This window comes from Ruditapes philippinarum, unplaced genomic scaffold (assembly GCF_026571515.1).
Source record: "Ruditapes philippinarum isolate M1 unplaced genomic scaffold, ASM2657151v2 ctg2412_1_1_1_1, whole genome shotgun sequence".
In the NCBI taxonomy this organism is placed as follows: domain Eukaryota; kingdom Metazoa; phylum Mollusca; class Bivalvia; order Venerida; family Veneridae; genus Ruditapes; species Ruditapes philippinarum.
In genome coordinates, this window is record NW_026854051.1 from 103727 (window position 1) to 247905 (window position 144179).

Sequence of the window (144179 nt, forward strand, 5' to 3'; positions counted from 1 at the left end):
CGTTCGCTCTGATTAAATTTACCTAGCCGGAGGCTGAACGATTACCTCATCAAGCTAACATTGATTGCAAAAGGTGAATTGTGAAATAAGATATATCTGCCACATCCGTCGTGTTTCTCCTTAGCCCATAATGTGTTATTTATTTTACATTATTCGATCTAACATACTATTAAACTTGTCGAGATAAATTCTTATATCTCTAATTTTGTCATGTAATAAGTCCTGACATTTCAATGAAAATATTACAACTCACACACCGACTAGTCCCTATTGTTTATTTCCAACCAATGCCATTTTTATAAACTAAAAAAATATTTCATGTCCACGAACAGGCTCAATGATACCGAGTCTTCAACATTTTCAAGTTTGTCGTTTTGGGCGTTCTTTAGGGATTTCGTTTTCTTTATTTAGGGATTTCGTTTTGAATTCCCTATTTTAACATTGGTTCAGATTTTATTGAAATATATCAATAAAACAAAATTTGTTTACTTGATTTTCTATTAAATCAATATAACATAAAACAATTTTGTTTATATCTTCATTGTCGATATTTTTTTCTATTTTTTTAGGACGAGGTAGTGGGTTGGGGGAGAGGGGGCGATTGAATATTGCGCAACTTCTTTCATGAAATTACATGAAAATGTCATATTTAATGTTGGCTCCAGCTAAACACAGTTTTAAACAAATCGCAGTTTAATAGATCCGTTCGTTGACCATTTTTGTTAAAATGGAAGGGATATTGAAGAAATTAGACCTTATATAAAAGATCGCATAGCTCGGTCAGATTTTTCCTAAATTGAGGAAAGTACAGGGGTCTAAAACGGTACCTAATGAGACAGTTGGTAGGTAGGGAAAAGAGAAACCTGTGACTGGCACAGAATCGGCCAAAATGCAGGAAATTCTGGCCGACCTGTGACTGTAATAGACTAGAGAAATGGTGTATTACAGAGAATCTGTTTTAAAGTTTAGAACTAAAGTTTCAAAGTTTTATTCAAGATAAATCCGAGTTTGAATAGCATTAGATATATGTATATAACGATGTGGTTCTCATTGACAAACACTTATATTCCATGTTTTATATAAAACGTTGGTAGGTAGTGGGAGGAGAAACAAACAATATTTTGTTTTTATTTTGCCTTCTTGCAGACTTGCTACAATACATATCGTGTCGATGTTTTATTTTAAATAACCTAAATGTGAATGTTATATTTTAAGTAACCTAATATGAGTTAGTTTACATTTTACTGGACTTCTCTTGGAATTTTAGAAAATTAAATTTAATTTAGTTTCCTGTAATTTCATTTTAGAAATGGCTTTGTTTTATGTAAACAAAGTTTCAAATGTTGATATTTGTGAATATACTTTAAAAAATATGAATTGAGTTGAGCTAAATATGTGCTACGTTTGTTTGCAAAAAGAACAAAAATATCAAAATAAAAAGTTGGGATGAATACAAGCATTTATTTATTAATAATATCAATTGACATAGACACTCTGTTTCAGTACACAAAAACGAACTGTCAAGAATACTGTCCATTGTGACAATCTCTAAGCACGTAAATTAAGATAAAAAAAACATAATCAATATCAAGGAAACCATTTTCTATCAATTACAAACGATAGATAACGCGTTAACATACAATGACATTCTTCCGCTCGATTCATTCTTTCAAAAAATTAACAAACTACTTCTAACTTATAACTTTGGAACGTTATTGTGCACATTCATTTGCAATGAATTGTTCAAATGTTGACAATTTCAAAATTTGACTTTTCAAAGTTTGACTATATTTTATAATTGAGGCCTTGTATAACGAATTCCCTTTGGCTTGGTTATGTTTTTTCAAGAAAATACTGATTATTATACTGATTAAGCATTTCATTAAGTTTCTTATAGATTTTTTTATCAATTAAGGACAGGAAGCCTCATCCGTTGCTTCCATTCAAATCGTAGGACGAAGGAAGGTCAAAAATGATAAAGATACGTTCTAATTAGGCACAATTAGAGAGTTTCGTTTCATCGTCAATATTTTCTCCATCTTCTTCCAGTTTTACAAAATAATTGGTAGGTACTTTTAAAGCAAACTAGTTGGACTGTAAATCTCGTTCATAACAGTATATAAGTAACACTGGTATATGATAAATATTTCATTAAGATTGTTGGTTTTGGTCCTTACAGACCGAAGTCAACTGTCATTAGCTATAGGTGTTCAAAGACATTTACATTTTTGATGAAAGGAATTAAACGTTAAGGTAGGTTTATATTGCAAGTAGTTTTGGTATTATAGTTCAATCTGTTTGACAGGTGTGATTTTACATATTTACGGTAGGATTCCGCATGTTAAAAATTAACATTTAAAAGCGTTTCGTGATAAGGTAAGTATTGCCAGTACAAAATTATAACCAGTCTGTATACGCTTGAAAGTATTTACGAGAAATATGCCGTCACGTCAATCAAACATTTTAGATCTCAGTTTGAGCTTAGAAAATTGCGAACTTTAGGCCCAGTTATTGACGATAATAAATTAAAAAATAAATAGATGATTTTATTCATGCACTTGACGCTTACAGTGTATTAAAATACTTAATCAAGACCCATGCTAAATTTCATGTGACCTTTTTCATAATTCCTCTTTCTATCTAATTTCTTATATTCTTTTTTTTTTGTCCATTTATCAAATTCAATTTTGTTTATTTTCCAGTTTTACATATTTTTTTTCAATTCAATTGTATTTACAATAACACTCAGTTTGTATAATTTACCAAAAAAAAAACATTCTTAAACTAGTACGGTTTGTATTGCTTGAAAAGTTAATATGAATACTAATCATCATCAAACTCTCCGGACTCACTTAAGTCACTTCAATTTTGGATTTTGTGAATATGATAACATTTTATATCTAAAAATATTTATAAAAACAAATGAAACCTAGATACTGTCTATATTTATTTACAGTAAATTAATTAAGATGTCAACAACAGAGAAAGTTAAAGTCACATTTTACATAGGCATCACTTACCAAATGCAATTTTATCATCGCAATATTCAGTGGAAAGCAAATTATTTCTCCGTAACAGTTGATCTCGGACATTCAGTCTTACTTGTCATTTGTCTTGCAACATATATTCAGAAATCATGTGATCAGGCAATTAACTCGATTAATGAAAGGATGTGAATTACATCTCTTGCAGTAATGTTTCTCAAAAAGTTTCTTCTGATTTTGGCGTATTTATCAAGAAGCTCTATTTGTGAAGATAAAGCAATAATGTCACTTCTACCACGTGCCCTACAAGAGTATTGTCCTGGTGCGAACGTGTGTGCCGAGAAACAGCTGACACCGGAAGAAAATGTACGGAATGATTCTCAGATAGTATCCTGTTGCACCGGTAAGAATGAAATAATGTTCTAGAATATAAAAAAAAATCTGCAGGTACTAAGGATATTTTTCGTTTGAGTTAAATATGGAATATATTTTTACGAAACATGATAAAATTCCATAAATTTTCACAAGCCGGAACGGCGATTGATATATATAACGAAAAAAATAAAAAGATAATCGTTTTACTTAATTTTACCTTCAAGAAAAAAGGTGTTTACAAAATACACCCATTTGCTACGCAGTTGCAATTGGACAGCGCGCAGTAATACATTGATTATTTATACGTGCATGACGCAGTTCGTTTTAAATACACACTTTATCACAAACATAACTGTATTGAAAAATTATAAGCAGATAACTTCCTATGATGAATGCTAATGTAAAAGAGAAATATCTGAGAAAGTAAATATTAGTTTGGCTTTGCCCACTTTCATATTTATTTTTTCATATTTTTTTTCACAATATAATATATATTTGGTTGATATTTCACCATATTTCATGGCTAAAATTAATTAGATAAATCAAAATACATGCAGATTTCTTTTATATTTTAGAACATTATGTATCTGCTTATATATTTTCGTTTTTTTTGTATATATCAATCGCCGTTCCGGCTTGTGAAAATATATGGAATTTTATCATGTTTCGTTAAAATATATTCCATATTTCATTCAAACGAAAAAAATATCCTCTAAATATATGCAAATGTATTTGCTTTCGGGCGAAATTTCCAAATGTTTTCAATTCAATGTTTCTATGACTCTCGAAAATAAATATATTTGAAGCATGTGCTATTTTACAGAATGTTCATGTGGACAAAATTGCTCCGACAGTGGTAACTGCTGTTTTCAAAACAATGGCCCGCAAAAGGTCGGTGATGACAGGTTTCAGAAGGTGAGATCGTGTCTTTATCCAACAACGAAACCTCCACATGACAACAGCGAATACCGACTTATCTCTCAGTCTTACTATATGGTGTCATCATTAAGCAACAGTGAATTAATGACAAATGATTCTTGTGGGGATGAACAAGTTGCACCTTGGGGTAGCTTGTATCCTGTTTACTCGGCTAAAAACAATCAAATATATAAGAATATAAAATGTGCAACCAATGCCGGGGTAACCGATGGCAAAGTTTTTGAAGCCATAATGTCATGCAAGCCTTTGAGATCAGGATCAGATGTTGCTAACTTCGTGCAGCATTTGGACTCAATTGAATTTCATAAAAAGTGTGCTATAGACTTCATAGTACCTGAAATTGAGGATATACAAATGTTTAGATGTTTTGAACCTCTTATAAAATCATGTCCAAAGCCAATTAAATTTGAGATACCGGAGGCCGTTAATCTCTCAAAAGAGAACATTGTCTCGTTCTGCGAAAGTGGACTAGTATCGCCCTTTCGTGTAAAGAAAATGTATGCTAACGTATTTTGTCATATTTGCAATGGTGAAGACTTTACAAAGAACGATGTATGCCACGAACAAATAGAATTGAACAATAGATATAACACCGTTGATAAGTATGGTAGGCTTGCTTTTGTTGGACTAATTGACCCCAAGTTCTTAGAGAATAGAAAAACAACGATCAAACAGACAAAGTCACAAGCCTGCGATACGGTAATCATAACTTTATCTTTTTAACAGATTATAAACCGTCATTTACATATATAACAGTGGTAATAACATGTCATTAGAAAATAGAAAATTATGAAACTATCGATGAAAATACATGTAAGTTTATACATTATATAATATAAATATGAACTATTTATCTATATCAACTTTGAATTATATCATGATAATCAATGATTGGGTAATTGCTGTTGCCATTTTGCATATTCAACAAGTCATGACATATGAGCCGCGTCACGACAAAAACAACATAATGGGTTTGCGACCAGCATGGATCCAGACCAGTCTGCGCATCCGCGCAGTCTGATCAGGAGCCATGCTGTTCGCTTACAAACCCTATAACAAGTAGAGTAACTGATAGCGAACAGTATGGATCCTGATCAGACTGCGCGGATGCGCAGGCTGGTCTGGATTCATGCTGGTTGCCAACCCATTATGTTGGTTTTGTCGTGACGCGGCTCATTTTCATTTTTCAGACAAGCACGTGTAGACCATTGTTGTGTGCCTCAGGTAAACTGCGTGATCAAGCCGGAAGTTGCATGTATCTAAACAAGATATGGTTCGATAACACGTTCGGGATCTGCATCAATCTTACTTTGAATACAAGCATACATGTTGCAGACGTGTTAAAAGTAGGTGCCAGAGATGTAAATTCCATGTTATCGAGAATAAAGTCACCATGGCCAGATCACTGGAAAGTACATGCGATATTTTATGAAGTAGATGATGATAACAATAATACAACATCAAGTTTACTTGTTCTAATACATACAACACAAAGCAAGGTACAGCCGAAGCGTTTCATTCAAAACATAGAAAAGACAATAACTCAAGACTGGGTGTTGGAACATGATAATAACATTGTTGTTATGAAAGCTGCTTTTGCGTCTTTGTCATTATTAAATGTCTTACGGATAAAAAAGATTTCAAATGTGGTTTTCGGAAACGAATCAAGGAAAATCTTCAACAAAGAGTACAGACCAGTATATAGAAATTTAATGCATCCAAATATCAATGTTCATATAACTAAACTTTATCTATGTGAACAAGTTGAGCTTTCTAAGTCTGAATTCATCTTAAGTAAAGACCAATCAGTTCTCTTCAATTTGCGAACGAACAGATACATGTTATATCTGCAGTTCTTACTTACAGCAGAAGCCCCTGAAGAAGGATATGGAGCCAGAATTTGCGTTGAAGACTCTGGGATGGTTGCTACATTTTCAAATACAAGTTCTTTGCAAGATTACTATGACATGCGTTTAATCATTGCAGTTGTGATCATTCTTGAACGCTACTTTATCTAGGACACCAACCTGTGTAATCCTCCCTATCCAGCCATATAAAACAATATTCTACGTTTCACCTTTTTAGCTGTTTAAATCGGTTTTGTTTCTTATTAACGACTATTATATGAAACGTTTTGTGAAAATTGCTTTTAGTTTAGCTAAATATATTGAAACCAGATCGGTTCATTTAGTTCCCGATTTCTTGAGTTTAAAGGATTTCTTCCCTTTAAACATTGCATTTTATTTACTTGTTTAGGAAAACAACATGTTGGTGAAAATTAATCGGTACAATAGCGTTTCAAAGTTAAATGTTATTAGTTATTTGTTAATTTTGTGAAAGAATGCCTTTTTACCCAACGGAATGAACTTTTAATTTAATAGGTCTTATTCATCTTTTCACACCCATTTATGTATGATAATGAATGAGAAATGTAAAAATCGGCTATTTTGTGATCATGATTTCTGCAACCGTTTAGAGGTACTGCTCCAATCCTGTATTGAGTTAAATCCATATGTTTAGAGATGGCCACACTGGACAATATTCTTGTCAATTTTTTGTGTGTGTGTTTTGAAACAGTGCCTATGTGAATTGTAATCATTAATACAATATGTGTGATAACTCGAAGAATCAGAAAGAACTAAAACTATTTTTATGAAACTTGAAATATGAACAGATGACAGTATAGAGATTATGCACGTCATTAATTTTTTTGCTCGACTATAGGGATTATACTGACAGTTGTCCTACTCAACCAGCGTCGGCGACCGCCTCTGTATTTATGAAAAATGTTTGAAAGCAGTGTCATAACTTCTTTATTTTTAAGGTATTGACTTCAAACGCCAAATATATGTCTTTAACTATCCACCACATTATATGTGAAAGGGATCACAACTCTTGCAACAAAATTACTAGAATTACCCCCTTAAACTTAAAATTCTTATGACAGAATGTTTGTTTTCTTTCGTAAGGTATCTACCTAAAATTTCAAGTTAAGTTATTTATTAGCACTCAACTAATGTGTGAGAAGATTCAATACTCCAGTTGACTATTTGACTTAGAATCATATCTCCTTGAACTTGATCATTTTGGATTTACTTCAAACTTCAAACTCTATAATATGTGTCATGGAATGCAAAAATGGGGTTTCTTGACCAATTTTTCGATTTTCACTTTTTTAAATTTTCTGAATCTATGAAATATCAGAAGTAATTCCTGAAAATTTGAAGGTCGTGTTTTTCTTATTTACAAAGATAAACATAATTTTGTGTGTATAGTGTCCAGTAAGTAATTAAAAATACACATAAAAAATCTTTGATATTTGTGATGTTTAAAGGTGTATGAGGAAAACAACTTTTTAAGCTAAAATGAACCTTGTAAAAAAATGTTTTATGTTATTAAAGATAATAAATGTTGTAGAATATTTTATGAATACAGCCACCATAATTAAAGCATCATTTACATTATGTTGCCTAGCAAATGACCTATTCCTGGGTTCTTCCTGACCTTTTGCGTGTAAAAAGGTTATGTGCTATGTTTATTTTATAACACTTATAACTATCAATACAAAATATATTCTTCTTTCACATTAACAAATGGTTCTATTGCATTTCTACAGTATTAACAGGACATATTACTGTTGAGAAATATCATAATACAACTTCAAAAGAACTAAACACAGTGTCCATTTATAATTCATTTATTACCTTTATTCAGATATTTACTCTGACAGCATGCAACAGTTTAATACAACTGTAAATGAAAGATGACTCAAGTATAACATCATCAAAGGTAGTAACACTAAATAAAGGGCATCATTACACAAATACAACATGAAGGAAGCTATACTCTGTTACCTAGCAACCATGGAATATTCTAATTTTTTTGTAATTTATTTTGTAAGTATACAAATTTCCTGATAAAATACAACTAACAAAGCCGCAGATATAAATTAACTTTCAATAAAATTGTAAAACAATGCCTATTTATTACTTTTCATTAATTTTCCATTGAAGATATTACATACAATCCATGTTCTGTACACTTGACTAGTGATAGTAAGCCATGTAAATTTTAGCAGAACTCAGTATTTTTGCCATGTATATTGCTCTGTATTTTTTTATATAAAGCCAATAAGCATTTGATCAAATCACTGCTACTTTCCATATTACATAAACATATCTATCCGCTGTATTAATGATATACATAATACCTAAGCAATTACTAAAAATTAATTAGTGTTGCCAAGCAACCACAATATATTCCATAATTTTTTTTTTAATTTTACAAATTTTAAGTATGATTAAAATAGATCTCAAAATACCATGAACAAAGCAGCATGATTACGAAAAAACAAACAAATTACAACTATAAAACTGCAAATACAATTTTTAATTTCTTAATAATAGTTCTTGGATCAGAGTATCCTTAAACTCACTTTACTATAGGTTTTGAATTTATATAGATAATATACATAATTTCATAAAAGTATTTTCAGGAACATCTGGTGTTAACTACACTGTTTTACAACAAAGTAAGGACTTAGAATCGACTAGCATAATTAAAATGACATAAAGATAATTCCTACATGAAAAACTTACTTACTTAAAACTGTCTCTGTATATAATTAGGTTGCTTAGCAACCTATACATAATTATTATTTTTTTATAAATTTCTAAATTTCCAACTTTTTACAGGCATACAGGAGATTTTTTACAGCCATTTTTGCTATAATAAAAAAAATGAAAACAATATCACAAATAATGTGTAACTGAACTTCCTAAGGTATTCAGAGAACAGTCTGCCTCATCATTCCTTAATAATATAATTTGAAAAATAATACTTCTAATATATGTTCACTATATTTTTTTTTCAGGTACAATTTAAGGTTCTATAATTTTGATTTTTTTTAAACTTAGGTGGATGATTATTTTTTCAATTATAGAGGGTTACAAGAGATCAAAGCAATATAAGTATTTTTATAATGAGATGCCAGCCTCTTAAAAAACCTTCCCAAACTGAAGGGAATTTTGGTTGCCTAGCTACCATGGAATATTCCCTTTGATTTTGCTGTTTTCTTTTTTAACAATTTTAGGGTTTTGTGATAATTTACAATCAAAAATAATGATTCACACTAATTTTGAGTATCGTTTATATCCATAATTACCCTTAATATGTAGAGGAAACATAACATTACTATGGCACAGCTTAAAGTCCATTTATGTCTTTCACAATGTCATAATTGCATAAAACCATGACTTTCAGAATGTTGCTGACATACTTTTTGTCGGGTTTAACCGGTAAAGGGCTTTGGGATTGCTTGAAAAAACTTTTTATAAGTGGTTTTTTTTTTTGATGCACCCTGGGGTAAAACTATTTAGGGGGTCAGAAAATAGTTTTGAAACAGAAAAAAACAGTATGTAGTCTTTATTTTGGAAAACGTTAAGTAAGTTTTGAGTTAAAAAGAGGGTTTCGGTATGGGTCAAATGTTATTTTGCCTCAAAATTTGGGTTTTGGGGTTTTTGTGGTCAAGGGCGTTCGTGCCGGAAATTTTTTTTTGGGCGTAACCCCGCAATGGGCAATTGTATGTTTTAAGATTGTTGGGTGGTAGGGCTGGCCTAGGGCCCGGTTTGGGATGTTTTGGATTAGTTTAAATTTTACTGACCTTCCTTTTTGGAAATTTTAAAAAAAATTAAAAATCTACTTTTTGTTTCTGTATTTCCCCAAATTTTAAAGGTTGTTTTTGTAAAAAAAATTCCAAATTTTTAAAATTTGTTTAAAAAGTTAAAAAAATGGGCTTTAAAAAAATATGGTTTGGGTTTAGTTTAAAAAATTTTTAATTGGTTTTTGGAAAAAAAAAAATATCAAAAATTAAAAAAGGTGGGATGAAAAAAAGTTTTTAAAATTAAAAATAACTTTCACTAGAAACCCCGTTTAGTAAAAAAAGTCAATTTTCAAAAATATTGTCCCTTGTTTACAAACTTAAGGCAATAAAATTAAAATTTAAAAAAAATTAAACAAAATCAAGAAAAACCCTTTTCTATTGCGATAGTAAAGCGGGTTTAAAAAAAAGATGACAATTAAATTGCGTCGATTATTTTTTCAAAAAAAAATTAAAAACTATAAATAAAATATAACTTTTGGCGCCCATTGTGCACATTAATTAGCAAAGAATTGGGTTAAAAAGGGTTTCCCCTTTCAAAATTTGACTTTTTTTAAAAATTGATATTTTTAAAAATTTTGGGAAACCCCTTTTCCTTTTATAAAAGGGGTTCCCCATGGCTTTTATTTGTTTTTTTAAAAAAATGTGATTAAAATTCTAAATTTGGCCCTTTTAAAATTTAAATTTCTTATAGATTTTTTCAAATTAAAAAAGGAAACCTCTCGTTGTTTTCCCTTCAAAAGGTGGGGCGAGGGAAAACAAAAAGTAAAAATTGTTCTTAAAATTTGGCACAATTTGGGGTTTTCGTTTTTATCGTCAATTTTCCGCTTTAAAAAAAATTTAAATTTGGGAGGTTTCTTTTAAAAAAAATGTTGGGTGGTTTAACTGTAAATTTTTCTTATAACAGTTTTTAAGAACATGGTATATGTAAAAATTTATTAAAAATTTTTTGGTTTTGGTCCTTTATAGAGAAATCAATGTCATCACTATGTGTTTAAAGGGAAATTTTTATTTTATAAAAGGGAAATTTAAGTTAAAGGGGGGTTTTTATTGAAATTTTTTTTGGTATTTTGTTAAAATGTTTGACCCGTTTTTTTTACATTGTTACGGGTTAAAAAAACATTCATTGTCTTTTTGTGTTTTAAGGTAAAAATTTACGAAGTTTTTTGCTTACAAAAAAATTTACCCGTCTGTTAAATTTGTTTGAAAAGGTTTTTTTTTTTTTGGAAAAAATTAGTGTTAACCCATGTACACATTTTGAAACGCTTAAAAAAATTTTTCGTCACTCGGGTTACAAAACCTTTTTTCTGTCAAACTGATCTCTAAAGACTTTCATTGGAAAGTTAACATTCTAAGCTAGTTTTTTACCAATCAAATACTGTTTGAGTTTGAGCTTAGAAAATTGCTTTATAACCTTAGGCCAAGTTAATGACGATAATGAATTAAAAATAAAAATGTTATTTTCTTCATGTAATTTAAGCTAACAGTGTTTTAAAATGCGTATATGAAGAACCGTACTATATTTTATGCGACCTTTTTTATAATTCCTCTTTCTATCTAATTTCTTATGTTCTTTGGTGTTTTTGTGCATTTTTCAAATTTCATTTTGTTTATTTTCTAATTTTTACATTTTTTTTTCAATTCAATTTTATTTAACAATAAACATTCATTTGGTACAAATTTACAAAATCATTTCTTAAAATAGTAGGGGGGTTTTTGTGCTTGGAAAATTAAAAATTTAAAATGATTTCATCAAAACCTGGATGCTGAAGTCCTTCAAAAATTTGGGGTTTTGTGAAATTAAAATTTTTATCTAAAAAAATTTTTTTTAAAAAAATGGGAAACCCAGGGATATCTTTATTTATTTTCAGTAAATTTTTAAAGGGGTACAGGGAAAAAGAGAAAGTTTTAAAATCACATTTTACTAGGCACCCCTTTTCCAAAAGCAAATTTTTCATGCAATATTCAGTGGAAAGCAAAATTTTTTCCGTGACGTTTATTAGAAAAGGGGTGTTGGTCTTACTTGTCATTTGCCTTTTAAAATTATTCCCCCTCATGTGGGGTTTTCTTTAGCCCTTGCAAAGGCAAACGTTACCCTTTTTCCAAAATCGTCGGGAGATTGAAAAAAAGGGTTAAAAAACAAAAAGAGAAAAAAAAAACAAACAAAAACAAATGGCCAAGAAAAAAGCAAACAAATTAAATAAAGTTATCAATCATTACAAAATAATTCATATAGGAAACCAGAATTATAATGTGGAAGATATTGTACATGTATCACTATTTGATATATGAAAACATATGTCGGGTTTTCCAATGTCAAAATAATAATTAAAAAAAAATATTGTATCAATATTTAAATAGCTTAACATTTCAGCGTCATTCTACATATTCGAAAATAATTCTTAATTCTTTACTTATAGCTTATTATAAAGGCATCGGTTTACCTATCTAGAAATATTTTGTTTCATATAACTTAACATTTAGGCTATGCCAGAGGGTAGGCGTTTACAATTGATAACTATATATGAAAATAATATGGTGATCGAAAATTAACTCAATTAATGAAAGGGTGTGAAATACATCTTTTGCAGTAATGTTTCTCAAAAGGTTTCTTCTGATTTTGGCGTATTTATCAAGAAGCTCTATTTGTGAGGATACAGCATCAATGCCACTACTACCACGTGCCCTTCAAGAGTATTGTGCTGGTGCGAACGTGTGTGTCGAGAAACAGCTGACACCGGAAGAAAATGTACGGAATGATTCTCAGATAGTATCATGTTGCACCGGTAAGAATGAAATAATGTTCTAGAATATAAAAGAAATATGCAGGTACAAAGAGGATATTTTTTGTTTGAGTGAAATATGGAATATATTTTAACGAAACATGATAAACTTCCATATATATTCACAAGCCGGAAAGGCGATTGATATATATAACGAAAAAATAAAAAATAATCGTTTTACTTAATTTTACCCTCAAGAAAAAAGGTGTTTACAAAATACACCTATTTGCTACGCAGTTGCAATTGTACAGCGCGCAGTAATATACGTGCGTGACGCAGTGCAATTAAATACACACTTTATCACAAACATAACTGTATTGAAAAAATATAAGCAGATAATTTCCGATGATAAATGCTAATGTAGAAGAGGTTGCAAAAGAGAAATATCTGAGAAAGTAGACCCAAAAATAAATATGAGTTTTGCTCCGCCCACTTTAAATTCATATTTATATTTTCATATTTTTTTCTCAATATAATATATATTTGGTTGATATTGCACCATATTTCATGGCTAAAATTAATTAAGTAAATCAAAATACGTTCAGATTTCTTTTATATTCTAGAACATTATTTATCTGCTTATATATTTTCGTTTTTCGTTGTATATATCAATCGCCGTTCCAAAATATATGGAGTTGTATCATGTTCCGTAAAAATCTATAACATATTCCATATTTCACTCAAACGAAAAAGTATCCTCTAATTATACACAAATGTATTTGCTTTCGGACGCAATTAACGAATATATTCAATTCAATAATTCTATGACTCTCAAACACAAATATATTTGAAGCATGTGCTATTTTACAGAATGTTCATGTGGACAAAAATTGCTCCGACAGTGGTAACTGCTGTTTTCAAAACAATGGGCCCGCAAAAGGTTACAGATGACAGGTTTTCAGAAGGTGAGATTATGTCTTTATCCAACAACGAAACCTCCACATGACAATAGCCAATACCGACTTATCTTTCAGTCTTACTATATGGTGTCATCATTAAGGCAACAGTGAATTAATAACAAATGATTCTTGTGGGGATGAAAAAGTTGCACCTTGGGGTAGCTTGTATCCTGTTTACTCGGCTCAAAACAATCAAATATATAAGAACATAAAAATGTGCAACCAAATGCCGGGGTAACCCGATGGCAAAAGTTTTTGAAGCCATAATGTCATGCAAGCCTTTGAGATCTGGATCAGATGTTGCTAACTTCGTGCAGCATTTGGACTCAATTGAATTTCATAAAAAGTGTGCTATAGACTTCATAGTACCTGAAATTGAGGATATACAAATGTTTAGATGTTTTGAAAACCTCTTATAAAATCATGTCCAAAGCCAATTAAATTTGAGATACCGGAGGCCGTTATAATCTCTCAAAAGAGAAACATTGTCACGTTCTGCGAAAGTGGACTAGTATCGCCCTTTCGTGTAAAGAAAATGTATATATGCTAACGTATTTTGTCATATTTGCAATGGTGAAGACTTTACAAAGAACGATGTATGCCACGAACAAATAGAATTGAACAATAGATATAACACCGTTGATAAGTATGGTAGGCTTGCTTTTGTTGGACTAATTGACCCCAAGTTCTTAGAGAATAGAAAAACAACGACCAATAGACAAAGTCCAAAGCCTGCGATGGCGGTAAATGCAAACTTTATCTTTTTAACAGATTATAAACCGTCATTAACATATATAACAGTGGTAAATAACATGTCATTAGAAAATAGCAAATTATGAAACTATCGATGACAATACATGGAAAATGTATACATTAATAATAATATAAATATGAAAACTATTTTATCTATTATCAACTTTGAAATTTATATCATGATAATCATGATTGGTAATTGTTTGTTTGCATTTTGCAATTTCAGCAAGTCATGATATTTTTCATTTTTCAGACAAGCACGTGTAGACCCATTGTTGTGTGGCCTCAGGTAAACCCTGCGTGCATCAAGCCGGAAGTTTGCATGTATCTAAAACAAGATATGGTTCGATAACCCACGTACGGGATCTGCATAAGTCCTTACTTTGAATACAAGCATACATGTTGCAGACGTGTTTAAAAGTTAGGTGCCAGAAGGTGTAAATTCCATGTTATCGAGAATACAGTCCCATGGCCAGGATCAAACTGGAAAGTACATTGCGATAATTTTATGAAGTAGATTGATGATAAAACAATAATACAACATCACAAGTTTACTTTGTTCTAATACATACAAACACAAAAGCAAGGTCAGGGGCCGAAGCGTTTCATTTAAAAACAATAGAAAAGACAATAACTAAGACCTGGGTGTTGGAACATGAATTATTAAACATTGTTGTTATGAAAAAGCTGCTTTTGCCCGTCTGTGTCATTAATTTAAATGTCTTACGGATAAAAAAAGATTTCAAATGTGGGTTTTCGGAAACGAATCAAGGAAAATCGTCAAACAAAGAGTACAGACCAGTAATATAGAAATTTAATGCATCCCAAATATCAAATGTTCATCATAACTAAACTTTATCTTTGTGAACAAGTTGAGCTTTCTAAGTCTGAATTCATCTTAAGTAAAGACCAATCAGTTCTCTTCAATTTGCGAACACAAAGATACATGTTATATCTGCAGTTTTCACTTATATGGGGAGCCCCTGAAGAAGGATGTCGAGCCAGAATTTGCGTTGAAGACTCTGATCTGATTGTTACATTTTCAAATACAAGTTATTTGTAAGATTACTATGATATGCGCTTAATCATTGCAGTTGTGATCATTCTTGAACGCTGCTTTAACTAGGACACCAATCCCTATTCAGCCATACAAAAACAAAATTCTACGTTCTACCCTTATGTTAAAATCGGTTTTGTTTCTTATTAACGTCTATTACATGAACCGCTTTGTGAAAGTGACTTTTAGTTAAGCTAAATATATTGAAACCAAATCGGTTCATTTAGTTCCCGATTTCCTGAGTTTTAAGGATTTTTTTCCTTCAAGCATGGTATTTTATTTACTTATTTAGGAAAACAACATGTTGGTGAAAATTAATGGGCACAAAAGCGTTTCAAAGCTGTACGTAAGTAGTAATTTATTAATTTTGTAAAAGAATGAAATGAGCAACAGAATGTCATTTTTATGTTAACGCATTATCTATCATATGTTATTGATAGAAAATTGTTTCTTTGATATTAAGTTTTTTATCCTTACTTATAATGTTTAGAGATGGCCACACTGGACAATATTCTTGTCAGTTTTTTTGTGTGTGTTCTGAAACAGTACCTATGTGAATTGTAATCATTAATAAATAATTACTTGTATTCATCCCACCTTAATGTTTTGATATTTTTTGTTATTTTTTTTTCAAAGCAACAACAATAAACATTTTCTATTGCAATTTGACTTCGCATTGCATTATTATTTACATGCGTGTTGAACTTTAACAAACATGAACATGAGTTTCTTATATCGAAATATTATTTGCTTAAATTGTGAGTATTCACTGAAAAGTGAATAATTTCTAACATTTTTCAAAGACTTGCCCATCTGAAAGGTATTATGCCATAAAGATTTTTTGTTACAAACATCAACATCATCTGTATCTGCATTTGTTGAAGAAATGGGTACAACTGAAAAATGTGCATGCACATTTCGATTATAGATGTTACTGACAACAAGAGGGCCATGATGGCCCTGAAGTCGCTCACCTGTATATAGGCCCCTGGAGCGGGGCCAGTTTAAACCCCAGGGCTTTTATTTGAACAAACTTGGTAGACACCCATTAGAAGATGTTTCATGCTAAGCATCTAAGGTCTAGCTCGTTGGGTTTTTTAAAAGAAGATTTTCAAGTTTTTTCTTTTACACATATAGATTAAAACAATGACACACCTAGGGCAGGGCCAGTTTTGACTCCAGGGCTTTTATTTGAACAATCTTTGTAGACACTTACTAGAAAATGTTTCATGCTTAATATCTAAACTCTAGCTATTCGGGTTTTTTCAAAGAAGATTTTTAAGTTTTTGCTATTCACATATAAGGAAAAATTAATGTCCCCGGGACGGGGCCAATTTTGACCTCAGGGCTTTTATTTGAACAAACTTGGTTGACATTCACTAGAAGATGCCTTCGTGCTTTAATATCTAAACCCTAGCTATTTGAGTTTTTTCAAAGAAGATTTTTTAAGTTTTTGTTATAACACATATAAGGAAAATGAATGACCCCCGGGGCGGGGCCAATTTTGACCCCAGGGCTTTTATTTGAAAACTTGGTAGACACTCACTAGAAGATGTTGTTTTCATGCTTAGTATCTAAACTCTAGCTATTTGGGTTTTTTTTTTTTTCAAAAAGTTTTTTTAAGTTTTTGCTATACACATATAAGAAAATCATTGACCCCCGGGGCGGGGCCAATTTTGACCCCAGGGCTCATATTTGAACAAACTTGGTAGACATTCATTAGAACATGTTTTCATGCTAAATTCTTAGCTTTTTTAAATTAGCTCTTTCGGTTCTTTAAAAGAAGATTTTTTAAGTTTTTACAATATGCATATAGGGAAAAACAATGACCCCTGGGGGGGGGGCCAATTTTGACCCCAGGGCTTTTATTTGAACAAACTTGGTAGATACCCATTAGAAGATGTTTCATGCTAAATATTTAAGCTCTAGCTCTTTGGGTTCTGTAAAAGAGGATTTTTTAAGTTTTTACTATATGCATATAGGGAAAATTAATGACCCCCTGGGGCTGGGCCAATTTTGACCCCAGGGCTTTTCTTTGAACAAACTTGGTAGACACTTACTAGAAGATGTTTCATGCCAAATATCTTAGCTCTAGCTCTTTCAGTTCTTTAAAAGAAGATTTTTTAAAAAATTCTGAAAGTAACAAAATTCAAACAATATTAGATAAGAATCACGAGAACACATTGGTATATGTTTTTTCTACCAAACCTTGTTTAACATCTTTGGCTTGTTTGTGTTACTCGCACACTATATACTTGATTACGGTAATAGCTAAGTTTCAAGATCTCCTCCTTTGTTTCATATATGATATTGCTGTAATCAGCATTTATCAATAGATACTGAAGTCAGTGCCGATAAAATCCTTTTACATTAAGGAATCCAAGTCGATTATGTACATGAAACAATACAATAAACATTCTCTCCTTAGCGAATTCCTGGTCATTCTTTTACTTCATGTGTTTGAAAACTAATTTGACGCTTGTACATGTATACGTTTTAATCAAAATGTTCCGTGTTTTTCTTCTTATGCTCAATTATAATGCGTTAACTATTCTAATATTTTTATAATTTATGTCATAGCTTGCATGCCTTTGAACAAAATCAGTGTTAAATGTTTGAAGGCAGACAGACTGAGATTTTGAAGAAGCACTGTGTGTCCAATTGTTAAAATCTCTTTTTTTCCACTTCCATACATTCAAATAGATTTTAATTATCTGTTTTCCAACACAGAGGTTTATTCTGTAAAAGACTATATATTAGGAGAAATAATAAATTCTTATTCTGTCTTTGAAATTTATTTAAGAATCACAGTGCAAGATAAACAAATCAAAACATTGAAAAAATTACAAAAAATATATCACCTTTTTTATTAATAAACAGTAAACATGTATGATTGATGTTGTCATAGTATACTAATACAATACTTGAAACGAGGCAATATTTTGCATCCAATATGTTTACTAAATAAAAGAGAAATAAAACACATATTGTACTGGGATGTAATAAGTTAATGAAATCTATAAAAGCCAGCAGTTATTTTTAGAGTTAAGATTTTTGTAACCTGCTTTTGTTACACTTAAAATAAACCAACTGAAACATGTGACATCTAAACCAAAAAGAAATAAAAAAGTACTTTGTCACGAATTTAAGAAAATTATTTTTACATAATGGTAAAAAAAGAATTACCAGTACGTATTGTCATATATCTAAATAATCTTTTAACATATCAAGTTTGAGTCTATTTTTTACAAATCTGAAAATCAAAGCAGTGAAATGATAATGCTTTTCATGAAATAAAATAAACAATTTACAAAAAAGGATACTATTTTTATACAAATGTGGAGAATCTAAAAACAATGATGTTTGTTTGACTTGTTGTGAGGTAACTATTTACCTAATTCTATTTAATTTATGAAATGAACGGTACAAATATATCATTTGGACCTATATAATAAGCATTTTATTAAATGAAAATCAAATATTTATATATCAGTATTCGTAATGTTTATGAAGAGTTTAACATAGAATAATCAAAACACACACAAGAAAATCAAATATTACATAGAGATAATACAATTATAAAAACTCCCTGCAGAGGTTAATTCCCATTACCAGTCCAGAAACCATCAACACCACGTGTAAAGATTTGGCCAGAGACACGGAAATACATCATGTTTTAACATTCCTTATGGAGCTTATTCACTTTTTTTATCAAATTTTTTAACGTTTTTTTACATTTTAAGTTTCTTTCATTTATTTACTGTGTACAAAAAAGTAAAAAATAAATGTATTATTAAGACAATTGTATTAATAACGGAAGTATTTAAATGGCCACCATTTTCGATCACATGACATACCAATTAACACGTGTGTTACAGTGATGGCAAGTGGGTTATCGAAGCAAAGTGTGATGAAACCCTTGTCAGGAGTTTGAAAAATGCGTATCATACACACAATTATATTACAAATGGTGGATATTAGAGACTCCCAACTTTGATTTTTTAATTTGGTTATAAGTTCTGCACTATTAATTTTAACATTTAGGTAATCTGACATAAGTTCACATATCTTCTCATGTTTACAAGTTAAACGCACCTATTAACCACCTGATCTTGAAACAGGATTTCAAAGTCCATTGACATATTACAATTTGAATAATCTATTGCACACATATTGTGGTATTTCGACCATCTCATGCTAAAAAACATTTAACACATAGGAGAAATTAAATTAATTTTGCTAGTAAAGCCAAGACTTTTTCTCAATAAACAAGCCACATTATTTTGTTTTGCAAGGTAAAAAAGAATAAAAAAATAATACAAACTTCCATGCAGATATTAAATCATCTTAATCAAAAGAATATTTATCAAAAGTAAATTTTAATTACAATGATTTAAATTTTAAATAAATTTAGTCAGCTAAAAAAGTTATTATATATAAATTTACAATATTATTTAGAACATATAACACAAAGAAATCAATACTTAATTTAAACCTAATACCATCCAAACATATGACAATGTGATGGGTGAATAAAGTCAATACATGTATTGGCAATACTTTTTAATACTGTCCTTCTTGAACTTTTTTTCAGTCCTGAATCATTTCATTCAAACTATTAAAATAAGATTTCACAGTAAATATTACAATAATGTTACACTCAAGAGAACAAACAAATTATTTCAGACTTATACGTAATACATTGTCATGCAAATTTTAATAAATATACAAAACAATTTTTTCATAAAATATTACATCACATGGCCATGATTACACAAAATATACAAAACAAAGAAGACAATAAATGGGAATCAGACAAGAGAATATCCTTGTAAAGGTGTATTCAAATAGGATAATCAAATGAAAATAAATTAACAGTTATAAAAGTATTTCTTTGTCATAATTTTTATATATACATGTACATAAGACATTAATTAGTGCTTCGATTTTTTTTGAGCAGACATATGTCCTAAAATAGTCAATTTCAAGGGAAAAAGATATATCTGAAATTGTTATTTTTGTATGCACACTACTTCAGAAACTTGTTGAGTATGTTATCAATGAACCATTGCTCTGTGAACTGCAGATGGTCCGAGTCGGAGCTCAGGAAGTGAAGCCTTCCCGTGGCATTGAGCGTCTTCAAACCAAGCTTGTCCTGAAATTATATAAATGTATAAATGAAGAACCAATATGGAAAACAAACAAACATCACTGATATGTTAATTTCAGTATTTTGTTTTCTAAATTTACATTTGCAACCAACTTTTGAAGACTCTTCTTTACACATCCTTTTCAATGGCAACAAAATAGCAACCGAAGGCCCCAAAATGCAAGGTACGGCTCACTAATCCTTTTTCTACTGCATTTGTGTGATGCAATTATGACTATACTACAGAGTTAGATTTTAATAACAGGAGATACTAAATGTCATTTATGAAAATGACAATATAAAGTACATTATCATACAATATTTAATGTTTCATATGTAGCATAAACAATTAAGCATACCTCAGTGTAGAGAGGGCTTTCAAACATTGTATACAGGTCTTTGTCCTGTCCTGGTTTATAATACCCAAACCACTGAAATAAAAAAAACAATAGCCTTAAAATAACAAACTATCCTTTCATATATCCATTATTATTAACATAAACACAATAAATGATACTACTTTTCGTTTATTAAAAAAAATAATTGGTGGTAGTCATGAATGAAATATGATAATTTTCATACCAAAAAATGAAAATAACTCTTGAAAAATCTTGAATTTTCTATTTATTATATACATTTTTCTATTTTTGACCTTTCAAATTGGAAAACTTCCCCTTACATTGTGTGTATTGGCTGAATTTAGGAGAAAGTAGTCTGGTGAGACACATACCAGTGAAAATATGTTTCACTGCAGTGAAAAATAAATTTTTACAGTGAAAATACAGAAAATGAAATACACATTTAATTTCATCAATATTTCATTCATTTATAAGTATATTATAAATATCACTTTATTGATGATAATGATAAAAGATTTTATTAAAGTGAAGTATATTACATCTATACATACTTCACTCTCCCTGGGCTCTACCATGGTGTCTTGAAGAAACTTCACAAGTACAAGATTCTTCAACTTTTGTAGGTTAGTCTTGTAGGTCTGGTTCACAGTCTAAATGAGAACATAATTTTTCTTAAAGAACAATGTAAACATGCTATGCCTCATAAATTTTGGTTCAATTAAAATCTTGCCTCTTCACTTATCATACAATTGTATGTAACATTAATTTATAAATTTCTTGTATTTTTTTGGCCAATTCTTTTATTTACCAATCAAAACATTTATAAAGACAGTATATTTTAACTTAATATATAATAATAATAATACAATGTAAAGTAATTATACGTAGAAAATAAAACTTGGCCCCATTCTCCACTTCCTTTAACAAACATTTGTGTAGGAAATATACAATTTGGCAATGTTCATCATTTACTGTATGAATTATTTTATGCTTATTTAACCTTTAAACGATGCTAGATGTGCTAAAATATGCTGAATTTTCACCTGCTTGTGATAATGTATTACCCATTGTTCATTTGATAGAAAAAATCAAACCTTTGCTCTTGCTAGAAATGAACGCGACTGTCCTTTGTCATCAGTATAGAGGTAGGCCTGTCAGCCTATCTTTGCAATTTGAGCCGGCTCAATACTTGGGCTTACTGTGAATTTTCATACTGATCACCCCACAACTGAAAATGGACAGTTCCAAAAAAGGGAAACTGGGCAAGTCCATTTTAGAACTTCAGCAGGTTAAGTTAAACAAACTTACTGTTTCTTGGTTGATGTCAGCCAGGAACACACTCTTTGCTTTGTACTCATTCTCATTGAGGGGATCATGCCAGTATTCTGCCTGAACTAGTCTGTAAGAAAATATAATAAATGAAACGTGCCATGACAAAACCAACATAATGGGTTGGCGACCAGCATGGCTCCAGACCAGCCTGCGTATCTGCGCAGTCTGTTCAGGATCCATGCTGTTCGCTATCAGTTTTTCTACTTGTAAAGAGTTGGTAAGAGAACAGCATGGATCCTGATCACACTGCGCAGATGCACAGGCTGGTCTGGATCCATGCTGGTCGCAAACCCATTATGTTGGTTTTGTCATGATGCAGCTCAAGTAATCTTATCATGATTTTTTTCAGTATCCTGCCTGTTGTAGCAGAGTAATGGAGTAATATCATTAAAATCATATCCTAACTTTGAAGTTAAGAACAATGGAGCCAACACAATGATCTGGTTTTAATGAAATTGGTAATAAAAATAGCAAGTAAACAGCTTTGATTGCATTGAAATTGATGATGGCTTTTGATAAATGGTATGATTTTAAGATTATTATGGTTACCATAACAATATAATTATTTATTAATCTTCCCCTGAATAGAATATAATAAATGTAATACACTTTTTAACTAAAGTAATCAAACATAAACTGTGTCATACCTGCTCTGGATTTCACTGGAAAAAAACAACAACATATAATAAATTAAAGTGATGTTTTTTTTTAAATTTCTTTTTAAACGTTTAGTACGATAAAACATGTATCCTAAAATAATATTCTTCTAATCATGATATTGCAACAATAACAACAAGCTTCGAGTGTTAGAATAGAAATAATTTTAATTTTCTTAAAAAAGAAATATTCATTATTGCTTTTCATCCCAACTTCACATATTTTATTTCAGTTATACATAGAGACTAGCTTACACTAAATAAATGTAACACATTGTTATTAAATTTTATGCGGTTCTACATTAGAACTACAAATTTCTGCAGTTAATCATTTATTGATTTATGCATTCAAGTGCTATGACCTGATTTGGAATTAACTTTTTTTGGAAATCTAATTGAATCTTAATCAAATGCAAGTTAGCCAAACCATAATTTTGAAAAGTGTACAAATATTGACAACACTTTATTTTAATATATTAGGATAATGGTGGGAAAAAATAGTAAAGGCATAAAGTGAAAGCTTGAGCCCACTAACTTAATAGAATTTTTAACAATTTTTAGCCTATAAACAGCCTAAACTTTTCAATACATGTACATAATAATTATGTCCAAAAGTTTACAAACAAATACATTTATGCTATAAGAACTTATGTACCAGCTTTACTTTCTTTTGTATCAAAAATCAATATTTAAAAACATAATGATCAAAGTATGAAATCAATTCATAAATTTTTCCAAATGTCTACAACACAGAAATATCATCATTGCTGTCTTAAAACCATCGAGTTATGAAGTAACAACTTAAAACCATCGAGTTATGACGTAACAACCTTCTCTAGAAGGCTTACCTTGCAAGCTTTCAAAAAATAACTTACGATATGTAGGCTCCTTTGTCAAGCAGTTTTCTTACATACTCGCATATTGTTGCACTTGCAGGGCAGTGTGGGAGACCAAATACACCTGGGGAAGTAATGTGCAAGTATGGATAAAATAAATATACATGGGTAAGATAGGTATAGGAATTAGGATTGCACATATTCTTGCAAGGTATCTCTCAATATCTCTACAAATATCTTGGAAAACATTGAGAAAAAAAAGAACAGTAAGAATGGCATTTTTGAGATTTTATCATTTATCTTTGGTGGGGGTAAGTGCATGTGCAGTTTGATGGCGAGGAACAGTGAGGAGCTTTCAAAAAAGTACTATCACTACATAAATACTATAGTTCGGCACTGAGCTAAATTGGCATTAAACATAAGCTATTTATCAATGCACTGAAGATGAAACCCAAAAGCTTTGTCTTGTTAATTGGTAAGGAATTAAAGACAGAGTTGTATGTTAAGCATACACCATGTTTAAGCCTTCTTTTTTCTCCTTTTAAATAATTTTCATTTTTATCCCATTTCTTGTTTATTTATACCCCTGAAGACCTTTGAATGAAACCTAGGCAAATTTTGTATTTGACTAGGAAATGCCATACTATTCATTATCAAATGTATACAATACCATTCAAAAATTCAAAAAAAATTAAGCTGATGTGAAAATGTGTTACTCTAACTTAAACCAAATAGCTTAACAATGTATTGACCATTTCTCAACATGTACTTCTTATGTACCATAAATGTTCTATAACTCTTATGCATATTTTTACCAAAGGGAGGGAAATCTGTAAGATTTAAAGTCAGTATAAATAGTATTTATCTCCCATGATATACAGAAATAGTGCTGGAAGGCTGGATAATTATATGATTAGGATTGGTGCTGTTTCTTTGGGAAATAACTCACTCATTGTAAGCTCCAAAGTTAAGCAGCTTCCTGACATATTCACACAAGGTCTCATTATCTCCAGGACAATGAGGGAAGCCAAATACACCTACATAGCAATTCATTATACAGACAAAATTTTAACACAGATTGAAACAGCTGATGCACTAGTAGATATGCTTATAAATATTTAAAGCCTATGGATATTGCTGTAAATCAAAACACAGTGATGGTAACCCTTACCATGGAGGGTTTTTTAAAAAAGCTTCCTTCTCCATACATAAAATTTACAAAATTTATTTTTATGTATTTTATTTTGTAAATGAGAAGAGTATATATAAAATATAGTTTAGACTAACCCTTACCATACCTACCATCATTTGATCTTGCCAAAACCATTGATCATTTTTCAAAATATGTACTGACTGAATGGCCAACAGTGCAGACCAAGATATAGGGGATATTTGTTTAGTACAGTGTAAGATGGGACAATATTTCACCAAGTGAGCACCAAAAGGTGTATTTCACGAGTGAACTTTTGGTGTTCATGAGGTGAAATATATTTCAATCTTTCACTAAATTAAACAAATTTTCTTTTTATTATAATTATGCAAAGAAACGTTTAAAAAGATATTTAAACAGCGAAGCGTTCCAAATAATAATACAATGTGACGTCATTAAACAACCTCTAATCATTATTTTGGTTTCCAGTACTGTGCTCCTTGGTATTTCACTGGAACAACAAAACAGGCTTAAATACAAAACAGTGAAAATATCAATTTGGCCATTATTTCACTGATATATTTCACTGATATATTTCACTGATATATTTCTATAAACCATTGAAAAGCATGTAATAAATTGGTATATTCAGTTGCCACCAGCAGGCTATGAGTCATTCAATCATCACACTATCTTTAATCTTCAATATTTGAGGTTCAAAGAATTTGAAAATTACCTTGATGTTGTCCACCGACTGAGATCAGGTTCAGCATTGGAGGGCTTGGACATCTTTGAGCAATAGCTCTCCTGAAATTGTTTAAATCAAATAGGTTATGCGTGTATAAAAGTAGGTTTAAGTGTTTTTAATTTAAAAAGGTAACAAAAAATTTATTTGAATACTAGAAATAAGTCTGAGAAGGCATTCTGAGTTGAACAATTAATGTTCCAAAAGCTAGACTGATAGCTTCTTTAGATGAAAAAACTTAAAGTCCCAGGAAGGATTTAAACATTATAGTGGTGAGAGGTAGGTGGTTTAAAGTCAGCTACACTAACATCTTACCCAAAGAGGCCCTTAACCTTCAAAATTATAAGTATGAAACTATAGATAATAATGGCAAGCAAAAAAAAATGTATTGAGACTGTATTAAGGCATTGTCCAAATTGTTACTTATAATGTAGCTTATATATTTACATTGATAGAGTTCTAGAAATAAAAAATAGCTGTCTTTAAAGACAGGGTGCTCGACCATTCTCAGTGCTTGACAATAAATAAGGGTTGTTACTCTGCAAAAAGATAGCTCAAAATTATGGGACTTGAGCCCACTATGTTACATGTTCAATAAGAAAAAGTGTGAATTTTTAGCCAATTTCCTTCCGTAATTTTGGAGATACCAACTTACACCCAAAAAATATAACCAAAGTGTGATAGTGATGCAGATGCCATCACTGACATCTGCCAGGGTGAGTACAATAGCTCTGCATATTCTTCCAGAATAAAGTCAAAACATACAAGAATTGTCCTCCTTGAGAAAATCCTATTGCATTGTATCCTGATTGAAGTTTCTTATCAGTAGCAAGTTTCTGGCACACCATGTTGATCTGATCATTGACATTCATGAAGAATCCATTCAATGTATCCTGTATTTACATAGATATATAGTAAATTATAATATTGGTATATCTGATAACTAGAATTTCAAAATTCAAGACAATATGATTGTGGTTTTCATTTGTCTAATATACAATATATGAAAAAACAAACATTTTTTCTACAAGGTCATAATCTTTTAATGAATTATAAAAATAAATCTTTGCTGAATACTTAAGTACTGTAGATTTTTCTCAAGTTTAAAAATATTCTAACCACTTTAGGAAATAACACTTAAAACCTCATGTATAACTAACAAATCTTAAAAAGTTATATTTTAGTAAATTAAAATCTTAAAGCAGCACGCCTCCAGATTCATGTTAAATTTCATGAAAATTTTGATAATGTATTTGACAGTAAAATATTGTGAGGTGAACAAATAAAGTTATTTACATATTGCAATTGGCACTTACAATCCATGCAAATAACCAAAAAGAGGTCAAAATGTGCAAAAAAGCCCTTACTGTGTTAGTAATGCAGTAAAAATATGGTGATAAAATACTGCAAAATCAGTCTTAAATCGCAAATAATATGTAAACTTTATCATTGATCTTGATTTTACCTTTCTTGAAATATTAGTACATTTTTCTCAATTTTCATTTTCTTGAAATATTTTGGCTCATCTGGAGGCGTGCAGCTTCAAAATTAATATTGGTTTATTTCAACATCATTCTAAATACAAGTACTGAATTTGGTGACAAAAACCAACAAAATACATGTAAAACATTATAAGAATATTTCTACTTTACTGCTGATATAATTGATAAACATAAATATGTCTATTATTTACACAACCATACCTCTTCAATACTGGACCCAATCTCTAATGATCTCACATAAACATCGTGGATATTTTTCTCTATCAGTTTTTTAATGGAGCCCATACTAAGAGGGTTACAGCAACTATCTCCTGTAATACCAGAACATTTAAAGGTTTTTAAAATTCATGACAAAATAACCTGTTGTTTGGTCTGAATTAATGCAATGTACATGTAGTAAGATTCCCAAAAGTATTTATCATTAAAGGCCCATTATGCCTCAGAAATGCTGTTATTTCACAAAAGCTTTTTATTTCTGTCCTGTCCTGTCCTAGTTTTCCAAAAGCTTCTAATTGGCCAATAACTCATTTGCCTCCATTGCTTTTTAGGAATTTATAGTATATAAATATAAATTCTGTATGTTGTATAGAAGTCAAAACACTACTCTGATTACATTTTGTTACTACATGTATTATGATGAATAGTTTTATATCAGCAGTTCTTACTTTAGGTTATTTGCATATATATAACATGCTCAAAAACCATTATGAAACTCATGTCTGCCTCTAGAAAACAAAGAAAACTTGTTTCTGAAGCATAATGTGTCTTTAACATGCAATAGGTAGAACCTTTAATCTTCTTTATGCAAAAGGAATAATTGTTTAGTTGTAAGAATATTATTTGATGGAGCTCTAATGAAAACCTTACATAGACAATCTGTAGCACTTCAAAGGGGAAAATTTGAAAAAGAAAGGGAATAAGAAATGACGAATGACACATTATATAATGCCCCCCTTTCTAGCCCTTGACTCACATTATTTGTTATTTTGTTATAGAAACTTGCCATAAATGGGTACATGGAAGTGTTCAGTTATAGAAAAAAGAAAAATAATGAAGACTTTGTGATAGTTATAAAGATAATGAGGGGAAACCATTCTGAAATTTAAAGCCCCTGTGACCTTGATCTTTGAACTAGTGACCAACTAGAAATGTTTCCATAGGACACAGGTGTCCCAACACTCCACCGATTTGTCAATCTTGTGTCTCTAGGTCAATTTTCTTTTTTGGCTACAATTGTGCCCTAGTTGAAAACTAAAAATCTTTTATTAAGTAAGGGCAAATACAACAAATACTGAATAAATCCACAAGAAAACCCCAAGGTGCATAAGTACACATGCTGACCAACATTCTTGTAAACTTTCAGTCCTACAGGTCAAGTACTTTTTGAGTTATGTGCAACACAAGTCGAATATAGTAAATTTTTACTAAGTCAAGGGCAATAACTCTAAAATACTAAAAATATCCGCACGAAAATACCCAGGTGCACAACAACACAATCATGCTGAGCAACATTCCTGTAAGGTTTCATGACTCTAGGTCAAAATTAATACTTTTTTAGTTACGTGCGACACAAGTTGAAAATTGGAAATTTTTACTAATTCAAGGGCAATAACTCTAAAAATACTAAATATATCCACACAAAAACACCCAGGTGCACAACTACACAAGCTAATCAACATTTCTGTAAGGTTTCATGACTCAAGGTCAAATATTTTTTGAGTTATGTGCGACACAAGTTGAAAATTGCAACTTTTTTAGTTACGTGCGACACAAGTTGAAAATTGGAAATTTTTACTAATTCAAGGGCAATAACTCTAAAAATACTAAATATATCCACACAAAAACACCCAGGTGCACAACTACACAAGCTGATCAACATTTCTGTAAGGTTTCATGACTCAAGGTCAAATATTTTTTGAGTTACGTGCGACACAAGTTGAAAATTGCAAATTTTTACTAAGTCAAGGAAAATAATTCTAAAAATACTAAAAATATCCACACGAAAATACCCAGGTGCACAACTACACATGCTGATTAACATTCCTGTAAGGTTTCATGACTCTAGGTCAATTACTTTTTGAGCTACCTACGACACAAAAAGTGAACGGACGGACGGATGGGCGGACGGACAAGGGTAAATCTAAATGCTTCCCCTATAGTGGGCGCACAAAAATCAATAGGGGTCATCTTATAGTTATAACCAATCAATATTAGAAATATGAAGACTTTGTGATAAATAGCTTTCAAGATAATGAGCATAAACCATACTACCATTTAAGGACCCTGTGACCATGACCTTTGACCTAGTGACCCCAAAATCAATAGGGGTCATTTACTAGTTATGACCAATCAGTATGTGAAGTCACATGTTTCATTTCTATTTCATTCAGAATTTTGTTCTTTTTTCAATATACAAAGAACTGTATTGACAGATTTTTAAAATTATAACTTCAATTATTATTAGCAGAATTTGATAAAATGAGTTGATTTTTTTTAAAGACCACATTACCGGATAATGTCAGAAGATATTCAAAGGTCGCGCAAATATTGCACAAAGCCAGTACTAAGTTCTGGCTTCCAAAACTTTATATGTCGCTTTTATTTTGACATTGTGCGAGGTCTAGCAGTACTATAAGACCTGTTCGCTGAAGTCTCTTTAGCTAAGCCAGTACAGGATCAGAATTATGCACCACAATCTATGGTCCGGTCCAAATGGTGCAGATCTAAGGCACAGGAATTTGAAATTCTATCTAATAACCAATATTAATGATAAGTGTTTATTTATACTATATAGGGAGTATTTTTTCAATATTATATGGGGAAGTCAACGGCCTTCCCGGTCCCAGGCTTTGGCTTGCCCGATTATATAGACTAAATGTGTATAGTTAAAAGGAAATCAAATAAAAAACAATTAAAAAAAAGATATAGAATTTTATACCTATCAATGAAATTTTCAGTGTTAGTTCTAGTTGGGCGCCGCCATTTTCAATGTAACTCAATGATAATAGGCAAGGTATTCAGGTATTGGACAATCACAACTTCAAATTCGGATTTTTTATTATAATAAGCATTGAGTGTTCCAAATGAAAATGGAAGCGATGCATGAAATACCGAATGACACGTTTAAAAGGGAAAATAAACAATTTCATAAAACCGACTTCCCTGTTCATTAGGCTTTGCCTAATTTCATATTTGTAATAGTTAATAGCCTGCTCGCAAAGCGAGCTTTACGGTAACGCGGGTACCTGTTAGATAGTGATGGTTTTGAAAACTTTCGTGTGAAGTACCGAAGTGACAACATCGCAACTTTTCGAATTATAAGATAACGATAAAAGCCAAGGTATTGTGATTGAAAACGGAAGCATAGATTGGTGTCCTGTGCACTTATATGGGAACCATAATAGGACAGGTAACCAGAATAAACGGAAGCAGAGGTATGAAATACCGAATGACAATTTTAAAACGGAAAATGTAAAATAAAAATAAAAGTTAATCGAGCTCGCTTTAAAGCTTTGCCTTTTTCATTTTATTGATTATTGATAGAATTTCAAGTTCCTAAGGCTTGCATATTAATTTCTGCATTATTAGTTTTTTCGACTTACAACCATTGTCAGCGCCAGAAATGAATGGATTCCTGATAAAATGATACTAACCCATGCCATGCCATATTACAACGGGCACTGGACTACTTGAAACAGATGTAAAATCTGCAAAACAAACCAAAAGTACCGCAGCAAGAAGTTTCATGTTTGCAGCCATTTTGATGTCATATGACTAAATCTGGGAGCAACAGTAGTTTCTATATTTCTTAATTTCGAATTGGATACAGATATTCGCTCTAATGTAAAAATGTTATAAAATGTTTTAATTTATCTAACTTATAAATATATTTTGGTTATAGAATCCTGCTTGTCAGGTGCATGCGGAAATAAAAAAAATAAATATTTCATATAATAACTGCTCCCCAATGATCCACGTGACTAAGGTTAGCAGTCACATGATCAATGTCATTCAAGATAAACATGTGAGGTGACGACAACAATAAAGTTTAATGATGTAATGTTTATTTTGTTTTAAATAATTTCGTGTCAGGTTATTACAAAAATGGCTGTTAACTGTATTCATCAGTGTGGAAAGTGTTTTAACAAATTTAGAACAGGAACAAACTTTATTTCATTGATAAATGTAAGAGTGGCTCATAAATATGCACAAGCCGATGTTAAACCAAATAAGTATAAAGTTATTTATAGGGATCTTCATGGAGCAATAGAGGAACCCTCCACTGCCAAAGATTTTGTTTTTGCGTTAAGCAAAAAAGAACGGCAACTTTTATATTTAGAACTTCAAAAATTTCATTTGGATATGCAGGATTTGAGTAAGTATTTAAATAGTAAAATATCAACATCAACACAGTCATGTACATGTATATAGATTGAACAAACAGATTTACATGTAAAGTTTTCAACCCACGCACATTTTGGCTTGATGACTAAAATCTCCTGTAGATAGATCAAATTAGATATTATATTCTAACTAGGTGAATTTATAAAGATTTATTTTATAATGAACTGTAATTAGTTTTAAAAGTTTCTATTTAAATAGTTAATTGGTTCAGTTGTGAAATATATTTCTTGAACATTTTTTTAATTTTATAATATTAACCATTCACCATTCAATACATGTTTAACACATTTATAACACTACCAATTAAACAGGAAGAAACCGTTAAACCGTTTTGGATGTACATCACGGTATATGAAAAACCATAATTTATCGTCTGTATTGATTTATTATGGGTGATATCTTTTCATTAATAATGGTATAAAGATAAATCATTTCACCGTTTGTTTTCTTTCATATATAGTATAAGATTTGTGCTATTATTGACTGGGTAAAAAGTTGCCTATTCATATGTTCTTTCAATAGATTCTGTTAAATTTAAGAGATATAAATTTAATATGCAAATGTTTACATGAAATGAAAATCTTTGACATAAGAAAATGGGTAAAAGCTAAAATACTTTATCTAAAAGAATACTGTCATCAGCTTCAAATTCAGTGGACATCAATAGAAAACATATTGTGACAATAAGTGACTTAGTTAGGGCCTTTTTCAACTATTTTGGGAAAAGGCCCCTGGCATAAATTGGCAAAATTTATTTGGCTTTTTGGGAAGTTTTGGCATTTTTAAAAAGTTAATAAAGTAACTTGTACATGATTTAAAGTTTTAAAAATGTGTTTGATCATATAACATGTCATGTTTTAATAAGAAACAAATAAAGACAATCCGATTTTTCTCAGAAAATTTTATAACATTTTGATTTTTTTGAAATTGGGAAAAATGAGTTTTTTTCCAAAAATAAATCCAATTGATTAAGGAATGCACTATTAGTGCAGTGAGTAATTTCGGCCCTTGGTGATAGGGTAAAAATGCCCTGTAAGTAAAGTTTAAACCTACAATTAGTGATATAAACCTGTACCTCGTCCTGTATACACAGACTTTAATTACATGTAATTAAAGTTAAAGTCTGTCATGTATAAAGGTTGTCAAAACAACAATATTGACAAGGTAATTATGACATTGATTTTTGCTGTCATCATTAGTAGATAAGGCCTGTGATTTACAGAAAGCTCTGTGAAAGTCATTTACATGTACAGCAAAAAAGATGACTCAATTAATGATAATATTATACATGTATGATAATGATATAAGCCATTATATATCTTCTTGTCAGATTCACGTACATATATAGAAATGTCAAATTTTATGACAATATTCACTAATTGGAGTAGTACATTGTACATGTACGAGGGGTTATCCAAAAATTCGTGGACTTTTTAAATATCTCTTGAACGTCAACGTGTATTGTAATGAAAATTTATCAGCATACATTGTAGAATATTATCAACACATTTTGAAAAGAACAGTTAATTATGTCAATAAATAATGATTTTATATTGCTTTTAAATAAGCACATACACGTCACCCGGCGCACGGTAGAAAAGCGCTGTAAATCATCGTATACTTCTTGCTAAAAAACTAAAAAAATAACGTGTGTAAGAAAACCCGCTGAACATCGCATGTTTCATCTATGATGTCATTTAAGTAATTCTTTAAAATTATGGACGTCATTTACCTTTTATTTTGTTGATATCGCTAGAAACGCCAGACGCCTTTATTGTTTACAACGGGAAAATGACGGACACGCGATAATTAGAAAATCGCATGATCATAAAACAATCATAAATTTTTATTGCAATTTTGAAATGACACCTACAGAAACATTTGATAAAAATCAGCAGACGAACAGAGAAAAGAATATTTCACGATCATGTAGTGTTAAAGTGGCATAAAAAAAATTGGTAATGGACATTACTTTGAAGAAGCAGTAACAGTCAAAATTGACTGCGTAACGTTGAAGCACAAATTGTACGTTAATATTATGACGTTGACGTCAATAATTTTTTGGAGTGCGCCGCTGTCGCCGACATGTGTTTATGTAAAATTAAATATTGTTGTAATGTAAGAAGCTATTCACATGAATTTTTCTGTGTTTATTTGTTATTAATTCTTCTAAGCAGTGTAAGAATTTCAAATTAATATCTCAAATAAATTTAACGCAACAAAGAAAGTCCACGAATTTTTGGATAACCCCTCGTATATAGCTGAGGTTATTTATAATATTCAGATATCATATATATGATTTATAAATAGATTTTTTCCCTAGTTTTCTTTGACAAATTTAGGTTACGAAAAATTTTAATTTAATTTAAAATTTTAAAAATAACCCTAAATGAAGAGTATTTTATTATGGAAACTGGTGGCAAAAAAAATATTAAACTTACCCAGGTGTTGATGGTGTTTCCCGTTTAAAATTTTTGTTTTATAATTTTAAAAAAAATTTAAAATTTATTGAACAAATAAAATGCATGAAAATCAAGGTAATGATCTTCTGATTTAAAGATGACTACTGATTACATTTTGTGGGATTATTAATTAACATAAATCAGTATGAATTTCGTGCTGCTTATTCTTTTAAATAAGCTTAAAAAAGCCTTAAGTGTTTTCTTATTATTATTTAATTACATTAATTATGTTACACTTATCATTACATATACTGAAGTTATACACACAGCATTTGATAGATTCATTAATCTTACTTATTAAATCAGTGATATAAAATTGCTTTTATAGCACAGTCTGGCTCCCATATAATGCTTATCAATTTTGGAAATATTTGTGTGATAAATTGATAAGCATAAGAAATAAAACAACACACTTATTAAAACATTCACTTTTTCAAATTATTTTATACAATATAATTATGTAATGGTTTTCATAAAAAAGATTACTAGTTTGCAAGGGATGTCTTAATTAGAATACTATATCATCGCTAATTCATCCAGGCTGTATGTGATTATATAAAAACTCATTGCTTTAAGCAAATTGATGAATAATCTTGTTGGTCTTATGATTAAAGCAGTGTGCTTGGCATTGATTTTCTGTTGAGATAATCTAAGTATAGTGTAAGAAGTTAAATGGATTAAAACTTTTATTGTGCTGTAATTAAATTAGCACGAGAAATTATTTTATTATTGTATAAATGACCTGGTCAATAACTATTCTATCATAACTTTGTTAGAGTTAAGAGCCCTAAAGGCCACTATATATATTAAAAAACATTGTTTTTTTGCCAGAGGTTATAATTATTAATTACATACAAATTTTATGTACATGTCAATATGGAAATTCCATCTTGCATTTTGTGTCATAATATGTTATTTCTCCATGATATCACAGTGTTCAGTCTTTAGAACAGTGTCATTTTTAAACCATTCTTTTTTAAAGATTTCATTGTCAGGAAACAAGAAAATATTTTAATATTTTGTTAATATATCAATAATTTTTGTTTACAAAAAACATTCTTAGCGCTACAGATTATTGATTTGGTTGATTGATTCAAACAAATATAAGATATATATAATATAATTGTATTACTTAGTCTGAAGCTTTACCAAAACTGAGCTTTTCTTAAGCATTGCCAGCCTTCACTTTCCCAGAAAAAGTTTTTTTAGCCCGGCCAGCCATAAGTACCAGAAAGACCTTTCTAATATTTTTACTCTGCTTTTTAAATTTTGGTGTTATGGATTGCCTTTTTTTAATATGGGAAATGTCCTTTTATTGAAATTTTTTTTTATTGAAAAAGGAATCAATGAGGCCAAAAGCCTAAAAACATTAGATTTGAATTTCTTACATAGATCAATGCCTGGTGACAACTTAAAACAGTAAGATATTCAAAAGATGATTAAGAAATATACTCAGAAATACATTGTGCTATTCGTAGTGGGATTTTTTCGCATTTGGAATAATTATTTGGAAAATGACTCCATTACGGTACCAGACCTCCCTAAACATAACTATCAAGTAAAAATGTTTAGTTTTTTCCCAAAAAATTAATTGAATGCATCTATTAGGAATTATTCCATTTTAAGATTGGGGAAAAAAAAAGGTTATAATGGCCCCTGTTGATATGGGAAAATACCCTGTTATCTATAAAACACTTATGAAAGTAAAAGTTTTAATTATGAAATATTTGAAAATATTATTGTTCTTCAAGAAAAAGTCTTTAAAAAATTCTTCTTTAAATTGTATCTCATTACTCTGACAAGTGAGTCTGTGATTAACTTGAAAATTTAAATTTATGTCCCTTTAAATGAATAAATATTGTCACAAGAATCCCCAAGGGTAGTGTTACTAGAAGCCATTACACATAAATTGCTAAAATTCTCCTCTGTTTGTGTTTAATGAAAACTTGCCAAATTATTGACAACATTTTATGAGAGAATTAATGGAATATTTTAAATCTCAGCATATTTTAACTAAGAGATAAAATGGACAGATTTTGTTATTGAACAGCCGCCTGAATAATATATTAGTTTCCATTTTTAAGTAGCTTTTTCCTTGTCTATTAGGTTTAAATAACAAATTTAGTAATTAAGTTTTATTTACTAACTTCGGTTAAGTTTTTTTTAAAAAGTTTTTGGAGCATATTAATTTTGAACCCAGTTCAGTCAATTAAGTCTGTTTTTTTTAGTATTATCTGGTACTCGGGTATATTTTATAAAGGCTACATGGTCATCAGCCCAGGTAGAGCTAAAACATGGCCATGTGGTTGAGGTTGCTTATTTTTAAACACTCATTACGTATACACTTCATTTCTATGTTGTTCAGTCAGGAATCAGGTACCTGTAGGTTTTGACGCTGGAAGGCAAAGACTAGAAACATAACTGTTATATTTTTTGGCCTATTAGTTTGACAATGATTTAAAATGACTTGAAATGAAGCTGTTTGTATCAATATACATTATAGCCTCACTAACAGTTCATCCACCTGAACAAGCAATTGAAATTATTGAAAAATTGTTTGATGTTAAATCAATTGAAAAGTGATAGTTTTGTACACATTTTTAATTTTTGCATTTTTTTTTCAACCATAAAATTATTGGTATTTTGTACAAAGTATTGTACAGCCTATATAATCCAGAATACAAAATCCAGAATTTGGTTTTGTTTGTGCATGTATAATACAGACATACTTTTACAGAATCAATAAATGTTATTAATGGTAGTGCATTGTGCAAACTGTACGCCAAGCCTTTGAATTTATGTTCCTGAGTAATGACCCGGAAATCCAAAAATGTAGTTAATTATTTAAATGTTCATCAATGATCTTTTTTTCCACACTTAATTATTTAGACTTCCATTGATTATTTCAGATGCTTTAAAGTAAAAAATACTTCAAACTCGTAATTAACTATTTAGAATAATGTCACTTGCCTCAGAATTATACATGACTTGTACATGTTACTATAATATACTTTAAAATAGTAAAAATTATTGTGTACATGTATGAGCCAGCTAACCCAAGCGTGTACTTCAATAAGTTTAGTGCTGGGGTTGACTAACCAGATTTTAAAGACTTTTAGGTGGCTTAATTAACTAAATTTAAGCATTTTAAAGTGTATGAAGATTATATCTGTGGCCTGTGGTTTACAAAATTATCATTTGGATTTTGAAAAAATTAATAACTTACGAAAGTTAAAGATATATCCTTAAAATCCAATAATAAGCCACAGCTTAATACCTTATTTTAATTTTTGGTGAGAAATAAGTGGCTTATTTTTGAGTACAGCTTTTGTTTGTATAAACATTATTTCTTTAAGAGGCAAAAAATTGAATAATGTGTCTGCAAGAAATCGTGACGAAATGATTAAAACACTAATCAAAATACACGAGGTTACGCGTAATATCTTGTTGTAAATCATTTTATTCTGTTAACACAGTTTATATACAATATTTATGTGTGTTAAATAACAGAGACAATTTTCTATGTTACAACTCTTTTGAGAATCCTCAGGTGACCATAGATTTAATGGAAACAACATAAGTTTTTTTTTTATAAATTTTAAAGAAATATTTCATTAGATAATTTAAGCTTAATACCCTTAATTTTTTCTTGCTAAAATAACAAACTTGGATATACAAATGAATGGATTTGTTCAAAATTCAAAGCAGAAAAAGTCTGTTTCACAAACAAATTGAGCCTCATCTTTTGTGTCGCCTCTACAGAGTAGTGACTAGTACTCTTCTGGAGGACTCACCCATATGGGCAACCGGTGGCAAGTATAAATAAACACAAAAATATGTTTGTGTGTGTAACAGTCTGCATGTGCTTAATGAGGGTCCATCCACCCGTTATGGCACAAAATGCAGCTTGCAATTTGGTAATTTTTAATGTCAATTAAAAGTGCAGTTTGCAGTGCGCAAATACTTTCTTTGTTTAATTTACACATTTTTACTTTTGACTACAAATTTTGTACAAATTTTTCAAAATTTTCATGAAAATTAGCATGAATCTGGAGCTAAGGCATTAAAATTTTAATTAAAGCTTAATTTAAAGCTTTAACAAGATGACTATTATTCTTGTGCAGTGTTACGAAAAAAACTGCGTGATTCATGAAAAAATGATGCAGAGATTTTCATCTAAATGACTCAAGAGTGCCTGAGCTTTAAATAGTTGGTTTAGTTTCGAAGTTCCTAATTACTACTCAGGGAAATTAGTTGAAAAAAAACCTGGCAGACTCTCTTACAAATGTAATACCATTTTGATAAATTGTCTAGAAAACAAATAGAAGAAAGTGTGCCATTGTGGGATATAAATTTCTTGTGTGTTTTAAACTAATGGAATACAGTCTAATTAATTAAGATTTTATCAAGCCAGATTGTCATTCATAATGTTCACTTCCTTCTATTCTGACATTTTATGAAGCACTGTAGCTAAGGGCCTCCTTAATGGACTCCAAGTATTTAATGCATTTGACACTAAAAGGAGCATTAATTGTAATATTAATTCTCTGAGCATGCCATACGCTGCTCTGAGCAATTAGACATAACAGAAAATTTGGAAGAATATACTTCAGCTGAGTAAACTTATAGCATAGGTGTCTGGTAGTACTTACTGTGTAGGCAAAATCACCCAAAGAAATGTAAAAGATTAATACCACTGACATTTTCTTTCACACTTTACAGGCTGTGTATGTTGTTTATGTTTTGGCTTTTTAGCTCGACTATTCGAAGAATATGAGAGCTATTGTAGTCGCCCCGGCGTCGGCGTCCGCGTCCGCGTCGGCGTCGTCTGCGTTGGTTAAAGTTTTTTGTAAAGTCAAATATCTCAATTATTATTGAGATATCAATTGAAACTTACAATACTTATTTATAGTAACAAGGTACATCAGATTGACAAGTTGGATAACTCTGCCTACAATATTGGACAGAATTATGCCCCTTTTAACTTAGAAATTTTGGTTAAAGTTTTTTGTAAAGTCAAATATCTCTAAATTATTGCTTGAGATATTCAATTGAAACTTACAATACTTATTTATAGTAACAAGGTACATCAGATTGACAAGTTGGATAACTCTGCCTTAATATTGACAGAATTATGCCCCTTTTAACTTAGAAATTTTGGTTTAAAGTTTTTTGATAAAGTCAAATATCTCAATTATTGCTTGAGATATTCAATTGAAACTTACAATACTTATTTATAGTAACCAGGTACATCAGATTGACAAGTTGGATAACTCTGCCTACAATATTGACAGAATTATGCCCCTTTTTAACTTAGAAATTTTGGTTAAAGTTTTTTGTAAAGTCAAATATCTCAATTATTGCTTGAGATATTCAATTGAAACTTACAATACTTATTTATAGTAACAATGTACATCAGATTGACATGTTGGATAACTCTGCCTACCATATTGACAGAATTATGCCCCCTTTGGAACTTAGAAATTTTGGTTAAAGTTTTTTTTTTGTAAAAGTCAAATATCTCAATTATTGCTTGAGATATTCAATTAAAAATTTAAAAATACTTATTTATAGTAACAATGTACATCAGTTTTGCAAAATTGCATAAACTCTGTCTGCAATATTTGCAGAATTATTTGCCCCTTTGAAACTTAGAAATTTGGTTAAAGGTTAACGGTCTTCAAAAAGATATTTACTTGAAACTTTACATATGCCACTTAGGTCATAATTGGAGGGTCATAATTTGTATGTCACTGACCAAGTTCCATAACTCTATCTTGCATTAAGGCTGATTCATATCCCCTTTTCTACTTAGTCTTTTGGTTAATGTTTACATGCAAGTTTTACATATCTCAATAACTATTTAAGATATTTATCTAAAACTTCACATATGCATTTAGGGTCATAATTGTAGGTCACTGACAAAGATCCATAATTCAATCTTGCATTTAGGCTGATTTTTCTCCCCTTTTTCAACTTAGAAATTCATGGTAAAGTTTTGCTTGTAAGCTGTTATCTCAATAACTCCTGAAGGGTTTGTGCCTGTTTTGGGACAATTTTATGCATTCATAATAATAAAGCAGTGATTTACTTGATAAAGCATCTTAATAACAAGCCTTTGTACCTTTTCTGTCAAATTTATGTATTCATAGGTAATTAGTATTATTATACTCAATAAAAAAAAAACCTTGTGACATTACCTTCCGAATAGTCAAGCCAATGCTGTATAATTAGACTCTCTGTAAGGCCTATAACATGAATTTATAAAAAAAATTAGCCCTTTTGTGAACTTAAAAAATTTAACAATATCAAGGCTGTTTTACTATCAAGCACTTAGAATAGTCGAGCATGCTGTCCTACAGACAGCTCTTGTTTTTGTGGCAATTGATTACTGGTAAACAAATTGCAGACTTAATTGAACTTCAGATGTTCTTTCATAATACCATAACACTTAACATAACTATGTATATAACTGATACATTAGTATATAGAGTTAAGTTGCCTTTGTTATTATAGAACAAGGAAGCATTATTGTAGAACCATGCTGCACTCATTATAGTAATAGCTGTGCTACATTATTGTAGAACCATGATTAAACAAAGAGCTGTGCTACAATATTAAAGAATAATTCTACACGTGCTATATTATTATAGAACAGTGCTACAGTATAGAATTGTGCTACAATATGAAAAAACCATGCTTAGCACATGCTACATTATTATAAAACCATGCCACAATATAAAGCTGTGCTACAATATTAAAGAATAATTCTACACATGCTACATTATTATAGAACCATGCTATAGTATAGAACTGTGCTACATTCTACACTATGCTACATTATTATAGAACCATGCTACACTATAGAACTGTGCTACAATATGAAAGAACCATGTTGAGCACATGCTACATTATTATATAACAACGCTACAGTATAGAACTGTGCTACAATATGAAAGAACCATGTTCAGCACATGCTATATTATTATAGAACCATGCTACAATATAGAGCTGTGCTACAATATTAAAGAATAATTCTAGACATGCTACATTATTATAGAACAGTGCTACAGTATAGAACTATGCTTCAATGTTAAATAATAATTCTACAGTATGCTACATTATTAAAGAACAATGCAACAGTATAGAACTGTGCTACAATATAAAAAGAATAATTCTAAATATGCTACATTAATAAAGAACCATGCTACAATAAATTAGAATTGTGCTACAATTTGAAGAAACATGCTTAGCACATGCTACATTATTATAGAACCATACTATAGTATAGAACTAATACTACAATATTAAAGAATAATTCTACATATGCTACATTATTATGGAACCATGCTACAGTATAGAACTGTGCTACAATGTGAAAGAACCATGCACATGCTTCTTGTGAAAGAACTGTGCTACATTATCATAAGGGGGTGTCCGTGGCTGAGTGGTTAAGGTCGTTGAATTCAAACCACTTGCTCTCACCTCTGTGGGTTCGAATCAGACAGGGACTTTGGATTCTTTTATGTGAGGAAGCTATCCAGCTAGCTTACGGAACGTCTGTGGTTCTACTCAGGTCTTCCTCCACCAGTAAAAGCTGGAACGTCACCAAATGACCTATACTGTGTCGGTGTGACGTAAAACCAAATCAAACAAACAAACAAACATTACCATAAACCATGCTACATTACTACTGTACAGAACCAGGTTATACCATTTGTGATTATTATAATGTGAGTTCAAAATGACCAAAATGTTTGAGTTTGTCTATATTTTTAATATTTATATATTATCTTTCTCTATGGATGTTGATTAATATATTAATTGTTAGTTCAAAATGACCAAAATATTTGGGTTTGCCTGTATGTTAATTCTGCTTGTTAACACTCAGTGGCTGCAGTTTTGATTCCAAATATTCACGAAATTTGTCAGGAAGTTTGTTTTGATGATTCTAGGTCAAGTTCGAAGATGGGTCATCTCTGGTCAAAAATTAGGTCACAGGAGCTAAAAATAGAAAAAGCTTGTTAACACTCCCGAGTGGCTGCAGTTTTGATCCAAATATTCTGGAAATTTGTCAGAAAAATTGTTTTGATGATTTCTAGGTCAAGATTGAAGATGGATCATTTTCGGTCTAAAACTAGGTCACAGGAGCTAAAAATAGAAAAAGCTTGTTAACACTCTAATGGCAGCAGTTATGATACAAATATTCTGGAAATTTGTCAGAAAATTGTTTTGATGATTTCTAGGTCAAGTTCGAAGATGGATCATCTTCGGTCAAAAACTAGGTCACAGGAGATTAAAAAAGAAAAATCTTGTTAACACTCTAGTGGCTGCAGTTTTGATCCAAATATTCTTGAAATTTGTCAGGAAGGTTGTTTTGATGATTTCTAGGTCAAGTTCGAAGATAGGTCATCTCCAGTCAAAAACTAGGTCACAGGAGCTAAAAATAGAAAAATCTTGTTAATACTCTAGTGGCTGCAGTTTTAATCTAAATATTCTGGAAATTTGTCGGGAAGGTTGTTTTGATGATTTCTAAGTCAAGGTCGAAGATGGGTCATCCCCGATAAAAAAAAACTAGGTCACACTGTCCAAATATGGAAAAACCTTTTTTAACACACTACAGGTCACATTTTTTACTCAATTGTCATCCAACTTGGTCAAGATGCTTGTCTAAGACATTGCTTGGATGCAGTTTATGGGTCAGGGGAGCGATATAGGGCCATCATGGCCCTCTTGTTTTAATAAGTTGAGTGACTACATTGGTTTGCAAAATGATGTTGAACACTAATTGATCTAATGCTGAGTCATTTTGACTTAAAATTAATTCATCAATAATTTATTACTAAGGAAATTGAAACAATATTAATTTATAAACCCCTAGCTGTAAAAGATGAAAAAAAACTCTCATTTGACAGACATGATCTTGCATAAATCAGTCAAATATTAATTACCAGAAACCAATACCTACTGTTGAGACATTATTAGCGTCTTAGGAATAAGTGAAATATTATCACAATTATTCTATGACATTTGAATGTCACTCAATTATTTGGAAAGAACCTTTTGAATTACACTCTCGAGCCTGAATTACAATACTTTCTTTTTAATTAAGAATATTTCAGATAAGTTTTTATTTCAGGGATTTATCAAAGAAGGGTATTTATTGAACATATTATAATCTTGTCTGAACCTGATGCATTTTTGAAAAAAGTGTGTTTTAGCAAAATTATCCTAATGGCTGACATATATTGAGTTACAACTGCATGCAGCCCACCTATATATTTATATATTTTTTACCAGTATTTCTTCTTTTCTTCTACTTAAAAGTATAATGAACAGATTTGCTTTCTTTATTAGACAAAATGACAATTGTTTTACCAGTATTTCTTCTTACATAATACTTAAAAGTATGAACAGATTTGCTTTCTTTATTAGACAAAATGACAATTGTAACAGGTGCAGTAATTAAATAACACAACTGGTTTATTATAATCTTGTTGTATTCACAGACAATGGTGGAGACAATGTTGATGTTTTTCAACCATTTGAGAAATGATTGTCTCAGACATTATTTAAGTCATTAAAGGAACTCCACTGAGGTCCAAAAGCCTGAAAAGTATAAAATTTGAATTTCTCACAATTAGATCACCTGTGGCACATCAAACAGAAAGATATACAAAAGATAATTGAGAATTATGCTCAGAAAAAAATTGCAGATCATATTTTTTGTGCTATTTTTGACCCAAATGTAGTGAAAAGCATTGCAATGCTTTTCTGAAGAGTTTTAGGTCATTTTTCACACTTACAATAATAAACTATTCTGGAAAAAAGGAGTCTGCAAATGATCTGAAACTTTGCAGTGTCACAAGTTATTGGTCTAGGTCTGACCTACATCAAATGGAACATTAAATTAAATCTCTAAAAATTATTTCAAGTCCTGTCAATTTTTGTCAAAAAACCTCAGTGGAGTCCCTTAACATTACAGTGTAACTCTTAAAGCTACAATAATTAATTTATACAGTAATTTTCTGTAAACTGTTTTCCAGACCTTAAATTATGATTTTAGAAACCTTTAGACTTCTCCACTCCAAGAAAAATAATTCTGTGTCTAGTTTTCAATTTTTATTATTACCACAAAAAATTATTTCATAAAGAAAACCATGAAGATTTTTATTATTTTTGGGGGCAAGAGTGATTTTGTTGTGGTACATGCAAGACACAACATAATATTATCTTATTGTGCTTACATAATTATGTAAAGGAACTCCACTGAGGTCAAAAAAGCATAAACATAAAAACTTTGAATTCTATACATGTAAAAGATAATTTTAAAGAAATAATTATTCTCAAAATTAATTGAGAATTGTTATTTTTTTCATTCTTAGCCAGTTTATTAAGTTATTTAAGTGTCTTAATTCTTTTGAGTCTTTTGAGCAATAAAAATGATTTTTCTGGAAAAGCAGACTTAATTAGAGAATGAACTGAAATTTTGCATACAACATAATGTACAAGTTGTTGGTCCAGCCAGTCCCTCATCAAATGGTACATAAATCTCAAAAAAATATGTCAAAAAACCTTAGTGAAGTCCCTGTAAACAGTGAAAAAAAAATGTGAATTTGATTATCTTAAGTAAAATTGCCTCTGTTTCAAGGTTAAGAAGAAATTCTAGCAGATGTTTTAGCAGTATATTAAATTTAATAAATTGGTTTATCATATTTGATATCAATTAGATTTGCTGACACATGTCTAAGAAACCACTTTAATGAAGTTTAAGGCTACGTATTTCACTGATAATTAAAGGAGATAAAAATACATAATTTAGTGATTTTCTGCGTAATCTTTAAACTTTTAGCCATTTATTCTGGTCCTGTTTTACATTTTATCCCAAAAAATTGTATAGTGATAAGATTTATCTGTTAACCATCTGATAAGAAATAGATAATGCTAGCAGAAAATTCACAAATTATAATAGTTGATCTGTTAGGAAACTCAATTTTACCTACTGTTTATGAAAAAAAAATGAGCCACGTCACGACAACATAATGGGTTTGCGACCAGCATGGATCCAGACCAGTCTACGCATCCGCGCAGTCTGATCAGTATACCATGCTGATCAATATCAGTTTCTCCACTTGCTATAGGGTTTGTAAGAGAACAGCATGGATCCTCAGATCAGCCTGCGCGGATGCACAGGCTGGTCTGGAATCATGCTGGTCGCAAACCTATTATGTTGGTTTTGTCGTGACGCGGCTCAAATTTGAATGTCACAGTTATTTATAGGCATCATCATCGTATAAAACAACTACGGAAGCGTCCTGGTGCCAATTCATAATGTTCTATAAAAAAATAAACTCCTACGTAGGAGATAAAAAAGCCTAATTAGGTGTTTGTAACTCCTACGTAGGACTTTTAAACTCCTACGTAGGACTTTATAACTCCTACGTAGGACTTTTAAACTCCTACGTAGGACTTTTTAACTCCTACGTAGGACTTTATAACTCCTACGTAGGACTTTATGACTTTATAAGAAATTCATACAGAATGCTTTGCAACTCTCAACATTCCAGACCGGTATATCGGCGAAGGAACAAGACACTTACCCCCCCCCCCCTCAAATCTTAAATATAGAGGACATTTCACCTTTGGTTCATACAGAATTTATTTAAGTTTGATTGTGTATGAAGCTATAAGCTTATAGACACACTTTCGAATCCGTTCTTGGAACCAACCAGTACGTACTTAGCAATGAGTGTATTAAAAAGTTTCTTGCTCAAGGAAACAACGGCTTGCGCCTAACGGGGTTTGAACCCATGTGGCTAGCGATCATTAGGCTACTAGTCACACGGCCATGCCGCAACACTTCACCTTTTAATAAAGTGTCTCAGGTTTCTGTGGGGTAGTGACGTGTCTTGTTCCTGCTCCGTAAAGTTTAAGAAGATAACGGTTTGCGGAGCATTATGCATGCATGTGTTCACTTTATAACTCCTACGTAGGAGATAAAAAAGCCTAATTAGAAGTTTATAACTCCTACGTAGGACTTTTAAACTCCTACGTAGGACTTTATAACTCCTACGTAGGACTTTATAAGTCCTACGTAGGACTTTATAACTCCTACGTAGGAGATAAAAAAGCCTAATTAGGAGTTTGTAACTCCTACGTAGGACTTTTAAACTCCTACGTAGGACTTTGTAAGTCCTACGTAGGACTTTATAACTCCTACATAGGACTTTATAACTCCTACGTAGGAGATAAAAAAGCCTAATTAGGAGTTTATAACTCCTACGTAGGACTTTTAAACTCCTACGTAGGACTTTATAACTCCTACGTAGAATACATATCAAAGAACTGAAAGCACAGAGTTCGACGGACATGTATGCTAGAGTTTAACTTAAGATAGCATATTATGTAGGAAAATAAATTATATGAGCCGCGCCATGACAAAACCAACATAGTGCATTTGCGACCAGCACATATCCAGACCAGCCTGCGCATCCGCGCAGTCTAATCAGGATCCATGCTGTTCGCTTACAAACCCTATTACAAGTAGAGAAACTGATAGCGAATAGCATGGATCCTGATCCGACTGCGCGGATGCGCAGGCTGGTCTGGATCTATGCTGGTCGCAAACCCACTATGTTGGTTTTGTCATGGCGCGGCTCATATGTGTCAAGTTGTAATTATGGCAAGCCACTTTAGTAAATACCTTTAGTCTGTAGCCAGAGATGATTTTGTCATTCTCTGCATATATTAAACGATGATTCTGTATTATGTACGTTTAGATATATTTATTATACACATGTACACAAAATGTATGGGTTAAACTTTGTTCAAAGTAGGATATACAATGTAATTCATTACTAAACACATGCATGCATAATGCTCCGCAAACCGTTATCTTCTTAAACTTTACGGAGCAGGAACAAGACACGTCACTACCCCACAGAAACCTGAGACACTTTATTAAAAGGTGAAGTGTTGCGGCATGGCCGTGTGACTAGTAGCCTAATGATCGCTAGCCACATGGGTTCAAACCCCGTTAGGCGCAAGCCGTTGTTTCCTTGAGCAAGAAACTTTACACTCATTGCTAAGTACGTACTGGTTGGTTCCAAGAACGGATTCGAAAGTGTGTCTATAAGCTTATAGCTTCATACACAATCAAACTTAAATAAATTCTGTATGAACCAAAGGTGAAATGTCCTCTATATTTAAGATTTGGGGGGGGGGGGGGTAAGTGTCTTGTTCCTTCGCCGATATACCGGTCTGGAATGTTGAGAGTTGCAAAGCATTCTGTATGAATTTCTTATAAAGTCATAAAGTCCTACGTAGGAGTTATAAAGTCCTACGTAGGAGTTAAAAAGTCCTACGTAGGAGTTTAAAAGTCCTACGTAGGAGTTTAAAAGTCCTACGTAGGAGTTATAAAGTCCTACGTAGGAGTTTAAAAGTCCTACGTAGGAGTTATAAACTCCTAATTAGGCTTTTTTTATCTCCTACGTAGGAGTTATAAAGTCCTACGTAGGAGTTTAAAAGTCCTACGTAGGAGTTATAAACTCCTAATTAGGCTTTTTTATCTCCTACGTAGGAGTTATAAAGTCCTACGTAGGAGTTAAAAAGTCCTACGTAGGCCAGTTATAAAGTCCTACGTAGGAGTTATAAACTCCTAATTAGGCTTTTTTATCTCCTACGTAGGAGTTATAAAGTCCTACATAGGAGTTAAAAAGTCCTACGTAGGAGTTTAAAAGTTATACCTAGGAGTTATAAACTCCTAATTAGGCTTTTTTATCTCCTACGTAGGAGTTATAAAGTCCTACGTAGGACTTTGTAAGTCCTACGTAGGAGTTATAAAGTCCTACGTAGGAGTTTAAAAGTCCTACGTAGGAGTTACAAACTCCTAATTAGGCTTTTTTATCTCCTACGTAGGAGTTTATTTTTTTATAGAACATTATGAATTGGCACCAGGACGCTTCCGTAAACAACTACCAGTTAAGTGCATGGTTGAAGATAATTGCACCACTCAGATTCATTTTAAGGCTAATGCAATACATGAATATGACATAATATACATTAAGACCATACTATTTTCTTGCACAAATTTGACAAAAACATTATTTTGGCATTTAAATTCACCTGCATGGTTTATGGTTATTTTTTTTTTTGTTAAGTGCATAATGTTATAATGAAGATTTACATGTTATTGTATGTAATATTTTATTTAACCATTTTGTCATGCAGACCAAGATCAGCGGACACATCAGTACCATCTGTCGATCATCATGTCTGCACCATTCCCTATTAAGTCTGTACATAATTTATAATTTGAAAATTTCCCTAAAAATGATGTATGTGTTTTTGTCCAGATTGCAAGTTGACTTAAGTCTGTTCAATATACTTATAGTGATAATTAAGGATAATGATCAGAAATTCTTACTGCAATAAACATTTTTTCAAAAAGTTTTCACTCTGATTTGTACAGGTGTTTTCAGTATTAAGGCATTTGTTTTACTAATATCAAGAAAAGAATGATACACAAATAAGCAAATTCAAGACTTTTTTTTGTTCAGATGAAATCAAAAAATCTTGATAATCACTTGTAAACATGTACTTAAAGCCTTTTAAACACTTTTAAGATAACTGGAAAATGAGTATCTAAAATGAAACTTTCAGATTATTTTCTTTTATTTTTGAATGTAAATCTGAGATTAGTTTTGTAAGTTTGATAAATTAATATATTATTGATGTATATTTTCAGAGATAACACACTCACCTCCAACTGCAGACCAGCTGAAAAAAGGTAAGTAATCTAATTTAGGAGCCTCATTATTGCACACCCATCTCATGCAGAGTTTAAATGACTAATATACCCTAAAGCACCTGCAGTCTACTCCATAGTGATACAGTCCTAACCATTTTACCAAATGAAATCTTTTTGATGGAATATAAAGTCATATTAACATATTTCTGGTTAGAACAAAATCAAAGGAAATCAAATACACTTTATTTGATTTATAGTTTTTGTTCTAAAATTTTAACATACCAGTGTGACCTTTGGCATGTCTGTTAGTGGTAATTGACAATTAAGACATTTAAACTAAGCAACAAATTTAATGTAAAATTAATGTTTTTGCATAAAAACTGCACTGACCAATTTACATTAACAGAGGACAAAACCTGCATAAATGGATAAATTCTGGTAGCCACATGCCAATTTGCTTCATGTTTTTTAATATGCGTGACTCGGGGCGCAATATAAAAACAGCTTAATGCCATTTTAGCCCCAGTTGAGTAGTTACATTATTTAAACATAACTGTCAAATGAGTTCATGCTAAGCATTCGGAAAGCATCAAACAAGCAATTGGTTTCTTTAAACAAAATACAAATAATGAAACGCTGAATAACTGATTTGGATGCATGCAAAAACAAAATACAAATAATGAAACGCTGAATAACTGATTTGGATGCATGCAAGAATAGTGCTTTCATAATGCACCTTTCATCATGCATTAGGCCATTAACATTTGTAGAAGCCCTCAGACCTATTAAATCCCTTACCCTGCTGGCTCTGGCTTAAAATGAGTCCTCATGCATCTGCAGATATGTTAATGCACAAAGAAAGTTGCAGTAAATCCTCTATTGTTAACTTAAGGTTCTAGACTGAGGCATGCATTGACTAAATAATGTACATTGTAGTTGATGTCCTTCAGCATCATCATAATGTTGACCACTATTTATATTCAGCAAAGTCTTGTTTATGAGAATAATGGCTGAAGTTTTTCTTTTCAGAAAGAATTTGTTGTCTGAATTCATTTTTGTGCTCCCTGAAATTTTATTTTGATGGCCGTAACATACAGAGTCCAATGATAAAATCAGAGATTTGGTATGTTGGCACCTGCAATGGTACCTGATTGACAATATGTGGACCTCTGCTTTTGGATGTTTTATCAGGTCAAATAGGTGGCAGCTAAGGTCACTGATGCTAAATAAAGATGTTCTTACTTGTCACTGATACTCAGACAGCCATGTTTTTAGCTTTATATAATTTTACACTTTGTTATAGGGTTTTAAATTCCAAAATGCTGTGACTTCAGTTACTGTGGTTATGTAATTCTTAATTCATTTATCTAATAGAACTTGGCTTTTATTGCATCATATCTCTTGCAATTTCCTGAAACATTTGTTGTTACTAGGCAACACAATTTTGTCCTGACAGATTATAACAGTAATTTTATTTGGCTTTCTAGTTATTTGATTTTTGCTGATATCTTTAATCATTTTTAGGCCCACTCCAGTGTTAACTCCAATTCAGTCCATTAAGTTATTTCCACAGATTGGATTCAGTGATGAAATAAGTGGTAATGTTTCTATTGAAAACATGTATAGCTAATTCTAATGATATAAAAGTAATTAACAATTATTGTCAGGCCAGTTCTAAATATTTTTTAAAAAAGTATAGACCAATCTGAAAATTGTATATGTTATCTAGAAATTTATTTGATCTTCTTAGAAGTGTTCTAGGAAAGAGTATAATTGAGCTAAGCATAATTTTAAACAGAATTTATGGAGAAAATGTCTGTGCTAAAATTATTTGCTAAGCTTTCTTCTTTGCTCTTTTGTCTTATAGAAATATATCAATTTAAACTCAAAGCAAAACATGATTTAAACATATTTTACTGCCAAAAAAAATGAAAGTTTGTTAACAGATACCATGTAAAGACAGTAACAATACAATGGTAAAACATATTTGGCAAAAGGGTTGACCCACAATTTTTTTCAACATAAGCAATACCATGCCTTAAAAGCAAAACTAATGACACAGACATGTATAATACTAAGTTAAATTGTGAAAGTATCAATATGTTAAAGTTACAGCTCACAATGACTGTAATGCAGGTTGACTATCTGGAGTTTCTCAGAGTCAATGTTAATTTTGTTACCCTAAGACTCCATATTCAAGACAATTTCCAAAAAAGATGATTTCCTAGGTCAGTTTTGCAAGACCACACACAATCTGATCTGGAAAAGAAAAAAGAAGACCCAAATCTTATGAATGATAATGTTTTGTCAGTCTTTCTTTAACTGTTGTGTGAATTATCCCCTTGTATAATAAACTTGCAAGACCATCACCATACCTTTTAATTTTCAGCATTGCACCTATATTTAATTGAGACAATTCATAGGTCTCACATCTATGCCTTTATGTTGATATAATTGCATGCCATCCATGGAATACAAGACAATATCTTAGAAGTTTATCTGAATTAAAGCTGCTAAATAATTTCTTAATTTTTAAAATGCTAATGTCCCCTGAATGTTGTAAAGTTTAAGATATCTGTCTGATTATAATTTGCCTCCTTATAAATGTACAGATTGAGACTGCAATAGCCTTGTAGCAGAAATGTTAGTGTAATAAATTTCATATTTAGTCTGGTGGAAAATCTTTTTATATCTCCATAAGGATTACAAGTGGTTTCGTACTCCCCAGGCAGAAATGTTTTAGGTCTGTCATGTATATCACAATTTTGTAGGGTTTAGTGCTGTTTTGTTTGAGATGAGATCTTATTTAATAATGCGCAATAATGTAATTGTCAGACCGACCTCCCACTTCTGTGACAGTGTAGAGGAGAGCACGGAATTTTCAGAGCTTAAATGTTTTTTAGACTTCTTTTGTTTTTGCAATGGCATGGAAGTGAGTGCCAAAAATAGTAAATGATCTGTCCAGATTGCAGTGCAGGGATATCAAGCATGCAGGCAGACTTTACCATCTTTTATCACAGTTCTTTAAATTGAGGTCTTTACCTTGGGGAATTGGAAATTCAAAATTCAAATTCCTGTTTGTCATTTAACTGATATATACAATAACTGTTACATTGTATGTGCAAATCATGATGTCCATTGGAGCTCACAAGTCATTTATTTAACTAGTACACCTACAATAGAAATCTCCGTCCTTTTCGGTTACAGTGGTTATGATATGAATTATATTTCTTGAGAGATATCAAGAATTTATTTTTTGAAAAAGGATTGCTATATCATAATACTCTATAAAATAATTCTATGAAACTATATATTTATTATCTGCAGAAAGTTTTAGTTTTCAATTAATCAGTTAAATTGTGAACAAGAATTGTTGTTATCTTACATTACATTGAAATGTATCATATTGTATTATAATTAGAGTACAGAAATTTAATATCTGGAAATTATAAAGTGAAAACATGATATTAATTGTTAAGATTTATTTTCCATATTAGCTTACATAACTGTACAGTACATTCTAAGCATTTAACCAATTATAGTAAAATTGATAACATATCACTTACTGTTTTTGTCAATTAAATTTTTGCTGTAAGGCAATTTTTTTTAAGCCAAACTTGAGAACAATTGCTATGTACTGACTTTTATGCTATAAAATGCATTATCCCCCCCCCCCAAATAAAAAAGAGAAAAAGCAAGAAAAAAGAGAAAAAAAAAGGTGTCACACCTGTTAATTAACTGAGGCAATAAGTACAGCTTGTACCTGCTGTCCAAAATTTATTTGACAAATTAAATCTTTATCTTTTACTGTTTTAATTTTACTTCTAGATATAAATTTCATCATGAATATATCATGCTGTAATGCTTTATCTATTGATACAACTGATTAGGCTATATACCTATGGTGGGCCAATTTCAAATTATCATCTTGATATCCCCAAAATTGATAATGCACTGTTTCAAAAATTGAAGCTGGCCATTTAAAAAATTTATTGGCATAAGGGTTAAATTATTCTTATGTTTCTTTATTATTTTTTTTTCAGTTTGTCTTCACAATGCTCTACCATTTATTGGGTTTGGTTTCCTGGATAACTTTCTGATGATTTTAGCAGTAAGTAATTTATATTCCATCACAATCTCTACAATAATTGACATATGCTTTAGTCTCACCGGCATTTTCTGATAATTTCAGCAATTTATCATGTTTTGTAAGCACAGCATGATTCCTTCATTATTAATGACAAAAAGTAATTTTCTCTGAAGATGTTTATAAGGATTTTTCCCCTGATTACCATTTTATGGGAAAGATACAAATTTATTTAAAGATAATGTTCTGTGCAAAATTTCCATAAGGAGTGAAAAGGCATTATCTGCTGTATAAGATATGTTTTTAGACTTATTATGCTTTTTGTTTAGGATTATAAGAAATGAAATAGTGGATGCACAGTAGTTGGTAACACTGTCTGACTGAAACCCATCGCCTTAGATGCATGTTTAGTTCTCTCTTACTACTCTATTAAAGTTTTGTTAACATTCTTTGGGATGACACCTTCTTTTTATCTGTGAGCAGTGCATAGTCATGTTAAAGAACTCTGGTTGTAACTTTTGGAACAGTTGATTTTCAGTTTGATCCCTCTTTGTGATACAAACTTGCTCCATATCATTGAGCTTCCAGATATTTAATAAAACACACATTTCTGAATTTGGCATTCTTTTAAGCCAGCAATTCCAAGGTAATTGATTTTATATATCAAAGTCTGGAAGCGCACAAAGGTTAAATTTAAGTTTTGGCCCTCAGTGTAATTATTCCACATTGTCTTAGAAGTGATGAAAATCTGCTAATTCTCTTTTTCTGACTCATAATTCCACCTTTTTCTCGGCATAATTATGAAAAAGATGTTTACTAAAATCACTTTTTTGAAAATCTTTGAATGTCCACATAATTTCCTCATTTTTTCGATAGAGTGCAGAAATCTTAGCAATTGTTGACAGAAGTCTCATAAAAAGTAATATGTTATTTTGTATATTTCAGCTCATTAGAGCTCATATTAGAGCTGTGCCCCTGAGTATGTCAATCTAAATATATTTCCTAACACATAATTAGGGGATTGCTCTTCAAGTACGCATACACTTTTAAAATCTTATTTTTATAATTAATATAAAAGTCATGTAATACATGTAATATTGAATTATTTACTCATCCCAAATATTGTTACAATACTGATCGATACAAATTTCTTCCATTGTGACAAATCTGCAAATGGTATGTTAAGATGACGGTCCTTAGAATATTCTAAGGAAGCCTCTTAAAATGTTGAAAATAAATGCATTTGTGACAGCAACATTACGTGCTCTCTTAGAGGATTATGTTTGAAATGTATTTATATACACTGAATGCTAATCTAGCTGTTAACTTGAAACACCAAATATCACATTTCAGATCTGGTGACTGATGTGGGTTTCTTTTTTGTTTCAAGATATATGATAATTGGGATAGAACAGGAAAATTAAGCGGCTTAAAATTGATGGTTGTCATGGTAACCAGAAAAAGAGATGTGATTTTTGTATAAGTGTTAATTAGTAAGGTAATACTGAATGAATTTTGTCATGTTAAATATATAATAAGAAAATCAGAAATAATGCCTTTGAGGAAGATGTCTTTATATGTCTTAAATTACAATTTAAAGGAGCTCCACTGAGGTAAAAAAAAACACACTAAAATACTACATTGTACACAAATCTAGTGAGAGACTTAAAATAGAAAAATCTGCAAAGAATAAATAAGAAATATTACTCAGAAATAAATTGATTATCATTTTTTGTGCAACTAAAATATAGCCTGATTTTAGTGAAATTTTTGTTACGATTGTAATTAAATTATTTTTGGTCAGTTACACACAAAAAAAAAGATTATTCTGGAAAAACAGCGAGAGATAATGATCTGAAAAATTGCACACAAGTTATCTGTCCACAATTGAATCAATTGGTCCACAAATCTCGGAAAAGTATTTCCATCCCCATCATGGCAAAAAAACTGCGGTGGAGTCCCTTTAAAACTCAGAAGACTCAGAAAGCCAGAAACATGTAGACACTGCTGCAACAGTAGATAGGATAAAAAATTGTCTTAACATGAGACATAATCCACTATAATGATGTTAGTTAATGGTAAAGCAACAGTGTGACAAGAACTTTTTTTCCTGCTACCTTACGGCAGACTCCAATCATCAAAGGCAACTTTGTCTCTGAAATGCCAGAAGACAGTCACCTAAATTAGATTCTCTCTGTTTTTAATATCCTTTCGCAGTAGTGCGGGCTTAAGTCAAGGGTAATTTCCCTGATTGATTTTCGTCTTAAGACTTCAATTAGGAGGCAGATTGTAATACTCATTGTTGTACTGTCTCAGGGCATTAAGTTAATACAACTTTTGATTGTACATTGTCAGGTGCCTGATTTACCATGGCAGGAAAGGATTATCATGTAGCAGGGGAAAAAATGAGATTTATACAAAATAATTATTGCTCATTTTTTGTGAATAAATTCAGTTTCTTTTCCTTTTCCATCTTTAACGGACTTGTCCATCATCAAATCTGAACCATATATTATTTTCATAGAAAATTTTAAAATATGTACTGACTCAGAAAAGCAAACAGTGCAATTTGACATATATAATAATCAGATGACAGGGGCATGCCGACATTAAATGATCTGGCTGTATTTAAGGGTTAAGGATTGTAAAGCTTATAAAAATAGTTAATAAATACAATGAATAATTATACAATATATTGTAAATATTAACATTTTGTAAAATTGTATTGTGAATCACATTGTTTATAGATATATAATTCTTACAGTTTACTGGTGTTGGACCACCGGACAACCACCTGACCCGGACGGCCCCAAAAATGCCCCATTTAGTTTAATTTTTCTTTGTTCAGTGGTTATCAATATATCAGTCATATTTTAATCAACAATAAATGCATATTTTTTCTATAATTAAGTCATTAAATTTATTTCAATTGATCTAAACAGTTATATTTTAAAGTCAGAGTATTTCAAGAATGTTGACGTTGAAAATTTGGCTGCAAGAGTGATTTAACCTGACCTCGATCTTTCACTAGCTATAATCATTTGCAGAGTAAATGATAGGATATCCAAAAAACTTTAAGCATTTGCTGCTGAAATATTGTATATCATGTTAAAAATAAAAAATATTAAACACCCATTGGCTTTTATCTGAATTAAATCTGCATCATAGCTTATCTGTCTGGACACATTGTACTGTAGTAAATTTAGACAATTTAGGTAATTTTGATACCCTCCTTGATGTGCCTCAGATATAAGTGTCAACATAATCAGAAATAAGCTAACTAGTTCCGTTAGTAAGAACCTAGCTGTACCTTGTCAAATTTTCAGATCTCTAGCTTTAAAGTAAAGTATGAAATCTGCATGGAAAAATGATCAAAAAGTGTCTGATTGTCGATAATGTTGGTCCCTGACCAGTAATGATTTCCAGATATTAGTTTTGACAGAAAATATATATTTTAATTTTTACTTTTAGGCACATGAATAACATATGAAAACCAACTTATAAAGGTTACCCCAAAAAAATATGTTGTTACCATAACAATGATTTTGTGTATTCGCCATCAGTCAAATATTGCTATTGAATATTTTCCAAAATAATCTAAATGCCTGAATCAAGTCTGTCTGGAATTTAATAATTTTCTCATTTTTATGGAAATGATCAAATTATGTGAAAGAATGATTTCAAATTGTTCAATAATGTTGAATGAAATTATTTTTAGGGAAAATTTCAAAATGTGAACTGACTTTAAATGACATTTTGCTCAAATTTGGTACAATGTATATAGCAAGCTTATATGAAGCCTTGGTTTGGATTGCTGTTGAAGTTTTTCATAGTAAGATCTAAAATTGAACACAATTATGACAAAATGCCAAGTTATTTTGATTTTTACCTGTTCACCTACCTTTTACCAATGGATGGACATTATATAAATGTTTTTTTAATTAGCAAACAGTGCAGACCGTGAACCACACAAAATGCTGACCTTGGTCTGCACTCAGGTCACGTGAGTTACTAAGAATCAGTTGTCACCCAGGCAGCTAGGCTTAGGGTTTAAGATTTAGATGCTAAAATAAATGCATAAAATCTGTAATACTGCTGTCATCAACAATGTAGGAGTAATTTGAGGATACATGAATTCATAATTTACAACCCTTCAAAATTGCCAATCTGTCACACTGCAGATTGTTTAATAAATACTGTGATAAATGCTCGGTCTTTGAAGATGAAGATTCTATGAATTTATAATCATTTGACAATTCCAATCTGTGCTAGAAACCATATTGTCAAATAAAAGATCAGAGGCTTTTGTATAAATTAGATATTTTCCAAAATGGATTTGCATATACATTGTATATAAAAGAACACAGTCATCATCTTACATGTAGTATCTAATATTTTACTTTATTCTTGTAGAATGAAACAACATTTTATGATGTTTTTTATAATATTAACTGGCTGCAACCTTAAACAATTTCTGGCAGCTGTTTAAAGATTCTACCTTAATTATTACCTGAGTGAAGACCAAAATGAGCCAGCATGTACAATGTTGTATCAACTGTCTGGCATCATGGTCTACACAATCATGTTCTTACTATTCAATTACTACATATTTGGAAACTTTCTTTCGATATTATGAATGATTTTGTCCAGGTTGACAGATGGACAGGTTCATTTAAGATATGCAAGCATAGAATTTCAAAGGGTTAAGACGAATAAGTATTCAAAATGAAAGATGGACAAGTCTGTTAAAGATATTTAGTGTGTGGTAAGGGTTAGTGATTATATAAGACTTGACAGTTGACTTTTACAAGCTCACAATTAAGGACACTTCATGTGTAACATATAAAAGAAAAGATGAACTTTTGACAAAAATGAACTTCTCAGGTACACATTTAATATTTGCTCCCTTAAATTTGCCAGGTCACATTCTAATCTTCAAATGTAAATGACATTGAATTAATATATTATAATTATGCATCTATAAAGTTGAACTTTTAAAGGCACATTATATATGCCTCAGAAATTCATATTTTTTTAATTTCTTTAGAAATGTCAACCATGTGTTAAATAATGTCTTAGTAATTGATTAAGAGCATACATGTTTAACAATTGGAGAAAATAGCACTGAAGGTGCAATAATGTGTTGTTAATGTAGCAAAATGTAAACAAAGAAGTATTTTAACTTCCATACAAAATACTTATTTTACTAAAATTATACCATTAGCCAAGAGAGCAAAAGATAGTTCATGTATATATGGAACATAAGTATTTTTGTGAAAACTTTTACAAGATACCAATATAATAAAGATTTTTTGAGTAATAAGGTTGATGGCATTAATGAGTAATGGGCCTTTAATCTGAACATCATAAAAGGATAAAAGTACATGATTACACACCATTATAATTAATTACCTCCCTTTATAAATAATTAAGAGCATTCGCTTTTATCAAAATCATTATTTTGTTCCATAAGATAAAAATTAGAAGACAAGCAAACTTTGTAGTTCCCAGAGGAAGCAGCCTTTTATGATATGATGATGGTAATGATTTGTTCAGGGAATGAATGGGAACCGTGTATTGATTAGTGACAGGGTTGTTGTTTGTTGAAACATATGTTGCATAATAATTATGCGGGCTGCTTGTGTTCACATACCTAAATAAGTTAAGGATTTTTGTCACTGTTTTATATATTAAGAAGAAATACACTAGATGATGTGAGATTATTTAGTCATTTAGTCATTCACACTCTTTATAATATATAGAGGATATTTGTTTGTTTGTGTGTAAGATGAAATTTTATTTCATCGAGTGGGCTTTAAAAACAGTATTCTCACGAGTGGCGAAGCCACGAGTGAGAATACTGTTTTTAAAGTTCACGAGATGAAATAAAATTACATCTTACACAACAAACAGACAAATTTTCTTTTTATTTTATGCTTAAAAACAAGTTAAAACGAAATTTCCATAATTTTAACGTTAATATTAAAACTGTTTCCCCCATTGAGAGCCCCATTTATTCGGAATTTCTCATTAAAAAAAAAAGGAAGTCTTGAGCTGAAAAATAAGTCCGCCAATCAACATTAAATGACGGTGATATTTATTAATTTTATTAAAAAAATATGAATGATCGCTTGTTTTGATAATAAAAACAAACAATTCTTGTAGCAGAAAAGGTCCAACCATCCATCCATATTTCTTCTTCTTCTTCTTCTTCCAATATACTGGCCACCTTCAACTAACTGAAGTTTACTGCCAGGTTAATGCGCAAGACGGAAAGAAAGAGTAAAAATAGTGAGAAATATATACAGTGCAGGTTAAAAACGGACAAGAGTGTGGTTTAGATATAGAGTTGGGACAGATGAGTACGGAATGACTCAACTGTACCGGCTGACGTAGTGTCTGGAGGTAGGCTATTCCAGTCTTTGATGGTACGTGGGAAGAAAGATTGTTGACGGTATTGTGTACGGCAGTAGGGTATCTTGAAGGTTAGGTTGTGTGAATTTCTTGTAGATGTGGAATTGGATGGTATGAGTTGTGAATTGTCTAGAGCGACCTTGTTGTTGATGACTTTGTAGAGCATGATCAGTCTGGCCTCCTTTCGACGTTCTTGTTACTTAGTGCGAATTTATATTAGACCTGGCTTTGTAAATTGTAAGCGGCAGCCATTTTTTAAAGTTGTGTATTTCATGGGAGGAAAATAATTGTGTAAGATTCAGAGGGATATAATTTGGATTTGTTAGTCATACACATTTTTAAAAGAAAGAAAACTTATTTGAGGATTGTAACAGACAAAAAATAAGTGTTGACAGATGTGAAAACATTCAGAAAAGGAGCTAGGAAAATGGAAAACTTGGAAACCTGCTCAAGAACGCTGGGTTGATTTAACTTATTCTTCGAGTTATGGCTGTCAATGCTTTCAATTTTTCATAAAGCATACGGCAGTTATTGCTCGTAGGATACTTTAATATGCCCAAATGTCATCAAGAGCAGTTTTGCATGGGGAAGGAATGTATTTTTGAGACTGTCAAAATGAAACAAAAAAAACGAAATTTGGTGATTGGAATTTCATGAATTTGAATGAATAGAAGTAAGTTTTCTTCTTTTTATTACTTTTGACATTTAAGTTATTTATCAATTTCAGTTTTGCTTTTTCTTTAAACAGCCTGACATTGTCAGAATTGTCAGCAAAAATAAAATTGAGGTACCACATGGGGAAAATCTTAAAAAAGTAGTTTCGTCATTGAAAAGAGTGAAATTATATTTTGATAATTTTCACTGTGAAATTACCAAATATAATTTTCACGGATAAATCAGTAATCCACTGAAAAGCATAAAATAAAAAGAATATATTGAATGCAGTTTAAGTGTTATATTTCAATCAGGGTAACTCACAGTCTATGGTACATATGCCAACACTTAAATTGAATTTTAACCCTTTACCACATATATACGCGAAACAACGCACTTTCGACCCCCCCCCCCTTTTGGGGCCTCAAATAGTGAAAAAATGTCCTATTTGGGCCCTAAACATAAGTTTTCGTTTGAGAAATGTTGCTAAAAAAATTGAGCACTTTTTCGGCGCCGCCCCCCATCCAAAAGATACATCAGAGGGTTGCCAGAAGGGGGATGTGCCCCCTTCTGTTAGGGGGGTTTGAAGGGGGGCGGAGTCCCCCTCATCGCCAAGAAAATTTTGGACTTGTGAGAGGCTAAAAATGGCCCCAGGTCGATCATAATGTAACGTTTAACCAACGCTGAAAAGCCTTTGACTCTATCTCAATCCCTTGAGAAGTTGCAGCACTTTAAAATAAATTTTGATGGAAAAAATCGAGGCAAAATAGTGATTTTTGGCAATTTTGAGATGTCCCCTCGTTGCCATGGTAACAGGAAATTTAAGACTGAGCATGTCGTTACAAAGGCAATGGTCCAGTCAACATTTGTGCCAAGTTTGATTAGTATTGAAGCATTTTTCATAGTTTCATAGCAGTTTGAACTTGTAACAGGAGGCTTTTCAGTGAAAACGGCCATTTTTCACAATATGCTCATGGGGGAAAGGGTTAAAGCAGATGTAATACCATCAACTTTACATTTATTACATCTTTGTACTAAAGATAGTGCCAACAACTAAAAATTTATTTGCCACTATAATGTGAATTTTGTCATAATTATTTAACAGTTTCAGATTTCTTTTTAACATTCAGGTCATTTTATTTAGGTTCATGTGTGAAACAACAGTTCAGTAATGTGATAGAATTTTTGTTATATAAACGAAAAGTAATTTAAGAGTGTAAGTTTTGGCATATATATAAGTCGAGACCTGTCAACATTACAAACCATTCCTTAATTAAGGAGTGTTAAATATGTCATAATGAAATTGGAAGACTGATGCTGTGAAACCGTTAGATTCTCCATGCCGGATCCAATTACATAAGTGCTTCTGAAAGCAAATACACTGTCATAGATTCATATCAAATTGTATGTTCAATCCCAAATTCTATGGTATTATAAAGTAATCATTTAAGTAAATGATGCAGTTCTAAAACAGTGATTCTAATAGATGTTATTATAAGTATTATGGATTTATCCAAGCAAATGAGTAATACCTGGAACAAACTTTTACCATTATAGCTTGACAGTGTACAATAGAATAATCAACCTTTTTGCTCTAATATTTTCAAAGTTGAAATTTTAAATGTTTGATTGTAACCCCTGTATTAGCTGAGAAAACTCCAAAATATTTGTAAGTCTCGAGTAAGAATTATTATTTTGGTAGAATACCATCTTTATTAAAAATGAAATAATTCATATTATTTGTTTTACAGGGAGAATACATTGAGTTTAAATTTGGTGCTATGTTTGGAATCTCTACAATGGCAGGTAACTATATAGACTGAGATACACAATAAAAGTTATTTCTTACCAAAACTTTGCATTGGGTTTATTAAGTTTTGAATTTCAGTAACCAGTCTGATTAGCTTTTACACATTTGATTGGCTACATGGGATTTAAAAATTTGAAATAAACCAATCACATGACAATTTTAGTCTTTTTCCAGACAGGCATTATTAGTTCAATTTTTGAAGTGCCAAAATGAATAAAGTTGAAAGAATTTTTTAGGTATAATATATAATTTATCTTAACTATAATATAATTTGTCTAAATATGAAAACAATTCTGCATTTTTATAAGTCTTTTGTGGTTTTGTTTTTGTTTCATTTTTTCTTTCATGTAATTATGATCTATAAATAGATCATTGAGATAAAGTATTTCTATACTTTTAGCAGCAAATAATTACTTAAGTATAGTCTGTGCCATTAGTTTATAAGTTTTAAGCCAGCAGAGTGCTTGCACATAATACAGACTATATTACTGTCAGCTGCTCAGTTTTGATTGATTGAATGTTGAAATTATCCAGACTAATTGACATTTCCCAAATATAAAGTGACAGACAATACCATTTAGACAATATCATCAAGGCTAACTAATAAAGCTATCTATATTTTCAGGGTTATTTCAGTTACCTTTTACTGTAGACATAGCAAATTTCAGAAATTTTGTTTAGATTTAAATTATTTAAGTGTTCCCACTCCAACTCAATAATTATATTAACTTTTGTGGGCTATTTAACTTAACCTTAACTAAAGGAATAACAACTTTTTAGAGTATTTTTGTATATATTTGAGCTGCATCACGACAAACCAACATAGTGCGTTTGCGACCAGCATGGATCCAGACCAGCCTGCGCATCCGCACAGTCTGATCAGGATCCATGCTGTTCGCTATCAGTTTCTGTACTTGTTATAGGGTTTGTAAGCGAACAGCATGGATCCTGATCAGACTGCGTGGATGCGCAGGCTGGTCTGGATCCATGCTGGTCGCAAACCCATTATGTTGGTTTTGTCGTGGCGCGGCTCATTTCATTTTAAATACATATGTATCATCCATTCATACTCTTTGATCATTTATTGGCTAATAAAGTTAAACAGACAAAAAGCAGAGAAGAAGACTCCTACATAGTTCATCAAGAATTATGCTAGTTCAGGTCAAGAAAGTTCCCCCATATTTAAAACTTAAGGGTTCTACCTGTAATGAAGTGTTGAAGGAAGCTTTAGACTTTATGTTTCCTTATATGACACAAGTAGCTGGTGTATTTAAGTTCCAGGAAACTTGAGATATAGAAGTTGCAAAAAACTTTTCTTAACATCACAAGCATAATGATAAATATGACTTTGTATTGTTTTATCTAAATGATATAGTATAAATATTATTGATGTAGCATAATAAAATATTTATATATATTTATAAACAACAATTTTATAACAATAATTATTGATCAGTTTTATGTATTATCATTATATTAAACATGTATTTTATGTTTATTTCAGCTGCTGCCCTGGGGAACTGGATCTCAGATTTAGCTGGAGTACAGTAAGCTACTAATATTGTTATTATATCACTTTTCTCTCCAATCTTTGTTAAGATCCCTATAAGTTATCAGGAAGAAGGCCATTAAAAGTTTAGCTACTCATTAGATTCATACTCAGATGCCATCTTATACCTAAAGTAAATGCACAATAGGGCATATTAGTCTTCTTGTACTACTAGGTCTTGCACCAATGAAGGCTAAGTCTTAGAAAGTCTCCATATGACATTGTCTGTGTTGGTATGACTTAAGACCCAAGTAACAAATTGAAATTCAAAGAAAAAGTTCAACAGGAGAATGCCATTTTCCTCACAATTGTTTCTTAGAATAAGAAAATTAAAAAGTCAACCAAAAAGTACAGACAGGAATAAAAAAAACACACACACACACACACACACATTTTACAATACGATTTATTTGTTTTAAAAAAGTCATTTTATAAGTTACTGACTATAAACTTTTTAATTATGAAATAAAAAGAAGTTTTTTTACTAAATTACTAACATTATACACAATTTAGATACAATGTATTTATTTTATTCTTTATTATAGTCTCATCAATGTGATACCGTATATACAACATATCATAAATAAAAAGCATATATAATAAAAAGGCACATTATTAATGTCCCTCTCTACAGAGGTATAGGAGACTTTGTATATGTTAATATCATAATACCAGTAAAATCATTATTGCATAATGGAGTATTAAAATTCACACTTTATCTAGATCTTGAGTAGAGTACATGTATAATATAGCCATCTGGACATTCATGATTGTATATAGAGTATGCCCTACTCATGTTCTAGATAAGTTTAAGTAAGAACATGGATATATAGGATGTAATTTAGTGTATGATTACACAGGATGTGATGAGTGAGAACATGCATATATACATGTACATGTAATATGAAATATTAAGCAGTTATTATACACAGATATGGATATACATCTATAGCAAATGTTTAGTTTTTACAATTTATAAATTAAAGAGTTTGAGGAAGTTCTACTTGAAGCAGACTCTTTATTTATAATCAAATTACTCATGTTATATACAGCTTTCACATTTAAGTAGTTTATTAGTACGTATTTACAAAATTAAATTGGTCAGGCGCCGCATAGCCGCGCGACTAATTTAATTTTGTAAATGCGTACTAATAAACTTTAACCGGCTTAGTGTTTTAAATTATTTTTATAAACAGTCAATTTACTAGACTGATTAATAGTTTGCCGATTTACCAAAGTAAATAATTATGTTACGATTCATTTGAAATATTGCAATCCTATTGGACAAAAAATAATTTCAAACACTAAATGTGGTTGATAAAGGGACTTCACTGAGGGTTTTGGACATGACAGGACCGGAAACAATTTTTTAAGATTAATGCGCAGTCTGATCAGGATCCATGCTGTTCGCTATCAGTTTCTCTTCTTGTTATAAGGTTTGTAAGCGAACAGCATGGATCCTGATCAGACTGCGACGATGCGCAGGCTGGTCTGGATCCATGCTGGTCGCAAACGCATTATGTTGGTTTTGTCATGACGCGGCTCATATAATGAAAGTGACCAACAATTGAAAATGGGCAAACAATAGCATATAATATATGATTTTCAGTATAGTTCAGAGTATATTTTCTTAATTATCTTTTGCATATCTTTCTGTTTTAAGTGCCCCATCTTATCTTAATTATAACGATTTTAAATTTTATATTTGAAGGCCTTTGGACTTTAGTTATGTTCCTTTAATAATTAACAAGGAAATAAATAAATGGGATATTACATAGATCATAGAGAAAGTCAAGAGATGAAAGTTATTGGAAGATATCGTCTTTCGTAGATTTTCTGTGAATCTTATTTTCCTTAAAATGCCTTGTTCAACTATTATTTTGTTTAATTTTTTTAGAACTGCTCATTATGTAGAGGTGGTAACAAGTAAGTTTGGAGTTAGAGCACCGGCACTCACACCAGAACAAGTTGATATGTCTTCCACAAGATGGTCTTCCAATATAGTAAGAACTTACATCATTCTTGTACCATTTGATATAATACTTTAATTAAATCAGAAAATATACATGGACAGATTTCGTTTTATCATGTTTATTGTAGTTTAGATTATACAAAAATGTTCTTAGAAATCTGATTCCTAGTTTTCTTGTGTCACTATCACCATGGTTACATATAACTAAAACCATTGTTGTTACAAAGATTGTTGCGTTGTAGTAGGTTATAGTAAGACCAGTTTGCCATTAATTGTATTTATGCTTGTCTGTTTGAAGAACTATGGGGCAGTTCCACTGACAGTTTTGTCAATATTATAACAAATGTTTCAGGATTTGCATGTAAAGTTTCTTATTAACCACTAAAACTGTATCAATGTATCCATTGTAGATTTCATTCACCTGATATATTAAGGATATTCAAGTTTTTTCTGTAGATACAGGATCTATTTTTTTTTTCTGAGTGGTATGAAAATAAATGTTTCAGCCACAAGTTACATACGATTATTTTTATACCACATGATAATTTTTATACAACAAGATGAAAGTAAATCCTGTATATATAGAAAAAAAACTTTAATTTTCTGTTAATAATTTAAATTTTTGTTCTCTTTAACATTATGATTTGAAAGACTTTCCTTTAAATTTTGTGTACTGGCTGAATTGAAAAGAAAAATAAAATAAATTTTTACAGTGAAATTACGTAGAAAGAAAATAAGCATTTTACTTCCTTAATATTTCTCAATATTTCATTTATATGTATATAATAAAGCATTTTATTAAGCATGAATAAAATGTAAAGGTTGAAAGTACAGACATTATTTGATTTACATGAGAGATATTGAAAAGTACAATTTAAGTCTTGCCCTATTTGTGGCTAGCAGAAGCAGATATTGTATAGATCAATGCATTCAAAGTACAGGAAAAATGAATTATTAAATTTAGCCACACTGAGATGTTATTTGTTGCAAAGTTTGCATAACCATGGCGTAAAGACATTGGAAACATACTTGAATTTACAGTGCAACCTTTACAGTGAATCACTCCTTGGGAGACAACAATTCTGACTGTTGCTAAGAGTTGTTGCTTTAGACAGGTTAACTTTATTATAAAGTCTTACTTCTTTAAAAATTGATATGGTTGTTGTAAAGAGGTGATGTTCTGAAGGTGGCCACTACACAGAAGTTGCACTGTAGATTATTGTTTTTTTTTCTTCATCTTGTGGAATAATTTATATTTACCTGCTTTGTATAACATAGGGAAAAAAACAGGATCTCTAAAGAAAAAAGCCCAACACAGCAAGATTTGAAAATGTTTCAAGGTCGGAAGGATTGAGTCTGTTCCAGACCCAATGTCTATCAAAATTGCTTAATATTCTAATTAAGTGCTTAATATTCTAATTAAGTGCTCAATATTCTAATTAAGTGCTTAATATTCTAATTAAGTGCTTAATATATTAAATAAGTGCTTAATATTCTTATTAAGTGCCTAATATTTAATTAAGTGCCTAATATTCTAATAAAGTGCTTTTTATTCTAAGTAAGTGCTTAATATTCTAATTAAGTGCTTAATATTCTAATTGATTGTCAATATTCTAATTATTTGCTTGTTTATTTCAGGGGAAAGCAATAGGAGTCTCAATAGGCTGTATATTAGGAATGTTCCCATTATTGTTCTATAAACCAAAACCCAAACCTAAAGAAACAAACATAGCGGAGGAAGCACCATCTTGATGAATTATAGGGATCACATACACGTTATAATACTATAAATAGTAATAAATACCAGTAGAAGACCCTGTGATTTAATATGCAACATATCCCTGTAGCAGCCTAGCAGGTGTTTATAGTGTTGACCAATTAGAGGATGTTAGCCGGCCGGAGTTGATGTTGAATACTGTATACAGTAGTTGTTTATAATTTTGTCCATTTGCTTTCTGTAGGGTTCATTGGGATTGTATAGGTGTGGTTTAGAACAAATTTGTTTTAATACAGACTTATGTCATAATTGTTATCATTTAAGTATAATACTTCTGTTGTTATTGTTAGACAGATGGTTTTAATATTTTTCAAATAATGTGTTCAAAATGTTTTTTGCAACCATTATTCTGTTAGTCTATATTTTATTGATACTTGCAGGTCATTTTTCTATAAACGCATTGAAATGTTCTAATTTCAAAAGGCATATATTATTCTCTGAAAGTTCAGCTTAGAGCAGAATTAAACTTAAGTATGCAGATACAGAATTTACTTGTTCCAAAATTCTACACCATTACTAAAAGAGTAAGACAAATTGATGCTTATTTGCACAAGTTATTTGTAATAACCATGTTTTATGCCAGATTTAATCTCTAAATTTGTATATTAGACACTGTTTTTGCTCTTAAAAACAATTTTGAAATTTTTCTTTAAAATTAACATTCATCTTTGAGGCTAAATGCTTGAAAAGTTTTATTATTTTTGATCAAAGTGTGTTTTAACAAAACAATGGGCCTTAGAATGAAAATTGGATGATTTTTCAGCCTAGTCTCAATGCAATGGCTATATTCAAAGGAATGGGATGGGTATTAGAAAGTCGCATACTACCTTACAAATGAACCATGGTGTTTTCTAAAGCTTTAATCCACTTGTTAAATATGACAATCAGTCAAGATGAAATTTCAACTGCGGGTCACAAATTATTTCAGATTATGTGCTGGTTAGTTTAATGATGTACACAAGCATGATGTTTTATGATATATGATATGTGTGAGAAATAAACTGTGTCATTAATAGCTTGATTTAAACCAACCTCCTCCCATTTCCCATCTAAAGTCTTCAAGCTACACCTTCTGGCATTTTTGTAGTAACTATTAATTAGGATTCAGCTTTTTAACCTTAACCTCTGTGTTCTCAATTATTACTTCATTTTTCTTTTTTCTAATTAATATTTTTTTTTTTTTGTAAATTGTTATTTATGATTTAAAGTGAATAGGTGTTTATAGGAGATGTTTTACAGATTTTACACTAGCTGCCTTGTTATGTATTAAGTGTTTATAAGTGTTCTTAAAACCCTGTTTGTGACACTAATTTGTCTGTCTTAGAGTTACTTAACCATACATTTTGTAATGAAAATTAATTTGTTCTTGAAAATTTTATTTGCCAATAACAGACTATTTTGATGTTATTAAAAGAATTGCTTAAAAACATTTGCTACTGCATTGCACAAGGGTAAATTAACAAGGAAGAAGAAAAATAACTCTTACAATGTAAACATATAAAGATTTGAATGGGTTGTCTCCCTTACTATGGTTGAATTTTAAAAAAGAACATTATGATAAAAACGAACAGTAGATTTTAATGCTTGCCTTCTATTTAATATATAATTCAATACCAGTTTCAATGATTATTCTATAGTGTGTTAGTTTTTAGCTCGACTATACGAAGTATATGGAGAGCTGTCCTACTCGCCCCGGCGTCCACGTCCGCGTCCAGATTTCAGATTAAAGTTTTGGTGCAGTAAAATATTTTTCACTATAACTTTGTCATTTCTTAAAGTATCAACTTCAAACTTCAAATATATGTTCCTTATCATCAACCACATCTTATGTGACAAGGTTCATAACTCTAGCACCAATATTTTCAGATTTATCTCCCCTTGAACTTAGAATTTTCCTTAAAAAATACTATTTTTTACTGTTACTTATTTATTTCTAAAGGGATCAACTTCATACTTCAAATATATGTAACATATCATCATCCACATCTTATGTGGCAAGGTTCATAACTCTAGCACTAATATTGCAAGAATTATCTCCCCATAAACTTAGATTTTTTTACTAGAAAAATGTTATTTTTTACTATAACTTTTTTAGTTTTAAAGGTATCTACCTCAAACTTCAAATACTTATTCCTTATCATCAATTACATTTTATGTGACAATGTTCGTAACTCTTGAAGCAATATTTACAGATTAATCTTTCTTTGAACTTAGGATTTTCTTTAAGAAATATTATAACTTCTTTACTTTTTCAGGTATCTACTTCAAACTTCAAATATATATTTCTTATCATTACACACATGTTGTGTGAAAGGTTCATAACTCTAGCATGACTTTTTCTAGAATTATTCCCCTTGATCTTGGAATTTATGTTAACAAATGATATTTTTTTACTATAACTTAATACATAATTATACATAATTGGTTTTTCTTTCATAGTTTTGTCCTCCTTACTGCATCCAGTATTTTATTAGTCGAGCTTGGCTGTCTCCTGTGACAGCTCTTGTTGCCTTCCTAATTGTATATGTCTGAATAAAAGATGTTTTGGTTTCCAAAAGGATGGTTGATTAACTTTTTTTATTGTGGAAAATCACACCTTTTAGGTAGAGTTTATATTGAAAAGTAGCTGTTAAGGTATAATGTATGTTGTTTTTCATGTGAAAAAGTCCTTTGAGTAAATATTTTCCACAGTTATTTTACTATTTTTTTCAAGCATTCAAATATGTATTTTTTATCCAATTTTTATCCCTACATTCCAATTTTTAAAAGTTTTCAAGAAAAGTTGAATGAAGTGAAAGTATAAAATCACATATAACCATATATATTGTGTACTCATTGTAAACATACCAATGTGCCATATAGCTTGTTTATTTGTGACCATTTGTTAGAACAGAACAGAATAGAACTTATTAATAGTACATGTATTACAAAAATATTTCCCCAGTTTCTTAGCTTTGAGTTCCGTCTATATGTTTCTCATTCACTTAAGGTCTATATTTGTAATTATCTAAGTGTCAAGAATATGTTCATTTTTTATTTATTAGTTTTATCAAAGGAAGAACATGACATATAAAGAAATGTGTTTTACCCATTTTTTAAGATGATTTTATCTTGAAAGTGTCACTCATTTCACTCTGAGAGAGTAGGTTATGATTGGAGAATATCAGCAGCCCTGTAAATGAATAGGATTATAACTAGTTATGATTGTGCAGTGAAAATCAACATCACAAATATGCAGTGTTGAAGTAAAAAGAATAAATGAATTGCTAAAATATAGAGGTTCATTTTCTTTTCGAATCTGTGTATGCCAGAACTTACTTAATGCTAGTAATAATTTACTTTTATCAACTAATAATTGAATATACATGTATACACAATTTAATACATTGTTGTATATAGTTTTGCAGGAAATTTTACCCAATATAAACTGTAAACTTAAAGTGGCTGTCTGTCGTAGTCCAGTGAAAATCAATGCTACAAACATCAGTGTTATAACAGTTTAGTGTCCAGCTTTATTTGCCATCCAATGATTTCATAAACCCTGTATTTCTTAAAAATTCTGTATGTTGATTTTCAAAGAAGAACAAAATTCGATACTATATCAAATCCGTTCATAGTTGTCTTCTATTTTCCTTGTACTTCATAGAAATGCGTTTGTAAAAATAGTCTTGACATAAAGTCTGACACTAAGTATGTTAGTATTTTACAGAAATTTCTAAATATCGCTCCCGTCAAAGTTTGTAATTTCTGTAGAACAGCACTGATGAACACATATACTTATACAATGTAGATGCTTTCTAATGTTTATGGTTATTTCCCTTTATATAATGGACTTTACTCTCTTATTTGTTTTGTTCCATTATAGAATTGATAGTTTCTTTGAATGTTTTTTTTTAATTCATAGTATATTTTAACCTTTTTATATTACTTGTTAAAAATACGTTTTATTGTTTAATGTTTAGAAAGTTGCATAATGGTCAACATACACATGTATCTTTGTGCATATTTTGTAGAAATTTGTCTCTTTTTATATTTCACAAGTAGATATTGTTTATGATTGTATGCAGTAACAAGAAAGGTTTGATAAGGTAACTATATAAATAACTTAAGGAAGAAGGCAACTTTAAACTAAAGTTATCGCACAGTGACTTAAGAATGGTATTGGTTTGTTTTACATAAATATGGATTATTTTTCATCGGGAATTTAGAGATATTTCCAGTTATTTTACATAATGTGTAATGTGAGGGTTATACAAGAACTCTTTTTTTAATCATGATGTCATGTGAGTCATATTTACAAGACACTGTCAAATTTTCCATAAATTTATGATCTTTGTTCAGGCGATACATAATTTGTTATCATGAAACAAATTCTTATTTCTAAATGCATGCTCTCTTTTGCATATATTGTAAAATAAACTTGATGAAATGTACCGAAATTTTATTTTATGCACCAAATGTTTGTAGAGCAAGCAAAGGTTTATCCGAATGTGCATATAAGAACACTATCTAAGAAAACTTAATTTTATACTTGTATATATTTTTGAGCCTGTGCCCGATTTTTTCATTTGTAAAATGTGACTCATTCTTGTCCTTATTTTGTGTAAAGTAGTTTCATCAGTATTTCGCATGACTTGACATAAGTTGATTGTGGTGAAATGCAGTTTTACAAGCTTAAGTCCGATAAATTAATTACGTATTGACTATTGATAAATCTTATCACCAGGGTTGCGTTTCATAGAAAGTCCTTAGTCTAAAATCAGTCTGAAAACCACACTTGAGACAATTTTTCGTTTCAAAGCAAATATTAAGCAAATATCTGAACTTATAATCCTATCATAAGACTCTGTTGAATAGCAATACAGATGATCATAAGCATATTGCATGTTGTAGAGTGTGCTATTGTATCTATTCTTTTTTCTTAGGCAAAGTCTAATGTCTTTAACATGAGATAATTTTGTTTATTGAAATGGTCCAAAGATTATCTTAAAGATGGTCCTATATCCTAGGACTTTGGACTTACTTAGGACTTTCTATGAAACGCAGTCCAGAGTTTAATTTGTGTCTGTACCTCAAAAATGCTGTCTTAATAATGTTTATTTTTCAATTGCAATCTTTTTTGCACAGTTTTAAAATTAAAACCGGTGATATCATGGACTCTTTCCCTCATTCTTTCTGATACATTTCTTGTGCATCTGATTTCACAGCTTTAGAGAATATATTTACCATACATGCCATAATGTTTAGACTCATTTCCGGGACACTTTTCATTTAGAGGTGGGGCATTGATCAGCAAACGTATTTTTAGTGGCATACAACCTATATTACCGATAATTTACTGTGATTATTATTATTATGGTAAATGTGTAAAATTTTGTTTTCGTCAAGACTCCAGTGTTAGTGTTTTCTAAATTGTTTAGTCTCTCAAACAAATTTTGTTGTTGATTTGCCTGCATATTTTTGACATTTTTGAACAAACTATCTATTGTTTTATTCTACTTTATGCAGCTTTCTTGGTATGTTTTAATCATGTTTTATGAAGAATTTAAATGATAATAATAGCAAGTATTTGTCTTATAACATTTGTAATATGTAGAAACAGCAAATAAATTCATGTACAAGTATATTATGACAGGAAATACTCGATACTATCGTTTATGAGGTTTATTTTGTGTTATTTGTAATATTTTACGGCTAGTTTAAATTTTAAGAATTATTTGTAAATTTTTACTTTCGAAATCTGTTGTGCATGCTTGGTTTATTAATGTGACATTATGTCTAGTTAAGTACAAGTGTTTTGTAGAACCAATCCCTTGTATATATATGTATATGTATTATTTTAGAAGGAATGATAAAAGGGTTTTTATTAAAAGTTTATACTTAATGATTTATTATAATATGTCTGACAGGTCAAGATACCCCTTACTGTTAAGCAAAATTTTCATGTGAAATAAACATTGTTAATAAAATAAAGACATGATTTCAATATTTTTCTTTTTGTAATATATCCTCACAAATTTGAAATTTCAGAAAGTGTGCAGTGAATATTCAAATGCTATGGTTCAAAAGAATTTACTGTATGAAGGTAAACTTTGTTAAGAGTGTAGTTGAATTTATTTGTTATTTAGGGGTATGGCAATATATTTTTGTTAAGCAAAATGTTAGTTTTTCCTTCAGTTTTATGGTTCTTTACAAAAGGTTCAGTCTATTTTTATAATCGTTTGTATATTTTAGAATAGTTTTTTTTCTATTTTAAGACTTGTTTGTCTATATTTAGAATCGTTTAAGTATGGGGAAAAGGAATTGCTAGATTCAATAGTAAAACATTGTGTTCACGTGTTATTGTTTATGAGTATTTTTTAAGACGGTTAATACCATCATTCTTAGATTTTTTTATTCATATGCTTCGTTTTAACACTTGTATTATTGTTTTTCTAAAATAAAGTGATCTTTGTTTGCTTAAACAAAAACAAGAAATTCATGTTCCATGTTTTAGAGATAGAAAGTTGTGTCTCTTGCTGTCTTTATCTACAAGAAACAAAAATTACGTAATAATAATAATAAGAAGAAAGTTGTGTCTCTTGTTATCTTTGTCTACAAGTAACAAATATAATATAATTGTAGTAAGAATAATAATAATATTATATTTTTTGTTCTTTCTTTTTTTTTACAAGAAAATCATCATGTCTTGGGTTACTCATTTATATTCTCCAGTAATTACTTGCTCTCTTATATATTATTTAGTTTTGTTTGTTTGTTTGTTTTGATTCTCTTACTCAAGACATTATTTCCTGAACAAGTTTTAGAAGTATTTTTTGTCTTGTCTGTACTTATTCGATTATCGTGAAAGCCTTTTGTGAATATCAATTATAAGCAAACATTTCACACTTTTAATTAAATTGTCTGTTATGGGCAATATATGTCCGAAACAGAATTTGTATAAAATCATGTAATGTGAATAAAATACTCTTACTATTATTACAAATTTAAGTACATGTATGCCGAAATCACAAGATTAGTATGCAATGTAATGTAAAGTTCCGATTGTAATAAGAATAATTCAGCTTAACTTGCAAACTAGGGATGTGATGATTTCGTTTTGTAACTGTCGACTTAGTTTTAGAAATTTCGATAAAAAATTAATGAAATCTAAAATATAGAGATCAGACTGTACAGTTTCGCCTCGACTTTGACCTAGGCAAGTCAACATCGCCTCTAGCAATCAAAGTGTTAATCTGTAAGAATGACGATGGTTAGGATAATTATGTAATTGATAGCTATTTATCAACGGGTAATACTCATAGCATTATCACAAGAGTTTATAAATACATTATTATTAAAAGCAGTAGTTTGTAAAAATTAGATAAAGGAATGTTTGTGTTTTTTATGCCATATCAATACATTTATTGCTATGACGAATACTTCTTTTTCTATGTTAAAGGTTGTGTAATTGTCTGTGAATTATCACTGTATACTGTTTCGTTTATTTTGAAATAATTTTGATTTGTAAAGGAATATACAAGTTTGTTGATAACTTTATTAAGCTTTGGTATTTACAAATAATCTTTATTTGATATAGTCTTGAATTGTCATGATGGTATTGGTTAAAATGTTTTCAATCTAAGCTGGTTATATATTGGTTGTTAATAAATATAGGAAATTGCTGTTACTAGTTCTGTTGTTTATTATAACCCCAGTGTCGATGTGACATTTCACCAGAATCCCCCTTTCCCCCCCCCCCCACCCCCCACCCCCCCCCCCCCCAAAAAAAAAAAAAAAGCACAAAAAATAACAACAACAAAAACACAGCAGAACAATAAAAACGAACTGTTTGTCGGTGAAGTAACTCAAGAGCAAGCACGAATATTTATGTTTTACAATTTTGTGAATCACTACCAATTAAATAATATCCAGTCAATATTCCAAGTCATGAATTGGCCGCTAAAGTGATAAGTTTCGTGAACAGATTCAATAAGAGTTATTTCCCTTCGACCATTAATACTGTAATTCATGTATGCGTTTGGGGAGAGACAATCTGTCTTGACTGGATTTTCATACCATGTTTTACTCGCAAGAACAATTGAAGAATTGTAATTACACAATCAAAAATGAAAACTAAGACGATGTATACTGTAACTCACATGAAAATTCTAATCATCTTCAATGAATGTGTAAAAATGACTTAAAAAAGATCATGCTAAATTTAATTGGTTAATAATATTATCATCTTACGTAGGTACTATCTTCTTGATATCAATATCTCTAGAAAGTTTACCCGCTTTTTGTTGCAAACATCAGGTGAAAAAAATACTCTCAATTTCAGCTCTTGATGTAAAATTATCTAAAAGATTAGGGCTTGTCCCGGTTAAATTATTGTTCTGTCACTCAGTTTCCTATGTTTATCAATCAAATAGTACATTTTTGAGGTCCAATCAAGAATTGTGCAACCAATTTTTGCTTATATGTCAATAAATAAGCTGGTTGATAACTTTTAAATTTTTGAGTAATTATTCAACTTGAAATTTTTGAGTAATTATTCAACAGATGTCACCAGAAGCATGGAATTAGAATATGAACACAAATATTATTACATCATATTTTGGACTTAAATCTAATGAATAGAGCGATACAAATAATAATGATGATTTAATCTTATTCATATATTGTAATCTGATTTTTTCTTAAAGCAGTCACAAAAAATGTGATTGATAATATGCACAATGCAGTGCTACCTATCTGAGATATTGAATGAAAATGTGCGGTTGTTTCCTTTCAAGCAATGTGTAACTATTTACCTGATTTAATTTTGTGAGATGTACTATATGTGTATTTCAAATTGTACGATGTCTTTCTCTTTAAATTACAAACAAATTATTTGGAAAGACCTTCAAAAATAAAACAAGTAACAAGTTATACCTCTGAGTCAAAGGATGATTTCTCTTACAAATTCCTAATGTAGGTTAATATGTTACATGCAAAGGAGACGCAGAAGGACATCTATAATGTAGACGTAAAACGTTAATTAATGCGTCTGTTGCAAAGTATGTTTCTGCACAATGTTAAAACACTAAAGCGTGTCTTTGACGAGACGATATTCTGTTTTCAGCTGCACGTGTAATTACTACTTTTATCTTAACAAAGAATTGATTGTCTTACAGCGATAAAACAGATGCAGTTTAAAGCCTAAAGCTAAGAAAACTGTCTTTTGTTGGTCGTAACAATCTTTAGATCATGTAATAAAATAAAGGAATACATTATAACATCATTACAAATACTCCTCAAGCATGGCATAGATGTTAGAAATGCAAGCATTTTGGGCTGTATAAATACCTCTTCAATGGTGTTTTTTTTAATTTTTGCGTTATTACTCTAGTCTATTAGTTTAAGATAAGAGCGATTTCGTTGTTGTTGTTTGTTTTTCAAATAAGATAATTGTCCAATTATCCTGAATTAATGTTTATAGAACTTTGACAATTTGTCTTTTAATCGCTGTAGCCACAGGTCTGTATTACTTAAACTAATAGCTTTCCATGTGATCTTGTCCTCCTAATTTATTATTTTACTTATTAAAATGCATTGGTATTATGGATTAGAATTATCAAAATGTTTTTAACCCTTTCCCCCATGAGCATATTGTGAAAAATGGCCGTTTTCACTGAAAAGCCTCCTGTTACAAGTTCAAACTGCTATGAAACTCTGAAAAATGCTTCAATACTAATCAAACTTGGCACAAATGTTGACTGGACCATTGCCTTTGTAACGACATGCTCAGTCTTAAATTTCCTGTTACCATGGCAACGAGGGGACATCTCAAAATTGCCAAAAATCACTATTTTGCCTCGATTTTTTCCATCAAAATTTATTTCAAAGTGCTGCAACTTCTCAAGGGATTGAGATAGAGTCAAAGGCTTTTCAGCGTTGGTTAAACGTTACATTATGGTCGACCTGGGGTCATTTTTAGCCTCTCACAAGCCCAAAATTTTCTTGGCGATGAGGGGGACTCCGCCCCCCTTCAAACCCCCCTAACAGAAGGGGGCACATCCCCCTTCTGGCAACCCCCTGATGTATCTTTTGAATGGGGGGCGGCGCCGAAAAAGTGCTCAATTTTTTTAGCAACATTTCTCAAACGAAAACTTATGTTTAGGGCCCAAATAGGACATTTTTTCACTATTTGAGGCCCCAAAAAGGGGGGGGGGGTCGAAAGTGCATTGTTTCGCGTATATATGTGGTAAAGGGTTAAGTATTTCTTATTAAGACCTGGAATATTGATGTCAGTAAAATCGTTTTTGAAATTCTATAAGAACAAGAGCCATGTCAACATGGCCATCCCCCGCCGAATGTGTTTGCTCATTGGAAGAATGTATATGTAGTATAGCAGAATAATTCCATTTTAAGAGGTCTTTTGGTAATGAAAACTGATGGCTATAGTGATTACAGATTTGAAACCTATGTGAATACTGATGGCTGAAAATAACAAAGGGCAATAACTGAAAAATAATGCAGGGTAGGTTATCATTCTTGTGTGCTGCACCCCTCCTCAGTAAAATCTATCCACCTATGAAGTTTCAAGTTGATACCTCAAATTCTTTTTGACAAAAAAATTGAATTGAAAAATTAAGTATGAAAAATAACAAAGGGCAATAACTCAAAAAATATTAAAGGTAGAGTTATCATTTCTGTGCACTGCACACCTCCTGAGTGAGATCTATGCACCTATGAAGTTTCATAATGATATCTCAAAGGCTTTTTGAGTTATGCTCTGGACAAAAATTAATTTTGAAAAATAACAAAGGGCAATAACTAAAAAATTATGCAGGGTAGAGTTATTATTCTTGTGCAATGCACTCCTCCTCAATGAGAACCATCCACCTATGAAGTTTCAAGTTGATACCTCAAATACTTTTTGAGATAAGCTCCGGACAAAATAGCATGAAAAAGAACAAAGGGCAATAACTCAAAAATTGTATAGGGAAGAGTTATCATTCTTGCACACAGCATTCCTCCTCAACTTTTTTCAAGAGCGGAACGAAAAATTTGATTTTTGAAGAAATATGGTAATAAGGATTTATTTTATAATGATAAATTCAGACCTTAACGAATGTTGAAACTGTGCAAACTAGCATTTAATGTCTTTATCATTTAGTCACGAATACTCAATTTGTAAGTAAACGTAGGAAAATTACAAATCATGAAAACCATGTCAAGGATCAGTTTTGTTGCTAGTCTTAAGTACAATGATTAATTTGAGACAGAAATGGAACGTCAATCCCTGTTATCTAATTGACTACATCTATTCTTTTGTATGGTTGCAGATAATAATTATTAAGTATCTGAAACAAGAACCAAATATCATCTTGAAACATTAATAAAGAACCAACAAATAACCATGTCAAGTAGTAATATCCTTTACAAGTATTTTCCACGGATATATGAATCAGTATGAACGTAAACTTTGTGATAAACAATTCAAAAGCTTACTGTTTATTGTTTACCATGTATTTATCAAGTAACAATAACAAATAACAATAATCAGAAGTAGAAGCCTTACATGTTGATAGATGTATGATTGCCATTCAATGTGTTAACTCTTTTGAAATGTTTAAAAAATCAAATTAATTATTGATTGAGTCGTAGAATAGTAAAACTAGAGCATTTATACGCATTTAACAAATTTATTAATATACTCAACATTTGTTGATCACCAAATGTTCAAATATGAGTATTTTCGGCAATGATTTGATTATCGTCGTATAAATTAGTTTTTTTATGTCAATTTCATGTTTAAATAATTTGGTTGAAGGACAAATTGGATTTCTTTTAATAATTATGGGTTAGTTTCGTGTAAGAGAAAGAGAAGACCTCCTATAGCCAAGACTTTTGGACACACTATTTGTTTTCCAAAATGTCACTTAATCCTACCTCATTTATGTTTTTAAATTACAGAGTTTGACCCAGTAGTGCGTGCGACCCATTGCTAAACACATTTGCTTGGCACCGCCTATGTTTCTTATGAGGTTTCTGACGTCCTAACGGGAATGGCGACCCTTTTTTTGCATTAACATGACCTAAAGCTCCTAAATGCTTCTATGTCGCACATTTTTACATGTCAAAGTGGCCAATGTAAAAAAGTCGGACCGTAAGGGCAATAATGTGTAATTGAATTGTATAGAAAGCGACATTCAATTCAAAAGGATACACTTTTTTCTCCCATTCGAAAACAAATAATTATAAAGACCTTCAAAATAGAAAGAATAAGTTTAGAGAAAAAATTCTTTGATGAGTAAATGATTTGTTGGACAAAGGTCCTAATGTTAAATTTATATGTTACATCAAGTGTTACAATTGGACGATAAGGGCATAGACGTAAGAAATCTTCAAATCCTGCAGAACAAATGTGTCTGTTACAAGTATAGATTATAGATACACCAAGAACGTGATATTAACTAGACGGTATTTTGTTGTCAGCTTCACGTGTTATTTCTTGTTTGATGTAGCGACAAAAAAGCTGTAGTTAAGAGCCTAAATCTTTGAATACCGTCTAGCATTGATCGCCAATTATTTTGATAAAAAATCTTAGGATCATGTTATAAAATAATGTTTCATGCATCTGTTACATTTATGTACCCGGCTATGTAGAACCATACAATCTTGAAATTATCATATTTGCTATATTAATAAATAAAAATCTTTCTTGATTTTTCATGTTTTGTTCGATTAGCTTTGTAAGTTTTTATTTTTAATATGTTTTCACTTTACAGCATTCATTATTGTCCAGTAATCTTAAAGTTATGTTTTAATTATTGTGACATGAAGTAAATTGATAATAGCTATGACGTTTGATGTTTTCAGTTCCATTTAAATATATCATTTTGTCTAATTTTATTCTATTTTTTACTAAATATATGCATACTATCTCAATGCACATAAATACTATACATTGATAGAAATATATATCTTTTGGAAATGGCTTTGGCGTTCGTTGCAAAATATTTTCGAGGACTATTTCCATTTATGCAAATCGTTTCTGTGTTTAATTGTTTGGTAAATGTTTTAGAGACATGTTTTTTTTTAAATTGTCGTTAATGAAACACCGAAGTTACTCTAATTACCTCTTTAAAAGTCGCACACTTTTCTGCTTCATTTTAGTTTAATATGACACTAATAGTAAAGCAAAATTAAGTTTTATATGAGTTGTTGTACTCATTAATATATATAAAAAACATAAGAGATACCTAAACCGCCCTTAATGCAGGAACATTCTTACAAGTGATCTTGAAAACAAAAACACTTTCCTGAAAAAATATTTGCAATCAGGGTTAAACTATACTTTCTTAGTAGCAGTAGTAGCAGCAGTAGTAAGATGCTTAATGAAAATATTGATCAGCATAATTGCAATAGGGTCAATCAGTTCTAGGAAAATAAATGTGCACCCTCAATTGAAAATGACCGCTGCACATTTCGACTGAAATTAAAAATAACAACAAGAACACAAAAAAACCGACATCTTCTTACTTGATATGAACGCTAACACAGGTTTTTCTTATTAAAGTTTTCTTAACAACATATAATTTTAGAGTTCGACTGCAATTTATGCATTATGCAATAAAGTTGCATATGCCATACACTTTCAAACATTACAAAAGAGGTTATACATGCAACATAGCGCCGGACTAGTATTTCTCTCTCTTTAAATAAAAAATATATTGTTTTTTATTCAAATAGGTCGAAAGTGCTTTGAATAAGATCAATAGAAGTTTCACATTTTGCTTCAGACAGGACAGGATTATTTTCAATCGGATTGTCTGATTTGTAAAGAAAGCGTTCATAAAAGAAACTATGAATGTCCGCGGAGAGCACGTTGGGCATATATTCCTGCAAAATTACTTTATCAGACATGAAAGCTGCATGCAACAAAAAGTTTTCACTAAACGTTTTCTATAATCATGAAGTCAATGTTTTGTATTTAGAAACTATTTAATAGAACAAATTAATAGCAGATACTCTGATTGCTTATACAAATGGTTCGTTAAATTATCTTAATATTTCTGATTTCAAACATGTCGTTGAAAAGCATAAAATGACAAGTGGTATTTTCCCTTTTCCTAAAATGCAATATATCATCCAGTCATTATTTTAATCAACTACATTTATATTTAGACAGAATTCAATCTTACATATCAAATATCAAAAACGTTAGACAAAATTATCTCTTGCCAATTTGCAACTTTTATGCAACAATCTGCACCAAGTGCATTTAATATCGAGCATTATTCGATATATTCATGAATAAATAATGTATAATGAAGAAAATGTGCAATCTTGAAGATATTATATAACAGTTAAATGATGTAAAGTTATATTCTCATCCAAACCAGACATTGTCAAAAATGAAAAAAATAAATTATTGTCTTCTGTGTATTAATTATGCGATTCATTTTATTTGTAATGGTATACTGAAATGAATAATTCATTAAAAACAAATACATCGCGGTTAAACACGTAGAAATATTTGTGGACTCTTACATGTAACAGGTTTCCAATGGTGCCTTGAATTATCATGGTAGCTTGATGAATTCTACGTCCTAATTTTTATACAATTAAATATTCATATATCTTTTTCCAGGATAACGACACAAAATGTACTTAACAACACATTGCAAAAAGAATCAAGCGTATTTCTAAAAAGGCACTTGATGCATTGCAAACATAATTCAAATATTTTAAATAAACTTATTAGCAAAGATCAAACGGGTTTTATAAAAGGAAGATATATCGGAGAACATGTTAGACTGATATATGATATCATGAATTATACAGAAGAAAATGATATTCCTGGATTACTTCTTCTGATTAACTTTGAAAAAGCATTCGATTCGCTATCTTTGGATTTTGTACAGAATACCTAATCTTTTTTCAAATTTGGTGCATCAATTAAAAAAAGGTTTAATGTCTTTTATGAAAATGCAACATCAGCTGTTTGTCAATGTGGATTCTTATCAAAATTTATCAATGTACAGCTAGGCTGTCGTCAAGGCGACCCTCTTTCATGTTATATATTTATATTATTTGCAGAAGTTCTTTACCTTAAGTTGAAATCCGTAGAAAATATTAAAGGATAACGTATTAAACGGACTGAACATTTACTGTCACAGTTTGCTGATGATACCACTGTAATGTTAGACGAAATACCACAATCTTTAAATGCCACTCTTGATGTTTTATCAGTTTTTGCTCAGATCTCGGGGCTCAGGGTGAACTTTGAAAAGTCAAAGGTTGTTTGGATAGGCATTAAAAAGTACAGCAATGATAGCATAAAAACTAGATGGAAACTGAATTGGAACGAAACTAGTTTCAAAATGCTTGGTATAACATTCCATGTGGATCTTGAAAAAATGATAGATCTTAACTTTAAAGAAAAAGTATCCAATATAGGAAAAATGATTAAACAATGGAATAGAAGAGCTTTGACTCCAATCGGTAAAATAACAGTAATAAAAACAATACTTATCTCACAACTAAACCATTAAATTTATAATGTTGTCGAATCCTTTGGATAAATATATACAACAAATTAATGATACATTATATGCTTTTATTTGGAATGGAACTTCAAAAATTAATAAAAATGTGTTAGTTAAAGATTACATGGAAGGGGGTTTAAGAATGGTACGTATAAATGCTTTTATGAATGCGTTCAAACTTACATGGATAAGAAGAATTATTTCAAGTGATGGTTGTTGGATAAGTATTTTAACACAGGATATTGATGTACATAAATTAGTCACGTGTGGAAAGCATTATGTCGAGAAAATGTCAAAATCTATTAAAAATGAATTCTGGAAACACACTTTAAATGAATTTTCATTGTTTATTGAGCATCAGAAATTTGATAAAGAAGACATTTGTAACTTACCTTTATTTTACAATCACAACATTATTATTAGCAATGAAAGTATTTTTTGGAAATCTTGGTATGATATGGGAATACGTTGTATTTATGATATCTTACAAGACAATGGCCAGTTTTATACACCAGAAGAATTAGGCAAGATCTACAATATAAATATCAATCATCTTTTATATTTAGGAATTAAAAAAGCAGTTACAAACTTTTTTCAAAACGTCTGCTTAACTTTTAAGAGAGAAAAATTCCCAACACATTAAAAACATTAAAGAGATAATTAAAGACCAAAAGGCTCAAAATATATGTATGATTCGCTTAATGTCAATTCCAGCAAGCCCGTTTGTCAGGTCAAATGGTCACAAAAACTATGCCTCTCAAATGATGATGAATACTGGAAGAATATATATAATTTACCATTCAAGTTGACAAAATATACTTATATACAATGGTTCCAAGTAAGACTTATCCATAGGATTTTGGGTACAAATAATCTTTTGTTCAAAATGAAATATATTAACAGTCCCTTATGTAGCCTTTGTAATCTTCATGATGAAACTATAGTTCACAGCAATAAACTAATACACGAAATTTGTATAGATAAACTAAACATGCTAAACTTGAATAAAGAAATTATGCTTTTTGGTTACACTAAAGGAAACAATACAATAAATATTGTAAACATTTTAGTTCTTTTATATGTCAAAATGTATATTTTTAAATGTAAAACTAATAAAACAATGCTATCTTTTGCTGGTGCTATAAAGTATATTTCAAATGTTCTAAAGGTAAATGAAGAAAAAGCTATCCAATGTGGAAATCTTGACCAATTTAAAAAAGACTGGCATACTACTTTAAGTATACGTCATTAATCATAAAATAATAGAGACCTATCCAACTGTTTGTTCCAATCTGATAATGACAAATGTGAATCATCAAAATACTTTTTCATATGTTGATGTTAGGAGCGACCTTTGTCTTTTTAGTTTTCATACCGAGCTTTGTTTGAGCATACATGGAAGAATAAATTCAGGTTTGTAGTATTTTTGAACGTGCCCTGGCCGCAAAGTATCTGTCTTTGATGTTTTTGTTGTGTTATATTGTTGTTTTGTTTTGTCTGTCTATTTATTCTATCGTCAAGCCTCCTAGCTAACCCCATAAGTATCATTAGTTTGTATATTACTCATAAATATAGAAAACAGTAATTATGTTTTTGTTTAAGGCATAAGGTAGATGTAGTAATATTTTTCTATGTCTTGAACTTATAACCTCCTTTGCATATTCAATTTTTCAAATAAATGTTTGCCGTAATTTACTTTATGTTAATACTATGTTAACGGCACTTGAAATAAATTTTATTTTTATTAAATTTTACAGTGGTACAATACCATTTGATGTTTTGAAATAGTATAAGAGTTATTACCTTGGAAATAATAAATAGTTTGAAAATATCGATATTAAAATAACTATCATTTTTTGAAAATGAAAACTAAAATGACAAGTTTGAATCTTTGTCTATGTGTTAAGTGAAATTGTCGTTAAGTATCGTTCAACGCAATTTATTTCTACACAAAGAATTGACATTTCAATTACAGTCTGCTAAATTGAACGAGTTCTACACTAATATAGCTTATTTATATAATAAAAGACGTTATTTATTTCAATATGACACGGTGACGTGAAAATATGTCATACGCGAATATCTGTATATGATCTTTACGAAGAAAAGTTTTTGATTATGTTTATGGCAAATAATGAATTCAATTTAAAATGGTATCTATAAACCAAGGGTAGACCGCTTGAAGAATGCATATAGAGCTGCATCTTTACTGATCGCATAGACAAAGTAAACTTGTAAAACATTGAAGTTCGCGTCCTAAGAAATTATAAAGAAGTCGATGCTTATAACCAAACTAAGTATATGTTAGTGTCCATCCGAAATTAGAAACTTCTACGGGAGCGATAGTGACAGGAGAATGTTTCTAATTTCTGTAGAACAGCTACGGATGAATACTAACATACTTAATTTCAAGCTTTATTTGGCCTTATTACATTGATTTATTCACTTTATAACGTCACTATGCGGTTCTTTGAAGTACTGTGAAAAATAGAAGTAGACTATGAACGGATTTCGATATTGTATCGCCTTTTGTTCTTCTATGAAAATTAACGCACAGATGTTTTAAGAAATGCAGCATTTTCATTGGATGGCAAATACAAATCTGGAAACAAAGCGATCCCTCGGAAGCATCAATCACAATAAAATTACATAAGAATTGCAGACTCGGTTTGATTGATTCTGTACATGAGAGATAATGAATAAGTGCAACATCCCTCACACCCCTTAGCACCGGCTTGAGCGGTACTCAATTTTCAACACTTAATAGTGCTGGCATCATAATCCCGAATGACCAAAAAAATTAAACAACACTGAAGTGAAGTACGGGGCAACTTTTTACAGCTGTCACACAGCACTTGACACCTGCTGTTATGAAGTATAAAAATCTGGAAACAAAGTGATCTCTCGTAAGCTGGACACTAAGTGGTATTGTACCAAATTTCATTGATAAATAAAACCAATTACTACTGAACTGACTTTACAGAAAATAAATCTCTGGTTACAGTCATAAGACTTAAACAATTGATATACTATTTATATTTTATGGAAATAATTGCGAGAGCATGTGTTGAGATAACTCAGTCAAACCGCAAAATAACGAAAGGTACATTGTAACTATGACTTATGTAAAAAGTATCAATTTGTCCTGATTTATTTCAGCCATGTTACTTTGCTGGACAGCTTAGATGTTTTATTTCGTTGGAAAATTAAACGAGTAGATTTAATATTATTTGTAAATGTTTTAATATTGACAAAATAATTTACATTTAAACCAAACCGTAGTTTGACGAAAGTTTTCCAATGTTTTAAACATGGTAACAAAGTTGTGACAAAAACACATTAAAACCTTCATATAACACCATTAATATGACCAATTTCATCCTTTAAAACAATTTTTTGTATATTAATGTTAAATTTCTTTGTCTTGATAAGGTTATTTAGATTATCAGATAAATTATTTATAATTTTAAATGCAATAACAGGAAAATAACTTTTCTGTGATACACGCATACAATATTAATGTAAAATAAAACATAGTATTGGCATGTCAATTTAAGAACTTTTGGGAAATCAGATATTCTATAAATTTTATTTGTTCTGATCATGTAATAGATAACACAGTGTACAACAAGTGAAAGTATTTTGTTAATGTTTTTGTAACGCATCATATCTTAGCCAATACATTATTTCGAAAGCTAAGACAAGTTACCATAAATATGAGCATGCTATTGTAAATTATTGCTTTCTCCTGACAGGTTACATTTAAGGAATTCATCTAGATGAGTAATGAGGGTAACAGCACAACTGAGCTTTCACACGTCTTTTTATATTGAGAATCATGTCCTTTTGTCCGTTCATCTGACTGTTCGGACCAATATACAATGGTTTACAAGCTTACGTCTATAATCGTAGTGGAATAAGAAAAAACATTAACTGTAAAATCATAAGTGCAGTTTTGCTGATATAGAAATGATGCCAAAAATATCAAAGGAAAATAAAAAAAATACCATAAAAGGTTGGGTCGTCCGTTCGCCAGTTACATTCTCATACTAAAAACAAGTTGAAAAGTATTGGAGGAATTTGATTAACATTTTACAACATAAAAGAGACTAGTAAGAGAAAGTGTGTAGTCCACAAACCATATAGTTCTACCTTAAAATTGTATCCTCTGATTTATTTTAGCTTGTTAAGAGTATAACTCATGAATAATCATTGGTATATCATGACAATTGACAATTAACGCACTCAAAGAGACAAGTAAGATGAAGTGCAGTGTCAAATAATCATATCTATATTATTTAGTCATTTTATGACATGTTTTAACTTAAAACTTAATAATGTTTAGCCAGAAAATGAATTGGCGAGTATTAAAGGAATTGTCTTAAAACTTCTCACTTTGATAGACACTAGTGAGAGAAAATACAACATTTATAAACTTGCATTCTTCATTCCTCAATACTTTAAAAATATTTCTTATTGAAACGATTATCCACAATATAACTTTTAAACTATCAATGATTTCTCTATTTCTATTGAAATGTTAAACATTACACAAACTAGTTAGATCAAGAGCAGTGCAAAAGACGTATTATTATTATACATTACTTACTTTTTGCATTTTCTCCCTGTTAAGTTTATTGAACTTAATAATATTTGTCTTGAGGGTAATTAATATTCTTCAAATTCTAAAATATGATTTCAGTCAGTCACATGTCAGTGAGAGGACATAAGTCGAAATTATCTTTTACTTTTCCAAAAAAAACACACACACACAAATATCAGGGAATATTATTTGGTTGTACAAATATTTGTTAAATCAGTGTATCGCCTTTAAAATATGTATATGCGAAAATATGATTAAAGGCTATTGAATCATCAATGCTCATTTAAAAATCAATCACTGTATCAATTGTGTTTTCATTTCACTAATTTTGAATGACTTTGAATGAACTGAAAGTGATCGTTCAACTTCTGATTAGTCTGAATATGAAAATCTATGGTTAATCGGTTCAAGACCTTACTAATGGCGCTTAAGGATGTTTTTCTTATCATATCAAACATGTTTTCAGCCCATAGCCTAGAGACCTTTGCAGACTAAGACAAGCCAGTAAATATTTGTGACATTTCCCTAGAATCATGAGAGGTTTGTCCATATTGCAATGGACAATTCCATCAAGATGTTTTAGAATGTTAAGGGTTAAACGTCTGGAAACTAAAGCCAAGATGATGTGAAGAATAAATAAAAACAAATATGGCATGAATATTGCAAAGGCAAGCTTACACACATGTCATGATTGTTAATAAATGTGTAGAAAATAAATTATGTCGTACAGGAAAACAATTATCTGATATCCATAGAAAAGTAGAACTGAGATATTTTTCACAGATTTAGACTGACCTTTGATTCCTGATAACCATTTATCAGTCTCGTAGATATTGTTCAAATTTCGTGTCTTCGGATCGTAAAAATAGGTTTTGTACAATATCCTTACTTTCAATTATAATATTCATTTGCTTCTGATAGCATACAATATACGCATTTATTGGAAAATATCAATAGATGTTGATGATCAAAAATATTGGAATATTTAAAATGCTTATTCAGGACATCTTTAGTTTGAGAGTAATAAATAAAAATTCAAAGACTGGCTTCAATTTCCAAGTTTTGGTTTATTTTGCTTTACTTCTAAAAATTAAAATTATTTTTTGTATTGTACAAGAATGTTCTACAAGAAGTTTTTTATTTTATTTTACACACATATGGCCATGTTTTACGATTTCTGAAATTTCATATAATAATATATATTTAGTGACAAATTTGACAAACATCATAACGATCAAAAATCTAATCTGTATTTTTAACAGGAAGCATCAGAATTCTTTAACACTGTTTATAGTCTAATTTTCTTTAAAAGATTAGCAAAGCAATCATGTTGATATATAAAATGAATATATAAACAGCTGATGCAACTTGGGAAATGAGAAATCGCATTTCAAAGACCAACACCCACTTACAACAATGGTTTCTTGATAATAAAAAGATATTCCTTTGATAAAAATGACCTCTAGCATATGAGACACATTCATAAGTCTTGTTTAACTCGTTTCAAATTGCGTTTTAATGGACCAAGGGTGGCAATAATCATTTATTGTCTGCTTTTGTTTGCCAAATAAAACAATTATTGTAGTCTCAAAAGTATCTTCACATGATATAAGACAAAAGGTCATGTAGTTCAGACAGTGTAAACTTTATAAAAATCTGAAAAAAGAAGTTGATCTACTACACTACACTCCCTCACCAAAAATAATTAAATAAATAAAAAATAAATAAATAAGTAGATAAATAAATAAATACATATGCAGTACAGTTCTTTCGTGTAATTCAAAAGCATTTCCTCAAACTGATATATATTGATTCACGTTTCATTTTGAATAATAGCTTTGGTGAATATATATATATATTGTATACACAATATTATAGTTAACATCTTAATATTAAGAAATAATTGCATACAGTTAATAAAGTCTTCTTTTCATTTGCCTTTAATTTAAAATTGAAGCATGAAATTGACAAAATTAATATTACATCTAATGGCTCATTAGAAAATAAGATTATATTCAATTTGTGAGTGACAAATTATTATGGAAACTTTTTTCCCGTTTGCACTTTTTCCAAACAATGCTGGATTAATATTAATCTTATGTAACTGTTACGACACGTGTGGATAGGTGTAGTTATATCAACATTAAGTACGCCTGATCATTATATTTGTATTCGCAATTGAAATTTTGTAACACTATGTTTCATATTTGTTTCAGTATTATTGTTGTATACAAATGCATCTGTATAATATACGATCAGTTATTTTGTAATAGAATGTTTTACATTTATCATTTTATTTAGCTCGCGTGTTATTTCAGAGTAAATCTGTGTCAAAGGCCATTTATATTAAATCCAACAATTTCCATTACAGTATAGTGTACCGAAAGAGAATTTCAACGAGAAAATGCACCCACACAGATAATTTATAATTGATGAAATAAGTTTTGCAAACGATTTCAAAGACTTGTATGTAATTGAATGAAAGGTCAATCGAATTACTTTGATGCATAATATTCTTCACAACCTAATTACAATGACTTAATTAGGCAATGTGATGTCTGGCGGCAAGAAATGGAGTTTACTCTCTAACAATTACCTACTATTGGACCATTTTGTTACATATAATTGACATTAAGTTCAAGAGACTCCGAGTTATCTTAAGCAGACTTAACACGTAATTTACTGATTTTCTCCCCATAAGCCAGTTACATTAGGTTAGAACCAGTAATTATCAGTCCATTAAATAAAACAGAGAAAACAGCTGAATGATACATAAATAATGTTAAAAGAAAAAAAGAATGAAAAAATTATGACTCTACTGGGATTTGAACACACGATCCCCAGTGTTTATGCAGATATGCATATTTAAAAATGTTGTATATTGTGTTTGTTACAGTAGATGTAATGGTTTGACAGGTGACAATGCTTTTTTAAGTTAAATTCATTTGTAATGATATTATTTGTTTCCATAATGATATATAATAACGTACACATTATAAAAGTTCTAATTACTAAAGAAGTTATAGTATCGTCTAAACTACATGTAATAGAAAGAGCACCGGAACACGAGGTTATCTGATTTGAACGAGGGGGCGTAGCCCCCGAGTATTAATCAGATTACCGAGTGGTTTGGTGTTCTTTCTCTTTTGTATCATAGTCAAACATAAAAACACGTTCCCTGTTGTCACAATATGAAACCCCGGCAAAAATGAACCAATGAACGAACATCTGAATATGATATTTCTGTCGCTTTACCTTTCTCTGCCGTCACAATATGTAAACCCCAGCAAAAATGAGCCAATCAATGGGCATGCTCTGGAGTGCGGGTAACTAATACCCGCACTCCAGTTAACGCACTGTGCATGTATATGTAAACGATTTAACCCTGACACATTTTCAACAGAAATGTCTCCAAACTATGATACAAGAACTATATAGTCTATTATATATCGTCTATAATGTACAAAGAACAAGATAAGCTTGTCTCGATTCAGAATAAAAACAATGAGAATAATAAAGATCAACAAGGCAAGGCAACGCTCTCACCAGTAGGTCATCTAGCAGAACAATACTGACTGCTAAAGTGATTAAGAAATGATACTATAAGTAATCATTATGATGATCAAATCTGATTCAACATTGCTGCCCAATTTCTTAAACCAGTCATCTATATTTGTATATTGTATCCTATGTTACTTTTTTGCGAAAAAAATATGTGTGCTTGTTTTTAAAATTGGGGCAATGTTTCACTACTCATCTGAGTAATATCTGATGTTCAATTTATTATTTGCTGGACACAACCATAATATAGGTAAATATGTGATCAACTGATGTAATCAAAAGATAAGGACTCGTATGATATAGGTGTTAGACGTAAACAAGTGCATTTGATACAAACAAAACTATCTGTCCAGCGTTTAAACACTGAAACATATCATTGACGAGACTATAATTTGTTTTCAGCTGCACGCGATAATGCTGATTTTATCAAATTGTCCTACCCAGATGTTGTTTAAAATCTAAAGCTAAGACAACCACCAAGCTTTGATATTAAAGATTTTTCGATCCTCTAATTAAATAAAGGAACCATCAAGCTGCCATCAATTTTGATGATTGCTAACTTAAAAAAAAGGAAACGTTGTCAAAAAAAAAAGTTTTTCCTGAGCAGTGACATTTTCGTATCTTTTACATTTCGAAAAATAAAATATTTTGCACATTTCTATGACCCAAACGACCTGGAATTAAAAGTTTTATATATCTTATCATCACCACTTAATTACATGGATTTAAGTCTGACAGTGCATTACTCTCCTAATAAAATAGTTTGCTGTGTTTTTATCTCTTTATAAATACAAGGTAACGCAATTACCTATCTAATTACCTACCTAAGTTTGCATTTATACTGACTCCTTTGTTCGAAAGAATATTGCACAGAGGATAGCATTTTTGCAGTAGCAATAATTATTCAATAATATTTATGCAGTCAAACTAGAAAGAAAGAACAATTTATTATAATTATATAATATAATTGAATATTATATTTATTATACAGTCGACTTGCTAGTATATCTAAAGCTACGAATACGGTTATTATTATGAGAGCGTATCGAAGAATATGTGAATGAAATGTTACATTGTACATGCACAATTATAACATTTGCAAATACAGCAATTTGATTACATGTTGATGCATACATTAAGTAATGTAACAACTATTTGCTACTAAATAAAATATTTTGTCGCAAATCATGCAAATGGGATAAGTAAATTATAATATCCGATTTACTGTATACGCGCATGCTCTCGTGTGCTTGTTGGTATTTCTTGGTTAATGATTCCTTTCATATTTAAATAACAAATAGAATATTAGTAAAAAAAATAAATGGGAGTTTAGATGCCGTATGGTATTTTATAAAAATCAATTCAAAAAGTAAGTATCCTATAACAAAAGGAAAATTAAACGAATTAGAAAAGACTTTGATAATTTCTAGGTCGAATTTTTTTTAATGTACAATGGCAAACTTTATCTTTTGCAACGCATTCAAAGATATCATATATATGAGTGTATACTTATGATGTCTCTGACTACAAAGAAAAAAACCCTGCTTATGACTGATTCATTTTCCACGACAAACAAGAAACAATTACTTTGTGGCAATTGATTTGTCCATAGATCAATCAAGAACTATATAGCTACTAGATTGCACAAATGACAGCTCTTTATATTTATGTCATAGTATACTAAAATAATCATCTATCAAAAGGAAAATTAGGTCACAACTAAGACACATCGAGCACTGTTTTTATCCTATCACTTTGTCTGTAACAACACATGATTGAAATGACGCTTTGAATATTATCACGGTTGCATAGTCAGATCCGAGTATACAATTTGGGGAATAGTCATATAAAATATTTAATGGCAAAATATTACACTTATTCTTCTGCCATCCACCAAGAATACATCAGGAAATACAATAAATGTATAACTAAACAAACTGGCTTTTAATTATTTGTATTTTTGAAATTCACAAATCGACTTCTGCTGTATTCGTCATATATAATATATTTGTAAATACAATATTTGTTAGTGTCATACATAAATTTGGTTTGAATAATGTGTAATGTTTGTTTCTTTAGATTCAAGGTATTAAATGTTGCTTATGAGGTCTTGCACTTATTAGTTTTATACCGGTCCGAGAAATATCATATAAAGGAAAACTCAAAAATAAAAGTTAATGGAAATGTACAAAATCAATGAAATAAAGAAATAATAATTGTGATTTAATTAGATACCAAGTATAAAATGCTTAATCATATTTCTAATGCTATTTTTGTCTAATTATTTACATAGCAGTAAATTTTACTATTAACTTCAAGAGCGGAACAACAAATATTGATTTTGAAGAAAAACGTTATTAAAATATTCAGTTCAAATGAAAATGGGCAAAAATAAAACTTAAATTAAACTCCTTATCATTCAGTCTTAATCACTCAAATCTAAAATAAACTAAAAAGTTACAATCGCCATAGATCAAGTGAAGGATCAAAATAGCTGTTAGTCTCACGTGTATCAGGTATAAAAGTACAATATGAGAACTAAATTAACCGTAAATCTCTGTAAAGTGATACTTTCATCTTTCATATAAATAATATAGAGGTCAATATGACTTGATGACAAATATAAAATATCTCAGACAAGAACCTAAATTTATCACTTGACATTAATAAAGAAACAACAAGGTACAATGTCAAGAAGTATTATCAAGTACTGACGTATAAACTTATAAATTAGACTGATGATTTGGAAAGGAAAACTATATTAAAATTTCGCAAACATAACCATTAGAAACATCAAAGCGAAAAAGAACGCAACATGATACAAATATATCTTGTGTCTTTGAAGTTTATAAATCCAATGGAATAAAGAATACTATAAAATTTATTTATATTTCTATTGATTTTCAAGTCATATTTATGAATTTCAAAACATTTATACGACTCCAAAAATCGATCTAAGATCTATAAAAAACTGAAAGTATAATTGATATCTCCTAGGATATTTTCTAGGATCTAACAATTGTGTTTGTCTAAATAGGAAAAAAGGGAATATAATGCTAAAATGGAATATATTTGAGTGATATTTCAATTTACTGCCGTCACATGCAATTTATTTTTGCATAAAGTATTGAGTATATTTCATTTATTGGAACGGCAGATTTTCAGCTGTAGTGCAATACGTTATTATATAAAAACAATATGGCATTCATTTACATTTGACATAATTATACATGGGTCTTAATGCTGAAACATGTCAAATCAAGGCGCCGGTAAGATTAATACCTGAAATCATGTCATAAGGAAATGCCAATTTCATATTTATCTAAACGAAACAATTGCTTTATGTAATTTGGATAAACAAAGGACATACGGTTATATTTTTTGAACATTTTCGATTATAGAAAAATGCCATGAATTTGAATGAGTGATTAATAGGGAATATGTAGATTTCCCTTGCTTTCATGTTTGTAAGAGATATATTTTTGTTTTTGATAATTTTCTACAAACGAGTTGTTTCTACACGCCTTTGCTTATATATCATGTATTGTTCAATATTGTAGTATTTTTTTGAAGTTATCTATAATAAATCTCATCCATGTATTGTTGGGAACGATCCTTATATCAATTTAAATGTTTTCCTGCTCGCAATTTTACTGTACACGTCTTTACCAAACAGACTGCTTTATTAAATGTAAAGAAACGGAGCTATTTAAGCGACTGTTATTTCGGCTTAAAACACCTGAATTTCGCCGACAAGAAAATCAATAACATTTTTCATTAAAGATACAAATGCTGATGATTTAATAATACAAAGTCCAGAAATCTTGATTAGTACCTATTGCAATATAATGTTATGAAATGTAAATGAAAGAAAATTTGGTTATAGAACGTAAAAAAAATCAAATAACATTGTTTTAAAATCCAATGTTTCAACTACATTTCTTAAATGAATCAATATGCATGCCAATGAAATCTGCACCTAAGAATTATAATTGTCTGTGATTACAGTCTGTGTAACATTTAACTGAGTGTATGCGAACGTATAAAATTCACATACTAGTAATTCCAATTGGTTAACTTTTTCTGTCCAATTCACAAATTAAACATTAGGAAATGACTTTTGTAATAGAAAAGTTAAATAACTACTAATTTTGATTCAGGGGATGATTTGCTAGACACAGGTTCTAATATTAAGTTAATATGTTATAATTATAAAGTATTGCAATCGGACGATTAGGTCATAGACGTAAGAAATCCTCAAATGCTGCACAACAAATGTGTCTGTTACAAGACACAAAGAACGTGATATAAACTAGAGGTATTTTGCTGTCAGTTTCACTTGAAATTTCTTGTTTGATTTAGCGACAAAAGCTGTAGTTAAGAGCCTAAATCTATGAATTCCGTCTAGCATTGATCACCAATCATTGTGATAAACAATCTTTGGATCATGTTATAAAGTAATATTTCATGCATTAGAAACACTAAAGTAGGTTTGTTTATATAAGTTAAACGTAAGTGTTTGCTTTATCGTATTTGTGCTAATAAGAAATCTCACTTACTTTTTTAATTTGTTTTTCGTGTTTGTTTTTTGTTTGTTTTTTTTTGCCAAAGTTTTCTCAATACGTTTCGATTTCATTTGTCAGCATTGAATAATGTCCAATCATCCGTATGTTATGTTTACATTAACTTAACACGTAATATGCTTATTGAAAATATAACTAACATTATCACAAATTTCAATGACTTTTGCAAATTGTTTCTGTACATTTTCATTTTACAAAGATTTTTACCAAGAAAGAAGTCTCCAAATGCAGTGTTAAGTTTTTATTTACTTTACAGAAAAGTACAGCCGATTTCATGAAGGAATCACCAATGTTACTCTGGTAACCTCACAAAAAAGCCTCACATGTTCTGCTACTTTTTAGTTTTATATGACACAAGTAGTTAAACCAAAAGTCATTGTTTAATCAACGCCTGCCCCTTCCCTGTCTATTACCGCTTCACCAGTAATTTTCACTCAAAAGTTTTTGAGCGTAATATCAATTATTGAATTAGAAAAATAAAAGAACATTTTAGGCGTCTTCACACTGTGTAATTAAAATGCCTACCAAACCTTCTGTATTAAGATTATCTTGACAACTAAGGATGTTTTGCTTACAATGGGAATGTGACATATATTCCATTAATACTTAATTGGAATGCTAATTTGCAATGAGTAAATATGACAACCACTCAAGGGTATAATGATTTTACATAAATCATGTCGATGAACTAGTCTCTTGTTTTGCTTAAAATGGTATGCATAATTAAATAGGTCGCATATGATTTAAATATGATTAATTGAAGGTTCACTGACTGATTATAAGATATGATTCAACTCATTGACAACCGATTGTCTGATATGTCAAGAAAGCATTTCATAAAGGAAGCTTTAGATGTTTGAGAATAATGCACGTGGAGCAGCACGTGTTCCAGAACAATTATGATAGGAAAGCTGCATGCAGCCAGCATATTTTTATTTTATTTGGACAAATGGAAAAAATAAAAGACATTGTTTGATTAGTATACCAGAAAAGAGAGATATAAAACATGTTGTTAGAATTACATAGTGTTTTTCTGTATATAAACCACATTTATTTTTTTATTGTAACCGGTACTAGATGGTGTTAATTGTAGAGTATATGTTCTAATAACGCACTGGTCTGGATAAAGATATTTGCTGATGTGAATACAATCATTGATAAAGCCGCCCAAGTCATAAGATTACACAAATATGAAAATGAACAAAAGTATGCATTAAAAAGTATGGTCTGAAAATAGTTTTGTTTTAAAGTTTTTCCATCGATTTCGTTTTCATAATTCTTTAAATTATAACATTACTCTAACATGCTTCATACCATTTACCTTATTAAACATAAAGAAATGTTAAAGAATGTCGCTGTATTCATTCTTTTATCAATCGTTCATATATTTTCTGTTGTAAAGTATGACAACAAAACAATGAAAATCATCAATATGCATTTAAAGTAGATTTTAATATTTTTATGAGTTTATGTTAAAAGGCACATTATTTCTTACACATTTATATATTGAAGACAATTTTAATGTATGACAATAATATTGTAAAGTGAGTTTTAAGGATCTTTAAGTTATATTGTATTAATATGTAAAAATAATTCCATAATTTATACTTTTAATTAGTTAATGCAAAATATTTTTAATGTTCATAATCCTGTTCATTTATATTGTTTTAGACATATATGATTGATGTAAAGCGCCTTTGAACATTTTAATGAAAAGGGCGCTATATAAATGTGGTATTTATTATTTATTATTATACTCAGACGCATGGTTTATCTTCCAAATACTTTGTAATAAATCACTCAGACCTCCCGACATTCGTGGTTGTATTATTGAGCATTTAATATTTCTACAACAACGCACTCAAACTTGATATCTACTTAGAATTCAATTTGGTATATCATATGACCAAAGCTTCAGACAAAATCAGTCTTACACCTACTAAATGACAACTTTTATGTTAAGGATATGCACTGAGTGCATTTAATATCGTGCAGTAAAGGATGTATTCATGAATAATTAACGATAGAAATCTTACAACCGTGACGGCATACCAGACAGTTTAATAGTGATCATTTCTATAAACTTTATGTATCAGGAATTGTCGTTTGTAAACAAAAATATTAAACCCATAAGCACAAGCAATGTGGCACAAAATATTTATTTCAAACAATTGTCATTATTATCAGTGTTCATTTATTGATAGTTAAAACCAGAATGATTTGGTTTTTGGTTACTTACCATTGTTTATGTTCTGTCTGTTTTTGACATTAACTTATTTTATATGAAAGCACTCATTTAATTGTATGATGTGACGAGTCCATATATTACAAATGATGGGGTAGCAAGTAAGGTATTTTTATAGATCCGGAAATACCCTTGTTTGACACTAAACAGAAAATGAAAAGAGTCAAATATGAAATACTAGAGATAAATGTAACCTTCACATACAATTACTCCTTCTTTATAATCAACATATAAACAGATAAAGATTATTTTGTTTTAGTCATCGGAATAAGTATAACACAATGAAAACGCGCACGTTCTCATTTGCTGACAACTTGCGCTTATTATTCGTTCCTAAAACATTTTACCGAACTTGATATAGATACTCGTGAAATATAGACAGAAAACAGAAAACAAATAATAAATGCTTATGGCAGCATAGTTTTTTCAACTCATGAAATAAAGATTAAAAAACGCAAGACCAAATAAATATAATCATGGAGAAAATGCAAACTGTGTCGTTTAGTAATGCATTCAATTTATATATAATATCAATAAAAGGTAAAAGAAACAGAAGCATTAAAAAAAACATGTTTTGTGACATCTGCTTAATAACTGTTTTTTTATGTGTTTTTGTCCTTTGAAATTGAGATGTACATACAATAATTCAGAAATGCTTGCCATTAAGATTCAGTACTTAGAATTGAATGTTGCAAAATTTCAAAGGACTGCCATGACTCAATTCAATATCTTATAATGAATATCAAACACAAAAATGCGAGGACTTTTTAAACCAAAATGAAAATGATACATTAGGATAACACTTTTTGTCAACATGCCTATGATTTTTATATTGTATGGAAAAGAATTAGTAATTCCATAAATCCTCGGACAAGAACTAATGTTTATAAATAGACAACCAATTACCACAACAAAAATTAATATCCTGTAAAAACAAATTGTAAGGAAATAAGAATCAATATAAATGAAAATTTAGAATAGGTTGCTGTGCTACTACCTACTTTTATGAAAAAATGGTTGAAAAAAAACAACAACAAAAAACAACATTAAAATAAATAGAAAATTCACTACAGTCATCAAAAAAAAAAAAAAATATTTCCACCATTATTTTACAGCTTATTACTTTTCCCTTTATGACTTCACATTTTGTATATTTCAAGCAATTTTGCAGTTTTTAATGCTTCCGAGGAATCACTATTTGTCTAGATATTTTACAACAATGCTTAATAAAAAAGGGAGACCTTCCGAGAGCAATGACGACAGAGGCAAATATGATATTTTATGGACATGGTATAATATTTATTTACGTAATATATATTGTTTATCAAAAAAATCCATGTAGAAATAAAATTAATGTTCTTTATTCTCATCCCTATTGTGTCGTTATAACGTCTAATGCAAAGATTTTATTCATTGTTTTACTTATCTGATAACCTGTGTTTAAAATTACAATTCATGTTGGACAAAAGCATGATTATTTTCATTGCAGTTGTAAATAAATGGAAAAACAAACAATATCCCTTTTTTACGGACATTCAAAGAAAAGCATGTGTATTGTTTTCTCGGAAATAAACTTTTCAAACACTAGAATATGTATTAAAGTTAGGTTTGTTTTGGGACGAAGAAATCTATGAAATATAATCAACTTATTTTTTTTTGAAGAACGAAATAAGATAAATAGCCAAACTAAGTGATATTGTATCATATTTCATCGACAAAGAAAAACAATTACAATACGCGAATTGATTTTACATAAGATAAATATCCGGCTATAGCAGTATGATTTAAACAAATAACAACTATTCATAGTTTATGGAAATATTTCTGTAAGCATGTGTTATGATAAATCATATATACCACAACAAGACATAAATGTTCTGATTCATGTGTTAGCTATCATTTCGTCCTTATATATTTCAGACCAGTTTGCAGGATAGCTTTGATGTTTTAACTTCTGTCTCAATTTATTGAACAAATCGGGTTGGTTAAATATCATGTTTTAAGTTTAAGTGTTGAAATACTGACCACAACAAACATCATGGTGGTGCTAGTTTGTACTCCGGATCACAGTAGTAAGCCACATTGAATTAACCAGAGCAAATATTAGCGAGCGTATCGTTCCTGTTAAAGCAGTTTACAACAAACGTGCCAGAACCAGAATATACATTGTAGCATGTAAAGTTCAACTGGAAATTGTCGTAGATAGCAATGATTGGCATATCATTAACAACAAATCTTCAATATAAATATAGAATTTGAAATATTGTTTATAATCTAAGATAACTGTTTTTATTTATAGCAATAACATTAAATTATGTTTTGTAACATATTTAATGACTTATCTGAATACTAAACATGCTTAAGTTGATGATTGATTAAGTTGTTGAACGTCTGAAGTTGAACCTTACTCCACCAGTGTCTATATCCACGGAGTGTTTCAAGGTCGTCATCATGAGATAATTTAGGCAAAAATAAGCATCTAACTAGAATCACTTGGGTAATGTAACACAGTTAATATTAGCAATATCGCTGGTTAGTTAAAAACAAGTGTTTATATATTTATGTCGATTTTTATTTGTTTGGGTCGTCAGACCAAACAAATAATGGTAGCGAAATTTCAGAGCCTAATGCTGTTAATTGCAAATGCCTAAAGTAGTCCACTTTTTGAAGCGGTTACTTCCCTTTATATGTACACTAACGCGAAAAATTCAGGGGAGATCAATGCGTAAAGATTGTCAAACGACAGGCGCATTAATTTTCAAGCAAAGTAGTTCCCGAATGGTCGAACATTTCTAATATTGTTTCATTCTTTATAGATATACATGCTTACAGTAAGCTCCATGATTATTTACATCTGTGTTTAGCGTCGAAATAATAAGTTACAAACCCTAATTTAGAATAATATGGTTTTCTTCAGGCTTTTAACATATAACTTTACCGTGGCCGAGGGGTTTGCACGCTCGCTTATGAATCGAGAGGTCTCGAGTTAAAATCCCAGTTGAGGCAACTCATTTTATATAAAAAAAATTTAAGTCAGATAAACATTGAATTGACTATCAGTGTTGCAATTAGTCTTATAGCCAATTTACTACAATTAAAACACTGGAAAACTTGGTGGCACTACACAAAAACAAATTGGTTTATAATCTCACAACCTTCACCTTTCTGACATTCTGAGACCCAAACAAATTCAGCGCCTTCTGTGCTTTGCTTTTATCTTGTCTTGATAATGTCCCTTAGTTTAAGAAAACACATCAACTGATATTGAATGTATGATTTTGATAGTTTTATACAATAACATAAAACGGTATTTTTCTATTATACATATAAAGCAAGTATTTCACTATGGAAATAAAAATTGTATTGATATGTTAATTTAAGACGTTTTCGAATATCAATTCTTTAATAAATTTGATAAGGTCTGATGCACCCTGTACCAGATTACATAGTGTATGCAACGACGGAACAGGTCTCCTTGATATGTTACTAACATATCATGTGTTAGTCAATGCATAATTTGGAGACAAGTTATTAGAAATAAGAACATGAGTATGTCAATTATTGCTTTCGTCTGACAAGCAAAGTACAAATGAGTAATTGCGTTAATAGCGAAACTGACTTTTTACACGATATTTTGTATAGAGAAGCATTTAATCCTCTAATTCGTTCACGTTGTACAAAACTTAACAAAGTAATACAGGCTAGTATAAGAAAGTGCAAACCACCCGCTTACATTTCTTATTTGTTTGATTATCGCCTTTAAGTCTGCAGTATAACTCAATGATTACTCACACACAGTTTGCACAGTAAAAGAGACAAGTAAGAAGAATTGTAGTGAAAAAGAATTATAACTTTATATTGCATACGCTTTTAATTGCATGTTATCTATTTATAATACGTTTATGTAAAATAAGTTGAAAAAACAACAACAGAAAACCAGATCTAACATAATATAAATTGTATAATTGCAAGAATGATGATAGTTGATCATATCATGTAACATTTTCCACTTATTGTTTGTCATAACTTTGAAGTAAATGTTTTGTTATTGAAACAATGAAATAAAACAAGTTAGAATCGGATGCTCTGAATGTTTAACATACAATTTGTTAAATGATCTTACAATTTCTGATACATATATTAAATATGTACTTTCCTGCCTCTGATCTCCTTACAAGCAATTAATTATAGAAAGAATCAATATAAATGAGAATTTTAAATAGGTTGCTTTGCTACTACCTATTTTTAGGGAAAAAAGTTTGAAAAAAAGTAGAAACTTCACTAAAAGCATAAAAAAGAAACACATGTCCAGCATTATTTTACAGGTTATTACTTTCCTTTGTAACTTTACTTTTTGTATATTTATTTCTGTATCTATATATTATATAAAAGCACCCATTTTGTTTCAATACTTAAATCTTCCTTCCCTGTTTCAACCAAACTGGATTTTAACACTTTAGCCGGTGCTATGGAGCGTGGTGGATGTTACACTTTTTCAATATTCCTCATGTTCAGATTCAGTCAAACTGAGTCTGCATTTTCATGTAATTTTGCAGTTTTAAATGCTTCCGAGGAATATTTGTCTAGATATTTTACAACAAAACTTAAGAAAAAAGGGAGACCTTCCGAGAGCAATGACGACAGAGGGAGATATGATATTTTATTGACATGGTATAATGATATATATTTACGTAATATATCGTTATCAAAGAAATCCATGTAGAAATAAAATTAATGTAAACTCATTCCTATTGTGTCGTTTATGAACGTCTAATGCAAAGATTTTATTCATTGTTTTACTTATGTCTTAACATGCGTTTAAATTACATTACATAGTTGGACAAAAGCATAATAATTTTCATTGCAGTTGTAAATAAATGAAGAAACAAACAATATCCCTTTTTTAAGGAAATTCAAAGAAAAGCATGTGTATTGTTTTCTCGGAAATAAACTTTTCAAACACAAGAATATATATTAAAGTTAGGTTTGTTTTGGGACGAAGAAATCTATGGAATATAATCAACTCTTTTTTTTGAAGAACGAAATAAGATAAATAGCCAAACAAAGTGATATTTTATCATATTTCATCGACAAAGATAAACAATTGCAATACGGGAATTGATTTTACATAAAATAAATCTCCGGTTATAGCCATATGATTTAAACAAATGACAACTTTCGTATTTTATAGAAATGTTTGTGTAAGCATGTGTTGACATAAATCATTTATACCACAACAAGACATAGAGGTTCTGATTTATGTGTTAGCTATCATATCGTGTTAGCTATCATATCGTCCTGATTTATTTCAGACGTTTTCGAATATCAATTCTTTAATAAATTTGATAAGGTCTGATGCACCCTGTACCAGATTACATAGTGTATGCAACGACGGAACAGGTCTCCTTGATATATTACTAACATATCATGTGTTAGTCAATGCATAATTTTGAGACAAGTTATTAGAAATAAGAACATGAGTATGTCAATTATTGCTTTCGTCAGACAAGCAAAGTACAAATGAGTAATTGCGTTAATAGCGAAACTGACTTTTTACACGATATTTTGTCAAATCAAATTAATTCACAGCTAGTGTTGGTTCAAAATAATCTTCTGTTAAAAACATTAAATGTTTCATTGTATTCCGTGCTAGATGTCGTTGACTGTAGCATTTACATTTTAACTGATGTATTTGATTTTTGCTTATAATCACATTTTTGTATTCGTAAACATGGCAAAAAAGGAAAAAGGAAAAAATGAGAAAAGAAAACTATGTGCTATTACGTATCTTCTTCCAAAAACATTGCTAGCGATAAAATGAACAGTGGAGTCTTTGTTTATTTGTTTGTTTCATTTTACGCCTTTTCCCAACAGTATTACAGTCATATAGGTGGGTAGTTTCCTAACCATCGTTCCTGGAGAGTTACTACAGTACTAGACTACCTTCCTCCGCGCTTAACTACCAAAGCATCTCCCGGGGATCGAACCCATGCCAGAGAGGTAACTTGATTAGAAGTCATCGACTCTAACCCCTCGACCACGGAGCAGATGAGTCAATTAAATATCAGAATATATAGTAAAAATCAAATACAATATAAAACAATTATCAAAAGGATAGCCAATTACCTAGTGTGACACACAAAATATCATTTTTGAGAAAGAAGGAAAACCATGAGAAACAAAAAAAAGAAAAAAAAAGAATTGCGCATGTGATACTATATAAAAAATAAACGCAGAAATATTGTTATTATATTGTTGTGTTTTTAAGCAAAATTAAATATTAATGAAACTTGAAAATCGATTTTTTGTATCACTCTGCAATTAAAAGAACATCAATTCTCGTTCAACATGAACTCAAAGTTAAGTGCATATTTCAAATAGTTCTAAATATTTAACCGCCTACGCATAACGACCTTCGAAGTTATATTACTGCGCATTTAACTAGAACCGTCAACAGCAACGTATCTACATATAAGTCTATTTAATATATCAAATGTCAAAAGTTTCAGACAAAATCATTCTTACAGACACCAAATTGCAACTTTTGTATCAGTGTATATACAGATTGCATTTATTATCTTGCTTTAATCGATATATTCATGACTAACCAATGCAGAAAAAGTATGATAGAGGAATGCTACAACCGTGCAGGCATTGTGTGACAGTTAATATAAGTAAAAGCTATTTAAATTTACATCGCCAAAATGACAACAATAACTCATCAGTTTACTGTGAATCCATTGGCATTATCTCAATTAATAAATTAATAACTGTTGACAGATTTTAGATACCTTTTACGTGCTTCTTCAGTGGCCGCACCAATGCGGAAACTGTGGCCAAGATAAAGTGAAGGGTCTAGCCCAATAAATTTAATAGCCTAATTCAGATGTCCTGTAACAAAATGGTGTGACACAGGGTATCTAGATCTAAACGTGAATAGGGGTCCAGGTATACAGGCTATTGTTTTACTAAGTATTGTATCTGGTCAGGAACAAAATAAATACGTAATATAAATCCTCATATGCTAGTCGATCTTAAGTTTACATCACACGCTCAAGAAACCAAGAAACTGCTGAATGAATTTTCTGTTTCCCAAAACTAAGCCTTTGAATGAAGATTTCAATTGAAAAATGAAAGCATGATCAGATGGTGAATATTGGAAACAATGAACGTCATTTAACACGGTAAAATTAAAGTCATAAAATAGAGAAAAACAGAATTCCTAAAGAAAGTCCAAAACAACAAGACGTCAAAAGACAAACTTAAAAAGCAGGCAACATATCCTAAGGGTGATTATACAGTATTCAAGTAGGAAAACTGGAACCACCCAAGTTGAAAATGGCCAAATAGAAGACGCTAAAAGTACCACATAACATGTATACACAACAATATATGTCGTGCTGAACGATATTCAAGGATCGAAAATATAACATCATTTATTAAATGTACGGGGAAACTTTTTACAGCCGCCACACGGCACAAAAAACACGGATGTGACAATAAAATAGAGAAAAACAGAATCCCAAAAGAAAGTCCAACACAACAAAATTGAAAATGTTGCAGGCTCGGTTTGATTGAGCCTGTTTATGGACGGTACTGGAAAGTGCAAGTTACCGTCCGCGCCCCCTAGCACCGGCTTAAGCAGAATTCAACATTTAACACGATAATGGTGACATTTTGAATTTAGAAACAGCTGCAGATGTGTTAATACGGCTGTTATCATGGAACCTTCAATGTGACTCAGTAGTGCCATTCCATGAAAAGCGGCGTCTGGTCCCCAAGTAAAAGAATGCTTTTGCCCTAAACGAGAAAACAATGGGCGGAACCAAGTTGAAAGTGGCCAAATAGAAGAAACTAAAAGTACCACATAACATGTATATTTTATTTATATATAAAGCTGATATGGATTTGAAATACACAATTTGATTGGGTATTTAAACAAAAAAATGCAATTAGCAATTTTATTATTTTTTTTGTATTTATTGTATAAGAAATTTCATCAGTAAATGTCAATAAATTCACTTAAATGAAAATAGTTTGTTTAATATACTTCTTATTGCTCTTTCATTCATAATTTAGTTTGATAGACATATTTTAGAGAAGAACAAGTCCGTGTGATGTTTCAAAATAGTCTTTGATTTTTCCCTTTGAAATACAATGTAATAGATAGGGTGATAATGTCTGTATAGAAGTCATTACACTGTGTGAATTTATTTTTCAGTGAGATATAAATATAAATATATATTTTTTAATTTGAAAAGGATAATGTTTGTATAGAAATCATAAAATTGTGTTTTCTTCAGTGAAACATGAATTAAATTCTTCAAAGTTATTATTAATATAAGATTCACAAGACTTGAATACTGTTGAATCACCATTAGGATATGAGGCCTGCTTTTTTAAATTTGTCTTTTAACGTATTATCTGTGAGATGCAGGCTTCATATCCTCTGAATCCCTTTCTAAATGGAAATTTCTAAATTCCAGTTTATTTAGTTCCGCCCACTGTTTTCTCGTTTAGGGCACACGCATTTTCTACTTGGGGACCATATGCCGCCGCTTTTCATGAAATGACACTTACGTGTCACATTGAAGGTTCCATGAAAACTGCCATATGAACACATCTGCGGATGTTTCAAAATTCCAAATTTTACCAGTTCATGTAAAATGTTGAATATTGCTTAAGCCTGTGCTATTGGGCGTGGACGGTAACTTGCACTTTGCATTACCGTCCATGAACAGACTCAATCAAACCGAGTTTGAAACATTTTCAATTTTGTCGTTTCGTGCATTCTTTAAGGTTTCTTTATTTCTCTTTATTTTTTGTTTCCCTTGCCTAATTTGAAAGGGAAATGTAATGACAAGTTAGAATTCATGAGTTATGCAATATTGTCATTTACTATCGCTCAACGCAATTTACTTCTGCATAAAGCATTGGCATTTCAATTATTGAAACCGTAGATTGTCTGCTAAATTGAAAGATTTCGACTCTGATTTATGTTTATATATGAGATACAACATGCAACTTATTTAAATATGACATGCAACTTAATATAAAACTAAGACGATTTGACGTGACAATGGGTTATATGATGGCGCCGGTCTAAAATTTAATTATATTATATAATGCTGCATATGTAAAACGGTATAAGCTGTTATTAAAATGTCACATATCGAATACATAAGAACAATTTAGTGTTTTATTTGTTTCAAATTTCATAATCCATACAGAGTAAGTGAATTTTCATTCCCGCAGAAAATGACATTAATAACATTTTATTCAGTTTTATTCATAGTTGAATTATATATTAGAAATAATTTTTAATGATGCAAAAATACATGTACATAAGATACACAACATGTTAATGTTTTCAGCATATTACCATTAACTTCTTTTGCTTTGTAACGTTTTACAAAGATATATGATGAGGATATTTCTTTAGTATGTGACAAATCAGAAAACAAATCAGATGTCAATAGAACATTCCACATTAACAATATATTTGAATTGTTATCATCATCATCATCATCATCATCGTCATAATTATTATTATTATGATTATTATTATTATCATTATTATTATTATAATTATTATTATTATGTATCAATAATTACCCTAGCGAGTACATATACTTAGTAAAAAGTTTAGATCTCAAATGATTTACAAAACAAAAATCGAATTGTTAAATATGTTTCATATATTGTAAATATGAGTAGAAGTATTTTATGCCTTTGATATCAATACCTGGAATGCTGCATACAGTGCCTGATTATGTTATTGCACAATTATATAAATATCTGAATAAAGGCAGTATCTAATACCATGAAGTACATAGGTACACAAAATGTATTACATTTTAAGGAATAAGATGTTCGGAGATTGATATCCATTTTTGATTTTATATTGTATAAATACACCTTTCATATTTATGAAAATCTTAAAAATCTTTACATATTTTTTACATAAATATCATTTAATTAGAATTCTATTTAAAGCAAGAGTGTAGATAAAACCTTTGATTATATACGTATTTGTTATGCTATTATGCATCAGCTTCGTTTCAAGGAAAAATGAATTATTCTTTGAAATATATTTTGCAACTTATAACGCACCCGTAAATTTAACAGACATGAATATGCCTTTAAAACATTTCATAAACTGTTACAGTGAATACCTCTTTTTGTTTGAAGTGTAAGTAATTTGATTATTTCATGCTAACATTAATTTAAGAGCATAGAACCTGATTACATTTCTTGAAACACACATACCGAACTTCATCGCTACTGATGACATGTACAAAATGAGCTAACTTCATTAAATGAATTCCTGTCAGTTGTTCAGTTGAACGCAACAACTGACATTCACATGTTCATATTGAATAATTAGGCTAATCTTGCTGGGTCGTATGAGGTTGCGTCCATTGAACGCCGCCTTCCCTTGTTGATCTTGTTTATCATATTTTTTACTGAAATTGATTCACTCACTCGCGGTTCGGCAGCTTAAAAAGACATAACAGGGGTCGATGTACAAATATATAATGTCAATTTGTTTCAGGAAAAAAACAGGACAAATATCCAAACTAAGTGGTATTGTATCATATTTCATCGACAAAGAAAAACAATTACTCAACGGGAATTGATTTTACTGAAGATAAATCTTTAGCTATAGCCATATATGATTTCAACAAATGACAACTATTCATATTTTATGGAAATATTTTGTTATAGCATGTGTTGAGATAAATCATTTATACCATTAAAAGACATAAAGGTTCTGATTTATGTATTAGCTATCAGTTTGTCCTGATTGATTTCAGACAAGTTTGCAGGATAGCTTCTTAGATATTATTACTGCTGTTTCAATTTATTATTTGCAGAAATTCGATAGGATTAAAGTCATTTGTTAGGCAAGTGTTCCAATGCTGACAAAAATGATTCAATCATTATGACTTTTAAACTAAAGTCAAACAAAGTAAGGTTGTCTAAAATGTTGCACAAACAATTTTCCTAGTACTGTCGGAACCATTCATGACAATGCCAAAATATTGCTTGTCAACAGTACGACAAAGCATTGTCAAACGCACTTCCTTGATGATCTATTTTTCATATGATGATATATGCTTACGTCAAAGCGAGAAATATAAATAAACACTTTGAAATTTGAATATTTCCTACGATATATATTTTGTATTTACAGCAATGGTATTTAGCCCTTTAGCTCTTAGGTGCATTGTTACAAAATTTGTTTCAATACGCTTATATGTATAAAATGATTGAACTTATATACTTAAACTGCACACCTGATATTTCGTCTAGTTGTTGAAAGTCTCAAATCAACAGGGATCTTTGAACAGGGAAATTATCATACACAGCAACTGAGCACTAATCGGTGTAAAATAAATTGATATATCAATTTTATACCCCTTTGGAAATAAGATATTTTGTTGAATTCTATTCAGCTGTAATAAAAGTTATGTAAATATCAAAATAATTAATATTAAGTAGTATATGTAACAACCTAAACTGTCTTCTTAATGCATTTGTAACTTATTGTATCTTAGACAATACATTATTTTTATAGATTAGCCTAATTATTCAATATGAACATGTAAATGTCAGTTATTACGTTCGACTGATAGGAATTCATTTATATAAGTAATGAATTTAATATAATAATGGTATAATAATGGTACGTACTACAATGTGGGTCCCTTGATAACTTCCGTTCGGACATATCTGAGAATGTTTCAAAATTATAAAGTTTACCATTTCATGTTGAATGTTAAAGTTTGATTAAGCCTGTGCTATGGGCATGGACTATAGTTCGCATTTTCAAATAATGTGCTCCATAGCCTACAACATCTTCAATTCTCCATTCTATCGTAAAGCGTTCAGCTCGTCAGTATATTGTGTTAGTAGTACTTTAACGTTTTTGTCTTTGGCTTTGTTCTTGTAGTGTGGATATAGTATCCTGTCCTTAAATAATGTAAAATCACCCATAGATTGCCTGCTTTTTTATTGGAGTTTGACAGCTTTACTATGATATATAGGTTTATAGCCTCTGATCTCTTAGTCAAAATTCTATTCCATTTAGTTTCAATCGTTATTTTCTCATTTAGAGCACAGACATTTTACGTTGATGCTACTTCTATTGGTGTTTATGTTCGCAAAGTAAAGAATTAAAAAAAAGAACACATAAACATATGAAATCAAATGATAACTTTGGTATATCTGTTAAAATACTGGCATTTTATTCCTTAAAGGATTCGGTATAATAGGATATTTTACCAGTGCTTTACTCTCTAAATGAAAATTATTGGATGTATTGGGGACTTTATCCCTTTGCAACGTAACATAATTACCTATTGAAGCCATGTTTGACTTAATAGTGACTCTTATGAACATTTCAGAGGATATTATCTTTCTAAGTGAAGCTCTTGTTCCTTCATTTTTATTCAGTCAATTTGATTCATTTTTGTTCGGTCCTTTACAAGTATCTCATGATACTAGAAAACAACAAGAACAACCAGGAAAATCACCAAACAAAAAAACAACTATATAGTCTACATATTATGAATGCAGGAAACTGATTATTTGTATCTACAATTTGTTTTCGTCCAAGAACAGGCTCAATCAAACCGAGCCTGCAACATTTTCAATTTTGTTGTGTTGGACTTTCTTTAGGGATTCTGATTTTCTCTATTCTATTGTATTTCATTGTTATTTTTATCTACAGTCTTTTTGTTACTTTTATGTCAAATAAAGAAAAATTTCATCTCTCTGAAAGTTGTTTTTGTTGTTAATAAAATGTACAGTACAATACAGACATGTAGTTTATCTTAATCTTATTCTTATGATTGAAATGTTCACTCCGCCCCGTCCTTGCTTCGCCCGCCCTGGTGTCCCTCGTGTTATTCTGTGCCCTGCTGGTCTCCTTGCCGTCAATCCGAAATTGCTGTATTATTAGTTTTGAATGTTGAATTTCCTTATTGATCTTTTTTGCATATTTTAAGAATGAAAAGTTTATATGAGTAAAATCATATGTTGAATTGTGATAATTATTTTTTAATGAATGTAAGGTTATTTTTCTACATATCAATATTGTTTTGCTCTATTATTCCAAGTCACCAACAACAATAAATGGTTGCCTCAACGAAAGTCTCACATTGTATCTGCTTCCATGCCGTATATGATAGCTGTAGCTCGGCAAAATGTCTCTAGAATATCAAAAAATAGCAACAAAAAAGTTTTATATGTGTTTTTGCACTTATTAATATTATTGAAATAGAAAAGCCACAACAGGAGCGGTAGAAATGATGTCATGTTAGAAATGTTAGAATTTAATGTTTTATCATCATCATTCGCTTATTCATTTCTTTCAAACTTATTGGCTCAGAATAAACAACCTTGTTTTGGCCATGGAGTTAAACTGATCCTTCAAGGTTCCTTTGTTATTTGCAACGAGATATACTTGACGATACAAGCATTTTGTAAGTAAGCAACATAATTGCAAGAAAGGTCACCGGTTCAAGTAGGAAATTAAAATACACCCTCAATTTGAAAATGATCTCTGCACAAATTTTCTAAAATTGCAAAAGGAAACGACATTTTTGAAGTCTTCTTAAATGATCCGATCAGGAGCTAACCCAATTAATTTCTGTATATCCTTGACGACTACAGGACTTTGTCTATAATGGTAAAAGTTCTACTTCAAGTTATGCATTATGTTATGTAGTTAAATATGACATATTTTCTCAAAAGAATTACAAAGAGGTTAAACATGCAACATGGCGACGGATAACAGTCTGTCATTTTTTGTTTGACATTATTTAACTAGGTCATATATGCTTTAAGTAAGATTAATAGAAGTTTCCCATGTTGCTTATCAGACAGAATTTAATTCAACCAGATTGTCTGATTTGTAAAGAAAGCATTTCATGAAAGAAGCTTTAAGTGCCTGGGGAGTTTGAACGTGTAGTAAATAACCGGTATAATTACTATATTTGACATGAAAGCTGCATGCAGCCAATATTTCCATTTTATTTGGACACAAAAATGATAACAAAGTGCTCATCTTCTAATTGAAAATATAACACATTTATTTTTATAAAAGTACATTAGATTAGTTACAATAGTTAGACATATTAAATATCAGCAAATATTATTCATGCACAATTATTAAATACAAATGAATACAATGAAAGAAAAGTATTTATATGATACAAATAAAATAATTTGTTATAATTATAGTTACTGTTTTGTTTTTAGAACAATAAAATAGAACAAGTGAAAAATAGATGTTCTCAGAACGATAAAATAATTGCCCTATTGTACGAGTTCATGTTTTCCGTTGACAAACGTATTAATAAGCACCCCCACAAACAAATATAACATAATGTTAAAATATAACGAGTGCTAAAGTTGACAATTGCGCGTGGCGAATCATCGTGGTACCATATAACATTTCAAAGTCTTTTTTTTATTTTGCAGACTATCAAAGTAAAGACAAAAAAAAATAAAATAAAGATAAAAACATTACACTAATTACACTGAACTTATTTTTACCGTCAACCTCTTAACAGCCCATCAAACAATGAGTCGGAGATATTGTTAAACAAAGTAGCTTCTAAGTTATTTTATACAACATATATATTTAACGAGAAATATTCTACTAATTTAATGTCAATAGCGATATTTACTTTGGTAATAGCTATGTGTATACGTTGCTTTCATAAATACATAAGATAATCTTCTTTATAAGGTCCAGCACTACCTTGTTTGACACCAGTTGTTACAAGTTTATTTCATTTACATAACCATTGTAAGTACTTGAGTTATATTCCCCATTTTACATTTGCACTTATATTGTAATACTAAAGATAACATGGCTAAATGGATAGAAAATAACCATTTTTGCCATTAAAGTATATTTAATGGAAATGTCAAGAAAAGGAAAAAATAAATAAATAAATAAATAAAATGTATAATGATATAAACATACATCTCATTATTCAAACGCTGCGTTTATTTTTTCCTCTCTTGAAATCCATCAAAGTATAAAAAAAATAAAATTTCAAGAGCGGAACGAACTATTTTATTTTTTGAGAAATACGATAATTAAGTCTTTTTGCATGTTGATACTTGACAAAATCTAAACCCGAAATTTGTTTCTGTAAGTCTTAATGACTTAATTAAATAGTAATAGTTAAAACATAGAGATCGCAAAAATCATGTCTAGGATTAATTTAGTTGCTGTTCTTAAATATAGTAACACAGAGTTACATCAAAATGGAGCGTCAATACTCTTACCTAGCCTGGGATTCAGGCGTTTATATTTTTTGCCTCTTCATAACATACGCGCTTTTTCATACTCTTTGTTCGTGTTTTTCATAAATGTCTGTTTGCCGAACAGAAGCACATAAAAAATCGAGGCTACTTTACCGAATCCACAACAAAATTAATATGACTACCCCTATTCTTTTGTATGGTATCGGATAATGATAATGACATATATAAAGCAAGAACCAATGATCATTGCTTGGTAATAATATAGACCAACAAAAACAATGTCAAGACGTAATATCCTTTACAAGTATTGCCAGGGATGGATGAATCAGTATGAATGTAAATTTGTTGAAAATAACTGAAAAGCTTTATCTGTTTTACTACTGTATGTGTTTAGTAAAATTACTTCATAGCAGGAAAACAAAACAAAATGCACGCAAATTGCAGAATCGGTTTGATTGAGTGTGCACATGAAAGATAATGAAAAAGCGCAACATCCCTCACGCTCCATAGCACCGACTTGAGCGGTACTCAATTCTCAACACTTAAAAGTGCTGGAAACAATGATCCCGAATGACCAGAAAAAATATAACAACATTGAAGTGAAGTACGGGCAAAGTTTTACAGCTGCCACACGGGACCTGACATCCGCTGTTTTGAAGTATAATTTTTTTTAGAAAAATGTGATCCCTCAGAATGCAATCAAAATTAACAAAATCACATGGGAATTGCAGATTCGGTTTGATTGAGTCTGTACATGAGAGATAATGAAAAAGTGTAACATCTCTCACGTTCCCTAGCACTGGTTTGAGAGGTACTTAATTTTCAACACACAGAAATGTTGAAATCAATGATCCTGAATAAGCCTTACACGCGGGTAGATGTATGACTTTCTTAAGGTTTAAATAATAAAACACTAAACAAACTCTTGAGTAGCATTCTTGTCAAACTAGAATTTTTTTACCAAAAAAGAGTAGTGCAGTTAAGTTTGCAAAGGAAACTGTTGTTTAAATTTTATCGAATTAGATTTAAAGACAAGAAAACATATATTTGCACACATTAGAAGCATAAAAAACGAAACCGAACTAATTATTTTTACATATAAGTCGAGTCTTGAGGAAAAACAAATTCAAAATTGTTTCAAAATACATGCGATACTTTAACGTTTAGTTATATTGTCATTCATTTCAATTCAAGCTTCTGCATCAAAATATTTCTATGATTACCCAATTCAATCTCAAAACTGACAGTTAGGAAGACACGTCTAAGGATCAAAGAATGTCGTAATTGGAAACGAAATGGTGAACAACAAAAAAGAAACTGTGTTAAGTGGTATTGTCATTTACAGCCCTTCTAAAGCAATTTCTTTCTGCATAAAGTATTAAGGATTTGAATTACTGGAACTGCAGATTGTCTGTTGTAGTGAAATACAGATATAACATAGAACACAACATGACATTTACATACCTCTGACATATTTATACCATAGTGTTAATGCAACAAGAGTCAAGGCGTCGGTCGAGAATTAATCGTAAAAGATAAATAACTGAATCTATGCTATGAAGCTATACCATTTCATACTTTGTTTAAGAAACAATGGATTTGTGTAATTTGGTGAAGGAAATGAATAACCGGCTTTAGGTTTTTTATGACATTTTTCAACCTCCGAAATATGGAAAAATACCATGAAGTTTAATGTGTGATTCATATGAACAAAAGGACCGAGAATATGTAAGTTTCTCGTGCTTCCATGTGTAAAAGAAAAACAATGTGTTTTTGATAATTTTCTACAAACAAGTTATTCAACATGTCTTTACCATCATAACATGCATTGTTCAAAATTGTTACAGTATATTTTGTTTTAAGTTATCTACAATATATGGGGTCCATCATTTCCCTTTTCAATTTAAATCTTTCCTACTCCTTTTCAACTCTTATTATGAAACATGTTTAATTCTGCCGGTTTCATTAAAACTGACTGATCTATTAAATGAAAACGTTAATAATCGAATGGTCAAATAAGATTTTCGTGATAATTTCCTCTAAGATCAATGGAATGGATTCAGAGCAAAATTGAACAATTGAGTTAATGCAACCTGATGTCTGGTGGTACTCAATACAATTAACCTTAACATGCAACAGGCATTGCATAATTAACATAATATCATTGTCTGTCTGAATTTCCCAAGGTTTCCCCCGTTGTCCTGGGAGTTTTTCTGCTATGGGTTTGCAAATATCAAATGGTACATTGCTAAAAGATTTAACGGAAAATATATATGTTGATATTGAGGTAATGGTTAATACAAAAAAATGGTTTGACTATTAGTTCATTTCACATAAACGATACTGTAAAGCCCAAAGTGAAAATAAATGAATTCAGATGGTTTCACAACTGTCATTGCAAATCAAAACAATTAAATGAAAGTCAACAAAATTGAATATTATACCAATGCAGATAATCTGTACTTAGTCAAGTATTTATTATAATAATGTAATGAAATGAAATGTAGATGAAAGAAAATGTGATTAAAGAACGTAAAAGATTTAGCTTTAATCCTGATGTTAAAACCAATTTTTCTTTTCAATTTAATGCTGTAACAATTAATTTTTTCTAATTCTTCTATTTTAAAGAAACGCATAAAAATTCAAATAATTTAATTGCACTTTTTCCCCAAATAAAATTTTTTTTTTAAATTTTCAAAAAATTGGAAACAATAAAAACTAAAACTAAAAGGGAAAACATTATATAAACTATAAAACAGATCCCACAAAGTCATCACATCAAAGAACAGTTACCAACGCTAGTTAAAATACTTTGTTATTATAGGTTATAGTTTAACTAACAACTTCATTTATTTTACTTTCACAAGTTGTCGTAATACTATATTAATATTCATTTGCATATTTATATAATTATACAGAAAGTCTATCATTTTCTGTTCCGGTGCTTAAATATGCCGCTATGTTTATATCAAACTTCTGCCAACGTTCAAGAAAATGGGAGACATTCTTTGTGCAATGCCAAATGTTGATTTTCACATTCAACTCGATAACAAGATTTTTAACATGTGCCGTGTACAACCGACTTATCATGAAACCTTTAATCAATTCAAAGCGTAAACGTTTGAGAATTATTTACTTAAAATCAATAAATAGGATGAGAATGTCTCTACAGAAATCATTACTTTGTGTTAATCATGTATTCTCAGTGGGATATAAAATTAATCTTCAAATTGAAATATGAAAGTAAAGATTTCCAAAGCTTCTTGTCCCAGATCCGCCTTTTCCCGGCATTGACATATCTTAATTGGAAAAGGAATTGGAATGACAAGAATTTATGTGTTAGGAGATATTGTCATTTACACGTTGAATGCAATTTATTTTTGCATAAAGTATTGACATTTGTCTGTTGAAGTCAACCACCTCGACTCCAATGTATGCTGATATACAAATAACAACACGTATCATATAAAACTTTGACAGGTTGAGATGAAAATAGGTCATACGATGGCGGCGCCGGTCTATAATTACATTTAACTCATAAAACAGTTCGCAACAATGACGAGTAGGCAATGCAATAGGTTTTCTTTTCGTTTTACGTCGATTTTAATAATTTTTGGTCATACCTGGGCGCTCAATATCCCTTATTCTAGAAAAAAAAACAATAATTACTAACTGCTCTCCGTAATTGATCAACTGCTTATCCCACATTAATTCTGAATCAATAGAGGAGTGGGAGTCAAATGACAATAAAACACAATGTCAGAAATCAATTGTCACGAAAACAAAATTGCACTCGCCCGAGGATCGAACCGGCGATCCGTGTATTAATTATCCGATGCTCTTCATATATTTTTTAACTAGGCGGGCTATCACATATTCTATACACATATATATTGTAGAATTTTCAGTACTTTTAATATAAATTTTCAACTTAAATAAAAAAAAAAGATACATTTAGTGAAATATTCAAAATTACTGGGAAATTTTCTAAACTGTCATTTAAAGATACATGTAGCATTGATCAGTGTTTACTTAAATTTATAAACTTAGGTGTTAAAAATCTATATGTTTAACATTTTCCTATATAAGTTTAGTCCTTTTTCAAGATTTAATGTAAATTTATCTTAATTTCTTTGAATTTCCGTTAGAATCTTCTTCATTCATACATTTAAAATAAATTAAATTAATTATACCAATTAAATATCAGAAAAAGTTAACTGACATAACAGGTTCATAAATTGAAAAATATTGATCAGTGGACAAAACGTGATAAAGTATATGCGTACTGCACTTAACTACCCATATAACCGTAAAGGGGGTGGGATGGAAATACTAGGTATTCAAATAATCTATATAACTCTGCTTCGTAACGTTCTTATAAAGTTCTAAGAGGAGAACATGTCTGTAATAATATGATGACAAAAAATTCAAATTTAGATACAAAAAGAAATATTCCACATTAAAAATATGTGTATAATCAATTTTGTATTAAATACCACTGTATTTAACGAGTACTTAACACTTTACTGAGGTACATGTTTTACAATTGGTACTTTTTCAAAACGATCTCTGAATTTAAACCGTTTTAATATGATCCTTTATTGCCATATTATTTTCATTTCTAAAAAAACATTGACGTGATATGTTATGATTTCCGAAATTGTATACCCAGTTTACTTTTATTTTGGTAATAAGTAAAGTTAATATCGCTTTGTTTACGTTTTGCTATTTTAAAACAAACTATTTTACATTCAATTACTTTGTCACTTGATAAGCATTAAACATGCTAATAATTTAAAATTTAGACAACATGAAACAAATATCTGATGTTTTCTCCAGAAGAAACATCGTATTTGTATTAAGGTTAATGTGAGAAAACAATTTGTTTGTTTTTTCCATTTGCAAGATCGGCTGTTTTTATATATTGGAAACGACGCAATATTATTTTATTGCAGAGGTAACTAACAGAATAAGGACAGTTTTAGTCAGTGAGTACAAAGAAACACAAGATAAAATACTCAAACATTGATATAATTGCTTGGTTCACTTTGTGCCCATAATCTGCTTCAAAATTGGTTTTGAAACTGTTGAAGTACAAACCTGTAAATAATTTGAAAAAGAGAATTATGCAGTTTTTATTATGCACATTGTCAGAAAATTTATTTAAAATGGTAATATGTATCTGAGATATTTTAGAATTTAATAACACGGCTTGAATGCATACTGAGATAGATCTGTACACACATTGAACGTGTCTTGTTGAAACTTATTGAAAAGATGCATATACAGCTAGATCTTTACTGATGGTGTAGACCATGCTATTTGGTCAAATGAATGAACTTACATTATCCCTCATGTACAGACTCAATCAAACCGAGTCTGCAATTTTCATATAATTTTGTTGTGATTAATGCTTCCGAGAGATCACATTGTTTCATGGAGGTTGGCAGCTTAAGAAGATATACTCGTATAAAAAACCGATGTAGAAATATAATCAATTTGTTTGAGGATCAAAAACAATATAAATAACCAAACTAAGTGGTATTGTATCATATTTCACCGACAAAGAAAAACAATTACACTTCGGGGATTGATTTGACCAAAGATAAATCTCTGGCTTCATCCATGTGATGTAAATAAATGACAACCATACATACGTTATGGAAATATTTGTCTAAGCATGTGTTGAGATAAATCATTCCTACCATAAAAGACGTAAGGGTTCTGATTTATCTATTACCTATCAATTTGTCCAGATTTATTTCAGACAAATTTGCAATATAGCTTAGATGTTATAAGTCTGTTTCAATTCCTTTAACAAATTGAGCAGTTTGAATATCATTTGTTTAAGGGGTTTTAAAACTGACAAAATCATTTGATTCAAATTAACATTGATATCGTAGTCAGGCGAAAGTTGTCTAAGGTTTTGCATAAACAAAATCCTTACGTTAACAAAATTGAAACAAAACGAGAACATTCATGCTAAATCAGGAATTTTGTTGCATGCATACCAACAAATCCACAACTATTAAAATATAATTTGATATATGATTCATAACCATGGATAACTGTTTTATTTACAGCAACAATATTCAAGCTCATATAACTGATGCCCAAACATTTCTTTTAAAGGTTATTACTGCTTGATAATTGGTCAAGTTGTTGAAAAATCTGGAAACAAGTGATCCCTCGGAAGCAATAATCAGAACAAACTTACATGCAAATTGCAGACTAGGTTTCCGGGGGCAGCGTCCTGTGAACGTTGCCTTTGCCTTGCTGATCTTTATTCTTGTTATTTTAATTGAGTCTGCACATCAGGGATAATGAATAAGTGCTACATCCCTCAAGACCCCTAGCACCGGTTTGAGCGGTACTCAATTTCAACACTTATCTCATCACTGTCTCATTCAACAGGGATTGTTGAATCGGATCACACTTCAGTCACTACCATAGCATCATAAGATAACTAATGTATGATTTTATTATTCTAATGCAATAATAGGGAAACTATTTTTTCTGTTACACATAAAAACGTGTATCAATCAATGCAAAAGAAAAATAGCATTGATATGTCAATTTAAGACCTTTCGGGAAATCAGATATGTTGTGAAATTTGATTTGGTCTGGTGAAATAATCTCATCGTATAATAGATCACGTTGTCTATGTAACAAGTTAAAGTGTCTCCCTAATGCATTTGTAACGCATCATATCTTAGTCAATACATTATTTTGAAAGCTTAGAAATATGAACATGATTACTAGTATGCCAAGTCATGCTTTTGTCTGACAAGTTCATTTTAAAAGAGAAATGAAGTTAATAGCACAAATGACTTTTAACACGCTTTTATATGAGGAAGCATACAATATTTCCATCCGTCCGTCCGTCCATCCGCCCGTCCATCTGTCATTTCTAGCCAACATCAAATGGCTTATTAGCTTCATTCCGTATAAAAAGATAACACATTAACTATCGGTTAAAATGGAAATTTTACTAGTAAATGTGGAAACATACCACTGAAAAATCAAAGAAAAAACTAATCAACCCCAAAAATGTTGATACGTACGTTCGTCCGTTATATTGGTACTGAGAACATCGAAATTATATTATAACACATAAATATAGGCTAAATGTTGCAAATTTAATTTAACGAATCTCTTAAAAATACTTTGTTATACTTCAGAATGCTTGTCTAGATAATAATTTGAAAAGTATTAAAGGAAGACATAAAACTTCACATTGTGATATTCTCTAGGGAGAGAAAGAATCAACATTCTACCTTCTTGCTGATTATTTCTTTCATTACCCTAAATGATTCTTAATAACACTTAATAACGCTTGTCATAAACATTCGATGATTTTCTTTTTTTTAACTTCACACAATTATGAAAAACATATTAACCAGTGAGAGGAAGTTCATTGTTAAAGAGACCTAACTCTACTTTATTTACTTTCTTAATTATCTACCACCTTTAATAAACAGAATAATGTTTTGTCTAGGAGATAATTCCTAAAATGCAAACAGGCATAGAAAACAAATAAATGACTGGCAGTGCAGTGCCAAAGAATCATAACTGTAGCTAATTAGATTGTTTTGGGGCGTGAGGGATGTTGCACGTTTTCATTATCTCTCATGTACAAACCGAGTCTGCAATTATATGTTATTTTGTTGGAGAGATCACACTTTGTCCAGATTTGTTATGCTTAATTAGTGTGTCGCTTTCTGATTACAGCACTTTCCAATTTAAAGACATTTGCAACTGATATGAAAACAATAAGATTTGAATATTTCATACATAAACTTTTAATTGATGTTTTGTGCTGCACGTGTAGCGAAATGGAGACATGCCGAATTAAAACAAAATAAATATTCTTACTTTCACCTTATCTTTTATCATTATAAGAAACAGAATTTTTACAGGGTCATGGGGATCATTGAGTGCCGCTCTACCTTGTCGATCTTGTTTTCCATACATTAACGTTATTATAGAGGAAAGACAATGCAGACTCTCGTCGTTTTTTATATTGATCAATTTATGCTCGAGTAATATCGATTTTGTAAGAACAAAAAGCTTTCTAAAATAGTGTGACCATTCTGAACAAAAAACCTGAAAACGAGGCCAATGTTTGTTAACATATCATTATTCCAGTCTTGACAATCTAAGGTTCATCAGTTCATGACCTACGAATAACACTTAAGAAGCATACAATTTTAATCATATCCTGTGTACTTTCAATCCAAATCTGATTGAAGATGAATTGATTTTTGACAATAAGTCTGTTGGCGGTGATATATCCTCCCATGTGACCATAGCAGATAAACAAATCATGAACGGTGTTGTCAAGATTAAAAGATTGTCATATTAATTCAGGATTATCTTTAATAGTACGAGTTAATTTTTTTAATCCTTTGTTCACAAGAAAGTGTAATCAATGTTTTTTTTAACCGAACTACCTCAAATAAAACAGGAACATTTATATCTTATACATACGTCATTATTGTAAAAATTAGTGGAAAATGAGGGCCATTTAGTTTAAGCCCCACTTATTTTCATTATAAACAACCGAACACGAACCTCACTGGGAGAAGAAGAAACCTAATAAGTTAAGCTTTGCAAACAAGTATGATGAATTGTATTGTATTTAATTCAATGTAAGGTTAATAGAATTACTTTGATGCAGACTTTTTTTCAAAACTTGATTACTTAATACAATAACTGATGCAATTTGATGTCTGGCGGCAAGTAATGAATTTAAATCTAACAATTAACTGTTATTGGGTCATTTGTTACATTTAATTAACAATAAAGTCGCGGTTCTTTGAATTACCTTAAGCAGGCTTATTATGTTACCAACTGATTTCCCTTTTTTATTTGTCTACGTAACTGCAGATCAATTTCTCAACTGAAGAATTGTTTGTTGTTTTTAATTTCATCTTTGTGCCATCAAAGTACCCGCATAAAAATAATTACGGAAACGAAATGGTATCTTTTATCGTTAAACAAATATACTGTGAAACAAATTGTCAGTTTTAATTTCAATTTGTTTTGTTTTTCATTCAAAATGATTGCTCCCCAGGTTGATTAGTTTCATTAGATCAGAAGCAGTGATTGGGATAAACTATTTTGTATTAATTACCTGTGCACTATTCTTTAGTAAGTCTGAACATCTGTATATAAACAATATATCAATGTTTTACCCCTTGTTAAAATGTTTTATTTAAAGTTTTTTTTCCTGCGCAGTTTTTTAACGAAATCTTCAAAGCACTTTTCGGCTTAGCACATGAACTGAACATACAAATTTGGATATTCAGCTGCCTCATATATTTTGATGGTTTTGACAAAAAACAGCACGAATCGCTCAAATTAAAATTAATAAAACAATACTTATTCCAGGTAATTAAATTTTCATTTGATTTCTATGTCACTTTTAACAAGCTTTGATTTGTAACTCTTTCATACAAAAGACAATTGGAATCTATTAGATATAATAAAGTTAATAATATCTTTTTTCTAAATATTATATTATATATTAAATTTATAAGTTTAATTTTTATCAGATTTATTTCATTCCGCAATATTTCCAAAGATCTAAACGTAATATGTCACACAAAAGTGATATTCATTGTTACACATGACCGACATAAAAATGTACATTTTGGAACAAATATGACATTCATATGACATTGCCAGTTGCCAAGAAAAGTAGTTATTATATGATGCCATTGTCTCTAAAAATTGAACTGCTTCGGATCGGATGTGCAATTATGTCTCAGAAATAATTGCCTGATGAATTATTCATATCAATACATGATTGTCATGAACGCTAGGTTTGGACATACATTGATGGCGCTTTGTAAATCGTAATAAAAGTAATAATAAAATTAATCTCAATAAAATGTTTGTATAAACATTGTAAACTTCAGGTATTTTTTATATAATATTCACTGGTTAAAATTTCTCAACTAGTAGAAAAAATTCATAATAATTATCATTAATTTTGGAGTTGGCATGTAAATGACAACCTTACAATTAAATATCCTTGATGAATATATATTGCATATGGGTATGTGATAATTTAACACTACTACTTATAAATGATATAATAAGATTAATGAGAAAAGATCAATCCATAAAACTATGAATTTACTGATAGCGTTGAACAACTTGATCAAATTTTTTTGAAAGAATTGTAGAACCTTCATTCATAAAGGTTAGATACATAAAACATAAAGCCTCTTGGAGGCATATTAATCACAATGAACATGGTGTAACTATGATAAGCTGACCAGTAAAGGGGTCGTTAGAGGTATTGTTTTCTTTATTTCTTCTTGTTAACCACCACTATTTTTGGTCAACGATATGGGTATAAGAATAAGATTTTTATCGAAAAGCCAAATTTCGCAAAAAAATAAAAAAAACAACAAAAAAACATGTAGCTTATTGACGAGAATTTCTACTTTCGATTAAGATAAATCATGATGTCTTCATACATTTACAAAATTTATTTGCATAAAATAATTTGCAGAATTAGCGAAAGTAAATTCCTCGAGAAAATGTCTGATTTAACAGTTTTATTTACTCTGTTACTGACAGTGTATTCATCAGTCGTTTTTCGTTACTTTCTTCTATTTTTATGAAGTTATTTTTACCAAATGCTGGAATTTAAATGTGCAAGGTTGCAATTTGAAACATTTAATAGTCTTGTTCCGAGAGTATTCCATATATGATTTCTCATTAATTTACATCGTAATGTATGTTTTCAAGACACATCAATACATGATATTGGTAGTTACATCGGAAAGTAGTTATTATGTAAATGTCTTTGTATTAAATGAAAGAGATACTTGTGATCTTAGGTGATATTGCGTCTGATAAATAACTTCTTACTCATGAATAATTCATAGACATGTTTGTCAAAAGTGCTTGATTGATATATAAATGTTTGAATTAAAAGTCTGTTTAAATAAACAGACAGCATACATAAAATGCAGCCGCAACAAATACACCGGAAAGATATTGAGTAACTATAAATCATGCATAAATTTTATATGATAAGAAATAACAAATATATAAACAAAGTATACTTTAAAAAGTCGGACAACACATTCAAAGATATAATACATATTTGAAGTTTAAATTGTTAATTCAAAAGTTGAATTCTTAAAGGTGAAATTTTGAATAAACTGAGTTGCCAAAACGTATACCGTCAACGACTAATTGTAAACTGACCATCGGCGCGCCTAGATGACAACCTCTATAACACATTGCCAACACGTAAAATCAGCAAGAAATTATCAAGGACACAGAAATCCGATGATCGAAACATGGTTCTATGATTTTGGACTGTTTATAAAATAAAATCCAAACTGTTTGGACTGACATGTGGTGTATAATTATGCAGGTATATGACATGATATACATAAGATGAAATCCTGCCTTACTCGTTTTCGTTTTCGAGTATTTCAGGTATGTTTTTAAGCCATTCAGATGAAAACCATATTAAAAGAAAAAAATAGGAATATGGATTATTTATAATTTAGTGGCTGGTATTGCTGCACGCTGCAAGCTTTACTTGGATTACAACATGTTCACTTGTCTGTCTTGTTTTTGTGTCCCATTAAATATTAATGCATTTATTTCAGATGTAAAAGGGGCAGACATATGTGATTAAAAAAATAATTTATTATATACTAATAATTGTGATAGCTAACTCCGGCCATACCAAATGCTTTATTTTGTTAAAATATTATAAACAAGATCAACAAGAAAAGACCCTACAAAAACAGGACAGGGCACAAGACAGAGCACGGACAGACCAATCACTAAAATGGTAAATAATTAATTCACAGTGTGCGTAATTACACCGTTTAAGATGTATGTACTTTGAAATAATTGCTTAACGATTTTATATTATAATTTGGTTTAAACATATTTTCTTTCGAACATTTTGTACAAACAAAATTATCATACAATATTGAATAACAAAATACAATGCTGAAAAAGTATCAGATCCGAAAGCATAAAATGCTTATATAGGCCTTTTCCTAAATTATAATTTATTATGCTTTTTTCAGGCTTATTCACTCTATTCAGAATATTGGAAAAAAGTAAAACATTTTATGAAAAATACAATTATAGCTGTGTTTTGCATCATATAATATCGGTAGGTAGGTGGGTTATATTTTGATTTATTATTATTCTCCACTCTCTGACATTACCTTGATCTTCAAGAGTTATTGCATTGTAACAGATTTCCATGAATATCTAAGGTAATCGCATAAATATAGATTAGTTTGCCGTCGAAAAAAAGAAAGATTTGTGTTCATGCTTGTGTTGATAAAAATCACATTTTCATTTATGATTGAAATGCAATGCTATAAACAGCTTTTTTTTCATTTTTTAAATTCATTACATATTATTGAAGTTTTAATATATATGGACTGACTGCGTCTGAAATTTTTCGTCTTTATATTCTTAGAAATATGAAAAACAAAATCAAACAAGGACGGGCTGTATTCAATGAACGTATCCATCTAAACATGACCACTGACAAGGAGCTAAGTTTTTTCGTATCAAGTATAACATAACAAGCAAATAATAATTATGATTATGCTTCATCTATTACAATAATAACCGCTTGAAAGATGCATTTAAAATTTAGGCAACATATCCTAAGGTTGAATAGCCTCTTATTCAAGTAGAAATAATGGAGCCGTTTAAAACTGGGGAAAAATAAAAAAAATAAAAAATGTACAAAATAAGAATATTAATTTCACGTGAAACATAACAAGAATATCGTGCTGACCGACGATATTTGAGGGTCGGAAATATAATACCTCCGATTGAATGTCTCGAATTCATTATTCCTATTTTAGATAGTATAACATTACATACACCAATAATTATACCTTCCATGACGCAATGATGAAATATAAATGCTAATTTTTACGACTCTCTCCTTCATTCATTATTCATGAAAATATCGTCAAATACAGATATTTATTTACAGAAATTACGATGATTACTTACATAAAAGCTGTGATTTTATATCTCTTACGACAATTTTGTTGTCTTGGGCTTTCATTTATTTCGAAATTTGCTTATAAATAAGAAGCAAAATTGATACTTCGTACCTTAATTTAAATAATATCAGCTCAAATCTTGTTTGCGTCAATAGGTTTTTAATGATTGGTATAATGTTTAAAATATGATAAACAAGATCAACAAGGAAAGGCGGCGTTCAATGAACGCAACCCCCTAACGACCCAGCAACAAGAACCAGTGGCAAGGAGTCCAGACGGACCCAAAACAAAAACGGGACAGGGCACAAAAATGGAGAGAAATAAGAATCCCTAAAGAAAGCCCAACACGGCAAAATTGAAAATGTTGCAGGCTCGGTTTGATTGAGCCTGTTCATGGACGGTACAGTCAAATGCAAACTACCGTCCACACCCCCTAGCACCGGCTTAAGCAGAATTCAACATGAACTGGTAAAATTTAGAATTTTGAAACATCCGCAGATGTGTTCATATGGCGGTTATCATGGAACCTTCAATGTGACACGCTAGTGCCATTCCATGAAAAGCGGCATATGGTCCCAATGTAAAAAAAATGCGTGTGTCCTAAACGAGAAAGCAATGGGCGGAAGCCGCATATATTGTTCAAAAGTATCGGTATCGTATCACAACAAAAATAATTGTGATAATTGTGTCTAGGTTGTGTCGCAGTTGCATTCTGTGTTGATCTTTGTTATTATTGTTTTAGTTACCACGTGTACCTTTATTAAAAGCAGAAATCATATGATAACGGATATATTTAAGCAACAAAAATAAATGATAAAGTAATAATAAAATGATTATAAAAAGAGACGATAAATTTAAATTGATGAAATTTTAGTCGGGTATTTTGGCTTGTCTATGTTGAACAACTAGTAAATAATGGCATACATTCTACCTTAAGTGCAGGGGATTACAATAAGCTTTTAGCTTTTAGATAGATTCATTTTATTATGATATTGTAATAAATTCCTGCATGTTTTGTTAATCTTTTAGAAGTAAAATTCAATACAATCAAATAGGTTTAAACCTAATTTGGGTTTTACATCAAATAGGTACAAGATTGTCAAAGCCAAAATTTCATCAATAAATAGGTAAGCAATAAAAAATTTCACATTTAACCAAATTAACTAATTTATACCGTTCACTTGCTTGAAATTTATTTCAGTGTTTTCTTTATACCATCTGAAGGTACGCTGCTTTATGATATCATACTTATACCTTAGTCGCAATATTAGTCCACAATCCCGTCCAGACCAGTGCAGATTGTAGTAACTGTCTATAATAATCAGACTGAAAGCATTTTTTTAAAATGATACTCTAACACAATCTGACTAAAGTTCAGATCTACTTATATCTTCCATGTAAAACTGATTACCACCGTATGTGTTTCGCCTTCTTTATAATTCGGGTTTCCCAAGAAAGCTATTTGTAGCCATGCAATCAAACCTGTTTTTACAGATAGATATGCATCAGAAGAAGTATCAAAATACCGTTATCCGTGAAGTTAAAAAAATTGTTGATTTTTGTTAGAAAAACAATGTTTGAAGTTATTTTTTCACAAATTAACTTCCAATAAAAGAGTCAATTTTTAACAGGCAAGATTGTTGTAAATCTGTTGGCTATATGGGCAACGCCATGTTTGTTCTCGAAATCGTGAATATTACCTACTCAATATTGGTTTTCCAAGGGTTAAAATTAAAAACAGCACCGCTTTTAAAATAATTAAGGCTCGCCAATGATTGGTTGATAGAAAGACTACGAGAAGGTGACCAAGTATGAGTGGATGTCAGATCCTAATGCGTAGCGTTTCCTAGGAGCTGATTTTAATCAGATTGATATACTAACATTACATAATGTGGTGTTATAACACATAGCCATCTCATCTGTACTTCTGTATTTTGATTTTTATTTTTTGAAGTTATTGGAAATGCTATGTTTGGGATGAATGATGCATACAATAAGCCTGGTGTTGTAATTAATACCTTTTATTTCAGTGTAGTTAACAAACACGTTGGTTATAAAAAAATTAATAGTTTTATTCATTTACTATTTATATGTCATATATATTATTATTGATTTTTCTCTGAGCTTGATTTTATAACCCCGTTGATTAGCATTCCTTTAACAGTATTATTAATACATCATCATATCTTTATTTCAGACAAAATTACATATATGCATATTTAATAAAACCACAAAAATTAGTGTACTGTAATTCCTTCTTATTTTAATTTTTGAGAAAAGATATATTCAGACTCATTTTCTTTCTTACAAGAACTTTTTTTTTTAATTCCTTACTATGATTATATTCGGCAGTTATTCACGTCCTCTTACATATAAACAGTCACTTGTTCTCAGACTGCCACTTGTATTACTCAGTCGCCAATGGGTCAATATATAACCAAACTACGCTTTTATTGTCAAACTGATTTTACAAAATTTGAATTATGCTTGACGGTTCTGGATTTATAAACTCAAAAACATTCTTGAGTCATAAACGCTCCGCCAGCAGTCACAGTATGTCGCCATTGAAACTTTAAAATAACGGGTCTTCTGCAATGACATGTAAAGTTAATAAATGCAAACATCTTTAAATGTCATGGATTGTGCATAAATTGATACACAATAGATAAAAATCTAGATATTGCAAATCTAAAAGATCAATGGAATGCTTGATTATATTTAATGTGAATATTTACTCAGTAAGAATAACTGGACCCTCACCCCAGCCACAAACCCAAAGCATTAAACTCTATAAAACTAGATTATCAAGTAAAATGTCACACTAAAGGTATAATAAGGGTCAATATCAACACTAGAGCAGGGCACAGATGAGACACAATTTATTGAAACACTTGGCATTTGTTACAGCGTGATGCTTAAGTAACACCTATGTAAAGTTTGTAAATTCAGAAGCATTTGTTACGAGCTCTCTTGAATAACTCATCTTTACATTATTCCCGAAATTATTTAACAATGAAACGGTCGAATATTCTGAATGCAGTTCGCTGAATTCCGTTAAAGTACGTATATTATGTCACGTGATCTATTTTCAATTGAAAAGAAAATGAACAATGTCGGATCAGCCGTTATCCAAGAAGTTCAGACTCAGGTATAAAACTACGACGAGTTGAAAAGAAAAACTATATGACGCTCAAGAATTCATTAAAGAAATGAAATCACCCGTTGGACTGGACCATCTGCATAACGACTACGCATAAAAATGAAATTAATCCGATATTGTTGTAGTGCGGTGTACCTCTGTACCGACCGATATACAAATTAGCAAATTACGATTCCTTATGAAACTAGCTACAACAACGGAAGTAAAAAATCGGTCCGATAAAATCGGCTTGTAACATAAATATGTTTTTCAAAATCTGGGTCTATATATTTACAGTGTTTTAGCGCATAAAAGTTACATAAATGAACAAATAAATTTTTGTTTTCATACTTTGACCAGTATCTTAAAAGGTCTTCTAAAGATGACTCGAAATTTAAAATATAATTTTCACATAATAAAGCCATTTGTCTTGATCGCTTTCCCACTGGAATGTTTTGAGAGCATCATTGTAGTATGAAAAAACACCTTTGTTGCACCATACGTATCAATTCAATAAATAAATAAACTGAACAGAGAGATTAAAACTATTATGCTTATGAGGAAACCGGCAATTAGAAATTTATATAATCACAAATTTAATTAATGATATATTATATAACCAATAAACAGTTGTTCCGACATTGGAATTTCTTTTCTTGTATTTGTTTTAAAAGGCCATTCATTTTATTATCGCCCTTCTTGTGTTTTGACAAGTTATCATAAGAATATAACGATCTTGTTTTGATCGAGTAGCGTATGCATTAATTTGTGTGTCTTGTATTCCTACGTTACCGTGTAAACAAATATTACCAATCACAAGCGAAATGACCAAGTATATCTATTTAAGATCTATCATAAATGCCACAGCAGGATTTAAAAATGGTAATGGTACGTATACATTTAAAATGCAAATTTTAACAATAAAAGTTTCCTGTTATTTTAGTTTGAATCAAATTGCTAATAGCTTCATATGCTGGCTGCATTGTAGCCTCTGCTGAGCGGCGTTGTGTAGAACAACAACCAATTTGCAATATCATTCTTAATTTATTTATTTCGGAATAGACTTAACTTGTTTAATCAACAACTATAATTAATGTCTTCAAAGGGTGTAGAGCGTTAATTACATCATTACTTATCATAATAGTACATGGATACAAAAACACACTCAAATTATACCATATGTATATATACTAAAGGATCATTGTTTGGCTGTCAAATTGAGTTGAATTTATTGTAGTAATATCTTTCAAAAGGTTCATTATAGTAATGCTGATTGATCAATATTTTAATGACATGTTTAGGAAAAAATATAAAAAAACTTTCTAAATTAAAAAAAAAACTTCCCCAATCTGCAATCGATACATTACGAACGATATTCATAACAAATTCCGTGGGCCACATGGATTATAAAAGAATAATACATCACTGAACATAATTATGCCAAAATCTAAAGTTATTTTGACTTTTACCAGTGCACTTACCATGTACTCTTGGATGGGCATAATGTCACTTTAAATTGAAAATGTCATTTTTGTACTTTATGACCCTGTGATATTAGATAGTTCTAAGATACTGTCTAAATGTCAGATGAACTAGTATGAAATTAGATAAAGTTGAAGCTCGTCCTAAGAAATCACAAAATTGCCGTCATAAAAATTGATTTTTATGTATCTGAAATACCACTTTGATATCTTTATTTATTTATATTTGATAATTATTTGCATGTAATTGACATTTGCTTTGTACTGAGCAAAATTATTTGATATTTATAGGAAATAAAGTGTAGCATAACAGTGATATGCCAATCAAACGCCTTTAATAACATGCATAATTTAAGAAATAAGAAAGTACTCATGTCATTTACTAAAACTTATCAATGCAATAATATAACATGTCCATTGGTTGATTAACGGCGAGTACTTTTAGAAAACTTCTTCTTAAAAAAAATACAAATAGAATTTTTTACATAAAATGAAGCAACTGTTCAAAGACATAGTTAATAAAATTGCCGGCGATAAAAGATACTTCCCATAAACAAGAGGGCCATGATGGCCCTGAAGTCGCTCATCTGTATATAGGCCCTCCAGAGCGGGGCCAGTTTAAACTCCAGGACTTTTATTTGAACAAAATTGGAAGACACCCATTAGAAGATGTTTCATGCTTAACATCTAAGGTCTAGCTGGTCAAGGTTTTTCTTTACACATATAGTTAAACACAATGACACACCTGGGGCAGGGCCAGTTTAAACCCAAGGGCTTTTATTTGAACAATCTTTGTAGACACTTACTAGAAAATGTTTCATGCTTAATATCTAAACTCTAGCTATTCGGATTTTTTGAATAAGATTTTTAAGTTTTTGCTATACACATATAAGGAAAATCAATGACACCGGGGTGGGGCCAATTTGACCCCAGGGCTCTTATTTGAACAAACTTTGTAGACACTTACTAGAAGATGTTTCATGCTTAATATCTAAACTTTAGCTACTTGGTTTTTTTCAAAGAAGATTATTTAAGTTTTTGCTATACACATATAAGGAAAATCAATGACCCCCGGGGCAGGGCCATTTTTGACCCCAGGGCTCTTATTTGAACAAACTTGGTAGACATCTATTAGAACATGTTTCATGCTAAATATCTTAGCTCTAGCTCTTTGGGTTCTTTAAAAGAAGATTTTTTAAGTTTTTACTATATGTATAAAGGGAAAATCAATGACCCCCGGGGCAGGGTCAATTTTGACCCCAGGGCTTTTATTTGAACAAACCTGGTAGACACTCACTAGAAGATGTTTCATGCTAAATTTCTTAGCTCTAGCTCTTTGGGTTTTTTAAAAGAAGATTTTTTTCAGTTTTTACTATATGCATATAGAAAAAATCAATGACCCCCTGGGGCGGGGCCAATTTTGACCCCAGGGCTTTTATTTGAACAAACTTGGTAGACACTCACTAGAAGATGTTTCATGCCAAATATCTAAGCTCTAGCTCTTTGGGTTTTTTAGAAGAAGATATTTAAAGTTTTTTCTTTTGATTGCCATGGCAACCAGAGTTCTGCATGGCATAAAATTCTTTGAACAATTTAAAAGGTGACCACCAAAGGAACATTCCTGTGAAGTTTGGATGAAATTGGCATAGTGGTTTATGAGGAGATGTCATTTAAAGTAAAAGTTTACGGACGACGGACGACGGACGGACGACGGACGGACACCGGACGAAAAGCGATCACAAAAGCTCACCCTGTCACTTTGTGACAGGTGAGCTAAAAACTGATTATCCGTTTACATAACAGTCACCAAATTATTATATTACAGATCCATTCATGAGTATTAATACAAATTATCTCATTCAACTTGTTAACTATATAGTCACTAAAGAACTTGACAATTAACAAAGTCTTGTTTACCTAAAAAAGAATTATATAAACACTAGTCCTTATTATCGACCAGTCCCTGAATTACATCAAACTATATATTTCCTTGCATGTACATTGATAAAAGACAGCTGATATTAGAATGTTTAAGATATTTGAAATGTTTAAAAGTTATTGTTTCATTTTAATTACCTCTATGCCAAATCATTACACCGAGATACGATTATTTAGTTATAATTAATTGGTACTTGTTATAACACAAATGTACTTGCTTAAAATAAATGATTAAGCAAAATATCTTCCAACTTCACAATCTTCATTTTTTTCATCATATTGATGGTCATTTTGTTGTACATAGCTTTTCATGAAACTTATCCATTACTTCGAATAACGCTTAAGTATTTCTTTTTCCAAACAAACGTCACTTGGCCCTGAAATCAATTATTTCTAGTTGAAAGAAATAAAACATTAACACCAAGGTGACATTTCGAAGAAATTGCAAGAGAATCTAAAAGCTTTAACATATCATAGAAATAAAAACATATAATCTAATAGGAAAAGAATAAATCAACCTTTATGTGTTTGTTTGTTTTTTTACGTTTGTTAAAGATAGACGTAGGCAAAATTTTCATTTCTTCGTTTTGAATTTTTCAGTCTCTATTCAGTAAATGTTTTCAAAATGAAAACACTAAGCAGTCACTGGAACAAAACTTTTCTCCTTATAAAGAATAGAATAAAATGGTGGTTTCCTTACTTGCCAAATTTCCTTGATGAGTAATAACATGTATTTGCTTAAACTTTTTGTCAAACTAATTTTGAAATGAAAATGTCAAGCAGTTTATTCCAATTTTAAAACCTGAATAAACTCATCATAATCATTTTTCCAAAATATCATGCAATATGTCACGATGAAATAAACGGATATTTCAGTTGTAAGAGACCCCAACTTGATAACACCGAATAGGTATGACAGGGTCGAGGTCTCCCCCTCATACCTTACAATATATACATGTATATCACATTGTAATATTTACAATTAAAACATGATGATATGCATTATGTTGAATCATATTATCTCATTCAAAATAATCTTATTTGGAGAAAATACACAAATAGTATATTGAACAAATGTATGGCATTTAAAAAACAACATCGATTTCATGTGAATTGAGTAATAAAATGCAGAATATAAGTAAATACGTTTTTGAAAATATAACAATAAATAGATATATTGTTTGAAATATATATTTTTTATACCTTCGCTCTATGAGTTTTATTTTGAAACTCCGAAATCAGATAATCTTGAACAGATTCGGCTCTTCCGTTGATATTATCACCTTTGTTTATTTTGTTTATGTTGTTATTTTTGTCAAAATAATTATTTTTTTGTAATGTTTATTATATAATTGACATGCTTATATTGGATAAGGGCATTTGTATTTCTTTACTTTCTTTAATAACATGAAACAAATCGGTAAGAATCTTATATATTAAAGAAAACTTAGTATTGTTTAACGGTGAACTGTCTATCAAACTATATATTATGAATGATTAAAGGAAAAATGAGGCACTCATAAGCCGTATAAGAACAATTAACAACATAGCTTTGTAATATTTATGTCACGTCCCTTAGCCTATAAACAAAGGTAAATCTCAAAATATATCATGCTAAAATAAATCATAAATGAAAACATGAATATGAAATGATTTTTTAAACAAAGCTAGCCATTAATCGAACACGGATATAGTGCTTGAAATTTGCATATTAAGTACGTATTTCCCATTATAAGAAAAAACAGTAACGTTTATAATAAAAATTTGTGACAAATAAAGTTATCTATTTTCCTATAAATTTTAATCTTCCAAGCTTTATCATTTAAAAGTATGATACATCCAACGGTGTCACATAGCTTTAAATCTTTTTATCTGCCATTTCACATGAGTGTCATTATGTTTTGTTTTTAAAATGTATTTCTTTCCTATAAATTAACGTTTTAGAAATGATATTATGTTTGAAAATATTGAAGGAGAATCGATTAGAACATGGTGTCCTTTTGTTATTTTTGCAAAACGTAGAAATGCAAAAAGTGCTAGGCATAAATATCTAACAGAGGGCAAAATTAAATTTCGTTGGAGCTTAAACTTGTTAGTTGACCTATCCGCGATGGCCAAGAAAACCTAAGAAAAAGATTTGGCTGTAACTTACTAAAATCCAAGATGCATAGGTCAATGTCCTGTCATGTTCTTGCTATAATATCCTGATAATGAATGACCAGTCGAAATATCTTACCATCACTCTATAGTCATATATATTAACTGATATCGTTTATTTGAGGACTTTGTCAAATTGATTACCTCAAACAAATTGCTTTCCTTTGTCGTTGAAATACAATATTGCGGTCATGATTTATTGTCAAAGTTTTTACATTTTCAATTACGTGTAACCATTATTTTCAGTTCCTATTCAGCCTTTGTTACAAGCTTCGAATGTAGTTTTAAGTGGCTGACACAAAGATGTCTTTTGGCTAAGGAATAAAATTCGTTTTGGATAAAAATAGGAAAATAACTTAATATTATTTGTTTAATTCTAAAATACTTTATTAATAAAGCACGATATCATTTCACGTAAAACGCAAAAATAACATTTTAATTTTAAATGTGGTTAGGTTATATGTTATGACGTATATTAATCGTTACTCTAAGGCTCGGACTTTGCTTTTTTGTGCTTCTGCAGATGATTATGTACGTAATAACCCACTACATTTGATATTTTTATCAAACAGGTTTTACATTATGACAAAGCATCTAACGAACAGAATATTGATCAATTGAAAAGTAACTAAATGACGGAAATCAATTTTCTCTGACGGCGGCCAAACTTACCTGTGTTTCCCTTGAAACGGAAGTCATTGTTCCAGTATTTGTGCATTTTATGAAGGATCCAAAACCCAGTTGTTTTTCGGATATAACGTGTTCTTAAACATGAATTTATATAAAATATAGTTAAGAGATATCAAGATTATATAGAAAACATGAATACCTAAAGAACTTCCAAACTTGAAAAAAAAGTTACATGGTTTGTTTGATTGAGCCTGTTTTTTAATGTTACTGGAAAATGCAAACTACCGTCCACGCCCTCTACATGCTCTAGCAGTGGGCTAAACGGAATTCAATACTCAACATAAAATAGTAATATTCTGAACCTAGAAACATCCACAGACATGTTCATAAGGCGGCTATCATGCAATTTTTAATATGACACGTGTGTGGCATTCAGTAAAATCAGCATAATTATGGTTTCCAATTATTTAAACGACACAATAGAGCAAAATAAAATTCCTAAGATCGCACAAAACGCAGAGTTAAAACTGTGACATGCTCGGTTTGATTCAGGTTGTTCATGAACGATAGTGAAAAATGCAAGAACCGTTCACGCCTACTTGCACAATTTTAAGCAGAATACAACATTTAAATATAAAAATAGTGAACTTTTGAACTTAGAAACATTCACAAAATAAAACGGCTAAAACGATAAAACAATGGGTTTAACTAAATAAATGGAATTTTGAAAGGGGATCATTGGATATGATCAGACCTGCATGACTGTTCACAAACACATCGTATGATTTTACTATTTATATATAATATGATGAAATGTGTGAACAGGAATAAAAAAATCAATATTGTCGTATCTTAGAAAAATAAATCCATTTAAGATTCAAGGTGTAATAAATAAAGTTCAGTTCAATGTTAAAACAGTTTTCTGTTATTCAATAATTTTTAGAATATTTTCTTAGAAATGAAATAGTGCAATTACTCATTAAAAGATACATTTTTTTTTCAAATGTTTCGAGACTGTTATATTATCGCAACATAAAATGTAAATTGTTTGTCTAAGTGTGTGTGTGCATTTCATTTATCGCAAATGTTGGCTTTGCAATCTCCATGCCTAAATGTTAAAATTGCCAAAGCCGGTGTAAATGGGCACGAACTGTTGCTTGTATTTAGGATTGCTGTACACGACCAACACTCATAAATTAGTCGTGTTTGCGTCGCATTTCGACCATTGTATTAAGCTACTTATACGTCTAACGAATTCTTTGAATTGATTATGGATTGCGACATTCAGATAGTTTAAAAAGATAGAAGAAAACTTTACATTAGTTGAGTATATGCATAAACTAGAAATAGCGTGATTTAAATAAAAGATATTTACCTCTTAAAGGATTAACAATTATGTTGTCAATTATGCTTGATGAACAGTCTAATAAAACAATTATCTTGTCAGGATGGGATACATTCCCTGCTCCCAGACATTTCATTATGACGATTGTAGACAATTGTCGTTTAAAACGGAAGTGTTGAATATAAATGACGTCTTTAGATTTAATTTGTAATTAAGGATAAACTGTTTTGTCTGGTATTGTACGAACAAAAACAGTATGCTGCGTTTTTACAGCCTGTTGCATTAATAGCTTTAATACTAGTAACTTTTAATGATACACGAAACTTCTAATGGTGTTATTAACAAAAAGCTGATTATAGCACCGGCGTAGCAGAATTTATCATTTAAACACGAAAATGGTGATGTTTTTGATTTAAAACATCGGCAGATGTGTTCATAAGGCGGATATCATGGAACCTTAAATGTGACACTTTCGTGCCATTCCATGAAAACATCAATGTTGATATAAAGATTAAACACAAAAGAAGAACGGAGCAAGAAGTGATTTTTAAGGGAAGCATGAAGTTAAAAAAATAATTACTAAACCAGATAAAATTATATCTGAATGTTTAGATAGAGCAGTAGCAAACATTCGTTTTTATTTCTATGACAATATCATTTTAACACATATAAGTGAATGAAAAACTCCAGGAGGGTATTAACAAAGATAATATATTGTCGCTGTTATGCCTCAAAATTTAAGAATGCAAATTTAACTTTAGAATTGAAATTTCATATATATTTGTATTGTAAAGTATGCCGGAACATTTTCTAATTTTCTGGTCTGTAAAAAGAACATTTGCAAACGTTCTATTTTGAGCATTTCGTGTCTGCTATTGTATCTATTTTTGATGTTTTAGGGACGATTATCTAAGGTTGTTTTGATAGTCGAATAAATAAATAATATTATCTCAAATATTTTCCATTTTGATCAATACTTTTCAAAGTAAATCTTGCTTATCCAGACTAAATATTAGTAAAATTACTGAACACTTTTCTTTGAACTTTTCATATTTTATTCAAGCCATCAAATTCTTTTTCTAAGAATTCTTTCCCTTAAAGAGAATTGATAGTCAATGCTCATAAATGTTTGTGCAGAATTCTTTTGTAGACATTCATTGCGAATTTATTTCCTAAGTTGTTTGTATTCCAAAAATCGAACGTTGTTTAATACAAAATAGGCATTTAAAAATGTATTTACTTTAAAAAAATACTAAAATTGTCTTTAAAATTTGAATCAGTTACGGCAAACTTACATTTGAGACTCACTCAGCTTAAAGAAGGTTTAAAGTCTCTTTTTATCAAGAAACTAGCGCCAAATGTAGTTAAATACCATTATTGAGTAAATAATTCCTGTTAAAAAGTTGTGTTAAAAACAGATAATCGAGCATGTCACTTTGGCGAACATAAAAAGTGCAAAAATTGATATTCTTAATACTAACTTTATAACAAGGAACACAAATAATCTGAAATAATATCACATAGAAAGCATTTTCTTTCTGTTTTGAATTAATAATTGGTGATTCTAATTGATATCTTTTTGAAACGTATTCAAGGTTTAAGTAAGTGCTTGTCAGAAAAAGAAAATATGTAACGTGAAAATGAAATTTGTTAAGTGAGACCATTATATAAATTTTTAGACCATTTTAATGCTTTTAATACCCATCGAAAAGAGTAATTAGTATAGCGGAAAATGTCTGTTCTTGAAATAATGTATATGGTAATAATATCATAATATAAGGTATATTTTATACTGATATTCTTATATGTCTTAAAATGATGAATAAATAAACTAATCAGTGTTGTTTTTTATAAACAATATTTTGATGTTTTGTCATTTTCAAATAACAGCAATATACCGTTATTATAAACATTCAAAGGCAGTAGAAGGAACTAGTCTGTACCAAATGACTTCCCTGAATTTCGATGCATCGTCATAAGCATTGGTCAATCAGATTTAAATAAATAATATTTTGATTCTGTACTCTGTCACTAAGGTCAGTAATTTAATGATTAAACATGATATTTGTTGTTGTGCTACAAAATGTGAAAAAAACTACAGACAGTATTAAAATGTGTGATAAAGATGAAAAGACAAAATGAACGATGCGACACATTACTTCAAAAACTATACACGTAACAAAAAGGCAAGAGATAAAATAATGTATACTTGTGCAAGGAAAAACGTCTTACATAATGTTCACATATTTTTGCAGAGATGTTTTACATTTTACAGTAGGCACATATATTTTAGGAACTACTTTTGCATTTGCAGGCACGCTTATGTTTTTATTTGATGACATTGCCTTTTAAGAAATAATAAATAAAGATTAGATGCAATACGTGATCTTACAGAGAGTAGACACTAAGACACTGTTTGATTTAGTGAATGATCTCTTCTTAAAAATTCTGAGTGCGTTCCGTCTTTATTGTCAATCTGACAGTAAGTATTGAGTACATCATTGTAACTATATGATAAAATGATAAAAATACTTGTAATATCAACTTGAAAGATCATGATATTTTGCAATGTTTGCTTAAAGTGTTTGATATGCAAAAGTGATGTTCAATAAGTGTCTAATATATTACATGTATGATTATTGATGTGATCATTGGATAAAATGTTTATGATTTTTATATATTTTTGCATATTAATCTAGTTTTTATATAAAATAATTGCCTACCGACTGTGTAGATGTTAGTGAAAATGAGTTTTCTTACCAAAACACGACAAGTACGTATAGAAACACATACATCTTAAAGTTTCCAATTTTTCAAGATTAATAACCCTACCAGAAATAATAAAGTCATTGTTATGCAAGCTATGCTAACATTTCAATATGACTTTGCATGGAAAAGTAAGAACTAACATATGAACCAGTTTTACTTCGTTCGAGTATCTATTTTATAGATACTTCTTGTTAATTAATATACTTAGCGTGATACTGATTAAATTTTGAAGACTGTTTACAATTTTGTCGTTTTGGACTTTCTTTTGGGATTCTTTCTCTCTATTTCATTTGTTAATATATGTTTGAAAAACAAAATATATCAGCTTTACTTTTCTCACGCATAAAGCATATTAATACTTAAACGTGATAGTATTGAAATAAAAAAAAATATAGCAAGGTATTTCAATCAGTTTTGTGGTTTATAATTTTGTAGTACTTAACCGTTCCTCCGAATAATTCCTTATATGGTTTATCATACAAATTTCATTATGTCCTGTAATCAATTGTAAGGGAAATTATATTTACCCAGGAGTGCTGCTTCGGAAGAATAAGAGGAGCATTTAAAAGCTTTGACATAAATAGATATAACACCTATAGAACATTGGTATAAAAGGAAGCTAGAATGGATCAATTATGTCTTTTGATTTTGTATTTGTTTACAAGATTTGTTATTTGTCCTTGGTAGCTACGTTTTATGATATCATTTTTATACACTAAATAATTGTTAATTATGTTCAACCCTAAAACCATGGTAATACTACTGGCTAACTGAATTCCAAATATTCTTATATGAAACTCGGTAATTTCTTTTCAAAGGACATTTCCTCTTTTGGATCTATGTCATATAAATTTTTAGACACAATTTAATTGTACATACAGTTATCATTTCAAAGACAATACTCGACGCTATAATAATGACACATGCACTTACACAGCACAACAGCATGAGTTCATTGATTTAAACAGTTTTTCCGGCAGTCGCTGTCGCAAAATTTATTAAAACAATTGGTGATTGAAACCAAGGTAAATTTATTATGCAATGAAAATTTCGACAATTATATATTGATTGAATTACCTATATTTACGTAATTATATAATTAGACTTAATAAGAAGTATGTTGTTTTTTTCTCACAAAAACATATGTCTCTCACGTATGTACTTTTAAGGACATTTCAGCGGCACGTAAATCCCACCAGCTGTTTGACCTGTAAAAGCCGGACAAGGGTTTTCTTTTTTAGCCCTGGCGGCCATTTTGTGCTGCGAAGCAGAACGTGCAGGCGATATGCATAATTAGGGTTGGTACTAATTACTCCTGTGAAGTGTATAGCATTCCCAACGTCTGTTTGACCTGTAAAAGCCGGACAATGATTTTATATGTTTAGACCTAGCGGTCGTTTTGTACAGCCGGTGATATGTATTGCAAGAGTTTACAGTGATATTTCCTATGTAGTTTTGTTGCATTCCCGCATGGAATCTGTAATGATAACAAATCAAATATTTAGTTTTAACAAAATATAATAATGAATGCCAAAGATAAATTATTTGATTTATATATGAAATGTCAGTTTTATATTTTGCTCTTTCAGTTTCATTTAGAAGCACACTATTTTCGTCAGAATGTGCTCTTTCTTGGACATAATCACATTTGTAACGTTAAATTGCTACCGAAATGTTTGATGATTTGATAAAATTGACATCCTCATCTGGCATTAAGGTATTTGCATTTCTGTATTTTCGACAATAATATGTTTGTAATTGACAATTTCTCGTTAACATATCTTTACATGAAGGAAAATCAGCAAATATATTTGATATTAACGTAAACTTAGTATTGTTTAACAGTGAACTGTCTATCAAACGCCCATATGTCATGCATAATTTAAGACTTGAAGTGAATTGGTTTAAAACGGGCACATTTGTGCATAAGCATTATTTATAAAAAGAAAAACCATAGACATGTATCATCGGGATATTCTTATGAATATGCCTTGAACTAAGTTAATAAAGTTTAAAGCTGTTTGAAAAGGACTTTTATATGATGAAAAATTATATACCTATTTTCTGCTTTATAAACATATGTCGTAAACGATCATTTTCTTACTCTTACCAACAACATCAGTATATTATATAGTTATTACTTGGATTGTTTTTACATAATGGTACTAAATATTATCAACATAAGTATCCAGTACATGATTGTTTACAAAAGCTTTCTCATTTTCTATTTTGTCACAGACTTTCCTTTTTCCTTTTTGTTGTAGTTTTGATTAATATATTTCTTATCTTTATATATCGACACTTCCTTTAACGTTAGAGGTACTGTTTCTTTGTACTTTTCGATAAAGTTATGTGACTGAAGTAGTTCTTTAAATGTAAGTTTTATTACATTTACGAAACTTTGTCAATCAAATTGAAGACTTACAATCTTGTGATCTCCAATATTAAAATGTCATTTTCAATGCAGATACTGTATATCTTGTAATATTTATTACCACTCTAAAAATATTGCACGGAAATGTTGTTAATAAGAATAAATGTTCCAACAGAAAATATTTTGATAGAAATGTACTATTTTAACTATGTCGCCCTTCATCAGAGAGACATAAGATAGTTTTGCCATCGTCAGAGTGATATGAAGCCAGTCATTATGGTTATTACAATGTTTTGATCCTCCCGTCGTTAAATGCTTAAGCAGAGTGTATTAACATTTGTTTTATGAATAGAAACTACTGCTTGCTATTATCTTAAAGTGGTATAAATGTTGGATAGTTTGCAGTTTTTATTCTGTTATAGATCAATTGATTATAAGTTTACTTTTAAAAAAATCAAACCAATCGTAAGATACAACCTCAGTTGCATATTCTTAAATACATGGATACGTACATGGAAGTATTTTTATGATACTCACTATAACTAATTAAATATTTAAACATACTTTTTTCAAAGATACTGATAAAAAACTTCATAAAATTTGCCATGCACACTGCTACTTAAACATCTTTCTTACTATATTTTTATTTGGAGTATTTTGTTCTTAAAAGATCTTTTAGATTTAGAAATTAAGATAAGCATTCAATTGATGCTAAAACCCTCACTTTGATAATGTAGAGAACAACATGTTTAAAGAACAGCATGTTTAAAAGAGACCTTTATCAGTTTCTTTTTGGTTCATTCGTTCAGTATTAATCTCTTATTAACATAAGATATATTTGACAGTATAATATTACGGTTACCGGGCAAGTACCCATTATTCGTAACGAAATGTCAAATATAAACTTATTACTTTAAATGTCATCTTTGCAAATAATAGTACATACATTTATAACCAAATGAGGAATTTGAATTATTTATTTCTAACGATTATAAGAGAAGATTCGAATCATTTTGATAGTATAGTATTATAGGCTGCAGTTATAACTACAAGTACAATTGAGAATCATTTTGAGTTCTACATGAAACACGTATCTTTTAACTTTAATTAAACATTTTATGATACTAAGTTTGAGACATGACAAACTGTGTAAAAAGATTGATTCAGAAATAGAAAGGTATTTTGCTTTGATAAATGATTTCTGTATCTCCACATATCACAAATGCACTGTTCTGTAGCCAACCGTTAAATAAGAAGTTAAAGTAAATATTTTGTAAAACAGTGATCCCCAGGAAGCATTCAAAACAGCAAAATTACATGAAAATTGCAGACTCGGTTTGATTGTGTCGGTACATGAGAGAAATGGTCATGGTGTAAAAACTATTTTATAGAACCTTAAACATTAAACCAAAGTCAAACTGCCAGTGTACATTTATTTCCGCAAAATATTTCGCCTGTTTGTTTGAAGACACATTTTGGAATCCAATTTATCATTACAAAATTGCAACAAATTGGTTGAAGATTATTCTAAGACAAGTGTACATCTGTGTATTAAGTTAAACCCGATCGCGTTCATTGATCCTTTCTTGTTTACAACATGAATTGAGGCAATTTCATGTTTAGAATGTACAATTCTAAGTCATTTAACTTAATTTACAAAAACATGTCTGAGTTTCGAAAATGGTAGCATAATTAATAAGTAGAATTAACGGCAATGTTTAAAAAGGCAAAATGGCTTCTGAAATGAAATAATTGAAGCAATTCTCTGGATATTGGGGTATCATATAACAATTAATTTACACATACCCACCATGTTTGGAAGTTCGGACCTTGGAATAACAATTCATGTTTTATTGTTTTCATGTAAACCTGCAGTTGTTACTTTCCAACGCTAACATACCTTTTGAAGCCTTTTCTAAACTACTTTCTGAAGATGTGTAAGATTACCATACTCATGACAAGACGATCACAATGTAGTTACATGACTTCAATTAATTGGATGTTTTTGTATTAACATAAATATGTAACGGATTTGTTTATGCATAATCAGTTAAAAGAAAATCATCTTATGTGTTGATGAAATAATTTATTGTTAATATCCAAATACGATATCTTGCCAAAAACGCTTTCAAGGGAAATGTTCAACAACACATTGCAATAATGTGTATAGTTCTTTGTTATCACGTTCGTGTATATTTGTTGCGTGGCAACATCTATTTCCCTCCTAATATGATACTTACTGTGCTAAATCATTTATGCCTTACACACCATATCTATCATATGTTATTTCCGTGACATATTAGCTAATCACATTATAAGTTAATATGCTATTTTCGCGTTTTTATTGTATGGTTTCCGTGCCTAATTCATGATATTAAATATATGCAAATGGATCTTTTTTTTTTGTCCACGGGTATCTTAATTCTTTAGTCTCTGTAGGTATCATTCATGTCATTGTGCCAGAACA

General features: G+C 30.4%; 2 protein-coding genes across 3 annotated transcripts; one reads left to right on the forward strand and one right to left on the reverse strand.

The window, feature by feature from the left end:
• Positions 1-20085: 20085 nt before the first annotated feature.
• On the reverse strand, positions 20086-30990 carry LOC132738819 (palmitoyl-protein thioesterase 1-like). Of its 2 annotated transcripts, none has more exons than XM_060726424.1 (10): positions 30832-30990; positions 27380-27489; positions 26442-26569; positions 25668-25738; positions 23821-23905; positions 22937-22951; positions 22266-22356; positions 21509-21607; positions 20958-21029; positions 20086-20604 (listed from the first exon to the last, which is right to left on the reverse strand). In XM_060726424.1, exons 1-10 carry the CDS (start codon positions 30935-30937, stop codon positions 20479-20481), a joined length of 903 nt encoding a protein of 300 aa, XP_060582407.1. In that variant the 5' UTR covers positions 30938-30990; the 3' UTR covers positions 20086-20478. The 2 variants fall into 2 exon arrangements, with proteins under 2 accessions (XP_060582407.1, XP_060582405.1); XM_060726422.1 differs by lacking the exon at positions 23821-23905 and adding an exon at positions 24731-24818.
• Positions 30991-31172: 182 nt separating this feature from the next.
• LOC132738820 (transmembrane protein 65-like) lies at positions 31173-67719 on the forward strand. The gene is made up of 7 exons (XM_060726425.1): positions 31173-31553; positions 48791-48832; positions 52837-52904; positions 61700-61754; positions 63263-63305; positions 65205-65310; positions 66918-67719. Exons 1-7 carry the CDS (start codon positions 31283-31285, stop codon positions 67029-67031), a joined length of 699 nt encoding a protein of 232 aa, XP_060582408.1. The 5' UTR covers positions 31173-31282; the 3' UTR covers positions 67032-67719.
• The last annotated feature ends 76460 nt before the right edge of the window (positions 67720-144179 follow it).

Bases quoted from the DNA above. Each gene is read 5' to 3' on its own strand.
- LOC132738819 (XM_060726422.1), bottom strand. From the start codon at position 30,937: ATGGCTGCAAACATGAAACTTCTTGCTGCGGTACTTTTGGTTTGTTTT. The intron at 24,819-25,667 runs GTAATTTTCAAA...ATTGCTATGTAG, and splicing joins AGTCGGTGGACAACATCAAG to GTGTATTTGGCTTCCCTCAT. The intron at 21,030-21,508 runs GTATGTATAGAT...TTTTTATTTCAG, and splicing joins TAGAGCCCAGGGAGAGTGAA to TGGTTTGGGTATTATAAACC.
- LOC132738820 (XM_060726425.1), top strand. From the start codon at position 31,283: ATGGCTGTTAACTGTATTCATCAGTGTGGAAAGTGTTTTAACAAATTT. The intron at 48,833-52,836 runs GTAAGTAATCTA...TTTTTTTTTCAG, and splicing joins TGCAGACCAGCTGAAAAAAG to TTTGTCTTCACAATGCTCTA. The intron at 63,306-65,204 runs GTAAGCTACTAA...TAATTTTTTTAG, and splicing joins TCAGATTTAGCTGGAGTACA to AACTGCTCATTATGTAGAGG.